At 59.6% G+C, this 140599-nt stretch overlaps 2 protein-coding genes across 2 annotated transcripts; one reads left to right on the top strand and one right to left on the bottom strand.

Annotated features, from left to right (window-relative positions):
- Window positions 1–39765: 39765 nt before the first annotated feature.
- SHH (sonic hedgehog signaling molecule) lies at window positions 39766–49119 on the top strand. Its single transcript, XM_090287730.1, has 3 exons — window positions 39766–40417; window positions 45379–45640; window positions 48327–49119. Exons 1-3 carry the CDS (start codon window positions 40109–40111, stop codon window positions 49106–49108), a joined length of 1353 nt encoding a protein of 450 aa, XP_090143856.1. The 5' UTR covers window positions 39766–40108; the 3' UTR covers window positions 49109–49119.
- A 17314-nt stretch (window positions 49120–66433) lies between these two features.
- Window positions 66434–128647, bottom strand: RBM33 (RNA binding motif protein 33). Its single transcript, XM_090286924.1, has 18 exons — window positions 128518–128647; window positions 122806–122884; window positions 120980–121028; window positions 119148–119221; window positions 117149–117461; window positions 114331–114502; window positions 110594–110802; window positions 109738–110014; window positions 106314–106372; window positions 93109–93241; window positions 92441–92784; window positions 90020–90298; window positions 87976–88257; window positions 85090–85728; window positions 72755–72961; window positions 70849–71037; window positions 67021–67109; window positions 66434–66751 (listed from the first exon to the last, which is right to left on the bottom strand). The coding sequence occupies exons 1-18, from the start codon at window positions 128645–128647 to the stop codon at window positions 66703–66705; spliced, it is 3573 nt and encodes a 1190-aa protein (XP_090143050.1). The 3' UTR covers window positions 66434–66702.
- Between the last annotated feature and the right edge of the window lie 11952 nt (window positions 128648–140599).

Here is a 140599-nt window from a genome sequence, read left to right as displayed (position 1 = left end):
CGGCACAGCGCTGCCCCCTCCGCTCCCGCCTGGTCTCCTCGGGGCGGGGAGGCGAGCCCCACGCTCAGCCACTGGCCACCGGAGCCCAGAGCCGCAGGCGAGCTCCGACCCGCCGTCCCCTCCGAGGGTGGCACTGCGGAGACGTGTAGCTGCCCTGTCCTGCCGCCACCTCACCCCGGAGAGGGGACCAGCACTGGCCTAGGCACGCGGTTGTCCTCCAGGGCCAGCGGGCGGGTCAGACCTCCAAGAAGCGCTTTGGGCAACAGTGCACGCAGCAGATTCTCCGGGGATTCGCGAGCCGCCTGGCCCACGCGGTCTGTGAGGTCCAGGCTGGGTGTCGGAGCCTTTCACGTCCTGACGTTCTTCGCCAGCACAGCTGAGAACGTTACGGAGACAGAGAGCAGCTGACGCCACCCCACGCGCCAGCGGGCTCCCCACCCACGCCCGTCCCGCACAGGACGCCCGTGCACACCCTGACGCCGGGCCTGCGGTCTAGCACCGACGCCCCAGCCCAGGCACCGCCTCCATCACCCCCGCCCCCAGAAACCACACCAGGCCAGGGCGATGAGGCCGCCCTGCCCACGCCCGAGGGCACCGTCCTCCCGTCAGAAGCAGCGTGGCCACGGCGGCCCCCCAACAACCCCCTGAGATAGAGCCCCTCCGTGGGATCACAGGCTCCCAAGCACTGGTCCCTGGTCATGAGAAGACCCCACCGGTGAACAGGGATCAATGAAGACCCTAGGACTGAAATAGAGTGAAGTCCAAGTTCACCCCATTTGAAGGACGGCCGTTGTTCGGAAGCTTGTCCTGCTGGTGTTACAGTGCTGTCACTCACACAAGGATGGTGCTCATGCACAGTAGGGCTTTTAAAGCCCTGGATGAGGGAGGGGAGGCTAGCTGCTCAGTTTGTGTTCATTCATTTTGAATTGGCGGCGGGGATCTCTGGCCGGAGCCCCAGCACAGCCTGGCCCTCGCATCGTACAGAAGAGGAGGTCAGAGCCTCAGGTGGTTAGTAGAGGTGCCAAGGTCACACCGCACATCCGCCCGCCTCCTGCCACAAGGTCGGTCCACCTTGACCCAAAACCCAGAGACACAGGGCCCTCAACGGCCCCCACGGTCCTCATGCTCGCGGAGAATGGCTGCAGAAAGTGGGGTCACCTGGGCTTGTCCTCAGAAGACCCCGCTCCGCACGTGGGTGGCCCAGGGGCCCCTTGCTGACCACACGCCCTTCTTTCCGCCAACTGACGGGAAGTTTCGATGACACAGGGCGGCCTTGCTAATGCTATCGCGGCAACAATCATCATTTTCTTTAAATCCAAGGGGTCAAATTTCCACAAATTAATTAGGTAATTTGTTTCTTCAAGAGCCCCCCCCATGAATTACCCATTAAATAAAGATCTGATGCCCTAATGGTCTCCTGCCCCGTCAAGCTGAAATGGTCCATTAGTGGTAATTACACATAAATGCACCCCAGCTCCACCCGCGCGGATTCCCAGGGTCTGACCTAACTCGCCAGCCAGCGGAGACGAGCTTAGTCACACGCGGCCGGCACCCACTTTCCTGAGGGTGCAGCCGAGAAGAGCCGTCAGGACTCTCTGGGTGAGAAACGTGCCTGCGGGACTGGGGATCACTGCCACAGAGTGTGTGGATTTACACGAGAGTACTACCTGTGCACTTACCGTGTGCGGGCGTGGCTGTGACAAGGAGACAAGGGGAGGCATGGCCAGGGCCACCTCGGGGCTCCCAGCCCAGGGCTCTAATCTGCTGGGACCACCCACCCTGGCTTACTTGGTTAAAATGGGGGGCGAGGCTGGTCCCCTGGGAGAATCGGTTTGGGAGTGTCTTGGTTGGGTCCCAGTGGCCTCTCTCATCTTCTGTGACAGGAATATCTGCCAAGAGCCATTTTCGGGTGTGCGGAGAAATTCAAGAACGTCACAGAGAATGAAGGCCGTGGCAATGGTTGTAAACCGAGCTGGGATGTTTCATGAAAAAAATCATGGACCCAGCGCGGCCACCCCTCCCCTGACGGCGTCAGAAAAGGCCCCGTTCCCTCGGGAGGAGAAGCCAGCTCTCCACGACCCGGTGTCTGCGGGTTTGGCTCATTCATTTAGATTTTTAGGGCCCTTCTCTTGGGCCTGCCTTGGGTTTGGACTTGGTCAGAGCGTCTGACCGACCTTCACTGTCCCGTAGCTGGGGCGGCTCCGGCCGAATCACCTAACCATTCCAGGCTGCGTTCGTCAACCTGTGACATGTGGGGATGATAGCAGCTACCCCCCACCCCCGCCGGGGTGCCACAGAGGGTGAGGTCACCAATACAGAGCTCCCTGCCCCCCGAGAAAGGACGCCCTCGCCGACCCGGTGAAATTCATCTCCAAGAAGAGCCCAGAGGCTGGGTTTGATGCCCCTGGGTCCCCTCTTGCTATGTGACCCCACCTTCTGCAGCCACTGTCCACAAAAGGAGTAGCAAAGTGTGCATGGGTCTAAAACAAACACACGGCCCCCTCCCATCTCCGGAGCCACGTGTGTGTGTGTGTGTGTGTGTGTGTGTGTGTGCGCGTGTGTAAGATATATTTGCATGTAGAAGACACTCCTCTCGTAAGACTCACCTACAGTCCCTTGACACTGACCCGGAGGCGCCACAGAAGCAGGGGCACCCCCTGACCAGGATGGTGGTGCCTCTTTCATTTCCACTTATTTTCGTGGGAACCCGGATACAACTTCCTTAACCCCAAGTCTCCCTTAATTAGAAGACACCCCTTCCGGGCGGAGAGGACAGGTGTAACCTGCTTTCGCCCTGGCGGAAAAGCGAAGTGTGGGACGGTCCCCTAGTCACTTCATCGCGGCAGGTTGTGGACCTTTAATTCGTTAAATAGGGAGATTCGCGGAGCTGTTGCAAAGGGTTAATGAGATAATATTTGTAAAGTGATCAGAGATAATCTCATGAAAAGCACATATAAATACAGAGCATTACTATTAAGTCTCTGCGGAATAATAACGCGTGTAATGACAGGCCTGCGGGAATCTATACTTAATTATGTCATTTTCTAACGTCCAGAAGGTACGCACGGGCGCAGGTGAGTGAATCGCACTGCGTGGCATTCATTCCATGAGGTCACCAGTCGTGACTGTTTAATCACGTCCCATTACAAAGCAAAGGTTTCTTTTTGGCTCTCCTCTTCCCCGGTGATCACTCGTATGTGTGTGAAGTCATATCAAGCTTTTTTAAAGGGCCGGGTTTTGTCTGAAGCTCTCCCAGCCCTCTCCACCCTCTGCCTGTGAGTCCCTGTCTGCATGTCACACACGCTGCGGCCCCCTCTGTCACCGGCCGCGTGGACCCTGGCTGGGCAGAGGGGGGACCAGTGTGCAGGAGGTAATGGGTGACAGCAGGCGGCAGGACTCACTGCTAAAGTACAAGGCTGAGCTCCCAGAGCTGGGGCCAAGGCCGCGGCCGAAGTGGCTGGAGGGGGCCAGAGACTTACTCTCCGCTGCCCGTCACCCAGCACTCCCACCAGCACCGGTACATAGTGGGTCCAGGGAACATTTCTGGACGAATACAGTGAGGAAGGAAGGAAAGAAGGGAGGAAGGAAGGGAGGGAGGGAGGGAGGGAGGGGTCCATATACCCAAAAACGCTCTCGGGAGAGCGGGGACTTGGACAGGGCTCCGTGGAAGGAAGGGGCAGGAGTGGAGGTGACGTGCGTGGTGTGCCCATGAGCGAGAAAACTGGCTCGGCCGCTTCGGAGAGAGCGGCTGAGACGCTGCCCCCGCCCCCGCCCAGGCCTCAGAACCGGGCGGCTCTGAGCCCCGGCCCCTCTCAGTGTCCCTTGGCCCAGATTTCAGGGAGACCAAAGTGCACAGCAGCCCTGTCTGGCCAGTTCTGCCGCCTCCGCTGCCCTGGCTGCTCCCCGGCTCCGTCTCACCTGCGCTGTCCCCGCCCGCCGCCAGGCCACATCCAGAACGACCCGGCTCCCGTGAGCGCGGCATCTCAGAGGGAAGCCAGTTAGCCCGACCTTTGTCCTGAGGCAGGAACCCCTTCCACCGCAGTGACTCAGCCTCGTGACACGGTCCCTCTGTCCAGGCCTCCGGACGGTGCTCGAGAAACAGGGACCCTCCCCCACCCCCTAAGCTCTGCCATCAGCCCTCACGCTCCCCTCTGGGACCCCCAGGAATTCGCGGGCCCCTGAGCCCGCCCAGGGAGGGGGCATCCCACCAATGACAAGCAGAGACACACGTCGGGCACCGTGAACATAGCGCCACCAACTTGGCTTGTGAGAGCCGTCACTGCCCTTCGGCTGATGATTCAAAACTTCAACGTCTCCGAGGAAACAAGCGCCATGTTTCGCGATCCCTCTGCGACAAGGGGTCCCCGCAGTGCGGTGGCTCCTGGGACGGCTGGGGCCGAACAGCCCATGGCAGGCGTCAACCCGGGTCCCGGAGCCGTGGGCCCGCTGTCCCCTCAAACCCCGCACGCAGCTCGCCCACAGGGGGACCTCCTGCGTCTGGAATCCGCTGGGTGCTGGGACTGTCAGGCGAGGAGAGCGGTCCCAGCGCCTGCTGACTGACGGGGACCATTGGAGACGGCTCCCCAAACTCCTCTCTGCCTTCCTGAGTGCGTTCACTCCATGCTCTCGTTCCACTCCTGTAACCCTGACCAGTACCCCAGACACGTGTCATCGTTATTCCATGGACGGCGAGGACCGCCCGGCATCGCCCAGGAGGAGGGACACTTGGGGGCACCGTGTCAGGGCGTCGAGCCGGGCCCGGCGCCTGTACACAGTGCCGGCTGGGCTGCTGACCGTGTGGGTGAGGCCAGGGGCTCAGAGCTCACATGACACTCACATGTCCCCTGTGGGCCTGTGCGCCCGCCAACTGGCCCGCAAAGTACCCGCGCCGGGGGGCCGCCATGCACGCCGAGGCCAGGCCGGGGGAAGGAGTGCTCCCGAGGTCACGCAGGGAGTCTTGTCCGCCCGAAGGCTGGCACCTCACCCCCACGGCCCCGGGAACCCCTCACGCACCCCTGCGGCACGGGAGCCAGGGCCTGACCACCCAGAGGTGGTGGAGGTGCCCCCGGGCGGGCGGCCAGCTGACGAACCCGGTTACAGAAATGCCTGCCCCGGGGTCTGCACCACGTCGCCTTCCCCACGGACCTTCCCTGGTGTCACGTGGGGGTTATGAGGGTCTCAGCATCATGAGCAGAGCAGCTAAGGGCTTTGGGGAAAAGAAACGGGTGTGGGGGAACAACAAGAAAGGGGGGTTGGAGGAGGGGGGAGGGGCAGGAACAGAGGCTGCAGGTGCCTGGGGGACGGCCTGGGTCTGAATAAGAACGGTTCTCCCCCTCCCCCCTTCGGCCTGTGTCCCTGTACCCTCCCCCTCCCCCTCCCCCTCCTCTCTCGTTCAAGGGAGAAAGAAGTACAGGCCTTTGGTGAACAATCTGGGTGAGAACAAGGAGTTAACTTTTCAAACTGCAGGAGGAGCCGGGAGAAGTGTGCCCTGAGAACACTTCCTGCCCCGCAAGGTCAGAGCAGCCGGCCGGCATTGAAGACGCCATTAATCTTGGGGTGCGGCCGGGCCGCTCGCGCGCATCCGGAAACTTCTGTGGAGCCCTCATTGTGCAACCCGACCGCACAAGGGCAGGACGGGCATCTGTGCCCCCCCACCCGCCTGGCCCTGGTGTTTCTACGACGGACCAAGTCCGGTGACGCGGGTCCCTGCCCGTGCGCAGCAGTGCCGAGCAGCCCTGCAGACGCGCTCGCCCGGCCCGGCCTGGCCCGGAGCCGGCAGCCCCTGGACCCGCGCTGGACTCAGACAGGGCAAGGCGGGGACACCCCCAGGACGGAGGAGTCCCCAAGACCTTGACTGAAAGGGACCAAGGTCACAGAGAGGCCGTGGGTGCCCAAGAACCTGGACACCACCAACAGGTGGCCCTGCCACCCAGCCCCCGCCTGTGTCCATGAGTTTTATTCCTTTGTCATTACTGCTTCCTGCTGCGACGTCACTGTCACCCCATGTTTGGCTTCCAGGTCCCCACCTTCGCCGCCACCCGTCTGCGGTCACAGGCACCCCCACCCAACAATACCCCCATGACTGTGTAACCCACAAGCTTGTCACCAGTGGCAAAATGGATCCTGGGGCTCCGGGCCCACCCCTGGCCTGGGTGCCCCCGCCACGCAGTCACTGTGACGTCCCTCGAGGCCCCTCCCCGCCCGCCGGGGGCCCTTCTCGCTGCTTGGCTGCTGGTGCTGAAAGCCAGCCTCTGGCTTCCCCTGCAGCGCCCGCCGCGTGGCCGGCCTTGTCTTCACTGCAGCCCAGGTCGCCAGAAACTCGCCGCGTTTTTATGTGTTCATGTGTTTTCTCTCCCCTCCTGACACGTAAGCGCCGGGAGGGAGCGTCCATCTGTCCCTCTGGCCCCCTGGGGCCCATCACCCACCAGCACACCCGGAACTCCAGCCCCGGGAAGATGAGGCTCTGACCCACCCTAGGTGACAGGCGGGACAGGGAGAGGCCCACCCACTTCCACTCCCTGCCCCCGGGCCCCAGCCCCCAGCCCTCATCTGCTCCAACGAGGGTCTGGCCCAGCCAAGGGTGCCCCAGCCGGTCCACTGCCCAGGGCTCGGTCACACACCGGTCTGGCCGCTCAGCCTCCAGGCTCCACAGCCTGCATGGTGCCCCCTCGCAGGGGTCAGGCCTCCCCACGCTGTCCTCCTTCCCTGCCCACAGCACGAGTCCAAGGCTGAGACTGAGGGCCGCTGGGCCCACAGGGGCCGGGGCGGGGGCCTTCTGCTGTCTCAGCTTCCTTCTTGGGGACGAGGGCAGAAGACACCTGCCCGGTGGGGGGGGGGGGTGCCCTCTGCTCCCGTCCCTGCGCTCGCCTTTAACACAGCTCCCCCGTCCTTAGGACGAGTCGCATGAGAGTTCCACACGCCTGAGAGGGGGGCCTCGGGATGCCAGCCTTCCCGGAAGTCTGAATGTTCACCTGGCTCAAATCCTGATGATGAAGGAACATTTGGGCATCGGCACCCGCCAAGACCCCGCCACACCCCTCTCGGTGAGGGGCTGACTGAGCACCTGTGCCATCGACAGGAAGACAAGGGCTCCCGGGGGACAAAACCCCTGTCCCTGGCATCACGACAGCTGGAACCGGGCATCCTCCTCTGCCCCTGACAGCAGCGGTTACCTAGGTTACCGATGAATGAAGGCCGTGCTCTGCCAATCTCGGCCGCCCCAGTGGTTACTTGGGACGCCCTTGGGAGATGCTCCCTTAGGTACCTGGCAAGTAGAGAGGTGTGTTCTTTCTTTAGAGGGGAGAGAGCTGTTGTCCCGTGGGACCCCCATCCCACTGCCCTCTGAGGGGCCGGCTCTGGCCCCCCACAATGCTGCCGATCTGTGCGCTCGGGTATCTGCCACGTTCTTCCCAGCCCCGTGACATGCTGGTGGCACAGGGGTGAGATTTTACTCCCTCTCCTGCCATTGATTCGGAGCCGCTGCCCCCTGGAAAAGTCACACAGGCGAGGTCAGACCCACGGGGACTTCCAGAAACGGCAGCTCACCCGCGGGGGCCGCCCGCAGGCCGGGAACTCTCCCACACTCCCAGGCCTGCCTGCCACATGGGAGGGACACGGGCGCCCTGACCGTGCCGTGGCGGTGCCCCCGGCCACCCCGCGTGCTCTCTCAGCCGGGGCCGGAGGCCCACTTGTTCCGATCCAGTCAGCTTCAGACTCCTACGGGCTTTGAATGGGACAGAGAGCAAAGCTGGACACTGGGAACGTCTGGCACTCGGGGCTCCATTGTCTCAGACAATAATGGCTCCCGCGCCTGAAGGTCACCCGGCAATGTGACTGGGCCGGCGCAGGCAGGGGCTGAGCACATCTCTGGAAAATGAAAATCCTTTTGTTGTCCGGTCTGGAAGGTCAAACGTTGCCATTTGAGATTGCCTAAACAGCAGGAAGTCCACCCCCACCAAGGTGACCGGCTCTGGGGCGTAAATAAGCACCGAGCGCGGACCAGCCACACAGCGCCCAGCAAAGGCCCATTATCCCGCCGCAAACAAATGCCTTTGTGGTTCAGAGACGCTCGCAATAAAGAGGGGCTTGTTTGCGAGGCGGCCGACTCAGCGGGCCTGCACAGAGACAGCACCCCGACAGCGGCCGCCCCACCAGCACCTCCATGGAGTGACAGGCCACCGCTGACCGTGCCTGAGCGGGGCCGAGCCGTCGCTCCCGGCGGAGAGACAGGGCTAGGTCCCCGCGAGCCTTTAATCACGTTTTCACGCACGCAGACCTGCTTGGAGGTGCGTTTCTGGTTGATGACCCCGCCTAGAACGTGTCTTCTTTCTTTGATCCTCACGCGAGGACGTGCTTACTGATCTGAGAGAGAGACAGACATCAATCCGTTGCCTCCCATACACGCCCCGACCGGGGATCAAGCCTGCGACCCGGGTGTGCGCCCTGACCGGGAATGGAACCCGCAAGCTTTTGGGGCACGGGACGATGCCTGAACCCACTGCGGGAAGGGGAGAGGAGAGTCAGAAGGGGAACACAGATCTCAGAGCCCAGAGACCTTGGCCGTGGAGACCGAGGCGGGATGCAGGGCGGGGAAGGGCTTCCCGGTCAGCAGTGACTCAGGCCGCTGTCCTTTGTCTCTCGGCCACAGTGGCGCAGCAGTGACCGGGCCGGCGCAGAACAAAGGGGTTCTGTGGGGCAGCAGCAGTGGGCAGGGCTGGGGCGGGGGCGCCCAGAAGGGACAGCAAAGGCCGTCCACGGGGGCTGGGGAGCAGCCGGAAGTGTGGCGTCACCCCTAGGTCTTCCAAAAGGCCGCCATGTGCCCGAGGTTGGCCACATACGGAGGAGGAAGAGCAGGCCCTGGGCGGGGTGGCTGCCGGTTAGGTCAGGAAGGAGGGGACCACAGCCAAGGGGCACCGTGGACCCTGCTGTCTCTCCAGGCCCCGGGCAGGGCCCGGGCTCCACACCGGCCCCCCATCCCTGTCTCTCCAGAGCCCTCTGGCCCCACCCAGGATGGGGCATCTCTGAGTGGGACTGTCCTCTCTCCCTGGGACCTGCAGGGACACAGAGAGTGGAGAGAGGGAACGTCAAGGAGAGCAGACGCCCAGCCTAACCCCGGGGTGATGGGCAAGCCATCCTTGTTCAAAGCGAAGGACAGAGCTGGGTCTGCGACCAGTCAAACCACCTCCCGGGCCCTCGTCCCTCCTGATTGGTTGGTTCACTCCCCAGGCATCGCTGGTCTGACCCATGGGACCATCCTCCGAGGCGGGGCACCCAGAGGCGTCGCAGGCAAGCGGGGGCCGCAGAAGAGCCCTGTGAGGCTGCCCTCCAGGGAGGCCCAGTTCCCGGAGAAGGATGTGGCCCCCGACACCACGCTGCTCTCAGAGCGAGCCCGGAGCTACTGCAGGCCCGGGGGACGGAGGGAGGCCACACACACCGGCGTTTCCCTCTGACTCGATACAAGAACTTCGTTTCGGCTGCTCTTTAGACCTTATCCCAAAATACGCCATTTTGGTCAGTGAGCGGAGGACAGCCGCAGACGCAGCCACGGCTCACGTTCCAGGACAGGGGACAGGGCCACGCAGGAGGGAGAGGACCGTGGGGGACGCTGAGCGGGGGTGATGGGCTCGTTCTTTGTGGGGAGACAACGTATCCCCAGTCTGCACCCTCAGAGGAGACCGGCACCCGCTGGTAAAGTGAGGCTCGTGCGAGCTTTCAGAGACACTGATAGCCATGGACTGCGGCAAACGGTTTTTAAAAACAACGTATGAAGAGGAGAGTCACACAGTGAAAACCAGGACGATGGAACTTACCCAGCCTGCCTGAAAAGCCCTGAACCCAAGTTCAAGGTGTGCAGTCGGCGGGGGCCTGGGGGGGAGGGGCGTCCATGGACACAATTCAGCACAGGACACAGGGGAGGAGCTGGTAAAGGCCACGGCAACGCAGCCGCTCTGAAAATACCGTCCGGTAAAAGTCTCCAGTGCGCATGTTGACGGAATTTACTGTTCTGACTGTAGCTGGTCAAAGCCAAAGTGGGATTCCGGGTCCAGACCGGGACGCTTTGGAGACCAGCTCTGCCGCAAACTAGACAGGGCCCCGGGGAGAACGCACAGAACAGGCCAGAAAGGCTGGCCACGCCCTGAGACACGCGGCAGCCAGCGCCCACGTCTGCGGTCGGTCGGCTGTGTGACCGTGAACACCCCTTAACCGCTCTGAACCGCTGCTTCCTCATCGGAAAAATAAGCGTAATTTAGAGACCTCTCTAGAGGAGATCGCCACGTGAAGCCTCACGCCCGTCTCAAAGTAAGGACCTGGCAGAGTCACTAAAGGATGATAATGATGTCGTTGTTATCCTACTGCCATCGCTCGCGTTGTGCTGAAAGATGCCAGGGCACAAGGGGCTCAGGAGCGTCTTCTGATCCGCGTTCTGTGAGGCACGGAGGAGGACCCGCGGGGGCGCGCCGAGGGGTCCACGGACGAGGGACCCACCACTGGACAGTGAGCGCTTCTGATTCTGGTGCAGAATGTCCAGGGGTGGACCTGGGAAAACGTTGCTGTCAGACACAGAGCAGAGGAGGTACCGACACTGACGACCGTGGGCAGAGGCCGTAACCACCTGTGACGATGTCTGCGGCTCCTTCCCTGACTCCCCTGCAGCGTTGGTCCCGAACGGAGCAGCATGTGCCATGCTGTGCTGGTGTCCCAGATAAGACATCCCCCAAGGAAGCCCCTCGCCTCTGGAGATCCAGCCCCCCCTGAGCCCCATTCCCAGTGTAGGGGCAGCTTTCAACCCCTGCATGACCCCTGCCATGACTCAGGGGACCCACACACACCAGGTCTGTCTTCTAGCAAATATCCCCCCACCAAGAAATCTCCACGGAGCTGCTAAGCAAAGACCCCAAATAGCTTCTCCAGCCAGGGTGTGTGTCCGTACACCTGAATCGCTGAACTCCCAGCAGTGGAAACAAATTTATTATGGAGTTTCCTTTCTCTGCTTCCGTCCACAACACCCTTCTTTTAGCCCTGGAATGCGCCCTTTCTGGCAGACCATAAAAGCGATGCGCACTCATTGTGCACAGTTTGGAAGACACGGGAAGGTAGCTCTTACCATCCCTCATTTCACCAACTAGAGCTCAGCAATTGACCACGTTGCAGAATATGCATCTGGCGTTTATTTTACAACATTGGGCTTATAAGATGCCCTACCATCCTGTCTATCCCTCCCCGTCACGTTACGCCAACCTTCCAACTCATTAGATGCCCCAAAACCGCAACTGGCATTCCGCTGCGTGAACAGGGCTTACATCATGGGGTCATCCCCTATTTTAGCTTCTTATGTTGCCTCTCATTTCTTGAAATCGTATATAGCACTGAACTAAGAATGACTATCTGCAGCTTTTTATGATTTCTTTAGGATGAATTCCAAGGAAAGGTTTATTTGGTTGGGTCACATGGCTAAAGCATTAAGAGTCTTGATAAAAAGTAATAAAATTACCTCCAGAAAATTGTGCCAATTTACTCAGAGTTGGACGTGACAGTTCTGGGCTGGCCGTTACCTTGTGATCATTGAAAAACCTTATTTTGTTTTACTGTGAATGATTTGATTACTGATGGGGTTGAACACTGTACTTATTTTTATTGGTCATCCATCTTACTTCTGGGAATTGTCTGTTGATGTTCAACTTCTTCTGATTGATACTTAAGAGCATTTGATATTTCAGAACTTTACCTCAATGTCATATGTATTTTTCCCAGCAGATTTTGCCTTTTGACTTGAAATAATATTTTTAATTTGCAAATATTTTAAACTTAATATAATCAAACTTATTGAGCTTTGCCTTTCTGAGTCTTCTTCATTCCGAGATCAGAAATGTACGGCTCTTTCTCTTCCTTCTGATTCTTTTGTGGGTCTCTTCTCCTTTTTTCACGTGGCGGTATTTGATCCGCATGAAATCTATTTTGGTGTGTGATGGGAAGCAGAATTCTAAGTCCTCTTTTCCCAACGGCAACCTCATAGTGACCCGGTGTCCCGGCACCACTCACTGAAATGTGCACCTTATTACGTACTAGATTGTTTTAAAATATTGGGACTTTTTCTCAGTTTCAAGGTTTTCCCTCTTATTCTAGCATTTTCATACTATTGGATTTAATATTTCTTCATAATACATTTAATTTGGTAGAGAAAATACACCATTAATTTTCTTTTCTAAAACTGTTTGTCTGTTTCCACCTATATGTTATTTCCTAAAGAATCACTTGGTCAAGTTCCAAAAGCCGCCCGACATGGTATGAATTGAAGCTACGTATATATTGCTGTTAATTAGGGGGAAAGTATATTTTTATAACATTGGGTCTTTACATTTGGGAACACGGCGTGACTCTATTTAGTTAAATGAAAACATTTTGGTTGTTTGTCATACGAGTTCTGTGTTTTTCCTAAATTCATTTCAAGATATTTCATATACTGTAATCAATAGTCTTTCCTCTCTTACCTTTTTAAACTAGTTATTGTCAAAATGCAGAACACTTACCGGCTAATGGTTTTATGCTATAACTATCCACTTTAGGACAAACTGTTTTAATAGTTCCAATAATATTTTCCATTTACTCTCAAGATTTTTTCAGGTGGACAATGAAAACATCTATGTTATGCGGGGTTTTCCCCTCTGCCTTCTGAAGGTATATATTACTTCTTATATTTTTCTTGTCTTATTGCATTGTCTGAAATGTGTAGGTCAATGTTAGAGTAGGAAAATCAGCTCTCCTGCTTTGTTCTTATGTTTAATAAGGATCTTTTGACTGTCTTCCCTGATGTCTGATGTTAGACTTCAGTTAAAGACAGAATACTTTCCAAGTTAAGGAAGAATTATTTTACTCCTAATCTGCTGAAACCTTTTATCATACAGTCTCTTAGAAAGTTATCAGAAAGAACATTCTGTTTCTATCCTTAGGCCTACTGATGTTGTAAATTATGTATAATACCCTATATCGAGCCATTATCTCATCTGTGACATAAATCTTTTTGAAATCAGGGTGGATTATGCTCTCAATATTTTACATCAAAAAATAAAATACCTTGGAACAAATTTAACCAAGGAAGTAAAAGACCTGTCCTTGGAAAACTATAGAACACTGAAGAAAGTAATTGAGGAAGATACAATAAGTGGAAGCACATACCATGTTCATGGACTAGAAGAATTTACATCATTAAAATGTCCATCCTATCCAAAGCCATCTATAGACTCAATGCAATTCTTATCAAGATATCAATGACATATTTCACAGATCTAGAACAAATATTCCAAAAATGTATATGGAACCACAAAAGACCCCGAATAGCCACAGTGATCTTGAGAAAGAAGAACGAAGTTGGAGGAATCACGCTACCTGATATCAAACTATAATACAAGTCCCTAGTAATCAAAACAGTCTGGTGCTGGCATAAACACAGACATACAGACCAATGGAACAGAATGGAGCCCAGAAATAAACCCAGGTCTTTATGGTCAATTAATATTTGACAGAGGAGGCGAGAGCATACAATGGGGTAAAGACAGTCTATTCAAAAAGTGGTGTTGGAATATTGGTCAGATACGTGTACCTTTTTATGCCACATATGAGAATAAACTCAAAATAAAATAAAGACCTAAATGTAAGACTTGAAACAAGAAAAGTCCTGGAAGAAAACATGGGCAGTAAAATCTTGGACATTTCTCGTAGCGATATTTTTTCAGATACGTCTCCTTGGACAAGGGAAACAAACAAGCAAAAATAAACAAATGAGGCTACATCAGACTGAAAAGTCTTTGCACAGCAAAGGGAACCATCAACAACATGGAAAGACAATCCACTGAATGGGAGAACCTATTCACTGATACATCTGATAAGGGGTTAATAGCTAAAATTTACAAAGTACTTACAAAACTCAACACCAAAAAAAAGAACAATTCAGTTTAAAAATGGGCAAAGGACCTGAACAGACACTTCTCCAAAGAGGACACACAGAGGGCCCATAGACATATGAAAAGATGCTCAGTCACTAATCATCTGAGAGATGCAGGTTAAAACTACAGTGAGATACCTACCGCCTCACACCTGTCAGAATGGTATCATCAGCAAATCAACAAACAGCACGTGCTGGCAAGGATGCGGAGAAAGGGGAGCCCTGGTGCACTGCTGGTGGGAAATTACATTGGTGCAGCCACTGTGGAGAACAATGTGGAGATACCTCAAAAAATTAAAAATGGAACTGCCTTATGACCCAGCAATCCCACTTCTGGGAATTTATCTGAAGAAACTGAAACACTGATTTACTCATACACGCACCCCGATGTTCATTGCAGCGTTATTTACAAGAGCCAAGGTCTGGAAACAGCCCAAGTTCCCAGGAGTGGGTAACACAGCTGTGGTCCACCTGCATGGTGGAATATTACTCAGCCATAAAAAAGAAGGCAACCTCACCCTTTGTGGCTACACGGCTGGACCTGGGGAGCATTATGTGAAGTGAAAGAAGCCAGTCAGAGAACGAAAAACACCGTCTGATCTCACTTAGCTGTGGAATCTAATGAGCAAAATAACTAACAAACTACAGAGAAACAGACCCATGGAGACAGAGGACAGACGGACAGCTGTCAGAGGGGAGGGGGCTGGGGGCTGGGCGAGAGGGTGAAGGGGTTAAGAAAAGAAAGCTGATGGGCACAGACAGCAGTGTGGTGGTCACCAGAGGGCAAGGTGGTGGGGGGCAGGCAGAAGAGGGTAAAGGGGGGCACATGGAGACGGAAGGAGACCTGCCTTGGGGCGGGGAACACACAATACAACATACAGGTGATGTATCATAGATTTATACACCGGACACTTGTATAATTTTATTAACCAATGTCACTCCAATATAGTCAATGAAATTTTTTTAAAGGAAAAAAAGCACTGCTTTAAAATCTGAAAGCCCTCGAAGCCTGGCGATTCCAAATCAGACTCCCGTCACCTTCCGCACACAGGCCCCGCTCTCTCCGCCCGCAGACTCGGTGAGGCCGGCGCTGAGGGGCGGCTCTCAGGACAGACCACCAGGCCCCGGCGGCCCGCAGCGGCCCCACCCCCCATCTGCCATCGTCAACTCCGTTCGTGGCCGAGAGGCTGGCAAGAGCCACCCAGGGGACTGAAGCCATTTTCAAACGACGTGCACGCCCAAGTTCCCGGTGTCCCCTTGGTGCCCGCTGGGCCGGCCAGGCCACAGGCTCAGAGGTATTTGCACGTGGCTCTGGGCACTCCCTGCGGTGCCGCCCACCGAAGGCCGGCCCGGGCGGTTTAATCATTTCTCGACAACAATGCAAATGGAAAACAAAGTGACTTGCAAGGCTCAGAGGCTGAGGCCTTGGCTCTCCGCGGCAGACAATAGACCCAAGACTGCAAACAGATAGGGAAGAAAACATGATTAAATCACAGAGGGGACACGAAATCAATAGAAGCCGGGCCGGATCGATGCGCCTTCACTCCGGGCCCTGGCGGCGGTTCCCGCGGGCTTTCTGGTCGCTCTGGGATGGCTTCCTGCTTGCAAGGCACAAAGAGGGCTTTGGGGGGACCCGGAGGGGACCCGCCACTTCCCTAATGGGCTCATTGGATTCCCAGGGACGGTGACATGTCTCTCTCTTAGTACAGCAGCCTAGCCAGTCAGTCCCAGCCCTGCGCATGTATGAGACACCAGCACCCACTCCAGATCCGAGTGACTCTGGCCGGCCGCTGGGACAACTGCTGGGCTGCCATCGCCCCTGGAGTGCGCGGGCTGGCGCAGACCCAAGCCTCGGGCTCTGTGTCACTTGATGTGGGACCGTGGCTGTGGGCCACAGAGCAGACCCCACAGCTGGAGGCCCACAAACCCAGCAAACACGGGTGCTCGCTGGGCAGGGTCCGCACAGAGGGACTCTCAAACCGACAGGAGGGTCCCTGGGTCCCGGCACTGACCGCGCGGCTACGCAGCCGATGAACATTACTTCCGGGGCCCGGGTTCTCTTCGTCTCTTCCACGAGGCTGCAGACGCCAGGGACCTTGACGCCTTTAACTTCTGAAATTCTCGTCCCGTAAAGCCGGCTGGGCCCCGGCCGGGTGGCTCCATTGGTTGGAGTGTCGTCCCGGGCACCAAAGGTGGCAAGTTCGATCCCCGATTGGGGCATGTACAGGAGGCAACCAATCGATGTTCCTCTCTCTCCTTTCCTCTCTCTCTAAATCAATAAACATCAGATGAGGATTTTTTTTTTTTTTTTAATTATCAACCTATAAAAATTGGACAGAAATGCCTGTGAAGTGTTTTCTCTTGGTGGCGACCTAACCGGGGGGATGAAGAGCCCTTGGGACATTTCTCAAACACTCTGGGCAAGCCATACCTGGACAGTATCAAAATCACACCTGGGCGGTGAAGAAGACGCCCACAGACACGCTGTCTCCTGCCATCGACCGCGCACGGAACAGTGGCAGGATATGGCCCTGGGTTTGCATTGGTTATTAATAGGAAGGCTGAGTTTTCAGGACGAAAATAACATTGTCCTCTGAACGGAAGAAATGTGAAACTGTAAATAAAATATGTGCAGTCGTCAGCTAAGGAGCAGAGCCACGGCTGCTCTTCAAAGGTGTCACTCCTCGGGTCTCAGGGACCATCTTGCACGGAAAGGTCCCGGAGTCCTGTCTGGCGGGGCAGGGGTGTCACTTGGCTCCAGGAAACCTGGGCTCACAGTCCTGAAAGGCTGAGACCAGACTCACAGGGCGACGCGGCTGTGGGAGGGCAAAGACGCCCCCACGTGGACACGCAACGAGCCTCTGGCGCCTGGGACACGGGACCGCAGCGTCCACGTCCCTCCTGATCGGAGGCAGACGGCCGGCCTGGGGCACACCCGGGGCTGTGGCGGCCACCACCCCTGCTTCTCGGATCCGAGTCCGGGCTGCAGCCTCGGGGCCCCTCTCCTCCCAGGGAACAGGGGCGCTCCCCCGCTCCCAGGCAGCTGGAGGCCAAGCACCCCCAGGAGGGCACTGGAGGCTGCTCAGCTCACGCCGGACAACTCCCGGGGCCCGTGCGCCATCCCTGAGGCGTCCCAAGGGGTCTCGGTCATGTTGTCCACGGGCACCTGGGGTCCGAGTCTGCCTTCCCATAACTCTCAAGAGTGTGGCACTTTGTGGGGACGAGGAGTTCAGTCTCCACCTGACTTTTTACTTCTTCCCTTGGGGACGTTTCTTCAGGCAGTGGCCTTGATTTTCATTTGCTGTCCCAGGTTTGTTATGGGCTGAACTGTGTCTCTCCCCAAATTCCCGTGTTGGAGTTTGGGGCCCAGAACTGCAGGACACGTCTGTATTTGGAGAGGGAGCATCTCTAAAGAGGTGATTACAGTACAATGAGGTCCTCAGGGGCCCGGGTCCCACAGGACTGTGTCCTCACAGGAAGAGGAGATGAGGACGCAGACCACACAGAGGGACGGCCGTGCGAGGACCCAGGAGAGGACAGCGTCCCCACGCCCAGGAGAGAGGCCCCGGGCGGAGCCGGCCCGGCCCAGCCCTGGGTCTTGTCTCCCAGCCTCCAGGACTCGGAGGACAGGAATCTGCATTGCTAAGCCCCTGTCTGAGGTCCTGCCATGGCAGCGCCGGGAAACCCACGCAAGACGAGAGAATAAAGCCAGAGCACTCAGAAGAGAGAGGAGCTGTCACGCATGGAACGGCTGACGGGCCACACGGCTGCAGGGGAGACTGCCTGGCTCCCCCTGATGCAGGACCCCCATCGCCCAGCAGCCTCGATGGCCCAGCAGAGCCACCCCCAAAATGCTGGCTGTGCCGCTGAGCTGGGGCTGCTCGGTGTCCCCGAAGCCCCGGGGAGCGGACCGCATGGCCGGTTGGGGACAGCGGCGTGAAGGAAGCTGCATTTGTGCTGGGTCCTGGGGGGTCAGAGGAGGAAACAGCACTCCAGGGTCAGGGACAGGTCACCCTGCAGAGTCACAAAGGGGAAGCAAGTCTGGGGACGGGGAGTAGGTGGTGCTAGAAGGGCGATCAGACCCCCCGCTGGAAACCAAGGCTCCGGGCGCCATGCAGAGCAGGTCAACTCCACACACGATGAGGCGGCCTTTACCTGAGACCCGGCGACTCTCCCCTTCACCCCCAACAGGGAAGACACGGGCCGGTTCAATGCGCATTGGTTATTCATTTTTTAAATGTTTACATGGGTCCTCCAAGATTTTTCTCGAGGGAAAAGAGTAATTGAGGACGTCCCCGGTCTGGGGAGGCTGGTGTTCAGGAAGGTGACCTGGTGCGTGTGCAGAGGTGGGACCAGACTGGCTGAAGGGTGACGTGTTTTCGAGCCCCCATCGTGGGGAGTGGCCTCACCGCAGGCTGGACCTGAGCCCCCACCCCTCCCTCCTGGCCGCTGACTCCGTGCTCCCCAACCTGATAAGATCGCCGCCCCGAGGGAAGGCCTTCCCGGGAGCTCTCCTTGCAAAACCAGATTGATCACCACCGGGCGGGGGACCGAGGTGGACAATGGCGGTCTATTCTCCCCCAGCTGTGCGTGAACAGGTCCGTGGACTATTTATAACCCAAGTCACGCCTGGCCACTGAAGGGCGCCGGGGCCCGGGGGCTCCTCTGTGGCCGTTCCATGAGCTCAGGGGTCCTCCGGTGGGCAATGGGCAGCCTGGGACCTTCAGGGGACCCCACCCAGCACACGCCAGGCCTCTGAGGTCCTCACACAGCCACTTGCCCCCCTCTGCCCCCCCAGGGGTGATGGCCCCATTTGGGAAAATAACAAAACATCAGATATGAAACCCAGTTCACCCTCTGGGTCGCAGTCCACGGCCTTGGGGCAATTGTTGAAGTAGCCCCTGCCTTGAGTCATGGGGGGCCAAATGGCTAGCTCATACGCTGCCCCCAAGGGCAACACGCCCATCTTTCTCACCTGGGCACCCCCAATAGTGCCGGGGTGGGGGCACTCCCTCCCAAAGGAAGTGCTAGGTAAACATCAGGAGGATGCGTGAGGGAGGGAGGGAGTGAGTGGACCCCAGTGTGAGGGGGCAGGGCCACCCCAAGCTGCACTGAGGACGAGCAGTGACGGGTGTCCCGACGGGGCTGAGGCAGCGGGTCAGGCGGGGCAGCCACAGGATGGGTCTGACGCTGCACCGTCGGGGGCACCAGCAGCCCCGCCCCCACGGAGGCCGGTGAGCTGCGTTCCGCCGGAACCCCACCCACGGACATTGAAACGAAGTCTCCTACCACTTGCCCATGTTATGGGACACTGTTCACCCACTGGTTTTTCTCAACCATTTAAAAATGTAAACACCGGCCTGGCCGGGAGGCTCAGGGCACCAAAGGCTGCGGGTTCGATTCCCAGTCAGGGCACATGCCTGGGTTGGGGGTGTGGTCTCTCTCTCTCCTGTCCTCTCTCTAAAATCAATAAACATATCCTCAGGTGAAGATTAATAATAATACTACTAAATAAAAGTGTAAAAACAACTCCTAGCTCAACAGTCACATCAACGGAAGAGGGTAGACAGGCTGGCTGACCTCTGGTCCAGGCTGCGGCGGAACAAGATCCCAGAAAAACGGAGGAGTCCGGCGGAAGGAGGCAGGGCGGGTCACACAGCTCATTCCCAGACATCCACCCTGGCTACAAGCTCCTCTGTTGGCAACACACACTCCACGCCTGTGGCTGCCCACAAAGCCAAGGCCACCGCCAGGACCGTCACTGCCACCCCAAGCCCGGGCCCACCCCCTGTGGCTGCCGAGCTGGAGGGGAGGCCCCTGGGTCACGTTCCTGAGAATGTTTGTTACGCAGCATAACCCTGACTATCCATCCTGCTGATACGAGCCCTGCTTCCCCACGTCCAGCTGTAGAAATTCTCTCCTCCTCGGCGGTGGACACACAGTGCCATAGACAGATGGTCCATTACAGAACCGGACCCCTTAAACCTAAATAATTTTATTAACCAATGTCACCCCAATACATTCAATTAAGAATTAAAAATAATATTAATGAAAAGAGAAATGATCTGTTGATGGCACCTTTGGGGAGTGAGGCTCTCTCGCTGCCCCTAGAATACACAGCAACTGTGTTGTTACCTCTAGTTCTTCTGTTGCTTACCTTTGTCAGTTTAGGGAACACCCTCCCACCAACATCGAGGCATCTCCCGGTAGAGCAGGGCCGCAGCAAACACATCTGCCTGCCCCCACCCCTTGCCCCCATTATAGTTTCATTTTTATACAGTCGGTGTTCAATCTCAATGTCGTAATTAAGTCTTCTGGGCTTTATTCCATTCAAGAAGACAAATAAACGTTTCTGAAACAGGTGCACCTCTGTGATTACACTGTCCCGAGATGGTTCCCCTCAGACACGCGGTTCGGTCCGGCCACGTTCCCTATGGGTCCGGTCCCCAGGGGCTCTGGCACCCGAGGGAGAACGCTCCCAGCACCGAGGCTACGTGCCAGCTTGCGAAGGCGTTGTCCCGAACTTCTGTGAGGAGTCCATGCCATTAGACTCCTGTTCCAACAGCCGGCTGCCTGTGCTGTGCACGGGGCTGGGGGAGGGTGACAGGGGCAGGAGCGGGGACAGACGAGGGGCAAAGTCGTGAAACTTCCCCCGAAGGACGACGTGGCTGTCCGTCTCCAGCCTCGGCTCCGCTGCACCCCACAGGGAGGCAGCCGCCCCCGGCTCCTGACCGTGCGAGGCTACCGTGCACGTTGGGGTCTCGCAGACACGTGCTGAGACGTCCTCTGCCCTGTCATCTCCTTACAGTTCGCTCTCCGCTGTGGCGTCATCCCTTAGTTTCCGCCACTGTCCCCCAGCAGGAGGGCAGAAGCAAACCCGGGCAGACGGCTCCCCGACCTCACCAGCTCCCCCCGCGGGAGCCCCGCTTCTGCTGCCTCACTGACCTGTATCTGTAGCCGTGTGGGAAGCGCAACAGAAGCCTTTGCAGCGACAGAACCACAGCGAGCAGGGCTCCACGGAGCGCGCGGCGGGTCTGAGCCCCGACACCACCCCCTGGGGCGTGCGGGATGCCGCTCCGTGCTGCTGAGCCTCCGGCCGCCGCGCTGGGCAGCTCCAGACCGCTCTGCCACCCCGCGGCCTGGGCGTGCCCCCGCTCCGTCCTGTCAGTGAGGGGCAGTCACAGCTCCGAGCGGCCTCAGCACGCACCCACCCACCGGGAGGTGGCTGTGGGCCAGTGCTCCCAGAGGAGGGGCGACCCAGGAGTCCGCCCGCCCTTCTCAAGCAGAGCCGTTGGCTGCCACCAACCCCCAGGGACACCCTCCGCCCGCCCTGGCTGCCCCCAGGTCTCCGCGCCTCCTCTTCTCTCCTGGGTCCTGGCACCACCCCCTAATGCAAGCTGTCACCCGGCCTCTCCCAGGCTCTGCACGGTGATGCATCCGCTCCGCCAACATGAACATCGATGTTCACCAGAGGGGCCGGCATCGTCGGGCAGGACGGGACGAGAGGACAGGCGGCCTCGGAGCCGGGGCTGGGGGCACGGGCCCAAGTGCGGGTGGTCAGGACACCTGGTCCCGGGGGGTCGGGGTAGGGAAGGACAGTGACCAGGGGAACCCGTTCCAGAGGGGGGTCCGTGTCCTGGGGCTAGGGAAGGGCCGCCTGGGAGCCCGGGGGCGGGACCCCGCTCAGACGAAGGATACAAGGCGAAGCCGGCTGAGTTAGGCCGGCCCTCGGGAGCAGAAGCCGGGCCAGCTGCCGGGAAACCATGGGGCCGGGCCTGGCTGCGCCCTCCAAGCTGTGTGACCGCGCTACAGCCAGGAGCCACTGCCGAGTGAGAGTTGGCATTTAACGTTTTTTTAATTGCAAACAAGCTCCAGGGCCGTCCACAGAGGACCCCGTAAAGCACCGTGAATTCACAGGCCTCCCGTCACGAAACAGCGACGGGAATCGCCACCGCTGGATGCGGGCCGGGACCAGGGCTCGGCAGAGCCGATGTCTGCATTCTTCCCGAACAGCATTCTCATTTATAAAGGATGAGGAATACGATCAATACCGCTGAGACCGAGCGGCGGCGGGCGGGGCCTGCTTCCTCGGCCTTCTGACCGGTGACCAGATCAGCACGTCCTACAGCCTTCCACTCGGCACGCAGGGGCTGCCGCGGCCGCCGTCCCCTGCGACGGCCAGGGCGATGGTCTCCCAGAGGAGGTACGGCTGTAAATGTGAGAGAACAATGTCCGCTTCTTACCCCAGGGTCTTAACTAGTCGACCTTCAAGAAGTGTTTGCGGGCTCACAGATGACTGTCCTTCCCCTAAGGACCCCTGAACTTGAATAGGTGACATGCAAGCCTGAAACCGTACCTGTTTTGGGGTAACTCGAAGAGAAAGGTGGGAAGGGTCCCCTCCACCGGGGTGGGACATGGGGCGTCTCTGATCGACCCGAGATGGATGACGGTGTCGGTGTGGGGACAGCCCACAGCATGCAGGCAATGGTGGCCCGCAGATACCTGGGCAGTTGTGCGGCTGACCCTCCTTTCCATGGGCAGATGGGCGGCAGGGTCAGGTGTATAACAACTCGCTCTTCCTAGGACGTGCCAAGCGGAAGTAGAGCCATCACTCAGGGCAGGGGTTGTACGCGGTGTGACTGCCATTGCCTTTGTCACAGTGTCCTTGCTGCGGGCATCTCTGCATCGCCCTCCCGGCCGGGAGACCCAGAGCCCTGCTGCCTGCACCTGGGGCGGCCTCCTCCCCAGAGTCCCTGCCAGGACGCAGGTGCTCAGCGGGCAGGACCACGACCTCAGCTTTCCAACGAGAAGACCCGGCTCTGCACCTTTAAGAAGCAGACCCAGGTGACTCTCTCGGGGCCAAAGCTGGAGGAGGTGCCACCCTGGGGGTGGCACTTTCCGGGGACATCCCTCGCGTCCCCTTGGCAGGCGACCGGGACATATTCTCAGTGATGGCACTGTGCCCACGACGGGGCTGGCTGCCAACTGCCGTCCCAGCAGAAGGGGCTGCTTTGCAGGAAAGAGGAGAAATGATTGCAGCTATAAGCTGACGTCAGCTTGGCATTCAGAGGCTCAAAGTTGGTAGCAGGATGAGGTCATTCAAACGGGCTCTCTCCTTCTCCACAGGCTTCCCGTTCCCGCGGACAGGAGGGCCCTGACCTGGGGCCTCTGTGTTCCAGGCCACGCCACGTGGGAGCGCTGGCCCAACTCCAAAGGCAGCCCCCACCCAACCCGGGGTTGCCCTTGCAATGTGGGTGCCTCCTGCCCCTGCAAGGGGACGCTGGAGCCTGGTACCTCCTCCAGCGCGGCCGTGGCCTCTGTCTGACATGCCTTAGCCACAGACACCCACCGCCAGCCCCGGCTGCGGACCCTGCTGACCCAGGAGGGAGCTGGGCCACACCTGGAACCAGACCACAGATGGGTCACGCAGGGGAGAGCCGGGGATCGCGTGTCGGGGAGGCGGGTCAGCTGCCGTGTCCCAGGAGAAACTGGCAGAGAGACAGATGTGTGTCTGCCCAGTGGCTGGAAAGAACTCAGAGAGGTGAAGTGACTTACCCAGAGTTACACAGCTGGGATGAGGGCAAGAGGGATTTGAACTTAGCTCTGTCCGACTGTCCCGCTGTGGGCATGGGCGCAACCCTCCACCAAGAGTACAGGCAGTTTCTGTGGAGGCCCTGAATGCCACCTTGGCCTTTCTGTCCCAGGTTCAGTCCATGTCACCCCAAGCGTGTGTCTCTTTAGGGGCAGGCAGAGAGGAGTGAAGAGGAGGGACAGCAATGGGACCTCACCCAGAAAACATCTCACATCCAGGGAGAAACTAGAAACTGTCCCCTGGAGAGACTGTCCCCTGTGCGTGCAGTCCAGGGGCACTGGGGACTCTGGTGACCCTGAATCTCGATGCAAACACTTTCCAGCCTCAAGCAGTCCCAGGTGCATTGTCCTCGGACACGCTCCTGTCGGGCCGAGAACCCCAGAAATGGAGCATGTTGGGGAGACTCATTCAGTAACTTCCTTCAGGGCTTCTCAGACTTCAAGGTGGAGAAACTGGGATCCACCGCAGCCAGTTCAGAGGGGGCTTGGGGAGCAGGCCCAGGAGTCGGGGCGCGGGGCACCCAGGAAGGCCGCAGTTAATCATTGACGGGGTGTGAGGCCGTCCCCGGCTTTCAGGGAGTGTCAGCAGGAAGTGGCCGCCGAGGGAGGGACAGCAGCGGGGACTCAGAGACCGCTCAGGCCCCCCCACGGAGCACGCAGGGGCCCATCCTGCTCCTGCTGAGCTGTGTGGGGGACGGTCACCAAGGCTCAGAAGCAGCGGGCAGGCAGCCAGGGCCAGCAGGGCCTTCCGGGGACATCCCCCAGCCCACACTGAGTCACTTATGCCCACGGCATGCGTGTAGAACCGATTCCAAAGTTCAACATCTCCTCAGTGTTTCTGAGCTACGGGGGGCGGGGAGGGCGGGCTCGGAGTGGGGGGCGGGCAGGAGGGAGTGAAGGGCGAGCTGGCCACCGGCATCCTGCTTGGGGCCGCCTCCCCACGGGGACAGTAGCCGTGGGCACAGCGTGGTTGGGGCCCGCTCCACCCCCTCACCTGACCTCACGGGGGTCTCGCCTTGGCATGGGGTCTCCCTCCCCCCTCCACAGCAGCATGTCCCTCCAGGGCTCCCTTTGCTGGGGACTGACAGGGGGTGCTGATGGCACAGGGGGCTGAGTGATACCGCGACCTCAGGTGCCGCTGCAGCCGGCCAGCCGGCCAGTGTCCCCCCGTCGCAGAGTTATTTCATTCAGCACGTGCTGGTTAGCGCCCGAGAACAGGGGCGTGGTGCAGACTTGGCACCCACCTGCGGCCCCTGCACCCTGGGGACCCTGCACTGTCCTTGCCCAACCGTCCCTGCCGCTCTCACACCAGTGACCTGCAAGATGGGGACATGTGCGTGCCCACCCCTGCCCGGGGGTGCAGGGACGTCCCCACCAGCGAGTCGGGGGTGTCAGCTCAGCCCACCCAACAGGAAAAGGCTCCAGACCTGGCTCCCACGCCCCCTTCCCGCACCTTCTCCCTCGGCCTCTGCCCAGCTCCGTGCAGACCCCCCTTCGGGTGGGAGTCCTCCCCAGCTGCACGGCCACCTGCCCCCACCCCCACCCCACCCGGTGCTGCCCTCGGCTGCGGGTGCGTTCTAGCCCCAGGAGGGCCCACTGGCCACTGTTCCCCATTCTGCTGCAGGTCACTGCACAGCTGAGCGGAGAGCGGCGTGGAGGTGGGGACCGTGGTCGGCTGACCTGCAGTCATGGCCCCTGGACAGCGCCACCCTGACAGGACAGCCAGGGGGGTCACGCTTTCTTTTTCAAGGTGAAGTTCTTCAGGGAGCAAAAATGCACGTTTTTTCCTCAGAATTGCAGGGGTCCCCACGGGCAGGCAGCAGGGAGAGGGAACCCAGCAACTCCCAGTTTCTCGCCAGCGGCGGGTCCGTCACGAGCCCCGGAGCTGCCAGTGACGCCAGCGCATTGAAAAAGCAGCAGCTTTAGAGGAAAAAGAGTGGAAACCCATACAGTGTAACCTCCTGTCCACACAGACACACCACAGGCCACTTAGAGGACAACACGGCCTTGACTCAGGACGGAGAGCAGCAGCCGGAGTTCACGCGGACACCGGAATGGGTCTCCATGAAGCCAGGCCACGCAGGCAAAAATCCCAAGGGATGTCCCCCAGAGCCAGCTTGCCAGGTGTGGCAGAGGACACTCTGAAAGGCAGTGGCCAAGAAGGGCAGGAAATTTTAACATGAGAGGCGTCCAGAGAGGACCTTGGCCACCAATGACCATGTGACACACCCCTGAGGTCCTGGCTCCTTCCATCCAGTAACGACGGGCACCCGCAGTGATGGGCGGGGACCGGCAAACACGGGCCTGGGTGTGGACGGGCACAGGCCCGCGCACATGGCTCATGTCTCCCCCAGAGCCACGCCCTGGCGCCTTGGCTGGAACCTGGAATGCACGTCCTTCAGACGTCCTCAAAACTGACCAATGAACGAGTGACACACTGCGTCCCCCTCCACAGCTAAGTAGGAAGACAACCACCTCACAGCTAGAGACAACCGGAAGTTCCAGAAAACCGAGCTGCATGGAAGTCCAACAAACAAAGATATAAAGAAGAAATACTCATCCAGACAGGTAGGAGGGGTGGAGCCAGGGTGGAGAGGACATGGTGTGGTGGCAGCAGCGACAGCAGCAGTGGCAGGCCGGCGGAAAGCGCAGTCACATGTTTTAAAGTCAGGAGGGGCACCTGGGGAGCATTCCCAGCTCCTGAGTAGCCTACGCAGCTCACCGTCTCAGCTCCGGGGAAAATCAAGCCTCATTGCTTGTGACTGTGCAGACCAGTGGGGGTTGGAGAGGAGGCAGAAACTGCTGGTCTCTCAGCAGAGTCCACTTGTTTAAGGGGCCCCCACGGTCCTAGAAGGGCCGCAGACCCACCCACTCTGGGAACGATGGCCAGGGCAGCAGCTAGAGGGGCGCCAATCCCACATGGAAGTGGGAGAAGTGCCTGGAAAAGGGGGGAGTACTGAGCAAGGCCCCTCTCAGACCCCTCCCCCACACACAACACCACAATGTGGTGAAACAGATCACCCTGTACTGACAAATACCTAAGGCCCTGCCCCTTACAGTGTAACAGGTACAACAGCTCTACCTGGGGTGCAGAGGCAAACACACACAGGAGCCTGTCAAGATGAGCAGACAGAGAAGTATGGCCCCAAAGGGGGGACGGATCAAGGTTCCAGTGGGAGAACTAAGCGACAAGGAGATAGCCAACCTAACAGACCAGGAGACAGCCAACCTAACAGACAAGGAGACAACCAACCTAACAGACGCAGAGTTCAAAACACTGGTGATAAAGATGCTCACAGGCTTGACAGATATGCTTGAGTACGGCAGACGCATAAGGGAAGAATGAAGGCTATGCTAAGTGAAATGAAGGAAAATCCACACAAAACCAATGGTGAAGGGAAGGAAACTGGGATTCAAATAAATGATTTGGAACATAAGGAAGAAAAAAAACAGTCAACCAGTAGAGAATGAGGAAAGAAGAATTGAAAAAAAAAATGAGGAGAGGCTTGGGAACCTCTGGGACAACTTTAAACATACCAACATCCGAACCATAGGGGTGCCAGAAAGAGAAGAGGAAGAGCAAGAAATCAAAAGCTTATGTGAAAAAGTAATGAAGGAAAACTTACCAAATCTGGTGAAGGAAATAGACACACAAGTCCAGGAGGCACAGAGAGTCCCAAACAAGCTAGACCCAAAGAGAACCACACCAAGACACATCATAATTAAAATGCCAAAGGTTCAAGATAAAGAGAGAATCTTAAAAGCAGCAAGAGAAAAGCAGAGTTTCCTACAAAGGGGTGCCTATAAGACTGTCAGCTGATTTCTCAAAAGAAGCTCTGCAGGCAAGAAGGGACTGGCAAGTAGTCAGTGTGATGAAAAGCAAGGCCCTACAACCAAGATTACTATACCCAGCAAGGCTAGCATTTGGAATGGAAGGGCAGATAAAGTGCTCCCCAGACAAAGTGAAGATAAAGGAGTTCATCATCACCAAGCCATTATTATATGAAATGTGAAAGGGACTTACTTAAGAAAAAGAAGGTCAAAACTATGAACACCGAAATGACAACAAAGTCACAACTATCAACAACTGAATCTAAAAAATAAAAACAAAACCCAACTAAGCAAACCAGAATAGGAACAGAGTCATAGATGTGGGGATCATTGGGAGGGTTATCAGCTGGGATGGGGGGGGGGGAGAAATGGGGAAATGGTGCAGGGACAAAGAAGCATAATCGGTTGGTACAAAACAGACAGGGGGAGTTAAGAATAACATAGGAAAGGGTGAAGTCAAAGAACTTATATGCACGGTCATGGACATGAGCTAAGGGGAGTGGGATTGCTGGAGGGAAGGGGGTGCTGGGCAGAGGGGAGCAAAGGGGGAAAAATTAGGACAACTGTAACAACATAATCAATAAAGCATACTTAAGAAAAAAAGACCAATGGGTGTCCTCCAAAGGTGGCTGCCATTTCAGAAAAACCAGAAATGTCAGAAGTTGGATCATGCGAGTGAAATGGGCTGTCCTATCAGGTCAGATTTGTGCATGTGTGTGCTGTGTGTACATGCACGTGTGTGTTGTGTGCATTATGTGTGCACACGTGTGCGTGTGCATGCACCGGTGCATGCATGTGTGCCTTGGTGTGCATGTCCATGCATGTGTGTGCATGCGCATGCATTGCCTGGTGTGTGTGCATCTTGTGTGCATGCATGTGTGTGCATGCACTGTAAGAACTCTGGAGAAACTGGGCCGCACATCCGTGGCTTCGCTGTGCTCTGCAATGAACCACGCACACGTGTGTTGGAGCTTGGCTCCCGGGGGGCTGGAGAAATGACTCTACATGGAGCCACATGGAGAGATGCTCTGCTTCCTGGTGACATGAGATTCAAGGCTGAGGCCTCGTCCCCCGTGTCTCGGCCCCCCCACCCACACAGGAGCCGCCGGGTGCGAAGCCATTTTCCAGGATGACCGTGAGGGGCATCTCTGTCACAGGAACTGAAATGGGGTGTTCGATGAAAAGCTGACTTTGTGAGTTTCTAGACCCTCAAGCACAGCCATGTTCCCCATGTCCACAAAAAATAAGTCACCGAAGCAAACACCATTATTCCTGAGAAGGTCCTTGTTTTACGCTCCCGGTTCAAGGGTCACGTACTTGCAGCGTCTGGTCACACTTGGCAGGTGTGCCCGACGTCTGAGAAAATTCCGCAAGAGGTAAGCTTAACTGCAGGGGAACTAGACCCACGGGCTCATTGTTTTTAACTCTTGAGATCTTTGTTTTAGGTAACAGTTCAGAACACAGCCACGCTGCTCCCGTTTGGACCCCAGCGTCCCTCCCTCCGTGCAGGTCACAGAGCGCGTTTTTGCGGAAGCGTCGCTGGGACTTCCTGAGCGATAATCTGTGGCCAGCTCCCGACATCTGAAGTTTGACACCACCTTGGAGTAAAGTCCACTCCATCATGGACGACAGGACGAGGGGCCAGTTCCGATGGGAGGGATTCCTGGGTGTCCGAGAAGCATCCACGAGAAACAATCGGCGAGTGAGCGCGGCCTTGGGCCTGTCGGGCCAAATCTCTGCATGAACTCTCTCACGCACACCCCATGCACCACCTGACCCACACACAGACCCAGGGGACAGCAAAGGCCAGAGAAGTGACTGTCCAAGTCCCGGAAGTCAGAGGGTGGGACAGGCCCTCTCCTGACCGCAGCCCAGCACCCGGGGCACAGGAGTGGGACCTTGTCCCCGTCCAGGGGACAGACGGAAGACTCCGGGGCTTGGTGATAAAGGTGAATGGGGGGGGAGGGGGGGCCAGGCCAGGCAGGAGCCTCTGGGACAACAACACGCAGCTGTTTCCCCATCTGGCTCCTCACGGTGACACTCTCCAGGAGTCTTCAACGAGGTCACCATGTGAGCTAGAAATACGCAAGAGCAAGGGGAGTCCAGGCGAGGGTCCCTGAGCCCACTTTCCGAGTGGGGCTGAGCGGGCACCTGGGACCCCCTTGGGAAGCCGGGTCCTCCGCTCTCGTCTTCCGGTCCCTGGATGTGACCTGCACAAACACAGCTGCGTGTAAGGCGGACCCTGTGCAGACCGACCGCCGGAGGGTCTGCGGCCTGGCTGGGCTTTCCCTCGAGACCATGACGATGCATCAGACCGTTCTAGTCTCTGCGGGACATGAAGTGGACGGAGAACCGGATGGTGGGAACAGCCTGTGAGCCGCGACAGACCATAAGCAACGGCCCCGGTGTCGCGGGTCACCGAAGCGGCAAGGAGGGCACCTGGGGACCTTCGCCGAGGGAACAGGCTGGGCTGCCCCTCAGCCAGCCGCCAGCCTCTGGGGACGCGGGGGCGGGGGCAGGGGGCGTCTGTGAGGTCTGGGGTGAGAGGCCGACCCGCTGGTGGCCAGGCTCATGCGGGCGCCCAGCCTCACGGGACGATACCTCCTGCACCAGGTGAGCAGTTTCCAGGGAAAACCGGCGCCGTCTGGTGCCTGTGCCGCTTCTCGGCGACGTCTCGGCCGCCCGAGGCCCAGCTTCCCCCCTGTGCCCCGGGCAAGGCTGCACCCTCCCTGGGACCGTGGTGTGGAAATGGAGAAGGCGCTCCGGGGAGCCACCGCCCCCACCAGCCAGGAGCGTCCCTTCAGCGGGCCGCATCTGCCCCGCCTCTCCCTCCGGTGTCCTGCTCTCTCCGGCCTCCGCTCTGACCCAAGTCCAGATTTAGGTCCCAGGCCTGGGATTCCCGACCTGACCTACAGAGCACGGCCTCACTCCGGCCTTGCCCCCTCCCCCAGGTTAGCACCACGGGGGGTGCCCCGGCCAAGACCGTCACTTGGACTCACACCATGGGCTCTCCGTGCCTGGTCTCCCCATCTGTCACATGGTGAGCCGCTCCGTCCCAGCGCTGAGCTCCGGGGAGGAGCGCCCAGTGCCACCCCCCGCCCCCTGGAGGGCTGCGTTCCAGCGTCCACCTGCCCAGGCCCTACCCAGGCCACCGTGGGAGGGGGGGACCCCGAGGCCTGCTCACCTGCCTCTCGACACAGCACCTCTGGGAACCAGGCTGCCTCCCGCACTGCTGGGAGCCTGAGTCAGGCAGAGCATCCGGAAGCGTGGCAACCACAACGGGACCAAGCGGGGGTCCCTCACGTGGAGGAGGGCAGGGCCCTCGGCACCCACCGGTGAGCACCAGCCGGCTGCCTGGCAGGGATGAGGGTCCTCCATCAGGGGTTAGGGGGCCTCTGGGATCATGCCTGCTCCCTGCCCTGCACGCCAGGCTGGGGCTCACGTGTGCACCCAGGGACAGCCTAGCAGGGAGTCAGCGGCACGTCTCGGGGACGAGGGACGAAGCAGGCGTGCGAAGGCACGGAGCAAGGGACCCGGAGACCGAGCAGCTCCAGCCTCGCCACACCCAGGAAATAAGGGGTCCACACCCTGGACCCAGGGCTGGTTCGAGTCCGGCCTCTGGCCTGAGTGGGGTCGTGGACGGCCTTTGCCCATGTCACCTGTGGACGGGAGCGCTTCACTGTCCCCCCGACAGAATCGGGGGCTGGAGCAGACGTCCCACTCTCCCCTCGGCCGGTCCTGACCTTTCACAGAGCGGTCACAGGTGACGTCGCACGAGCCCGTTTCTTTCTTTTTCCTTTTTTTTTGATGAGTCAGAAACTCGGAGGATTCCCGTGAGGTCTGGCCGAGCGTGGCGCAGACGGCCACCGCCCAGGCCGCGGCCCGGCCCTTCCCTGGCAGCGGCCTCGGCGCTCTGCGTCTGTTTTGATTTTTCGTCTGCGCTCCCTGAGCGGTGATTTATCTGGCTTTCAGAACAGAAGGCTGAGAGGCCTAAGTGTGTGTGTGGCTTCTGGGGTTGTTTCGATGTATAAATATTTTAAGAGGACTTTTATTCCTTCATAACAAATACCTTAGGAACCTTTGTATCGGGCACAAAGGCCTCGCTGTGGCTTTTTTAAACAAAGCCTGTCTTGAGGGTGAGAGAGAGAGAAAAAAAACGTTCAAGACAATTGTCACCATTTTTAACGTCCCTACCAAGTACGCGCTTCCCACCCGCCTCTGTCGCCCTGACTACACTGGCCCGTTATCGTTGCCCCCGGCAGTCGGGGACGCAAGCGCCTCATTTCAGTGGCCCTTCGTAAGGCCTGGAAGATGGAGGGACTGAGACTGGCTGGATATTTAAACCTCCAGCGGCAGAGGTTATAAGGCCATGCTGGCATCAGGAAAGCCCGGAACTATGGTGGACGGCGGCCTCGCTGCCGGGGCGTGGAAGTGGGTGGCGCCCCGCGGGACGATGGTCCTCACATGGCCACCCCCACCCACCCCTGTCGGTGCGGCGGGACGCAGCCGCGGACACGCTGGTGAGCAGGCGTGGCTCGGGTCTCTGCCCCTGGGACCCTCGGGCTGCCGCGACCCCAAGGCCACGTTCTCCCTCCGTCCTGCCGCCTTGTCAGACCCTCCTCCCCGGACAGATCGCTCTAAGAACCCCAGGGTGCATCTCCATGGTGCCTGCCCGTTCTCTAGAAACTAAGACAGACCACCTGCCCCAGACACCCAGCTGTTTTTCATTCTGAAGACGGGATTTCTGTGCGTCTGGGCGCAGACGACTCCGGCGGGCCCCGCGTTGCATACCAGCCGGGGGTCCGCCCACCCCCGCGCGGCGACGCGGCCTTGCCTACCCTAACAGTCAGGGGCACCCCTGCCCTCAGAACCGCGCAGATGACGATATGATGCCGGGAGCCAAGGATGACAGCAGCATTGAACTATTGCCCAAAAGCAATTACTGATTAGAATTGATTATTTCTACAGAGAAAGGTGACCGATAGATTAGTTGTCACATTACAGGGGATTTGGGCAAAACATCCATAATTGTTCAAGGAACCAGCGACCGGATGTCAAACGGGAACAGAGGCCGTGAAGCGTCAGGCGGCTTCTGGGTCCGTCCCTCAGCGTGACGTGAACAGGTCGCGGCCGCCGGCCTCCCAGGGCTGCCCTTGAAAGCCGCCTTCCCTTCCCCTCAGAGGAGACCGCCCCGGGCCTGTCGGGGCCCTGGGGCCTGGGAGCCCCCACATTCGCCAGCGAGCCGCGCCCCGGCCAAGGCTTCCCTTTGACGGGGAGGGCAGAGGTGCAGACCTTTCTAGGCACACGGTAAAGGAGCGGGACATGCCGTGGGGCTAAGGAGTTGGAACGGGCCACCATGTCTTACCTGGTCTGTCCGATTACCTGTCCTACTGCCCCCGTTCCAGAAGCGTGGCCTGTGGCAGCCACGCCCGTGTCACGCCCACTTCTCCGTAAAGAGCCGAATCCAAACGCCACGGGACCGCGTGGGCCTGGAATTTTAACGCTGCCTTCAAGCCCGCTGACGCTCGCACCCCAGAGGGCGACGGCCCCGCCGGCCTTCCCGTGGCGGCACTTTCTGAACCGGCGATGAGTGCTCGTCGGCGCTTTGACACACGGGACCTCCGGCCCCGTCCCCAGCTCTGTCCCTCCTCCCCCTAACACAGCACAGGAAAGCGAGGCTGTAAATTCACCAGGGCAAGAAAGACCCCACGCACGCAGCACCAGGGCCCGCCCGCCGATGGAGACGCACGGAGGGGCCGGGATGGCCCGGCATGCTCTCGCCTCCACAGGAAGTTAAGATGATTTAAATTGACTCAATTTCATTGAATGTCCTTTCAGGTTTTTTTTGTTTTTTTTTAAATCAGTAGCCCATGGTAGCCCCACTCACTTTATTTTTTAATTATTGTTTTTAATTCTCACCCAAGGATATGTTGATTGATTTTTTAAATTTTTAAAGGTTTTATTTATTTACTTATAGAGAGAAAGCAAGGGAGGGAGAAAAAGAGGGAGAGAAACTCTGATGTGGGAAGAGATACATCGATCAGCCGCCTCTCGCACGCCCCCAAACTCAGGACCTGGTCTGTAACCCAGGCGTGTGGCCTGACTGGGAATCGAACTCCTGACCTTTTGGTTCACAGGCCAGCACTTAAGCCACTGAGCCACCCCAGCCCGGGCTTTATTGATTTGAGAGAGAGAGAAACATCAACGTGAGAGAGAAACATTGATTGGCTGCCTCCTGTACGCGCCCCCAGCCGGGGATCAAACCTGCAACCCAGGCGTGTGCCCTGACCAGGATTCGAACCCGCCACCTTTTGGCGGATGGGGCAACACTCCAACCCACTGAGCCACCCAGCCAGGGCCCACCCTGTCGCAAACAGTTCAGTTGGCCTTCAGCGCATTTGTCCTGCGGAAGTGGCAAGTCCCAAACTGAGACCAGCGGCCCCATGCGTCGGTCTCAACGCGAAACCACTCTGCACAGAGCACAGAGCAGAGGGAAGCGTCACTGCCACTGTCAGGACAGCCAGGAGGGGTATTTGTTAGAGCGAGGGACTGGGGACGAGGAGGAGGAGGTGTAGTACCCCATGGGCTCCTCTACGCCGCCCCCCTCGGCTGGCTCTTGGACAAGTGCTGCGAGGCCCCGGAGAAGCGGGGGTCATCACCTGTGTGGGTCAGAGTCCCAGGAAGCGCCTAAGGGACGTGGGGAAGCACGCACACAGTAGGGTGGGTGCGGGTCTCCCTTTTCCTGCAGGAAGGAGACTCTCGCAGGAGCTCCTGAATCTTCCGGGGCTCAGGTCGCGGAGTCTCAGGGCGGCAGGACGGCAGCAGCTCCTGCCCCCCTTGGCGAAGAGGGCCGGGTCCGGAGGGGCCCAGGAACTGGCCCCACAGCCGCAGCCGGGGCCCTGGCACCAGCCTCTGAGGCCTGAGGCGGTGGCGCCCCTCCCCCTCCCTCACCGAGGACCCAGGCAGGGGGGCGTCCCCAAGCAGCCCCTACCTGCACGCAAGTTCAAGGCTTCCCAGAAAAGCCAGCCCTGAAGGGACTGGGGAGTCCGGAGTCACCCTGGGAGGGGTCTGCTAGGTGCAGGGGAGCCCGGCCTGACTTTCCGGGGGCACAGGGCACGCACCGCAGCCCCGCCCAGCGACGCGTCAGAAGTAGGGGGGTCTGAGCTCACCTGCCCCCACAGGGAACTGGCCTCCATGTGCCTGCACATCGACACTGCACCCCCCTTTTTATTAAGAAAACGCTTGGACAGATGTTGCCCAGATGATGCAAGTGCTCCATTGGCTGCCAGAGGGTTGGGGCTGCCCCCTCTGAGCAATAGAAAGTCAGACCAGGGCGGGCCCCCCAAGCGGGAAAGAGGCAGGTGCAAAGGCCCCGAGTCCCCACAACCAGGCGGCAGTGGGGCTGCAGGCCGGGGAGTCCCTCCGCCAGGCCAGTGACAAATGGCCAGGCCTGCTCCTGCTCCAGCTCTGACCCTCACGCCATACTCATGCACACGCACACACAGTGACACACACACATACACAGGCACATAGTCACACACCCACATACACAGGCACAGTCACACACGTCCATACTCAGACTCACACTCACATACTCATACACAACTGTACACATAGTCATACACACTCACACACACAATTACACACTCACAGATACTCATACACATTCCTACATGTACATACACAGTACACACACTCATGCATGCACTTATATACACACATACACACACATACACACACTCATACATGAACTTATACACACGGACACAAAACACACACACACAGTCACATACATACCATACAGACTCCCACAAACTCATAAACACATACACACACTCAAACACATGCACACCCTCACATACAAGGCCTGTCCAGAAAAAGTCCAGCCATTGTTACTATAACAAGAACAGCTTGCATGACATGGATGTAACCCGGCAGCCAAGGAGAGGGGACCGGAATGCACACGCGTGAACAATGCCGACTTCACTGTACTGGTCAGTGGGGGCGGTAGGAGCCGTTGAGTGAGCCTGTGTGCTGTGTGGCCGTCACATTCAAAATGACCGAGAAGCAGAGCAGTGAATCTGCATCAGATTTTGCGTTGTGCTTGAACGTTCCTCCGCGGAAACTACTGGGATGGTTCAGAGGCCGCAGCTGTGGGCAATGGGTGATTGGCAGCTTCATCACGACAATGTGCCCACTCATGTGTCACGTCTCGTGCAGAGTTTTTGGCAAAACATCAAATCACCCAGGTGACTCAGCCCCCCTACAGCCCAGATTTGGTGCCCCATGACTTCTGAGTTTTCCCAAAACTGAAATCACCTTTGACAGGGAAGAGATTTCAGACCATCGATGAGATTCAGGAAAATACGACGGGGCAGCTGATGGCGACGGGGAGACCTGTGTGAGGTCCCACGGTGTCTGAGGGGACTGAGGTGTCCTTGTCCTGTGTACAAGGTTTCTTGTACCTTGTATCTCCTCCAATAAATGTCTCTATTTTTCATAGTGCATGGCTGGATAGCTCTGGACAGGCCTCACACACACTCACATGCACATACACACTCACACATGCATGCACAGACACTCTCACACACGCTCACCTCTCACGATGCCCCCACAGCGGCCCTTCAGAAAGAGTCCGACACTCACAGTCGCTCCTGACCCCTCTCTGTGGGAAGCTGGGTGGGCTCCTCACCAGGAGCCACTGCGCAGAAGGCGTTCTCAGGGGACCCCATGTCCTGAGGACGGAACCCGCCCCCAGTCCTCACCCCCGTGGGCTTCTGGGGCCCCCTCTGGGAGGCAGCAAAGCAGGAATGAGACAGGACTGTGCCCATCGGTGTAATTCCTGCGTGGTGACCCTGCCCTGCAGGGAGGGCTCACAGAGCTGCCCTTCCCACGGCGGCTGCGTCTCCCTTGGGTCCACTGTGGCACCGGGTCGGCACACTTCCTGGGCGTGAGCCACCTCTCACAGCGCAGTTCCTGTCCCCTCCCATGCATGGCCGTGGCTACCACGCCACCTGGAAACTGTAAGGGCCAGGCGCACCTCAGGGGGTACTGAGGCCTGAGCTTAGACTGCAGGCCGGGCGGCTGGCAGAGGTGGGGGGCGAGCAGTGGGGGGAGCGGAGCCCGAGAGCAGCGCATCCGGGCCAGCGAGCGGCTCGGCCTGCAACTGGACCCAGTGCCACGCCGGTGTCCCCGTTCCCCGAGCAAGGCCCGGTGTCAGCGCCTGCTCTGAGCACCAGCGTGGGGGGAGGGAGACGCGGGAGGTAAAAGTTGAGGCAGGGCGGTGATCACAGCCTCCCGGTGACAAGGAGAAAAGTCAACGGAAAGGTCCCCAGTCCTGGGGACAAGCACGCCCCCCTGAGGGGCTGCACCAGGGCCCTGGGGTCAGAGAACAGTGCTGGACACCTCCCTCCAAAACTCAGAGGGAGGCCCTGGCTGCCAGTCACAGGAGAAGTGAAGGCCGGAGATTCGATCTGCCAAAACAGACAAAGCCAGAACGACACTGAGAGGCCCCGAGTGGCAGGACTCCCAGGAAGCCACATCGGAGGGGAGGGGACTGGGGAGGAGGAAACACAAGCAGGGAGCCGCACCCCGGAGACCCGGCGTCAGGAGAACCCGGAGAAGTGGCCGCAGCGCCCCGGCGGGGAGGCCCCAGCTCGCGCAGGGCGCAGGGAGACGAGGGGTCGGGGCAGGACGACCACGTTGGCTAACCCGCTCCCGGGGGCCGCCCCACCTGGTCTGCGCGGATTCCCGGCCCCGCGGAGCCGAACCTGAAGGCAGAGTCAGGAGGCCATCTAGCGGCGGGGGCCGGCGGGGCGCAGGGCCGCGGGAGGCGCCTCCTGGGGGTGGGGGCAGGAGCCAGGCAGCCACCTGTCCTCAGCAGGGATGCTGGCGAGAGAGGAGGGACGGGAGCAGGGGTGCAGGGACCGCGGGCCGCGGGGCAGAGCCCAGGCAAACCAGCAGTGGATCCTGCGGGGGGCCTGGGGGGTCTGGCCAGGTCAGGCGGGGGTGGGGTTGGAACCTCTGGCCTGCGGCGTGTCTGGAGGGGGAAAGGCAAAGAGAGGGAGCCATCTGGTGTCTGGAGTGGAGGAAGTGGGGACGGGGGTGGGGGGCAGGGGGACTCAGCTTCCCCAAGTGCCTCCGCTGGTGCCCTGATTGTAAAACAATAAATGCAACTGGGTTTTGTCCAGGTCCCCTGCCCACCCACTCACTCACCCACCCGCAACAGGAAAACGTCCTCAGGGGTCAGGGTCAGGGGCGAGCTTGTGGGGGCATCGCTCTTTCATTCCTCAGGATTCCCAGTGCCCAGGCCCAGAGCAGCGGCCCACGGGGCACCCCAGCTCGGTCCGGCTCCCAGCGCGCAGGCGGCGGCCCGCGCGGCGGGTCTGAGGTCTCCTTGCGCGCCGCCTCGCTGCCTGCGCGCCCCGGTGGCGGCAGCGGCACGGGGTCCCTGACCTGGGGCTGCAGGGTCGCGCCCGGGGGCTGCGGCCCTTCGCCCGGGGCTGGGCTGGTAAGGGAGGCAGAGCGGAGAAGTGGGGCGAGAGGGAAGGGACTGGGGCGAGGCCGGACGCAGGGCTGCGGCGGGGGAGGGTGAGCCAAGGTCTGGGAGACCCCAGCGCCCAGGGGCTTTTCAAGCGCTGCACTGCCCAGCGCCGCCACACCCCGGCGTGCTGCGTGGAACACCCCACCTCCCCGCGCGCAGGCCCACCCTCCAGGGTTCAGGACGGTGGGTCCTTCCTGCGCCCGTTCTCACTGGGGACACGCAACCTGGACGCTGAGTCAGACCCCCTCCACCCCGCAGGCCTTGCCAGAGGCGGGAGATGCTTGCCCACCTTGCTTAGGGGTGGGTGTTCTTCCGAGCACTCGATTCACCAATCGTAGGCCAGAAAAAGCAAGAAAGGTGGGGTGCAGAGCTGGGGTCCCCGTGGGGGGTGTCCACACTGGCTGAGCCTTGGCCAAGGCCCAGCTGGAGGGCTCTCAGATGGTCCCGTTCCGCACCCACAGCAAGAAGGCCTCTGCAGGGGGCTTGCCTGGACGGCCGGCTGGGAAGGGCCCATTATTTGGAGGCCCAGGTTTCCGACCTGGCCTCTGCGGCTCCATCCAGCGGGACTGGGCCAAGGGGGAGCCCTTGACTTCACAGAGAGACAGTCCAGGCCTGCCTGTCTCAGGCCAGCATTGCCATCCCCCACGAAGGGCCTGGCCCGCCTCACATCTTCTAGAGCAATTCTTGTGTGAGTGGGATGAGAGGGCCGAGAGGAGAGGGCATGTCCTGGAGGGGGGAGGGGGTCCTGGTTGTATTTTTCTGCATTCCATGGGACGTTTCTTCCTGAAAGACGCACAGGGGTCAGGGACTCTATCGCTGCCAGCTCTGAGCACCAGGCCCTCATCCGGGTGCCCCTTTGGACCAGAACACCGTCCCTCGGTCCCTCAGGGCCTCGCCCATCTCAGGCAGCGGCCTCCTGCACTGGCTGGCTTGGCAGCTCCACGGAAAGCCAGGTCGTCACGCAGTGGAAGAAGCCTGAATCCCTCGCTCCACTCATCCCTGGCCTGCACTTCGCTCAGATCGATAGATCGTGGGGGTGGTGTGTGCGCAGCCTTGCCCACCCACCGCTGCCCCCCCAGTGGGCCTCCTCCACCCACCCCTTGCCAGCACCCGCAGCCGCCCCCCACTTTCTGCAGGCTGGGTGCAGCACCCAGCCCCGCTGGGCCCAGGCTCAGGCCACTGTCCCAACCTCCGCCCCGTGTCCCTGGGGTTAAAAATAATGCATTAACTGAAATGCCATGAAGGAGCTGTGTTTTCAAGTTTTTCCCAGGCACTGAAAGCATTTCAGACACCGAGGCTTGCTGTTGTGGCTGTTGTGGTCCGTGAGACTCAACCTCCGTCCAAGGATGTGCCCTACTCGGAAAAAACCCCGGCCCTCTGTCCTAAAAATGCAGGCAGACCTGGGCTGCATGATCAAGTCTTTGGAAAAACAGAAACAAAAACATTTAAATAAAACCTGGGCAGCTTTGCCCCTCCAACACTGGAGAGAATACTTGTCTGATGATCCAAGCTGGATGGGGGGTGGGGGGGCCGTCTAGACTGTCCTTTAAAAACTTAAGTTGGTTTTCACTGAAGCACCTACCATTCTGGAGACACTGAAGGGGGGGCAGGGACGCAGGCACCCCGCGGGAGTGGTGGGTGCCCCTCCGGGCCGCGGCGGCCTCCCTCACGCCCACCCTCGTCTCCGCAGAGATTATTTTTTTCCTTTCCACATGAACCCTCCAGGTGAAAATCAGGCGGCAGCAGGCACAGAAAAAAAATCCTAGCCTTTTTTAGGGTTAACATCAGAAGAGAAGGAAGCTTGCGTCGCTCCGGCCAATCAGCTACGCCCCTGCCAGCTATAATATAGTACTGAAGACAGCCTCTCCCACAAGCTTCCTAGGCTTGCTACCATTTAAAATCAGGCTCTTTTTGTCTTTTGATTGCTGTTTCCCGCCCCGACTCCGATGTGCTCCGTTATCAGCGACCAGCAGCAGCCTGCCGCTCCAGCCCCCGTCTGGGTGGGGATCGGCCGCGAGTCCCCCGCACCCGCACCCGCGGCGGCGGCGGGCAGGGTTCTATAGAAAGAGAAAGAGCGCGGAGCGAGCGAGCGAGCGAGCCAGCAGCCGGCAGCCGAGCGAGCGCGGAGGGGAGAGCGCACACACGCACCCGCGCACCCGCGCGCACAGAGCCGCGCGGGGACGGCTTGGAAGTCGCTGGTCTCCATGGACGAGATGCTGCTGGTGGCGAGGTGTCTGCTGGTCGCCTGGGTCTCCTCGCTGCTGATGTGCTCGGGGCTGGCGTGCGGACCCGGCCGGGGATTTGGGAAGAGGCGTCACCCCAAAAAGCTGACCCCTTTAGCGTACAAGCAGTTCATCCCCAACGTGGCGGAGAAGACCCTGGGGGCCAGCGGGCGCTACGAAGGGAAGATCTCGAGAAGCTCGGAGCGGTTTAAGGAGCTCACCCCCAATTACAACCCCGACATCATATTTAAGGATGAGGAGAACACGGGAGCCGACCGACTGATGACTCAGGTAGAAACCCTGCGCCGGGCGTGGAATGTGCCGCTTTCAGGGGGGATCTGTGACACCAGGCAGTCCCCGGCTCGGCGTGTTTGCTCTCCGGGCAGACAGCAGGGCGATGTCGCCCTCGCCTTCCCCACCCACCTGCCTCCCTGCCATCCCTTCTTCTTCCTGGAGGGAATGCAGGTGAAGGGTCCAGATGCAGAAGTTCAGGGTGGGGGCGGGGAGGCCGGCGGGAGATGCAGTCCAAGGATGGCCCTGATTTCACCGCTCCGGCTGGGGTGGCCTCCCGCCCTGCCTCAGCTCTGGCTTGTAACTTGGGGAGACCTTCACTTGCGGGGTGGGGGCGTCTGTCCTTTCCAAGTTTGGAGTGGAAATGGAGGGAGGGGGGAGAAATCCCCCATAAACGTGGACTGGCTGCCAGGTCGCTGCACAGATGCAGCCTCTGGCATCAGACCCCTCAGCCCGCAGGTCTCCCTACTCTGCGCTTTTCTTTCCCATACCCGACCCCCACCCTCCACCCCCACCAAAGACCCTCCGTGGGAAGAGCCTGGAGGGGTTCTGACCAGAAGGCCGGGGCTCCAGAGGCACGGGGCTAGTCCCTGGCCGCGTCACAGAGCTCTGCAGCGACTCTGGAGTGGCAGCTGTGCCCATCAGTGTGAATGTATCGATATTTCTTTAAGGATGCGCTTTCCTGCTCCCGGCCTGGTACCTGAGGGGAGGGACTTGGAACTTACTGGCGTCGCATCCAGCTTTCAACCTGCTCGCCAGGGACTAGGGGGGGGGGCTGGAGAGAGGAACCAGAGGAAACCTGCGTTCTCTCTCCCTCCCGCCGCCGCTGGAGACTGCCGGCTGCCAGGCTCCCCGCCCAGGGTGGGCTGTCTGAAACTCCGCGCACGCAGAACTGAAGCTAGAAATGGATTTCCTGGCAAATATAGGTCAACATCCCTTTTATTGCCCTATTAAAATATGCAAGTCCTACCTTTAGGGCTAGGAGCGCACCGCAGCACCGCAGCTGACGAGCGGCGCTGAAGGGGAGCGAGCGCAGGGGGGGTGGGGTGGCGGGGCAGAGACGCCACAGCCTGGCCCTCCGCCCCAAGCCAGAGCCCGGCCTTGCTGCGGGGCCGAGACAGGTGGAGGGCAGCCGGGGAGCCGGGGGAGAAGGGGAGCCGAGGAGTGGGTCCTTCACCGGTGCTCGCTCACATCTGCTCCCGACCCCCTTAAATCTGGACAGCTAGTGCAGCCGCGCGCGCCGGTGCCCTGAGCGGCGCGGGCCTCGGGGCGCCCAGTTCTCCGGCCAGTCCAGGGCCCCGACCCCGGGTCACCCCGCTCCCACAGGAGGGAGGGGGCCTCCTCGGGGTCCCTCAGAGCCGGGGAGGAGGAAAGCGAGGCAGGAGCAGGCAGGGGGTGGCGGGGTCGGGGACGCCAGAGGTCCCGGAGCAGGAGGGGTCGGCATCCACCCCCGAGTGCGTGGTGCCGACTACGCCCGAGGGGGGCCCGGCCCGGCGGCGGAGCAGCGATCGTGGAGCCGCGCACCCAGGCAGACGCATTGGGCTCCACTTACTGCGGGTTGATCGATCCCGCGGCTCGGGTTTCAGCGCACGGGGCGGGTTGCGGCCGCCCCTCCACGCGCCCTGCGCCGCTCGGTGCCGGCTCAGAGCAGGGCCCCGACGGCCGGGGTCGGTGCCCGGGCCAGGGCGTAGCTCAGGCTCCACCGCCTCCGGGCCTCCCAGGCCTCGGCGCCCCGCCGAGCACCCACGGCCCAGCGGCCCCGCGCCCGCGCGCCCCTACCCTCTCGCCGCCGCGTGCGCTGGCAGCATTTGAACTTCCGACCTTCTGTCAACTTCCCTCAGACGAAGAAACGAAAACAAATACTTTTTTTCCTTGGGCAGTGGCTCTTCCCATTCCCAGGACAAAAGGGCGGGGGAGGGGCGGCCACCGTAGGGGTGGGTGGGGAGAGCCAGGCCCGGATTGTGCCACAGACCCCGCAAATGTCCCCCCAAATCGTAGACGGCTGGGGGGCGGCCTGGAAGATGCCCTTGGTTTATCCCTTCCAGTTCTTCCTTTTGCTCCGATTCCACGAGTTGGGGGGGGCGGGGCAGTGATGGGGGAGGCGGGGGGCCGTGCGTGGCGAGGGCAGGGCCGGGGTGAAGGGGTGAAGCAGGGACCGCCTCCCAGGCCAGAGGTGGTTTGGGCCCCTCCGGGAAGCTGCGCACCCGCTGGCCCCTCAGTTCAGATAACCACCTGGATTCTGTTCTCAGGTGCGTGTCCTTCCTCCCCCGTCTCGCCGTCCCTCCGCGATTCGGTGCGTCTCTGTCTCTCTAATGTGACTGCCGCCCAAGTCCCTCAACCATGGCAAGATCGTCCCCAGTGGAACTTTGAGAGCAGTTCTGGAACGCATGAGCTCCTGGTTAATATTAACTCGGAGAGGGGGGAGCGCAGACAGACACCCTGTCCCCGCAGGCCGCGGGTGCCAGGCGGGGTGCCGCGGCCGGGAGCTCGGAGGGGGCAGGGGCCCGCGAGGGGCCGGGCCTGAGGGCTGCGAGGGCACCGGCCTGAGACGCCACGATGAGTAGATTTCTGGGTGCGTGGCGGCCCCGGGGCACCGCGCTCAGGTGTGGGTTCGAGGAGCGTCTTCCTGTTTGGATGGGAGGGGTCTGGTTTTCCGGAGAGGGGCAGGAGCTGGGAAGGTGTGTGTAGGGGCTGGGGGGGGGTGAAGTCGAAACACCCCTCCCCCGAGCTGGGGAAGCCCTTTGGCCGCTGGCAGTGACGGTCCCCCTCGGCGGCGCCGGGAGCCCAGCGGCTGCGCAGACCCGGGAGGTGGCGGGAGCTCAGGCGTGGGGAACCGCTCGGCTTCCGCGACACAAAGCGGCCGGGCGGCCCCGCCGGGCTTCACAGAGTCGGGCTTGATTCGCGGCACACCACCCAGCGCGCTGGTGGCCGGCCGGGGCTCCGCGCGTCCTCGCAGCCGCCGGCCCAGGCCGCGCAGCGGGGCGCCTGGGAGGGCGCGGGAGCCGGCTCGGGCCTGCCTCGGCCTGCGTCCTCGCCTGGGTCCTCCACCTCTGGCCCAAGTGGCGCAGCTCAGGGCGTAGGGGGTGGTCTTACGTCCCCCGCCTCCGTCCTGCCTCCCCACCCCCGCCGCCAGGCGCCCCGGGGGACGCTGTGGAGAGCGCCAGGTGCCCCCAGGAGACCGGAGCCGGGGCGGGATGGGGGCTCGGGACTCCGGGTGTGTGCGTGTGCGTGTCGGCGCTCTGCGCCTGCGCCGCCGGCTCCACATCCCGGCTTTAAACGGACCCTGGTTTACTGATTGATTTTCATGTAAAACGCGTTCAATCCTCCGAATGACCTCACTCCTCACTCACACTCTGCCCTTCCGACTGTTTCCCGGCCCCACACCCCCCCTTTTTAAGAAAACGGCTGTCAGGCCCAGAAAGCGGGGAGCGCTGACCTGTTACCCCGGCGCCCCTCCCCCAGTCGTTGGATGTTTAACTCTACAACCGTATTACTGGGTTTTATTGCTGCCAAACACACAGGGCTTTTCCTGTTGCGCAACCTGCGCCGTCCCTTTCTGCAAGGGCTCCCTCCTCCGCTCTAGGAAATGAGTCCCCCGCGCGGTTATTAGGGGCCTTGATGAGGCCGTCTGTCCAGCCTGGCGCCTGCGGGAGACCAGCCTGCCCTCTGCAGACGTCACCTTGAAATTGTCGCCCACCTCCCCTTGCGTCGGTGTCTCCAGAGCAGGACCCCTCAGGACTTTGTCATCTCCCCCTCTTTTAAATCCCGCACCCGCCAGAGAAGCAGGACGGGCATCCAGAGAGCCCGCGGCCACACAGCGCACACACTTGACCCAGCTGTTCCCATGTCTTCCTTCCCGGGGACCCGCGAAGTTGCGGGGGACACCCGAGACTCCAGCGCCCCGCACCCCGGTGCACGTCCCGCCGACTCGTTTCCTGACCCCAACAGGGGCTGGGGGAGGTGAAGGGCGGTGTCCAGAGGGAGACTCCCCAAGGCGAGGAGCTCCAGGGCCTCAGGCTTTGCTGGCTCCCCCTCCCCCACCCTGTCGCCCCACCCCCTCCCTCCAGCTCCGAGGTTTGCTCTTCAAACTTGCCGGACACCATTCTGCGCCTCTGCGCCGGGCCGAGAAAACAAGAGGGGGAAGGGAACAGGTCAAGGAAAACAAGAGACCCAATCAGACCCCAGAAACGCCGGGAGAAAGAGTTCTGCGGGGCAAAGGAATGTGCCTGCCCAGATAAAGGCTGTTTGTCGTCCGGCCTGGCCCGCGCTGAAAATTATAATTCACCTGGTCCCCTCCCCTGCCGCTCCCTCCCGCCCCTCGGCGTCGCTATCAGCTGCCCCCTCCTTCCCTACCTGGGGCTTAATTCTCACCTCAGATAGGCGTGGGGCAGGAGGGAGGGTCCAGAGATAAGCGAGGCTTTTAGCCCTTTAAGGAGCACACGGTGTGTTTTGCTTGATTCCTGCAAAGTCGCGCCCTGGGCCTCTCTCTGGCCTCCAGGTGAGCGAGTGTGCCCAGGGAGGCGGGTGCGGCCACACCCCGCACAGGTGCAGAGAAATGGGGCCACCGCAGCAAGGGGGGAGGATGGCGGACGCCTCGGAGAGGGAGGCAGGCCTGTCCGAGGGTACCCCAAGGGGGATCTCCAACCTTCGTCTAAAACACACAGTTTGCTTGTTTCCAAAAAGTCTCATGTGCTGCCCAGGCCGCGGCGGGAGCTCTGCGGGCCCAGCGTTGGAGGCAGGCCCTCGGCTCTTACCTAAGAGGGGCTGCCAGTCCTCGCCCCTGCAGACCCCCCACCCCCTCCCAGTGCCACCTCCTCTGAGCCAGCTGGGCCCATTCCAGGCCTTGTCTCCCCACCTCTCCACGCACAGCCCTTGTCCTCAGGGACCCGGCAGAGCGGCCGCCCGCGGGGAGACGGCCATCGGGCGGATGCTCATGTCTGCGGGGGCCCCTCTCTCTGCAGCGCTGCAAAGACAAGTTAAATGCACTGGCCATCTCCGTGATGAACCAGTGGCCGGGCGTGAAGCTGCGGGTGACAGAAGGCTGGGACGAGGACGGCCACCACTCCGAGGAGTCGCTGCACTATGAGGGCCGTGCCGTGGACATCACCACGTCGGACCGTGACCGCAGCAAGTATGGCATGCTGGCGCGCCTGGCGGTGGAGGCCGGCTTCGACTGGGTGTACTATGAGTCCAAAGCTCACATCCACTGCTCCGTGAAAGCAGGTGAGTGCCAGCAGCCTTCCCACGGCCTCCGCCCCGTGCCCGCGTCACCCCTCCACCAGCTCCAGACCCGCCCGCGCGATGGCACCTGTGCGCCTCGGGGCCTGATTCAAGGCAAAGCCAAAAAATGGGGAGGGGGCCTGAGGGTCAGGGACGGGGGCGCGGGGTGGATAATGATGATGTGGTTCTGCTGTGGGCACACACCCCGGTGAGGTTCATCCCCAGCCAGGACTTGTATTCCCCCTTCAAGGCCGAGGAGGCCTGATGCCCTCTAAGCCTGATCCCAAGCCACCCCACCCCCATTTCCGGGGCCCCCACTGCAGGTGGTGGAGACAGAGAAGAAAGATGGGGGCCCTTCCCTGGTGAGAGACCACAGCCCTGCATAGTCAGCCAGGCCTGGCCTCATCCTTCCTCTTATTTAGGGCTTAAGAAGCAACTGCCCCCCTCCCTCCGACCCCCCACCCGCTCCAGAACAGGAGGCTCTGTCCTGGCAGTAAGCCCCTCATCCTCTCCCCTCCCCGTGAGCGCCTGTGGATTCTAAACTAACTTAACTCGCTGGTTAAGCCTTTGGGGAGAGGCCTGGTGGGAGGTCATAAACCCAGCAGTCCCACTTCCAACATCTGGACGCGCAAGCCCAGAAGCCCTGCCCCGCTCGTTAGGAGCCGGCTGGGCTGCCCTGCGCCGCAGGCAGGGCCCGGGGAGCAGAGGCTGCAGCTGCGGCCAGGCCAGCGCGCGGCTTCCCTGGGCCTGCAACGCCACGTGCGGTCGCTGGCGAGGAATCGCTTTGAAAGGAAGGCTTTACGCCCACACGCGCGAATACCCCAACTTGGCGACTGTTTGTACCATGTCTCCGTCTCAGCATAAGTTGGCGCATTTAGCAAAACAGTTCACACTGAATTCCGGAGGAACTGTGTCTTCCCCGCCCCCCTCCCCAGTTTTGCCTGCTTAGCTCCTAAACTGTTTTAATAGCAGATGTGAGTAGAAAAACACTTTCTAAAGTGTCAAGACATACTTCGTAGGTAAAGAAAATAGTGGCTTCCCGGCACAACAGAAAGAAACAGAGTGTCGGGGACGGTGGAGAAGGGGTCTCAGCCCTTGGAGAAAGAAAGGGAAGGAGACGCTCCCGCTTCACGGGTCTCCGCGGGGAAACCTTCTGCGGGTTCTTCCCTCCCGCCGCTCCCCTGCCCGGTCCCTGGGCGCGCCCTTCCGGGCACCTCACGACTGCGCTCGACCGCGCGCGCGCGCGCGCGGTCTTTTCTGGGGTCCCCCTGGAGGGGGTGCCCCTGGCGGGGGGTTCCCTGGAGGTCTCCTTGCAAATGAGCAGCGGTAATCCGGCCCCAGGACCCTGCCGGGGAGCAGACCCGGGCGCACAGAGCCGCTCATTGGCATTCGGAGCACACGGCCCGGGTGCAGCGCGCTGCGTGTCAAGCAGGGTCGTGCGACTCGACGACTCCGGCTCGCCTGCGCCCCGGGCCGCATTCCGAGGGCTACGGCGGGCCTCCAACGGCCAGGCTCGCACTTCATGCCGGAGAAACCTATGAGAAGATTAAAACCCCTCTGTAATTCCAGCAGGAAGATTCTTTCTCGCGATCTCTATTTGCAAAAAGCATGATCCCAGAGATTGGAATGCAAAGAAGACGGGCCTCCGCGCCCCTCCTCCCGGCCCCCTGCCCGCCGCCCGCTCCAATCATTGTCCTCGGGACAGTGAGCCTCAGAGAGCCACCCAGGGCTGGAGAAAGCGTCGTCAAGGGGCCTTGAGAACCGGCAGCTTCCAGCGCTCGAGCAGGCCCCGCCATTTAAAATTCAAATACACATCTTGAGAGCTTGGAAGAGCGGCCTGGCTGTGCAAATAGCGCTTGTGAGGCCCGGGCTTCTGGAGAGGCCGCGTGTGAACCGCGGGGGGGTGGGGGGGGTGGGTGGGGGCGGGGGGTGCACCTGAGCAAATAGGGAGGGGGCGGCCGGGAGCCCGGGAGGAGAGAGGAGACATGGAAATGTCCCCTCTTCCGAGAGTGTCTCCCTTTTAGCTCAGCTACCGCCAGCACAATGCGGGTACCTTTATTGGATTTTAACTGGAAAATCCACACAATCCCCAGATTTTCGCGCCTCGGCCGGTTCTCTGGAATGTTTGTCCAGTTGCTACAACTACTGCAGCTATTTTCACCCCCGCCCCCCAAAACACCGACCCCGAGGCCTCTGGCTGGGCGCTGGGGGCAGGCGGGCGGGCGAGGGGTCCCCGCGGTGCAGCCGGGTGCTGGAGTGCCAGGGGGCCCCCGTGCCCCCGCGGGGGCCGGGAGGGGGGGCGGGAGGGCCCCGGCGCCCGGGTGAGCTCAAGGAGGCTTCCTGAGGAATCCAAGTGGAGAGCAAATACCTTCTGAGTTCGTGGCGAAATTGGGTGTGTACTGAACTGGTGGGGGGCGGGGGAGGAAGGAAAGGAGAGTAGCCAGCCCGCCTTTATCACCGCCGGCCCAGTCCTGAAAGAGTCGTGAAGGAATGTGTCTGCACCTAAAGTTTGTCGTCCAGGCGGAGCGGCTTGGGGAGCGAGGTCTTGGTCCGACCATCCCTCCTCTCTCCCCGGAGCTGCGCTCACCCCCGTCCGGGCGCGGGCGACACCAGGCGCGCGCAGCTCGCCACCCGCGCCTCGGTCTCGGGATTCACCGTCCTGTCCGCTCTTCTCTCCTCCTCCCCGCAGAGAACTCGGTGGCGGCCAAATCGGGCGGCTGCTTCCCGGGCTCGGCCACGGTGCACCTGGAGCAGGGCGGCACCAAGCTGGTGAAGGACCTGCGCCCCGGGGACCGCGTGCTGGCGGCCGACGACCAGGGCCGGCTGCTCTACAGCGATTTCCTCACTTTCCTGGACCGCGACGAGGGCGCCAAGAAGGTTTTCTACGTGATCGAGACGCGGGAGCCACGCGAGCGCCTGCTGCTCACCGCCGCTCACCTGCTCTTCGTGGCGCCGCACAACGACTCGGGCGCGGGGCGGCCGCCGGGGGGCGCGTCGGGGCGCCGGGCGCTCTTCGCCAGCCGCGTGCGGCCGGGCCAGCGCGTGTACGTGGTGGCGGAGCGCGGCGGGGACCGGCGGCTCCTGCCGGCCGCCGTGCACAGCGTGACGCTGCGCGAGGAGGCCACGGGCGCGTACGCGCCGCTGACGGCGCAGGGCACCATCCTCATCAACCGGGTGCTGGCGTCGTGCTACGCGGTCATCGAGGAGCACAGCTGGGCGCACCGGGCCTTCGCGCCCTTCCGCCTGGCGCACGCGCTGCTGGCCGCGCTGGCGCCCGTGCGCACGGACCGCGGCGGGGACGGCGGGGGCGGCGGACGCGGCCCCCAGCCCGCGCCGGGGGCTCCAGCGGCGGCGGACGCGGCGGGCGCCTCGGGGGTCCACTGGTACTCGCAGCTGCTCTACCAAATAGGCACCTGGTTGTTGGACAGCGAGACCCTGCACCCGCTGGGCGTGGCGGTCAAGTCCAGCTGAAGGCCGGGAACGGGGAGGGCGGGGAGGGCGGGCGGGGGGCAACAGTAAGACACAGCAAAAGACACGGAAAAAGCGCACGGAATGAGACGTTAATTATTATAATAATAATAAATAATAATAATAATAATAAAGTAGGCCAGCCCAAAGTAGACTATAAAGAAACCCAGACCCCGGGACGTTCTGGCGTCGTGTTTAGTTCATTGTTGCTGTTTTTTTGAAATGTTTGGTTATTGTTTTATTTTGATGACTTTTTCACCTCTCCTGGCTATTTATTTGTTTGGTATGAATAGATGTTTTAAATAATATGAACCGGACCTTCAAGAGCCTTAAATAGTTTGTTTCTTGGATAATTTATTCTTGTCATGTGGACTGTACCCACAGGGGGAAAGGTTATTTTGTGAGGCCCAGCGACCTGCCCAGAGTCTATTTTTCTACACGCCCCTCGTCCTGCCGCCCAGAAGGCAAAGCTCTGCACCCCCACCCTCCTCTGCGCCCCCGCTTCTCGGCAAGTGTAAACTAAGACGCGCTTCGTGGGGGTCCACAGAGTATATTTTTATACACAGAATTGTAAATTAGATTTTTTGAGAGATCAATGCTTAACTGAATTACATTTCATTTTTGAAATAGTGTAAAATATGAAAATATATTATTTTTAATTTAACTAATTTCCAGCGTCACAGCTGACTCCTCTAGGCTTTGCTTTGCTGTTCCCTTTCGGCCACATTCTTGGAAGCCAAGACTGTTACACACTCACACACGCTCCTCCTCCTCCTCCTCCTCCTCCTCCTCCCCCTCCTCCTCCTCCTCCTCCCCCTCCTCCTCCTCCTTCTCCTCCTCCTCCTCCTCCTTCTCCTCCTTCCCCTTCTCCTCCTGCTTTTCCTCCTCCTTCTCCTTCTCCTTTCTGGACAAACTGGAAGATCTCTGTTATTTTTAACTTCAAAGAATTTATTAGAAAATGCTATTTTTTAAAAGCGCACATAGCGATGAGCCCACGCGGACGGAGCCTGTAGTTTGTACAGAAATTCACGAGGATGTTTTGCATTAATAAATCCAGAAGAACTGCTGTAAATTTACTAAACTGTATTTTTGAACATTTTGTAATAGTTTTATAGAAATAAAACGTGCCACGCACAGACTGGTTAGTACGTGAGAACGGAATGCCGGCTGCAGCCCTTTTCTTGGCCGCGGTGCCCCCAGCCTCGTGTTCAGATGCGCTGCTCATCCTGGGAATGCGGACCCACTCCCGGGTCGCTCCTCACCACCGGAGACACCTCAGCTCTGTTTGCTTATTGTGCGGCTGCCTTCCGACACCCCCCAGGACGGGGTGTGGGGGGGGTACTGGCCGTCCCCTCCCTGCCCCAGCCGGCACAGCCTAAGTTGTAGGCCTGAGGACGCGGCCCGGGGGGCAGTCTCCCCGAACTTACTCTCAGGCTCCCTGGGATCACGGGCAGACCTCATTCCCAGGGCCTGGCTGCCCAGGCTGGGGGGCCTAGTTCCCTGGCTTTGTTGGGAGGGTCCCTAACTGCTTTATCAAGTCCTGGTGGGGGGGAGCTTTGAGGAGGGTCCCCGAGGAGAGGGCAGGATGTTGATCTGTCTGAACCCCCCCCACACACACCCTTTCCTTGAGGCTCCCCCCAGAATCCAGGTGAGGCCCACTGCGGAGCGAGCGTCCCGGAATCCCTTCCTCTCCTGCCACAGCCACGAGGGTCTCAGGCTGTGCTGGGGTCTCCCAGTCCAGCTCATCTGTCTGGAGTGGTGTTGAGCATGGACCTTTGTCCCTGGGGTACCGTTCTGTGTCGGCGGGCGCCCCCGTCGGTCAGTGGGTCTGGGCTGGAGATCCTCCAAGATCGCTGCTCCGGCCAGAGGGCTCTGCCCTCGGCCCTGTCGGCATTTGGAAGGCTGCTGCCTTCCACGCTTCACGCTCCAAGCCCCAGGGTCTGAGCAGCCGGGCTGTGCCGGGCGGGCTCCGCACGCCGGTCCGGACAGGAGCGCAGCCGGGCCCGCCTGGGCGTGACCGGGGCAGCTGCTCCTGAAGCGGGCCTGCGTGTCCGGGGGCGTCGGTGCAGAGGGCCTGGTGTGGCGGTTTCCCCAGGTGCCGGGGCCCGTGTGTGTGGCGCTGGGGCGGCAGGCCTGCAGCTCACGGGGGCTCCCACACCCCCCGGGCAGGAGGTGGTTAGCAGGTTCAAGGCTTACGAGCCCTGGCGGCACTCGGCGGTTCTGGTCTATTGACTGTCCCCACGGCGAGCGAGTTGGTTGAAGGTAAACCAGAACTCCTGGGCACAGCAGCGTCCCCAGCTGCAGTGACAACCTGAGTAATTAGCGGTGCAGCCCACTTGGTCGGGAGCGGGCAAGGCCCTGAGGTCCCTGGGCTCCGGGTGGCGCCCCCTCCAGGCCGGGCACAGTGGCCGCGTCACAGTGGTCACTTAACCCAGTCCTCCCACCCCCAGCCCCTGTCCCACTTCCAGCTTTCCATTAAGAATTCTTTCTCATGGGCAACAAAAGGAAGCCACCTCACGGAGCAAGCAAACGCAGGGCATGAGGAGGGGCACCCGCCCCCGCCGTACAAGGCCTCCGCGTCTCTGTCCTGGGGAGCGGGGGCTGGGGTTGCGGCAATGTGCGTGCTGTGGCTACCCGCCTCCCTCGGCCGGGGCGCCCACCCCCTCCGGTCCGAAACGTCCATCAGAATGTACCTGAGACCGTTGCCTTTGCACTGCGTTGTCTGAGCAGTTAAAGACGCTGCAGAGCCCTCCTGCGGCGTCTGTTCGGTGGCAGAATTCCGGTCCCGTATCGTCTTGTGCGCATCCTCACTTCTTCCGTGGGTTGTGCAGGGACCACAAACGGCAGGTCTCACTGAGCCCACAGCCTCTGAGTCCTTCCCTGGGGGCACTCGGCCCGGCTGGGCACCTCGCGCCCCCTGGGGGCACCCCTTTGCTGTCGGTTCGCAGCTGCATGGGAAATATTGGGCAGACGTGCAAAGAAGCCCAGCTGGTTGCAAGATTTGGCAAGAAAACAGCCAAGTGCTACCGGTGGGCCCACAACAGGGCTGGTTTGGGAGTCTGGCTCTCGGTCAGTGTTCTGGGTTTCCCGGTGACTCAGAAAAGTGGTCAGTCCATCCTTAAGCAAGAACGACCCACTCCAGAGGGGTGGGCGAGATACCCAGGGAGGTGACTTTCAAATGACTTTTTACAAGCACATTCTAGGACGGGGCCAAGACAGCGTGGCCCTGGGCCGGACGCCTGCCTGGCTCTAGACAGCTCACCGGCTTAGACCGGCTTTGACATTTCTAAATGGTTGGGGGAGAAGAACATTATTTCATGCCGCACAGGAAGGAGCTGAGGTTTGAAATCCAGCGTCCACCAGCAAGGCCGTGTTGGAACGCAGGCGCCGCGGCCACCGCTGGGCTCCCACGGTTGGGCACAGCCGCCGTGGACGGGCCGGCAAAGCCTGAAATGCCTACCGTCTGGGTCTTCGCAGAAAAAGCCCGCCACCCCCGCTGCAGAGCTCATACCCAAACCAAGCTGGGCGGCGGGGTGGAGGGCGGCTGGGGCCAGAACGCATGGTGTGGGCATCGTCACAGCTCGGGTTTTGGTTGGAACTGAAGGAGTCTCCAGTCCCACGCGCGCCTCATGGGGCCTGAGGGGACGCGGGACGGTAGCAGACCCAGGAAGGCCCAGGGGCAGCCACTGCAGCCTGGCCACGCAGCTGGCCAACCTTCATGCTGAGCAAGCGGGAGCTGAACTGGAAAGAGCCACCTGTAAAGTAGGGGTCCCGCCGGGACCGAAGCACCGTGAGAGGTCGCCCCTCAGCCCGTGTTCTCCCGGCCCCGGGAACATCGTCTGTATTGGGAGGGAACCTCCTTGCCTTTTTGGGCTGAGCTTGATTTTCTCAGATGAAGAGGAAAAATCTTAAAACTCACATTTCACTGTAGAAACACGCCCTGGGTCCCGCAATGAGGAGACTCAGAATGTCTCTGGGAGCTTCTCAGTGGATGCTTCTGGTTTTTGGGGTGAGGGCAGCTCTGTTCCCAGATGGGAGAGACCGGTTTAATTAGGGGTCAGAAATCTGACAAACTAAGATAAATTAGAAGCAATATTATGCCAAAAATCCAAGGAAACACTCCCGCAAACCACAGGACTTGGCTCCTGAGTGGAATCCAGGCTCCTCTGCCCCGGGCACCAGCCTTCATTTCCAGGGGCAGGGAAGTGCAGGGGGGGGGTCCCCTTCTCGGGGCCCCAGGAGGGATGTGGGGTTCCTTCCAGAGCCCTGGAGTCTGAAGGCAGCCAAACAACCCCACGTCTTTGAGAGGGACATCCACACCCTTGGTTCCTACAGTGTCACCTTGCTGTCCCACATCATCCAGGTCCTGACCATGACGACCCCCCTCGCTCAGCGCTGGGCCACCCAACGCGCCCAAGGAAGCAGGGGTCCAGCCGAGGGCAAGGGCTGGGGTGGGAGGAACCCGTCCGCTGCTTCAGAAGGAGCCTCAAAGCGTCAGCGTCAGCACGGAGGGCCGAGGCCCGGATGGCCCGCCTGCGGACCCCGCCGCGTCACGCTGGTGCCAGCGTGGTGGCTGTTCCTAGTCCTTGGTAATATTCGTGGGCAGCACAGTCATTTCTCTCCCGCCTGGAGCTCCGAGGGGCCGAGTGAGCCTTGACTCGCTGGCTCCCTGCTCTCGTGTCCCCAAACTCCGGTGTCCCAAAGGTCCCAGGCCCCCGAGGCCTTGCACAGAGCTGCTTCTCTCCTGCGAGCTGCGGGGCCTCCCGGCACACAGCTGCCACTCTGCGCGCGTCGCGCCAGCTCCGGGCTCCACTGAACCATAGGCTCCTTCTCAGCCTTCCGGGCCCTCCGGAGGAGCACAGGCAGGTGACGAGGAAAGCTGGCAGGACACTGGGCACCACCAGGGACGATGCGGGTCCTCTCACCCCACCACCACCCCCGCAGGTTCGAGGCCCCCCCGAGTTCGAGTTCTGGGAGTCCAGCCCCAGCAGCCTCCTGCCCCTGGGTCCTGCCCCTGGCAGTGCGACCTCCAGGCGTGACAGGCGGCCGGGAGTGGAGCGGCCGGCGCGGGGAGATGCGGGGTCCCGGGCAGGGGCCCCGCCTCCGTTCGCCCCCGGGTCCCCTGCACCAAGTCTCCCGGGTTCAGCATCCCCGGAGCCGCGGAGGAGCGCACCCCTGGGTGGAGTCCGAGCGCCCTCTGGTGGCGGCTTCGGGGCAGCGCGGGCGCACCGGGGACGGGGCCTGGCGGGCGCACCCGGGACCGCTTGGCCGCCCCTGGGGCTGATCAAACCAACATCAGAAGCGCCTCCGGAGAGGAGAGGCCGAGGGACAGCAGCGTCGGCGCCCGGCCTGCAGTGGCAGGGCTGGTGGCTGCGGTTAAAGCGGGCAGTGCCTCCCGCCCCGCGTCTGGTCCCCGCGCCGCGGCCTCACCCAGCGTGGCCCCCGCACCGGGCCTGGCTTTCTGCCGGGAAGGGAAGCTTTATTCTTACACACCAGTGGTCAAAAAAAGAAAAACAGAACCCACGCGGGGACATGGAAGCCTGCCAGTGCGGGATTAGGGCGGCACTCACACTCGGAATGCTGGGGCAGCATCCCACGGCCCCCCACTAAGGCCCAGGCTCCACAAGGGAACCCATGGGCCCCTGTCCCACCCGACCGTGGCCCTCACAAGCTCAGGGTCTCGCAAATCCTCCTGCAGGCCTGGAGGCGTCTGGAAGGAGCGGCTTGGGGACTGTGCCCAGTTGCTTCGCTGTGTGGCTTCCCTTGCTGGACATGACTTCCCACGCCTGGCAGTGGGCAGAGGACCCGTGAGAAGGTTTGTAGAAAGGACAGAGCCACACGCGTGGACAGAGGTCACGGTGGCCTCTGTCAGAAACCCCGGGAGTTCCAGCCACATGCCTCTTCCTTATGGACGCACTGCCTTCCCCCAGAGGCCACGGTGCCCCCCACTCACCCGCCCTGGGATCTGGGGTCCCCAGCCCCTCACAGGGAGTGAGGCAGGATCGCTCATACATCCATCCTCACTCTCAGGCCTGCCCTGCACCCAGGTGAGCTGCTGAAGAAGTCTCTGCCCTCAGTGGAAACACGAGGCTTTGAAGGTCTGGGAGGTGCAGACCCCATCCCTGGGGTGGGCCCCAGTGGAGTCTCTGATGTCACACAGCTGTGTCCTGAGTGTCGGGCCCGGCAGTGTCACAGACCCACAGTGACAATGGGAAGGAGCTCGGTGGTCAGCCTGGCCCCACTGTCCCCCCAGCTATGCCTGGGGTCCAGGGACAGTCAGAAAAGTGCCCTGTCCCGCAGTGGCGGGCCAGAGCAGGGACGAGGACTGTGAGCAGGAGAAGGGAACAGCCGGTCAGCAGCCCTTTCCTGCTGGCTGCTCCCCAGAGAGCCCAGGAGGCCACCTCACCGCCGGTCTGCAGCCCCAGCAGCCCCAGCGCAGCTCTGGGGTCGCACGTTAGGCTGGGCACGCCTTTTTGAAGGGAGACCTTTCAGGGAAAAAAGAATCTAACAGGCGAATGGTTGCTTATCAGACGTGGGACCCACTGTGAGACAGGCGTTCTCAGCTCACCTACGCACGTCACTCCTGCCGAAGTTTTGTGAAAAATCTTCACCCTTGCTACCTGCAATACACGCTGAGGTTTTTCATGCTTCTTGTTCAGATCATGTGACTAAACTGATTTCATGAAAGCCACCTGCCACCCTGGCTCGTGGGGAGCAGTGTTCAAGATTTGATCCAGGGCTAGGTGGGGAGCTGACAGCGAGTGGGAAGGTGCCTCCTCCAGGCAGCACCCAGCATTGCACCTCTCTCCTCAAAGGGCAGATTCCAGAGGGACAGGTCCCCCTGCGGCCTACCCTACCACATGCCTGGTAAAGACCCCAGGTGTGTCCCCCCAGGTGCAGGTTCCCAGGTACCTCTCCCCAGGTGTGTGTCCCCAGGTGCAGGTTCCCAGGTACCTCTCCCCCAGCTGCGGGTCCCCAGGTGCGGGTCCCCAGGTGCGGGTCCCCAGTGTGGGTCCCCAGGTGTGTCCCCAGGTGCGGGTCCCCAGTGTGGGTCCCCAGGTGTGTCCCCAGGTGCGGGTCCTCAGGCACAAGCACAGGCTGCCTCACGACCCCTCACTCCCCACGCCTGCCCCCTGCTCTGCTCTCTTCCCAGGGCCGGAATTGTCCTTTCTCATAAGGGCTGTGAATGACCGAGGCTGGGCCAGAAGAGGCCAGAAGGAACCTGAGTACCCAGCACTGGGGGTGAGAACACAAAGGGGACATGAAGTCATGCTGGGAGTTAGCAAAAGTGGGTGTGGGGGCCACCTAAGACCTTGCCCAGCAATGACAGCACCCCATGGCCAGACAGGGAGCACCACGGTGGGGAGCAGAGACGGGGGGAGACATCACCAGACCAGAGCGAATGCTCCAGGCATCAGGAAGCCAGCGGCAGAGATGGGGGTGCACAGCCCCCTCCCCCAGGCCTTGGCCACGCTGAGACAGGTCATCCACACCCCACCCCCGTGGTCTCGGGGCTTGGCGGGCGGGAACAGCTTTGTTCTGTGCTCTGTGTTTTCCTAGGTCCACATCAGGAGCACAGCCTCATTGTCCAGAGGGGTGAACATAACTTTAAGTTTGCGAAGCTGAGAGCCTGCCCGGGTCCTCCAGCCCCTCGCCTCCCCAGGCTGGGCCGCCCACGCGCTGTCTGGGCCACTCACGCCTGTGCTGAGCGGCAGCGGCGACCTGGGGGGGGCGGAGGCCTGTTTCATCTCTTCCAGGTTCTGCAATATGATTTAAGCAAGCCCAGCACCCCCTCATGGGACCCCACACCTGCAGGGAGGGGCTCGAGCTGTCCCTGACATGGCACAGCCACCCTGCCACCCAGTTCGTGTGTGGGTTATTTATAGGCCGCACCCCATGTTGGCCCTAAAATCTAGGGGTTCAATCCAAAAGGAGCTTTTCTAGGTCAGAGAAATTAGTTTAAAATACTTCTGCCGGCCTGCAAGTGCGCCAGGCAGGGGGGCCAGGGCTGGCTGCCCAGGGGGACCCTCTGAGTGGGAGGCCTGGGGGCCCGGCTGGCGCGCCACGGTCAGCACACCGGGTCCAATGCCCCCCCAACCCCCCAGTCATTTGCTTTCTCAGAGGACCCAGCTCTCCAGGACCCGGGGAGGCTTCCCCTGCTGGCTGCTGGGCCCCACACATGGGGACCCTGGATAAAGAGGTGTGTTTGGGCCTGCAGGCCACAGTGGACGCAGCAGTGGGACCTGGGCGGCGGCCCCTGCCCGGACAGGCGGCGCTGAGAGGCCCGCACGCTGAGCTGGGGTCGCGCCCACCCCACCCCACCCCAGGCTCCCAGATGCCGAGCCGAGAGCGGCAGCCGCTGCAGGGCCAGCTGGGCGGGAAGTGCTGTCCCCGGGAGCAGACCATACATGTCACCTCTGGGAACACACTCTGCAATGGGACGGGGGGTGGTAGGGGCGGCCGCGCTGCGCAGGGCACTGGAGGGGTGGCAGTGGTGACGGCGCTCGGGGCGCTCACTTGCCATGTATCCACATGTGCATGTTCACATGTGTGCACATACTCGTGCACACATGCCTGCATGTTTAGGTGCATGCTTGTGCATTGTGTCTGGGCGGCACGTTTGTGTGTGTCTGCACACGCACACACGTTTACATGTTTGTTCGTGCTTGTGTGCGTGTTTTCAGTGCATTGCATGTTTGTGTGTGCATGCATGATGTGCTGGGCGCTGGGCGTGTGTGCATGTGATATATATGTGCACATCCTTAGAAAATATTGGGCGGGATACACGCTGACACCTTCGCAGTGAGTGTCTCTGGGGGTGAACTCACAAAGTGACCTCACCTGTCTCATTGACGACTGAGTCGGCTCTAAGCAAAAACGCAACATTGCCCCTGAAAACATTTAAGAAGTTTTTGTGCCGTTTTGTCTGTCCCCTCACGGGCGTCCCGGCGGCCCTGGGTCAGCGGCGAGTGCCAGGACAGCCACGGAGGTGCTGCCGGCCCCGCAGACGTGGGGGCCTGCTGTGGCCGCCGCGACGATGGCCCCCGCCGCTGTCTATGGGACCGTCGGCAATGGGGGGTGCGTCCGTCCCGGGAGGGGGTGCCCAGCTCCCCTGCAGCGCCTTGTGGGTCTGAGGTGAGAGCGGGTGGCGGGGTGGGCGCAGACTGGGGCGACTCGCCTTTCACACTCGGATCCCGGGCCCCAAAGGTACCCCCAGACACGGTCGCTGCTGGGGCGGCTCCGGGGCCGGGCCAGGGCTGCCTGAAGAGCCGGGCACTGGTCTCAGGCCTGCACGGGACCCGCGACGTCCTGACTGAGCCGCGTCTGCGCGGCAGGCTCAGGACCTCGCGTGCAAGAGGGCTCAGTCCCCAGGCCCAGGGCCGGCCTGCCTGCCCGGCGCCATCGGGGCGGCGCGCTGGGACCGGCTCCGGCCCACAGCCCGCGGCTGCAGGAGGCTGGGTCTGCCGGCGCGTCCGCAGGGACAGCGCCATCTGCTGGGCAGCCCTGCGACCTGCGGCCTGGGAAGCCTCCCTCACTGCCCGGCCCCCAACACCTCGGTCCCTTTCTCAGGCATCAGCAGAGAAGAGGGTCCTGCTGCGGGGCTCGCTGTCTTGGGAGAAGAGACAGACACCAAGGCGCTCTTGCTGGGACCTGACCCAGACAGGCCCTGTCAAAGAAGGGGCGCTCAGGGGCCTCCCCCAAAGCAGAGCCCCCAAAACAGGCGTCGACAGAAGGCGAGGGCACCCAGAGGGGGAGCGGGTGTGTTCACAGCAGGGTCCTGGGAATTCTCACTTATTGTGACTTTCTCTTCTCAGCAGACACAGGAAGGTCAACACGTGGGCAAGGACACGCCCCGCGTGTGCCTGCGTGGTGGCCGACGGTGCAGGCGTTCGTGAGTGGCCGCGGGAGTGCAGGGGACGCGCAGGAGGGCTCTGGCGACCACGGCTCTGCACGCGACTGGAACACGGTGCCTCCCGCAGCCTGGGTGCTGCCCCCCACCAGCGTGGAACGACACTGACTAACCATCAGGGCAGAAGACACGGTGGAGCGAAGAGCAAGTGAGGTCAGCCACGAGGAGAAGGTGGCCCCGGGGAGGGAAGTGGCCCTAGGAAGGGGGCCCCAGGAGGACGGTTCTCTGCAGTTTTGCCTCCGGTTCTTCCCGGGAGCTGGGGTCCCAGGAAGCAGCAGGGAGACAAAGAGCTCCCCACCACACGGGGCCCCATGCCAGGCTGGGAGTGCGGGCTGGGGGCCGGGCAAGGCCAGGCGTGCCCAGGAGAGCCCCCAGGTGCAGGGGCTCTGCCGGGGCGGGCACGGCAGCGGGGACCCCCGCTCGCGCCCCCCGCCTCCATGCTGGGGGGCTTCCATCCATCTCTGCTGTCACCCTGCCTGGTCCGTCCCGGGTCTGCCCAGGCGCGGGCGTCAGTTCAGCCCTCAGTCAGCACCGGCCGCTGCCTCTGCCGTCTCAGGCCCCGGTCCCTCCTCCAAGTCTCTCAGAGGTCACAGGGCAGGGCAGGGCTGCTCTGGCCCCCCAGGTCAGTCCTGTTCCCCTGTACCCCACGAGCACCAGGCCTGCACCCTGGGGACGCCGGGGGGGGGGGCGGGCGCGAGGACCCCTGAGGGGCACTACCAGGCCCAGGGCGGACCGGAGGGAGAGCACCGCTCCTCAGCCCCGTCTGCAGGCAGCGCCCAAGGGCAGCCGCCACGCACCTCAGGGAGCACGGGCGTGTGCGCACAGCACGTCCCCCAGAGCTGCTCTGTGGGTGGCACCCGGCCTGCGTCCCCACCAGCCCTGCCGGCAGGTCATCTTAAATGGGGACCTGGGTGTGCGCTCAGCGCCTGTCCAAGGTCACGGGCGAGCTGGCCCCGGCAAGGCCTGCGTACCGCACGGCAGGCAGCCTCCCATTCTCGACGGGCCGCAGGCTCTGCTCCTGCCGCGGCGACAAGGCTCCCGTCTGGCACCCTCTAGTGGCTGCGGGGCCTCCACACACTCCCACCCGGAGCCTGCCCCCTAGTCCAGCGACCCACTTCTGTCTGTCCCTCGGGTGCTGCGGGCCGTCCGCTGTCCAGGCTCTAGATGAGGAGCCCTGCCTGGGGACGCGACTCCCGTGGGGGCAGGTGGTGGGACTGGTGCCACCTTGAGGACCTAACTCTCGAACTTCGGCCAAACCAGACCTGATACATTCATGGGAGGCGTGAATCACTTCCTGCTCAGTCTGTTTGCCACATGGGCCCCTCCTCCACCTCAAGGGCGGGAGGGCAGGGATACTTGCCAAGGGGCGTTTCTGTCAGGGGAGCCTCGGGTGGTGTGTGGGTGGGTGGTGTGTGTGGGGCACCGGACCCATCGGCTGCCCCTGGGCCTCAACCCTGCACACGCCACTGACAGTCGACTCCATGTGGCAACCTTGGGGTGCTCCCTCCGAAGGGGCAACAGGGTCCTCTGATCCTCAAAGGGATGTACGGGCCCCCCGTAACCAGCCTCCGCCACCCACGCAGCTCAGGGACAAGGGGAACGCACTGCCACCGCTCCTCACAAGACGCCCCTTTGTACCGACAACCAAGCTGGGACCGGGGAGAGCCGCCCACGCAGGCCTGGCCAGGGAGGACGGCCCGTCACGGCCGGGGAGGGCGCGCGGACGCAGGCGCGTGTGCGAGAGGCGGCCCTGGTTTACTGAACGTTTCCCTCCACAGCGTGCCCTGCAGTGCTGCTGTGGAAACACCTTCTCAACACTGGTTGGGGACCGTGAGCTGTCCGGAGCGAGGGGCCCAGGCTGCCGACCACGGGCGAGGCCTGTGCACCCGAGCACGCGGCCAGGACAGGTGCGGGGAGGCCCTGGCGGGAGGGCACGGGCTGCCGACTTCCTCCACTTGCAGGGTTAGGGCACAGACTTCCTTTGGAAAACAGTAAAAACTTCTGTGTAATACTTTAAAATTTTTTTAAAAAGAAAAAAGACCACTCCCTGCTTCCAACAAAACAAAACATGCTGGACGCCGTCTGCTCAGTCAGTTCAGACCGAAGGAGACAAGGTCGCCTTGACCTTCAGAGGGCCCACGGCTCAGACCCTCGCCCTGCGGGCGCAGGGGAAACGGCCCCGAGTCTGGGCGGCGAGAGAAATAAAAGCTGCAGAACAGAGGCGGGAACTTGGAGGCGCTTTATTGACACATCGTTCACAGTACAATACAGCCCAGATCACAGCTGGGCATCAGACAGAGGGCACAAGACGGCACGTCCCAACCACGCTGTTACCGCTCTCCACGCCTACCCCCGAGGAGGGTCCCCGGGACGGCGGCGGGCGCGCGGGCAACAAGGCACCCAGCCCGCGCCGGAGCACACGCCAAGGTCAACCCAGAGGAAGGACGCAGTCAGCTGGCGGCTCGGTGGCTCGCGGCACCCCAGCTTCACACCCGCGTGCGACGCACACTAGGTTAGGAAGGGTCACAGTCAGCCAGAGCAGGGGCAAAGGTCGTGTGGCCGGCACCTCCCAGCAGAGCCAGAGGGCGTTACTACTAACACTGAACTCATGCAAAAGAGGTCCTGCAAAGGAGAGGGCAGAACAGGGGTTAGTGCCACACGCCGCCGGCCTCCGGGCCGCGCTGCAAAGAACAGAACCTGGGATTACTCTCTCCGTCCAAAGGCTGGAGGGGTGAGGCGGGAGCACAGACCTGCAAAGCAAAGGCTGGGGGGTGATCGGAGCGAACGGGGAGGGGGCTCCACTCTCGAGCCCCAGAGCAGGGCCCACGTGGCAACACTGGGCAGAGGAGCAAGGCTGCCCCTCCAGCGCCTGAGGTGGGGGGAGGCGGGCAGGGTGGGCTCAGCGGGAAGGGCGGGGGGTGGGGGGGAGGGCGGGGGGTGGGGGGGAGGGCGGGGGTGCAGGGAGGGTGCAGAGGAGGCAGGAGGCTGGGTGGCCCGAGGACCAGCCGGGCCCAAAGCAGCCGCCACAAGCAGAACCAGCTCCGAAACGAACGCACGTCCGGTCTGGGCCTTGCTGCTGCGGAACCTGAAAACTGAACAGTGCAGTTAGAGCCATGGCGTCCTCGCGGGGACAGCCGGGTCCAGGCCTGTGAATGCAAAGCTGCGTTAGGAAGTGGCACGGCCACCTGCCCTTCAGCTGACAGCGCGTGCGCCCGCAGGCCAACCCCACCGCGGGGCCCCAGGCCTCGGTCCTGCGCAGGTGTCCGCAGCGCGCGCCCTCCACCTGCAAAGGGGTGTCAGAGACAGTTGAGCTGAGCAGACGCTGAGGCCAACTCTCTAGGGCACACCAGTCAAGGGCTCGGGACAGGAGATACGAAAGGGGTCCATCTGTCCGCTCTGTGCAACACTGAACATTTAAAACGACATGTTTCTTTAAAAAGGGCCTGCATTTTTCTACATACCTTTTAAAATCAGCAAAATAAAGCAAAGCAGAACACCAACACGAGGACCTTTCTGCATCTTAGTTCGTTAGAAGGAAAAGGGAAAAGCCCCTCCTCACCAGAAGCGCCTGCTCCACCTGCCTGCCTCACCTACAAGACGCCCGACACGCACGACACAGGCTGCTACAGCTCGTGACCAGCCCCTGGAAAAGGCAGGCCATGCGTGTGGAAACCACGGCCCTCTCCCTGTACGTCACCAGACGGTGCACCTGGGATCCAATGTGAATCAGCGGTTGCTCTGGGTCTAGGACCAAAGCCTCGGCACTTTTAGGGATGAAAATTGAATCGGTTGCAAAAAAACCTTACACAAAAATCCTTAGGATTTAACAGTAACTCAAGGCTCCACGCCTTGGGGAGTTATTCACAAGTGTCCAAAACGACACTTCATTCACAAGTTTTAAAAACAGTCAAAAAGGTTACTTGAAATGCTCATTAAATAAACTTAAAAAAGTATCCAACCTCCTCCCCTAACTGATCTCTGTGGCTTCCCTCCTGGGTCTGCTGGTCCTGCCTCACATCCCGCCCCCCGTTAGTGAACCCCATTAGGACCCGTCCCTGAGAAGTCTGGGAGGAACCCACAGGACTGCAGGATCTTCTCCCCTGACTCCAAATAAACCAGATGCGGGGTGGGGGCTCTACCTGACTAAGGGCAGGAAAGGCAGGTCGACAGCAAACTGCACCAGGAGGGGACGCTAACTGGGCCCAGGAAGGGGCTCCGGCAGCGGGAGCCCAGCGCCACCCTTGCAGGACAGTGCGTGCCGCCTCTCAGGGCCCCAGGAGGGGCGGCAGGGCAGGGCTCTGGCCCACAGACTGCGCCCCAAACCTGACTGCCCTCAGCAGGGCCCCTGCCCGCCTGGCAGTCGGCAGTCATGCTGCCCTTACCTTCGCTTAAACAGAACAGAAAACAAACAGAACAGAAACAGAAAGAACACAGGAGAAGACGGGACAGCTGCTGGGAACCAGCGTCACGAGCCTGGCTGCTCACTACCCCAAAGCCACCGGGCCCCGCTCCGAGGGCGGGCGGCCCCGAGCGCTCCGCAGCTCTCCCCGCCGCCCGCCCTTCCTCCAGCGGGAGCCGCGCCGCAGCCACTCCCGAGCGGCCGGTGCCCACCGCCTGCGCTCCTGTACGAGCCCGCCTGCTCCCGCGCGGGCGGCGAGGAGACGGTCCGGGATGAGCCCTCCTGACAGCGGCCTCCCGGGCAAGCCTGCCCTCGCCCACGGCTTCCTTCCGCCTGCCCCTCCCAGCAACAAGGCTTTCTGTCGGCAGAATGAAGCAAAGTGCTGTTCGAAAGGAGGACCCCTGGGTGCAGGGTCTAAGCTGTGTCACAATTCAGAAAAGCTGCAGAACCAAGCACAGACAATTGTTTCTTAGGACCTTTACAAGCCATGAGAAGGACGCCCCAAACTGAAGTGCTCAGGAGAAGCCGCCGCCCTGCCCCTCCCGCCCCGCCCCCCAGGGGTGAGGCCACAGGCACCTGCCGGATGCGGCCCGTCCAGAACAGGGAGCCTCAACATTGCTTTTGGAAAAAGAGACAAAATTTCTCCTTGAGAAGAGCACCAGTCCGAGGAGGGAACAAGCGGGGCCACACGGTTACGCTCAGGCTGGCGGGCGCACTGGTTGCAGCACAGACTCAGAACAAGGGCGCGCGCCAGCTCCAGCCGCCTCCGCGTCTGCCCCCCGAGGTACACTGACATCTCCTGGCTTCCAGCGTCCTGAGTTTGTGAGCAAATAACACGCAGGGCAGGATGAATGGATTGACTTACTCCCATCTTTATAAAAATCGAATATACACACGAACACGTCAACAATTACGGAACTGGATCCAGCAAACCCGACGGGACAGCGCAGAGCGAGCCGACGGCCACGGTGCTGCTGCCCCGACAGCGTCCCCAGGGGCCCTGCGGCCCGGGAGAGGCCCGTACTTACACAGCACGCCTGCGCTCCTGCGCCGCACTGCCAGCGCGGCAGAGAAAGAACAGAGATAATGGTTGCAGCAGATCTTCCCAGAGGCTCAGCGACGGGCCCCCCCTGCGGGAAGGGCGCCGAGAACGGAGGGAGCAGGACTTCCTAATTCTGCCTCTTCGCCTTCCTGCCGCTTCCTCCGAGGGAACGCAGCTGCGCCCCGAGGCCTGGCTGCGCAGGGTCTAGGAAAAGCGCGCTGCACCTCGGGGACGGGCTCGCAAGGACCGTGTCACAAGAGAACGCTGGCCTGGGGTGCAGACAAACACAGCCCCGGCCCCGGGCACTCGGCACCGAAGCAGGCGTGGGGCTGTCCCCGAGGCCCCGGGGCAGTGCAGCCCGCGCCAGGCTGGCTCGCCGTCTCCCACGGAGACGTGGGTCCCCACGCCACGGCACTCAGGCTACTGCAGAGCGTGGTGGAAGCTGGCGCACCGCCACTGGCGACGAGGCCCTGCCGGCCCTGCCGTGGAAAGGGGCCTGGCCCACTCCTCACTGCGCGGCACTGCCGCCCCCTCGGGCTGCTCCCTCAGCTGGGCTGACTGGCTAGGCCTGCACACACGAGCACACCTGCAGCCACGGACGGGCACGGACTCCCGGGAAACGCCATGGAGCCCCGGGTGGGGCTGGCACGTGGCGTCCCAGGGACCAGCCGGGCTCTCTGAAGCAAGGGAGGTGGGTAGCCTGGCTGGACAGGGTTCCCGGGCACCTACGAGGGCCTGGGCTTCCCTGCACTGGCCTTCGGGGAGCAGCCAGCCACCGCGTCTCCAGGCCCGCTCTCCGCACGTTAGGCCACCTGAGAGCACGCAGGGCACACAGGCTCTCACAGGGGCTGGACGCTCCCCTTCAGTTCTGGTCACTGACTTGGAGAAAGGAAAGCACAAGGTCGACTGGGCACACAGGACGGCACTAACGCCCCTGCCCTGGGGGCCTCTGGGTCCCCGCTTGGGTGCCCGCTGGGCTAACCAGAGACGGTCAGTGGCAAAAAGCTTCTGTTTCCACGAATTCTACGGGGACCTCAGCCATGACACCCAGGGACGAAGCACAGCTAAAAAATCTGGGGTTGCGCTGGACCGTCGGCTCCACCAGCTCGGGTCCCTGTTAGAACCGGTCCTCACGTGGGCTCTTCCGTGAGCAGGGGCCCGAGAAGGCGCGTCACCAGGATGCAGGTCCTGAGGCTGCTCTATGGGGTGCGGGCCCCACCTAAAGCAACATCTGCAGGCTCACCCAGGCAGGGTCCCAGGGGACACACCAGCCTCGCCCGGGGTCCCGCTGTCCCTGCAAGACAGCCCCTCCCAGCACACGCCACGGAGGGTGCCTGGCCAGAGCCGGGGCCACCTTGCCCTCAGGTCTGCTGAAGGACAGAGCAGCCCCACCCACTCAGAGGCCATCAAAACAATTTAAAAAACAGGTTAATCAAAGCAATAACCAGATCCCCAAAGAACGGTGCATGTCACAGAGCCAGGGCCGTGGGTCTGCCACTCTGCACTGCATTTAAAATGAGAAAAACCACCACCCAGGTCTGTTCAAGCTCTGGGCCATCCCTCTGCCCGGCAGGTACGCCGTGGGTCCCACCGAGAAGCACACGCAGCCCCTCTGTGCCCAGGGCAGTATGGTGGCGACAGCCAGTCCTCGCCTTACTTGGGAAGCTAAAAGGGGGGGGCCATGCCCTCAGGAACCTGGCTGTGCAGCTGGCGCTTCCGGAGCTGCACACAGGGCCCCTTCCCGCCCCCCAGGCTGTGCAGCTGGCAGTGCCGACCCCCATTCCCGCCCAGGGCTGCAGGAGCCCTGGAGGGCTCCCTGACAGGAGGGCTCCGGGCTGGCCTGCACTGAAGATAAGCGCAACCATTATCAGATATTCTTTGCTGGGAAAAGGACGAGAATTGGTGCTGCTAATGTCCCTCCCTGACCCTCAGTCCCGGGGCGAGCGGTCAGACAGTAAGATCACGGAGAACAATGTCTACATGCATCGTAAGCACTTTGAAAACAAAAGAAAACAAACACTGGAGTCCTCGGAGGTGACAGCAGGATTTGAAGCCACCTCACACCAAACTGCAGCCCGTCACGTCCCGCAAGTTCGGCTCTTCCAGAATCGGCGCAGAGCCGCCCAGCGCACCGGACAAGTCGGCGGGCGGGCAGAGACTCGGCTGGCGGGTCCTGTGCCGGCCGCATCCTCGAAGAAGTGCCTCGGCTCGCGTGTGCCGTGCGAGGTCAGTCTCCCTGCCGGGGGTCACTCAACAATCAGGGCCACGTTTATGTGGGACAGATCTATCATGTGCCTGTGGAGACGGAAACAGACGACCAGCGTCACCTCTGCACGCCAGGGCCGACTCTCCGAGACCGGAGGCGGCCCCGGGGAGCACAGGACAGACCTGCGGCAGTCACCCGGCGTGCCCACGGGGAACGCCTCCCGCACGGTGGGGCGGCGACAGCATCCCTGGGCGTCCCCACAGGGACAGGGCACACGCACGAGCACACGCGGCAACAGCGACGCTGACCGAGCGCAGGTGGCAGAGCAGCGTCCCCACAGCCCCGGGGCCCACGTTACCTGTGGAACTTCTGCTGAAACGCTAGCGCGTGGGCTGGTTCCTTAAACTTAGCTATGGCCTTCCGCTGCTGGGGAAGCATCTGTAAGCTCTAGAGAAAACAGAGATGTGTGTTAACATCACTCTGCATACAGTAAAAACCATGCTGTACATGCGGAAACGTCAGACTTCACACAAAACTCAAGGTCAGCTTGATGCTCGGATCACGACAACAGCCTGCTCTCCGAGCCTGGTGTCACGGCTGCCCGCATCCGACCGCACCGGTGGGGGACCCGTTCTCCACACCCCTTCCACGGCCTGGGGCAGGCACCCTGCCCCCGCACCTCCCTGCCCGGCGGCTGCCTGCGGGCTCCAGAGTTGGGAAGTCTGGGCCCCTCTCCTAGAAGAACACGTGCCCGCCCTCAGGGGAGACCACCTCCGGGACAACGTCCGTGGACCGTTTGTCACGTGACACGGGAAGCAATGGCTAAGAGGAGGCGTTTGCTTGTGTCCGCACGGCCGAGCCCTCGGTCTGGGAGGGGCTGCAGGCCTGGCTCTCGGGGAGAAGAACACTGTCCGGAGTTCGCTTCCTGGCTGGCTGTTCCCTTTACACCTTCGCGCCATCGCGAAAACACAAGCCCTGCTTTCCAGAGGTCACAGTGCTTTGCAGGAATGACCGCTATTCGACCCAACCCAACGGTGAGCAGTGGTCCCGCGGGGACTGGTCTTCTCCGGCACCCAGGCTAGGCGTCTCCTGAGCCTCCTCGTGTCTGCGCCCACAAAAGGCTGCCCCGTCACCCCCGGCCGGCAAAGACGGGCCTTTCTCAGAGCTGTGTCTGCACCCTGTCTCCTGAGGACCCCCCCCCCCCCCCCCGTTTCCTCCTGGCTCCCTCACAGCTGCCCGGACTCCGTGTGACAGCCTCCGGCGGACACGCCTCCCAGGGGACCGGCAGGCCCTGTGGCCACGCCCAGACCTCTGGACACCTGGGGTGTCTGACCACCCTGTTGCCTCCCCATGTCCTGGGTGCAGAACGGCGGGCTGTTCTCACAGGAGACGCCAACATCCTCAAGGGCACCCGCAGCCCGTCCTGGCCACTCAGCCCAGGTGCCGAGGAGCAGGTGTTCCGTGTCCTCACTGACCCGCCTGCCTCGCCAGTCCTATTCCCCGACGTGACCCTGCCTTCCTAGGCGCCACGCGTGGGCTGGGATGCTGTCGGAGGCTGGCAGCGTGGCGGCCGGAAGCAGCGCAGGACACCGGGACAGGGCGCGCTGGCACCAGGCGTGCCCACAGGGGCTCCCCCGCTGCTGCGCTGCCCTCAGGGTCACGAGGTGCCCTGTCTGCACTGTCCCTGGGAGCGCTGAGGTCCTCTGTGGTTTGGGAGGGGCTGACGGGAGCGCCTGGCTCGTGGAGGTGCAGGGCTCTGTCCCAAGGTCACACACTAGGAAACGGCCACACTGGGCCTGACCCTGGAGCCTGATCTCAGGACCCGAGGCCAGGGGCTGCACCGGCTGCAGGCCACCTCCGGGCTCGTCGGGGGACAGTGACCAGCTTGGGGCTGGGCACAGACAGGCCGCCCCTGAGCACCGGGCGGCCGGCACCCTCCCGTGAGGAAACGGCTTTTCGTTCCCATGCCACGGCACTCCGCGCATCACAGGGCAGCACGCGTCCCTAACACAGGCCCAGGCAGGAGACAGACTACGGGTGGGGGATCTCAGAAGTGGCGACGCCCCTGCTCCCGGTCGGGTTCTGGACAGCTGGCCTGGCCGGTCCTCCAGAAGGAGCCCTGCAGGAGGCCGCCCGGCACGGCCTGTGGCCCCTCCCCAGGGCCTGCAGGGGACAGTGCGGGGCTGCTCTCCCCGCGCCCTCTCCTCTGAGGTCCTGAAACGCGCTGCTCGCTCCTTTCTGCCATCGCTCCCTCCTGGCTGGGAAACTCCACAAAATCTTGTCCTGACTGTGAAAATAAGCGTCTGTAGACAAACATCTTTAAAAGGGACTTTGTAGAGGCTGTGCGCACAGTTCACGGGAAGAATGTAATCTGGGAGCCACACGGCCACCTCGCCGCCACAGCGCGCAGCCTCTCGGATCCCACCTGCAGGAGGCGCGCGACCGTGGACCGCACCTGTCCGCGGGGGAAGGGCCCAGAGCGCAGGCCCCGCACGGGCACCAGGTGGCGCCACAGCCCAGGCGCCCGGGCTCAGCTGATGGGAGGCCCAGCCCCCCCTTTCAAGTCCCGTCCGTCCCGTTCAAACCGCAGCCGCAACGAGACGGCGTTGGAAATCTCTCTACAGTTACACCCGCCGCCACCACTCACACCCGTGCTGGGGCACGTACACCCGTGGCTCTCGGCACCCGTCACCGGAGGTCTGACCGTCACACCCCCCCAACCAGCCCAGGCGCGTGGGGCTCCGTCCCGGGTGGACCACAGGCCTCGGGTGCCCCAGGGGACTCCATGGGGACCAGGGGCCTCCCGCGTTCTTCGGCCTGAGGGTCGTGGATGCAACCGGAAAGCACCCTTCTCCTGGTCCTCACCCTCACTCAGACCAGCCGTTACATAAGCCGACACGGCTCCTGCTCACTTTCCGGCGCCCTCGCTGACACCGGACGGTCACACAACGACCTCCAGTCCTTCCTCCTCTGAACAGGGGACAAGGCAAATGGGAGGGAAGGCCGTCCCCGCTGGAGCGCTGCAGGACGCAGAGCTCTGATGGCCACGAGGCGGGGCGGCAGGGCCTCCGTCGGCATAATGGACGCAAACAGTGGGCAGCGGGGGCCGGGTAGCAAGGCAGCCTCCGCTCAAGGGTGAGCAAGGCTGTCCCCACGTGCCCCGGGGAGGCCACACCCAGCCCCCACCCCCTCCCCACAGGGAGCGCCGGCCTGAGGACTCTTAAATCTGAGCCACTGCTGACCCGATCGGACCCCGAGTGCTCCGAGCAGGACACACCTGGCACCTAAAACGCTCCAGTGCCCGCTCCGTCCCTGCACACGGCACAGGCGATGGGCGGCTGTCTGGCCCGCCCAGCCCACGGGAGTGCCCTCTCCCGGATGGGGCCCGCGCTTCTGAGAACTTCCCGTCGCCGTCACCACAGACGACACCGCTGAGCCCGACACCTTGGGAAGGCAGTGCCGACAACGCGATGTGCAGGGTCCCCGCTGCGCACGCCCAGCAGTGCCCTCCAGTGCAGGGACATCAACCCGTTGAGAATGACCCGCTGGTCCCCCACCCACCCATTGGAACACGCCCCCACCCACTCAGGCGGCCAGCACACTCCCACAGCACGCCCCCAGGGCTCCTCGGGAGCCCGCGCCCCTCCAGCCATGTTTACGAAGCGCACCGCGCCCAGCGGCGGACCAGATGGGTGGGGGCTGCAGGTCACAGCTGTGACGTGAGTGACGCCTGGCAGGAAGCCAGAAAGAAGCAGGCTGCTCATGGGAAACGGGGAGCTGCAGGGACGGGGTCCCGTGGGCACTGGCAGCCAGCCCGGCAGAGACTGTTAAGCACTCAGAATGAGCCAGTTTTCACACGAGGAGACCCAAACACCGTCCACGTTAGTCCGTATTTGTGAAACCCAGTCCAAGTCCCACAGCTGTTCACGTGGGAAGCTCTTTCCGGAAATTAAGGTCAAGGAGGCCACACGCTTTAACACTTTTTAAATTATTACAAACAGTAGCGTGTGACAGACAAAACCTATGTGCACAGAAGCCTGCGTGCGCGTCGGAATGCTCTGAGGACCCCAAGCACCGCCTGCTTGGGTGGGGTCATTACTCTGTGGGGCCCGTGAGAGGGCACCCGAAAGGCCCCAGGCCCAGGAAGCACCACCCTTCCCCTCGGACGCGCTGCTGCGCCGCCTACCTGGATGGGCCCCACGGAAGTGAGCAGGCCCTTCAGCTGGGCGTCCGTGGTGGACGACGACAGCCCCTCCACAGACACCACGCACGGCTGCGGCTTGCACTCCACCACCCGCAGGTTCTGCTTGTTGGGCATCGGGCGCCCGCGGCCCAGCGGCCCTGCCGCGCCCCGGCCTCTCCCGTGCATGGGGACCTGCCGACGACAAGAGTGAGTGGTCAGCGCTAAGACATAAAGGAGAGCAAATGCCCAGAATCCGGGCAGCGCGCACGGGCTGCGCGTTCCGTCCAGGTTTTACCCACTCAGAAAAGGAGGGACTGTCGAAAGGCGATCCCGCCCCCGCAGACTGGACGCAGGACGAGGCCGGAGCCGAGCCGGCGCAGTCCCGGTGCGCAGCAGGGGCAGGATAGCCCCTCTGCGTCCCCGCCGTGCTGCGGAAGCAGCAGGACCACGGGGCCAGTGGGCAGCTCACTGAGGGTTCGGGTCGGTCCTAAGGGCACAGAGCCCGAGTTTCTCCCTCCACGCCCCAGGCTGGCTCTGCAGGGGGGGTGCCACCCACTGCCACCACAGGCGCCGCAAGCCACCGCCCCCCAGATCCAGCTCACGTGGCCAACCACCACCCTGTGGCTTGAACCCTAAGTGACAAGCGAGCCCTGATGTACTTTATCAGAGCACCGGGCTTAGAGCTCCAGCACCACTGGAGGCCAACAGAGGGAGGACGCGGGACGCGGGGCGTCATGTAGGCCACTGAGGCCCACCCGGTGCCACACCAGGCTGCTCAGCCAGGGCCGCCGCCGCCTTCCCCTCAGACTGTCAAACGAAACCATGACAACAGCCAGGACAAACAAAAGCCATCTGGTGTGCATGAAACAAAATTATACCTATTTTTTGTCAGATTGGCAAAAAAAACTATTTTTTGGTGCGCCCCGGGGTGAAAAGGCTGAAGCTCACTGCTTCGGGCAAACAACTGCGGGGGGCGGGGCGGGCGGGCAGGGGGTTCTCAGGTCTTCCTCACTGTGCATCTGCAGACCACACCTGCCTGAAGAAGCCCTGCACTGGAACGACCTAGAGACTACTTCCTGGGCCTGTCCCCGTCACTTGCTGCAAGGATGGAACACTCCCATCTGCCCTATATCATGTTCATGGGATAACACACCGAAGTAATAAAAATAGTTTCAAGACCCAGAACCTCCTTCCTACTACCTCACTGGTTAAGTGTCCCCAGGAAGACGGGCAGGTAGGATGGACTAGTAGGTTCCAGAGCTTTCTCGGAGACACAGAGTGGGTGCTGCTGCCTCTCCCCCCTGCACATTTCACCAGGCAGGCACGTGGCTCTTGCGCCAAGCAGAGACCGCGCAGCCGCCCCTCTCTAGAGGGTGCGGGGCGGGCCCTCCGCCACCAGGGCCAATGGGAGCACTGGCCACGCCTCTTGGAGGGGCGGCCTTAAGCTCAGCTCAGAAAAGGAGACCACCCACTGCCCCAGAAGGGGTCCTTGTGGCAGACGCCAGTACCTCTCCTCTGGCAGACTGAGCTCAGAGAAGACACCCTTTGACCCACAGGGGAGGAGGGGGGTCAAGAACCAGGGTCAGAGCCCCTTTTCTGGGCAGGGCACTCCACCCCCCATGCCCGGCCCCCACCTGTCGGCTGGGGTTAAGGGGAGGACGGGGCAGGGACCGCAGGCTGGAGAAGCAGCGGGGACAGGGCGAGCACGTCTCCCGCACGGGCAGGGCAGCAGGGGCCGCCCTGGGGGGGCGCTGCCCTGGGGGGGCGCTGCCCTGCGGCTCAAGCCTGCTTCTGCGAGCACGTCAGCGCTCAAGGCAGAACCGGGAAGCCGGGCCCCTGACCCCTATGTGGGCACCCCCACCCAGTCCCGCCAGCCTCGCGGCCCCGCCCTGGCACGGGGCAGCCGCACCTTCTTGGCCGGGTGGATCCCCTGGATGCTCTTGATGCCTGGAGGGCCCGCCGGGTGCATGTGGGCGCCGACCGGCAGGTGCTGGGGCTGCGGGAGGGCCCCCTTGGTCAGCGTCACCTTGCGGGCAGGCTGCTGTCTCGCTTCCGGGGGCGGGGGGCACTGCTGGGGCTGGCCGTCCGGGTGCAAGAAGCCGTCGCTCTCTCCGCCCTGCCGGAAGGAACGGGCGGCACGGGTCAGCGTCTGCGGGGCCCGACGCCCCGCCCCCACGCCCGCGAGCGCTCGGCCGAACCCCAGAACCCCGCGCCTGCCGTGGCATCAGCGCCACCAGGGGGCCTCTCACTTGACAGTGTCTGGGTTTTAATAACATCTTTGAAATTAAAAGCACCGAGACCTTGGACCGCGCACTCAAGAGCCTGTAGCTAAAGGAACTGCCGTTTAACTCGGTGGAACGCTGCTGAGCTCGAACACGCCCTGCGCACGCACACCCGTGTCGGAACCGCGCGAGTGCGCACAGGCAGCGCGTCTACCTCTTGCCCTCTGCTCAGGCCCGAGGCAGGCGGGCCGCGTCCCGGGCGCGAGTCCAGCCCCTCCTTCCTCGGGGGCGGCGCCCGGCGCGCGGACTCCGGGGCGATTTCCGAGGGGGAGCGCGGGTGTTCTCGTAAGAGCTCTGCGAGTCTCACCTTTTGCATTTTACTGAAGTTCCCTCATTTCATGGCCTTAAAAGCCATTACTCGTGCAGGAAGCAAGCTCACACCAAGCCACTGTGCTGACCGTCAGGACACCGCCGTTGGCGTCACTCACGGGCCGCGCCACGTGCAGTGTCTCTCCAGCAGGCAGCTGGTGGCCAGGACGGGGCGTGAGCACCAGGCCGTGGGCCCTGGCCCTGCTGAGTCACGTGCTCAGCAGAGACAGGTGCTCGGAGGTGACCAGTGAGCTCGAGTCTCACGAGGCTGTCCCCCGCAAGGACAGGCGCAGGGGCCCCTCGGTCCGGGCCCGGGCCCCCACGCGGACTGCTCAGCAGCACGGCGGTCCCTAGAGGAGCCTGGTCACCGAGCCCCGACGCAGTCTGTGTGCTTGGTCTCCTTGCCCCGTATCTTTTGGAGTCAGTTTAATGAAACCAAGGGAAGGGACAGGCGCTGCAGCAAGACGGTACAGCCGCCCGTCTCTATACCGCGGTTCACTGATCGCGGCCTCACGTATCACGGGGATCTTAAAAATATTATATTTAATGACTTATCACGGGCCTGTCGCCCTATCGCGGGACTTTGCGGTGCTGTGTACGTACGTCGTTAGTCACGTAGGTTTGAGAGAGAATATGTTTAAGAACACAAGTAGTGTTTACAGAAGTGTGGGGAAGGTTCTAAGCGTGTGGGAAGCTTATAAAGCCTTGAAGTCCGTATAGGTACTGAAATAAATGGACGGTTCCCACTCCGCGATGTTCACCTCTGGCGGGGACCCGTGGTAAGTGAGGGGACTGCAGGGGTAAGGCTTTTGCAAAGGCTGCCCCAACTAACAGCCCCGAAGAAGGAGGTGAGGCGAAGAAGCCGCACGGGGCAGGGCCTCCAGCTGTGGACGCCCGGGAGGCCGGCGAGGAGCGGGACAAACCGGCGGGAACACGCGCGTCGGGGCCCGGGAGGCAGAGCGCCAGAGCAGCGCACTTGGGGCGGGGGCGGCACACCGGTGCACGGCGCGGACGCGAGCCGTTCTGAGGGCGACTGGCCGCTACGCCGGGCGGCAACGGGCGGGGCCGCCCCTAGGAACCAAGGCTGCGGGACAGGAGAGTATTTCGAACTGAATGAAGATGAAAACGCAGCATGGGATGCAGCCTCAGCAGTTCTAGCAAAAAGGAAAAGGCACCTAAAATCAGTAACTTGAGCTTTTATCTAAAGAAGCTAAAAACAGAAAAGAGGAACTCAAACCCAAAATAGAAGGAAGGAAGATCTCAGTGAAAGGCAATGCTGTTCTAAGCAGAGAAACAATAGAGAAGAACCAATAAAACCAGAAGCTGGGTTTTTGAGACCGCCAAAACTAATAATCCTTTAAACTGACCAAGAAAAAAGGGGTCTTCACCAACAACCAGCGTCGGGAACAGAAGAGAGGGGATCAGAACTGGTACTGCAGAAACTAAAAGCCGTATTACAAACAACTTTAAACCAACGAATAAGGCAATTTAGATGAAATAAACAAATTCCATAAAAGATCCAAGATACCAAAACTGACTCAAAAAGAGACCGTTAAAAACCTCCCAGAAAAGAAAATCCAGAACCAAATGGATCCACTGTTTAATGAAGAAAGACGGCCAGCCTTACCCAGTCTCCCCCAGAACACAGAGCAGAAGAACATTCCCACTCATCCCTCCAGGCTGGTGTTAACCTGATACAAAAGCCAGAGACACCAAAGGAAAAGAAAGCCACAGAAGAGAACACCCTGTGAACACACACAATCCTCACCAAACTATCAGCAAACTAATTAAGCACCACAGGAAAGAGCCACGCACTGCAGCAAGCAGGACCCCTCACGCCCAGAGCGGACCTGGGACACCAGCCCCAGCGGTTCGGGGAGCACTGGCCGGGAAAGCGCACCAGACGGGCCGGGAAGGGCTCCTGCCTCCCGACCAAGGGTGTATATGGCCAGTGCTCACATCACAGCCAGGGGGGCAAGGTGGCGCACTCTCTGCTTAGGACTGTCCCTACTCAAATGACCCTGTCACCTGGGCAGCTTTCCGATGATGCCCGTGATCCTGGAACCCAGACGCAGCTGGCTCTAAGGCTCTTGTGAGTGACAGCGCTGTCCTGCACCGCCAGGGATGCCTGTGATGCTCTGTGACCCACTGCCTCTGTCATGCGCATCACCACTGCCCCAGACACACGCTCCCAGTGAAAACAGGAGCCCCGGGAAAGGCAGGCCATTTACAGGGCGGTGCACGTGAGCAGGCTGCTGGGGGCGGGCAACAGCTCTTCCACCTTCACCTTTAGAAGCTACGGGAACTCTCCCTAGCCTGCCATCTGCTTGCGATTTTCTACACTGGAAAGCTTTAGAAAATGTAAGGACATGACAACCCCCCACTACCCGAAGAGCCAGTGGCCCCTCGCACACCAATTAACCCAAAACCCCACTGCCAGGGGCTGGCACAGGGCTCCCAGGTTCCCAGTGCACGTGCGAAGTCCCACGGCTTTAAAAACCCCTTCCCACAGGCAGACATGTCACCCCAGCCCCCAGGGTCCCCGAGAGGCTGTGCTGGGGGCGGTGACACGGGCCCACGGCTCAGCTGCACAACGGCCCGCTGACTTCCCCACTGTCCACCCATGCGCGCTTGTGCGGAGAAGTGAGCCAGCGTCCGTCAGCTCGCGCCCATCTGCTGGACTTAAGGATCTCAACATGCTCCCCGGAAGCTCACCTGACTAGTGGAAGTTCAAGGCCACCCGGAATACAGGCTATCTTGTAAGTGTCCACAGAAACCCGCAGTTCAGACCCCAGTACGTCTGTTTTGTTCACCAGGCCAAAACTGGTGTACACACAGCACTGGGCTATTTATTTAAAAAACCAAAAACATTTTTTAAAAACTGAGTAGTTCTGCATGTGCCATAAAAAGATTATTGTATCCAGACCTGAGGTTACAGGCACTGCCATTTAACACACACGCGTGTGCTATGTGTCACGAGAGACCACAAGGTCCGCCTCCAGGTCAGCAACAGCACCACGTGCGTCAGCTCCGTGCCGCACGGAAGAGACCAGCAGCCAGCCAGCACGCGGGCCTGAAGGAAGGGTGTCCGCATGTTCAACAGGCAAGCGGGTCCCAGCTCCCTTCTCCCTGCAGTGACCCACGGCTGGAATCCAGATGCGCTAGACTGTAACTGAAAAAGAAGAGCTGGCCCCAACAGGAGGGGGTCGTTACGGGCCTATTTGAAGGTTTTCCACATTATATTTTGGTGACAAATACACAACACCAATGCTTTTTAAACCGGGAATTGAGAACATAGTCAATAGGTGCTCCAAATAAAAACTCTCATTTATTACTTTGAATGACTGTGATCATTTACACTAACGTCAGATGTGAACCCTAAAAAACAAAGCTCTGAGCTTCCACTTCCCTTTCAAGAAAAGCGCACTCTTCTGTGCAGGCGTGGCCCCCGCTTCAAGTTCAGAAATACAGGCACCACGCAGCGCCTCCCCACGCCGGGCCCCTGAGCCGCCCGCTGCCGAGGGCTGTGAATAAAACGGTGCCCGGGCCCCGCTGGGCTCTTCACCCCCAAGAGCCCTCCGTCCTCAGCAGGCACCACACCGGGGAGGGGCAGAGGGGCTGCCCGCGCGGCCGCATGGCGACACAGGGCTCCGGGCTCTGCGCGACACGCTCCCCTCGGCCCCCTGCACGGTCCACACTGTCCCTCCTCCGCTGCAGAGGAAGCCCCAGGCCCTGGCCACGCAGGAAGAGCTGGGCCTGCTGCCCCGGAAACCAAGCGTCGTCCAGCTGGCCTCGGTGCGGGACAACTGTGATAAGGCCGCGCTTTTGCATTTTTCTGAAAACCATGCTGAGCACTCAAGGCTGAAATATAAGTAGCAAGTCATTTTTCATTTTGTAAGAAAAAGCTTTTCCCCAATTGAGAGAACAAGTCTTCCTTTTCAAATAAGCACAATGAATAGCTATTTCTTGGGAGAAATCTTAAATTCCAGAGTTTAGTTCCCACTAGGAAAGAGCCCTACCATTCTTCACTAGGTGTGGCCAGGAACACACTGTCACCCCTCCACTCACACCGACAGACCCAACTGCACACACACCTCTCGGGAGCCTTCCGGAATGCAGGCGCAGAGTCCCCGCGCCGGAAGGTGTCATTCATAAACACTGCGCCTGAGCTCAGGTTGGCAACTTCAGAATCCTGTTGTCTGACTCTAAGAAAGGACGTGGTCCCCTGTGGATGGCAGGGTATGTTCCAGTCCAAACAGATGAGTTCACTCCCCAAATGAAGCCCTCTAGGGTGGACAGGTCATTTCTAAATTCTCTCCACGGCAGTGTGACCAGGTACGATTTTAAATCTCCCTCACACCCTCCGAAACAGATGAGAAAAAAGAAGTTTGACCAAACCAGAACCACTTTGTTGGTTTTTTCACAAATGATTACCTTTTACAAAACGTACTTTTAAGAGTAGTTTTTCTTAAGTATAGAGGAGCTACCTGAGTTAAGAAGGCTCAGGGAACACTTTTATCAGCTTAATCATTACAAAAAATGCAGGCTGCGGCCACTAACATTAGCAAGACAAATTTATTTATAACACACGGTTTAAATGCACAGATAAAAGGCCCTATTGATACTGCCAGGGCATCTCGCCACTTGACAGATCAGATCTTCCTTCCATTCTCAAAGCCGTGAGAGGTGGTATCGCTGACTCACACTCACTAGTGAGCCAGCCGATTAATCCGTCTCTACAGAAATCTCGGCCCTTGATTACACCTCTCCCGCGCTCAGCAGCATTATTCGAGGCTGACAGCACTTTGGCCAATCCCCCAGCCATTTCTCTCAGCCTTTGTGGCCCCGCTAGCTCGTATTAACCCTGATGAAAAATTAATTTTCCTTATCTTCTTCTAAACCCCAAAGTCCAAATCCGCCAAACTGGCAACTCTTTCTGTAAAGGTATTATGAAAACCTCTAAAAGATTAATTGCATGTCTTCAGGTGACATTAAATTAATTTCTGCACTCGTGACAGACACTAGATCCGCGCCCTGAGAAGACAGATAACATTGTCAGGACACAGGAGGACAGTGGTGGGGTCCCAGGGCAGCCTCTTGTGCATTCTCCCTCCGATAAGGCCCCCTTCACTGTCACTGTCACGGCGACACACGCACCTCGCAGCCCTGGCCTCGCTGCACGGGTTCCCATTAACCCCCGCCGCGCCGGGCCTCGCCCCCAGTCTTCAGAAAGCTCGCTCAGAGTCTGGACGACAAAGGACGCGTGTGCTTGTGCGAGGCCCCTGAACACAGACGTGCCTACGGCCCCTGCTGTCTTTGAAGGAGGCGTTCTCACCCAGGTTCTCGGCCCAGCCCCGACTACAGCGGCAGCACGAGGCGGGACGCTTCACGTTTGCCGCGGGCAGCGTTCCCCGCACACACCGCGCGTGCCAGGGTGCCCGGCGTCCTCCGTAAATGCTTCCAGTATAAGTCCGGGCACGGGCCGGGCTGGGACGAACGCCCAGCGTGGAGACGGGCAGTCACGCACAGCACCGGGCTTCCCAGAGGATAGCATGACGGGCTGCCAGGCACGTCTGGCCGAGGTGACAGTGGGACAGACGCTCACGGGCTCCCCTCGGTACCCTCTCTCCCCCCGGGCTGTCAGGTGTGGGAGCGACATTAATTGGCCTTGGGGGGGACGAGCAAAGCCCTGAGCCTCTGAGGGAATCATACCCTGGGCTCCCCAAGTCCTGCCACCAGAATCTCAGTCTGAAAGGGAGACAACTGCTCACGTGGACCCTGGTGCTCCTGCCACGGAGCGGTGGACGCGGGCTCTCCCGGCACGGGCCCCACGCAGGGCCGAGGCCCAGGCTCTGAGGGCAGGAGTCTCCAGCTGGCACTGATGGGGCGGCGAGTGGGTGGTAACGTGGGAGTCGGGCTCTTGTGACCCAGCGGCCCTCCCCGCTGCACCTGCCCGTCCACCCGCACCAGAGCAGGGTGTCCGCCACTCGGTCTCCCTCCCCAGCCTGTCCTCTGCCACCGCATGTCCCTCCAGCGCCGCCCTCAGTCAGGAAACTGGCCGCGGCTACCCGGCCACATGAACTCCACGCAGGCCCCCCACCCCTGCCCAGGAGGCGCTTTCCTTCCCCCGGCCCACAGCCAGCCACGGCTTCCCTCCACGCCGGCACCTCTCCAGGTCTCTCCACCACGCCACCCCCACGCCCGCCCGCTGTCGGCCCTGGCCTGGGACGGTGGCACCCGAGACTGTGCCGCACACCTTCTTTGCAGTGACAGCCAGGGCTCCTCATCCCAACTCAGGCCTCTGAGACGTCGAATAGCAATTGCCCGCTCGAAGCGCAGGCATCAGTGCGAGACCCTCACCCCAGAGTGCTGAGGGAGTCGCAGTGCCTGCAGCTGCAGTGGCCAGCAAGCCCTGTGGAATCACAAAATTACTCCAGAGACCACTTCCAGTGCCTGCCCCTGCCACTGGCCCACAGCGGGCAGGACCCCTCCTGCCTGCAGAAGCCCTGACCTCAGTGCTGCCAGGAGGCTGTGCTTAACCCTGACCCGAAACCTAAGTACCCCAACCCTAAACCTAACCCTACCCCTACAATAGAGACCCAAGCGCCAGGGCTGCACAAACCACGCCGCGAGGAAGACACACCACCCCTCCAGCGTCCCTGCCAGAAACACCAGCCGGCCCCGGATCGCAAGGGGACGTGAGACAGAGCCAAGCCACCCAGACGACAGCCCACAGAACACTCAAGTGTGTGTCCTCCTTAAACGCGTCTGGGGAGCCGTTCTGGGTCAGTGGAGGCCACGGCTGGAACACGGGGTCCTGGGTTGGGTCCCCGTGCCCGAGGGTGGGGACACCCTGGGAAGCCGCCCGCGAGCACGGAGAGCAGTGCTGCATCTGTGCACTTTCTGAGTGTCTGATGCGCACCCCATTCTGGGTGACGCACGGGTCCCCCACCTCCTTGCAAACAGTTTGGAAAGAGGGCAGAAAGCGACACTGGGAGGCAGCTGCAGCAGAGCAGAACAGCCGGCGGGTCTGCTGGGGCGCACGGACCCCTCATGCTGGAACTGCGTCCGAATCAAACGCTTCCCACCCGCAGGGAGCGCAGGCGTGTGCGCGTCACCTCTCCGACCTCTTCGGAAAGCACCAGAAAAGGACGTCTGAGCGGCAGGACAGGAAGAAACCCACACCTGCAGCCGGGGCCTCTGCAGGCAGCGCTCCGACAGCCTCCAGGGAGGCCGTGATGCCCGCCCGGGGACAGCCAGCTTTCTGTGTGGCTCCCACCGCGCCGGGTCCCGCAGCACAAAGGAACGTTCACTTCACTTGCTGCCAAATTCTTAAAATTGTCATCCTCTCGACTAGGATAAAGCAGTGAATCCAGAATTTGCTTTTCATTTTCTGGAAGAAGCCTGGGACTGCTGCTCTCCATGAACCAGGTTTCCTCCCCCGTAAACCACGAGGGCGTGCTGACACTCAGGGAGCTACCGCCGTGGGCTGTGACATTTCAGTCTTTCTAAGCCTTGCAACCACCCGGGGGAAGCTGGGCCGCCTCCCTGAGGAGGGGACAGGCAACCACGGCACAGAATCACGCGGGGACCACACACGGGCCAGACACAGCAAAGGGTCCCCATCTCCCCTACGTGGGGAGACAGAGCTGCCAGCCTAATTAAATACCCTAAGAAAGGAATTTCCTGCAGCACACACTTAAAGAACAGCTGATGATTACGATAGCACGTCAACAGTGAGCAAACACTTTATAATTTCATGTTGCTATGCTATCACTGTAAGTCTTTCCTGGGCTGCCTGTTGAGCACAGAAAAGTTATGACCTAACAAGGTCGTTTCTTTGGTTTCTTCTGAAAATTTTATACTTCTGAGAATGAGCAAATGGAGAGAATTCTCACGTTTTAGGAAACAAAAAGAATCATTCCCAAGACCCTTTAAGTAGAGCACTTACATGTAACACCCAGGCAGGCCCGTGGCGTTTCAGAAGCAGGTTTGCCAACACACACAGTCCTGACTAAGCAGGGTCTGCTGGTTCCTTGGAAGTTTCACCTGACAAGTCAAGACACTAAAACACCCATGGAAACAAAGTGAACACTCACATAAATGAGGGACTGACTAGCCAAGGAACCTAAGGTCTCCTTGAACTTCAGACTCTGCTAAGGTTCTCCGCCCAGGGTTTCAGACACACCGCAGAACCCCACGTGACGGATGCGGAAGCGCACACAGCAGTTACGGGCTCTCGGAGCCAGGACACATGGCCAATCGCCTTGCGAGGCTGGTGGCAGGCGGCTGCGGGGATGCTACCGGCCCCGCCACACGAGTCCAGGTCCGGGACGGCGGGAGTCCCGCCGCTCCCCAGGCTGCCCCGTTGCGGTGGTTGGTTCTGCCCGAGTCCTTCCTAGCGTCCTCTCCGGCCAGTCCCCAGCCATCGGGGTCGGGGTCGGCCAGCACCAAGTGGCCCCACTGAACACGGTTCTGGACCCACTCAGACAGCTCTGTCCTCTCACTGGAAACCATGCCACCCTCCACCCAGAGATAAGGACGCTGTGGGGGAAAGCAGCAGCGCCCCAACTGCTGTTGGCAGTGGCTGGGAGCGCCGCATCCGGAAGCCGGGCACCTGGACCGCGAGCACAGGCTCCAAGACCCCTGGCTCCCCTGGCGCGGGGGCGGGGGCCCCGCCTGCAGGTGCACGCTGGGCACACGTGGCCACTGCGCCCCTTGGTGGTCCGGTGGTCCGGAGACACAGAACGTTTCCAGCAGGGCCCCGGAGAGCATCCTGAAAGGACAGCGGCCGTCCGTGGAGTGCCTTCGGGGCAGGAGGAGGCTGCGCTCGCTGACCCCAGGTAGCGGCCTTAGTCCCCGCACTCAGGCTGGAGACTGAGGTTCAGAGAAGTGGACTGACTGTTCTGGGTCCCAAGGACAACTGACAGACAGCCACCCGAACACTCCCTCGCCCAAAGCCCCCGTTCCCACGTGCCCCAGCACCGTGCACGAAGGCGTGCTCCGCGTCCGGGCGAGGGGCGCCCCTGCCACGCTCCGAGGAAGGCGTTTCCGAGCGGCGAACAACCAGCAGGACCCAAGGGAGCCCGGGGACAAGGGAAGCGCGGCCGAGCTGTGAAGCCCGACAGCCACAGGCCCATGCCTGGGAGCCTGAGGAGCCAACGCCACGGAGGACCTGAAGGAGCCTCTGTGACACGCGTCCTCTGTCCGCGCCACACTCCTGAGACCAAGAGGGGGTGGACAAGATAAAGTGACCTCGCTTTTTTTTTTTTTTTTTTATAGAGGGGACCTAAATCAGAGGGGTCTGGGAAAGGCAGCTCTGGCCCTGAGGTCTGAAGGGCGAGGAGAAGCTGACTCAGTGCAGCGGGGACCCCAGACGGCTCCAGAAAGGGCCGACCTCACTGCAGTGACAGCCAGCGCCGGGGCAGACGCAACAGCAGCCTAAGACTCAGGCTCATTCACTTTCAAAAAACCTGGTTTCATAAAAGCCAGAGGTACAGTATTTGGTGACAGGTAACACACTGTGGACACGGTCAGGACTGAGCCCCACAACGCCTCACTGTCACCACCCAGAGAGCCCCGAGGAAGCCGTGGGCACCTGCGGCCTGTCCGCTGGAGGAGGAGCCCCAGCCCTCCGGCAGCCCCGGCCCGTCCAGAGCCACCTACCTGGACCAGGGGGCTGCTGATGCGAAGCGCAGTGCCATTAACACCAGGTGCCAACCCAGGTCAGAAAAGAGGGAGGGAAGCAAAACCGAGTCCAGCGGAAACCTCTCGAGGAAACCCCGTGTCTGGGACACGCGGCGACTTCTTGCACTAACCGGGTCTGAGGCCGCTCACAGCAAGACACAGAGAGGACGGGAGCTGACGCAGGAGCGCCCGCAGCGACTAACGTGCTGTCAGCTGCTCCCGGCGGGGAGCCTGAGACGCACAGGTCAGGCTCCTCCCCTCGCTGTGCCCCGCAGTGGCCCGGCCGGCCCTGGGCATCAACGTCTCAGCTGCTGGGAGAAGAGCAGGACCAGCAGGGACTGAAATAGAGGCCAGAAGCCATGTGCACAGAGAACTCTTCACAGACCTCCTTCCTCTGGCAGCGTCTGAAGCAAGCGCCACTTTCCCTCCCAGCCCCACCCCGCCCTGGGCCGCTGAGAACGCTGCTCACTCAACTTCCCTCCACTTCAGAGGGACGCGCACGAGGCCCCTCAGGACAGTCCAACGTGACCCACAGGCCAGGGGAGGGGCAGGTGGAGGAAATCCTAACTGTGAGGTCAGATTCACTTTCTGATTCAGATTCACTTTCTGGTGGTTAGTTAACGTACTACTTAAGAATTAAAGAGTTAAAAAGCTACTCCGACATTTGGCAGATAACAACTTTCACGTGAAATTCCTCTGCAGTTTTTCTATGTACTATAAAATCATATAACATGACTTTAAAATACAGCCTCATACAAAAAATACTTTCCTCCATTATAGAAAATGACAGCAAACCTTTAAGGAGATCCATTCACTGGAAGGAAAGGTGTCAACCAGGCTGAGAACCATCCCTTGACAGCCAAGCCGCCCCCGCCTGGCCCACTACATCCCGCCTGCACTTGGCCTCACGCCCTACCAGCCACAGCCGCCATGGCTGTCATGGGGCCACGGGGAAGCTCTGTCCCCACGCCCCCCCTTTCAGAGTGAGACACCTACAGTTGTGCCTCAAAAATGTCAAAGGCAGGAGGCTGCAGAGCTGGACGCTGGCCCGGCAACCAACGCACAACAGTAAATAGTCGGATGGAACCCGGGCCGTCTCCCAGCCACGATGGGTGGAGGTGAGAAACGCAGAGTCCAGCAAACAAAACGCTGGGTCCCACTGAGCACAGGTTTCCGACTCCTATCCCCCTGGGAAGGACTTCCTCCTGGCACGTGGAAAACTGCCTTGTTAGTGTACCAACCTGAACACGAGAGCAGTGAGCCCCGGGGAAGTAAACACCTCGCCTTCGGGCCCTCGGAGGGCCTGCGGGCAGCTGGCGGAGGGTCGTGAAGCCCATGCCACTGCCCCCCTCCCGCTCCAGCTCACAGACACGTGCACACACCAGGGAGCGCCGTGAGAGCGGACGATCATGCGGGCCATCAGCATGTGCGGCACAAGTCCCCATGATCACAGCAAGAGTTCCCCTTAATAAGGAGGCACGTGTCCCCCTCATGGCTCCCTGACGGCACAGCCTTCTGCCACGGGCATGTGTCTGCGGTGCCACTGGGTCACCAGGAACAGGCCCCCCCTGCCCTGGGAAAGGCAGCGCAGGCGGACAGGAGGCAAGCTCAGCTCCGACAGGAGGGTGCAGAAGGCCCGCAGGCCCGCCCTCTGGGCCCCAGCGCTCAGCGCGTCCAGAGCTGCACACCCCCACCGACACGCCGTGATCAAGGACGGCTCTCCCACCCGCTGTGCACAAAGAGCAGCTGACGCTGAGGACGGTCTGAGCAAGGGGGCAGCCCGGGTGTCCCCCGAGACTCGGGGACAAGTGTGCGCGCGGGGAGCACCGACGGGCGGCTTTCAGGCCTCCAGGCAGGAGGGCTGTCCCTGCTGCACAAGAGCACCTGGCGCTCCCGCCGGTCCCACACCCGCTCTGGGGACAAAGATGTTCTAAGGGAAGGACGCAGAGACCCCAGAGGCACTCACCCCGCCAGACAGCTTGATCACCCTGACTTTGGAGCTGATGTGGGGCCCGTCTCCGCCGCCACTGTTTGCCCGGTGCATGACAGTCCTTTTGGCGCTGGGCTTGGCGTCCGGGGGCCGGCCCTGGAGGGAAGTCCCCCAGGCAGCCTGTGCGGGAGGCGGCACGTCCCCGTCCACAGGCTGCACCTGCAGGACTCTGTGCCGCACGTGCTTCAGGGGCTTCCCCAGCTGTCCCGGGTACGGCGTGCTGGCCCCAGGAGGCACGAAGTTGGCTGCTCTGGGCTGCAGGTGTGAAGGGGCAACATCCTGGTGTTTCATGAGTCTGGTTTTCACGTTCTGCCGGGCCTGGGCCCCAGGGAAGGGCAGCAGAGGGTTCCCGTTGGTGGGCGACAGGGGCGGCGGCGCCGGCAGCTCCTCCCGCTCGGCAGGGGCCCCAGGGGCACAGAGTTGCTGCTGCTGCTGCTGCTGCTGCTGCTGCTGCTGCTGCTGCTGCTGCGCCAGCCTCTCCAGCAGCTCCTTCTTCCGGGCCCCGGCCTGCTGCTGCCGGCGCAGCTCCTTCTGCTTCAGGATCTCCTCCCGCAGGCGCTTCTGCTCCTCGATCTTCAGGCGGTACAGCCTCGTTTCTTCGTCTTCATCGGGGAACTGGAACAGAGAACGCAGAACACGCACTGGTTACTGGGCAGCGCCGAGCAGGGCTCGGCCGCTGTTCCCGGGGGTTTCCACAAACTCCGAAAAGGCAAACTGCACAAACCCTTTCATCCAAAATTTGGAAGACACTCCAAAATCTGCTTATAGACTTTAAGTATAACTCCTGTCTCTGGGGAGGGAAAAAAATTATACAGCTAAAGCTAATGTGAAAAATCTTATCAGAATATTAAAAATGAAAGAACGTACATTTCTATTCATTTGCAAGTCCGAAACCAATTAAACCACCCATTTAAGATATCGAAACAGGTTTCGAATGAGAACGGCCACAGCAGGGGCTGTGCATCACGCGGGTTTTATCAGGCCCTTCTCTGACGAACCAACAAAAGGTGGGTCTGAATGACCTGAAAGGGCCTGATTGGAACTATTGATTTTTCGTACAGAATTTCAGCCTGATCTCAAACACATCTGCCACAGAATAACTGGCTGTAATGAACAGCACAAGTCACTCTCTCTGACCTTGAACCCCTGCACTCCCCGCAGACTCAGAATGCTGCCAACGGCAGTACCGGGTGTTAATGGATATGAGTCTTCACATGCCGGCCCCAAGCCACTCTCAAAGTCGACCCAAAACCTCAGAGGTCCACTAACTTTCATCAAAATCATGCTATCAGGAAGTTTATTAAAAGTTAAGCATTTGTTAAAGATTACAATAATTTTCTACAGAAGCATCATAGCTACACACGACCCACAGATCCTTCACGAAAGAATGGAACAAGGTTTAATCTAGCTAGAGGTCAGGAATTAACACATGGTGTACGGGTGGCCAGAATTCTCGTCATTTCTAAAAGGCATTTAAATTCCCCGGTACGCAGCGTGTTAACGCACCTTAAGAATTAGGAATTAAGACCAAAACGCAGCTGAAGCCCCCGCTAGTGCCCCTGGAGCCCGAGCACTGGGCCTGCAGGACAGAGCTGGGCCCTCGCCAGGCCCGCTGTCCTTTCAGAGGCACTTCTGACCACGCCGGGGACCTCACTGCAAGGTGGACACAGATGTGAGACCGCAAACCTGAAGGCAGATAAGGGCACTGGCCACTGTGACACGCAGACAGAGTTCACCCAGCGCAGGGCCAGGGCTGGGCAGGGGCAGCCCACTAGGGGCAGCCTGGCCCAGAGCCCCAAACACAGGCACAGTCGCCGAGAGGTGCCCCCAGCCCCCAGTGTAAGTGGGAAGACTGGTGAATAGGTTGTCTTTGATCATATTATCAACCAGGTGGAAAGTAATGAAATAAACTAAGACAAATAGAAGACAATTTAAAAAGTAAAGAAGCTCCACTCTTGGTCCATTCTCTGTGCACAAAACACTGGAAACAGTGAGGGCGCAGCGCACGCCCGGCTGCCTGCGGGCCCCTTGTGCACACAGAGCACCGGGCGGGTCCTACAGACCCAGGGGTTGCAGATGCCGCCCGCGGTGTGTCTGTACGTCGGGGCCGCAGCCGGGGACTAAATGCCGACCGCACGGCCACTCTCCTTCCTCCCCGGGAAGCCCGTGGCCTCAGCGGGCCTGTCCCAGCCCCAGGCACCCACACTCAGCGAGAGCGACGACAAAGGCCGGGACCGGCGCTGCGCTAACACCGAGCTGCCCTCACGCAGAAGCACTCAGGCAGCTGAAGCCAACCGAGGGGCAGGTGGGACCCCGAGTGGGACTGTCAGGTCCTGACTTGTATTTACCGTCCGTCCTTACAGCACTGGGACCTGTTTAAGACCCAACAGTGACGTAACGACAGAAGCGCCCCATTCAGAGGCCAAAGTAAGCGCGCGCAGAAGCGTTAACGGCAGCCACCGGGAATGAGCCGAGCCCCTGACCCCGTCACCAGGCTTTGCTGGAACCCGGCCGCTCCTGCTGACGCACGAACTGTCCAGTTGCTTCGGTGCTAAAGACAGAGCCGAGCGTGGTGAGAGAAGTCAGCACCGCCGCGTCGGAAAGGCCTCGCCCCTGGGCCTGCTGAGGACGGGCCCACCAAGCCCCAGCCTGCGCAGACCCCGCAGCCCACGCCCGTGACCGTGCGGGCTCAGAAGTGCCCCCGGCGCTGACACCGCTGTGGCCCGGGGAGAAGGAAAGGCCCGGCTCAGGAAAAGAGCGAAGACGCGAGCAGCCGCCGGGCCGGAGGGCACTCGGGGGCCGGGGCGGGTCACCGGCCTCCTGTCTGAGGCCAAACAGCCCTTTGTAACAACGAAGCCCTACCTCCGGCTCTGCCTTCGCTTCTTCCTTAGGCGGACCCCCCGGGCTGGCAGGCCTGGCCTTCACGTCCATCTTCCCCTGCGTGCGCCCCAGCCCGGGCCTCGTGGGGGGCGACGCACCGCCGGCCGGCCTTCCGTGCGAGGCAGGCGTGGAGGCGCAGCGGCCGCTGCTCAGCTCCAGGGCGTGTGGGGGTGCAATCGGGAGCTCGCGCAGGTTGCTGTTCCGGGCGGCGGGCGGCTGCAGCTGCTGCCCCAGCCGCTTGGGGGCGCCCTGAGACGTGGTGTTCTAGCGCAGCGAGAGAGAGATCCCAGTTACAACCGGAGACTCCGGAGGAGGACCACAGGCAGGCTCGTTATTAGATTATTAGATACAAATATTTAAAAGCCCTTCGATTTAGTAAGTGACTTCTCTTTCAGGGCAGACACCTCTCCCCTTTGTCAACACTTTTCACGTTCCCTGCTCAGCACAGAGGCTCACCCTGCTGCTAAGGACCAGGACCGCTCAGGGGACCCGCCTGCAGACAGACAGGCTCCAGTCTGTGGCACTCATACCAGGGGACTACAGGTGGGGCTTGAGTCTGGGGACAGAGCCGACAAAGGGCCCCACCTGCACAGAGGCAGCAGCACCACTTCCACTGGGTCCTCTAAATTTAGGGTGGAACAAGCAAGGTATTAAGCGTTAGGTCAGTGTCCTTAGAAAAGCAGCTCCCTGCAGGAGAAAGATGCCCACAGGTTTTATCTGAGAGGAAATAGTCAAGCTCATCTTTGGGGTATTTTTTTTAACCCTCACCCAAGGATATGCTTACTGATTTTAGAGAAAGAGGAAAGGGAGCGGGGAGAGAAGGGGAGAAACGTGGATGTGAGAAACAATGATGGGTTACCTCCTGTGTGCGCCCTGACCGGGGATCGAACCATCAACCTTCTGATGTATAGGATGATGCTCCAACCCACCGAGCCACCGGCCAGAGACAACCCTGGGAGCCTTAACAGAGACCCAACACCGGGGGTAGTTCACAGACGTGAGGCAGCCAGGGGGGATTCGACTCTTGGCTCTCTCGCGGGGTCAGCACGGAAGGAGATGAGGCCAAGATCCGGTCTGCCACCGTCCCAGCAGAGGGGACCCTGGTTAAAAGCCACCGCCTCCCCCAGTCGGGGAACCCCTTATTTCTGATACTGTGTTAGCCTCCATGTCACTTTAAGGAAGAAAGATGCAGGTATGAGGGGTTCTGAGATGAAAAGGAACTAAGTGACGTGCCTGAACCTCACGGTCACAGAGGACAGTGCTGGAAGGGAGACCTGACCGGGTCACCTGAGAGCCTAGAACTCTAACCACCAGACTCTTCACAGGAGGATTATTTAATGGAGAACGAGGCAGGGACAGTGACTACTGTCTTACTTTTTTAGAGCAACCCACTGCCCAGTGTCCTTCCGTGCACGACCAAGCACACATGTGCTGACGGTCCCCGAGAGCAGGGCCTCCCAGGTCCACGCACCCGCACGCTCCCACGGGTCCCCCTGGGCCCCGGGCCTGGGGCAGCGCTGAGACGCAGAGGGTGCTCGGAGCCCTCCCCAAGCTCCTCACTGATTTACTCAGGGCCTGAAGAGACGGAGAGCATCTGTGAGCCGAGCAGCAGTCCCAGCGCCCCGGCCGGGGGGCCCAGGGGGCCGGAGCGGCGTCCGGGGTGTGTACGGGAGGCAACCTACTGATGTTGCTCTTTCCCTCCCCGTCTTCCGCTCTCTAACATCAACCTCGAGGGTGAGGATGAGAAACAGCCAGCCGCTGGCCGTGGCAGAGGGGGAGTGACCACCCCCGACGCTGTGTTCGGAAGCTGCGCGTCCCGTCCTCACGGGAACACGCACACACCCCAAAGGTGCTGGAATAACCCTTATGAACAGTCTCTCAGGCACGAGAGACGCTACTGATCCCTGCCGCCAACAGCAGCAGCTCCCTCGGCGGGTTTCACACACGCAGGCACCGCAGCGCGACGCACTCGTGTCCTGTCCACAAGCCGGAGCTGGGAGCCGCTCCAGCCCCGGGCGACACTCACATGCCTCAGCCCCTGGCGCTGGGGGCACTGCGTCCGGCTGCTGCTCTGCGGGGGCGGGGCCGCCGGCATGTGCGGCCTGAACGGCGGCTGCGCCATGGGCATCAGAGGCGGCGGCGGCACGGACAGGTGGTGGTGGTGCTGGTGCTGCTGCGGCTGCAGAGGCGGCGGGGGCTGCGGCTGCGGGGGCGGCGGGTGCTGCGGGGGCGGCTGCAGCGGGGGCTGCTGCTGGGGCTGCGGCAGGGGCTGGTGCGGGGGCGGCAGCGGCGGGTGCAGGGGTCCCTTCGGTGTTGGAAGAAAAAGAAACAACAGTTCTTAAAGGCATCCCATCCGGCCCTTCCCTTAACCACCGAGCACCAGAGAGAACCTTCAGGTGCGACTCATTTCATCTTAAGGCTTGTTGGTGAAGCTGATGTTCTGTTTGGCCTAAGTCATTTTAACCCCAAAATTCCAAGGCTCTGTGCTTAGGAAATTACTCAGGATACAAACAAGACCTCTAGGACATTCCCCGAAGCCCTGTCTCTAAGAACGTGTGCAACACAGTGATGCCATGAGAGCAGCCTGCAGCGGGTGCACATGGTGCAGTGACAGGTGACTCCCGACAGACAAGGTCACAACCACAAGGCACCGCAGGTGTCCGTGGTCCAGTGACAGCTGTCTCCTGACCGGTAAGACCACAGCCACAAGACACTGCAGGTGTCCATGGTGCAGTGACAGGTGACTCCCGACAGACAAGGTCACAGCCACAAGGCACCGCAGGTGTCCGTGGTGCAGTGACAGGTGTCTCCTGACCGGTAAGACCACAGCCACAGGTCACTGCAGGTGTCCATGGTGCAGTGGTAGGTGTCTCCTGACAAAGTCACAGCCACAAGGCACCGCAGGTGTCCATGGTGCAGTGACAGGTGACTCCCGACAGACAAGGTCACAACCACAGGTCACTGCAGGTGTCCGTGGTCCAGTGACAGGTGTCTCCTGACCGGTAAGACCACAGCCACAAGACACTGCAGGTGTCCATGGTGCAGTGACAGGTGACTCCCGACAGACAAGGTCACAGCCACAAGGCACCGCAGGTGTCCGTGGTGCAGTGACAGGTGTCTCCTGACCGGTAAGACCACAGCCACAGGTCACTGCAGGTGTCCGTGGTGCAGTGGTAGGTGTCTCCTGACAAAGTCACAGCCACAAGGCACCGCAGGTGTCCGTGGTGCAGTGACAGGTGTCTCCTGACCGGTAAGACCACAGCCACAGGTCACTGTAGGTGTCCGTGGTGCAGTGACAGGTGTCTCCTGACCGGTAAGACCACAGCCACAGGTCACTGCAGGTGTCCGTGGTGCAGTGACAGGTGTCTCCTGACCGGTAAGACCACAGCCACAAGGCACCGCAGGTGTCCGTGGTGCAGTGACAGGTGTCTCCTGACCGGTAAGACCACAGCCACAGGTCACTGTAGGTGTCCGTGGTGCAGTGACAGGTGTCTCCTGACCGGTAAGACCACAGCCACAGGTCACCGCAGGTGTCCGTGGTGCAGTGACAGGTGTCTCCTGACCGGTAAGACCACAGCCACAGGTCACTGCAGGTGTCCGTGGTGCAGTGACAGGTGTCTCCTGACCGGTAAGACCACAGCCACAGGTCACTGCAGGTGTCCGTGGTGCAGTGACAGGTGTCTCCTGACCGGTAAGACCACAGCCACAAGCACCGCGGAAGGCATGCTATGGATGGGCGCTCTGAAAAGACTGAGAAACGTGAGCACCCAGAGTTAGTGGCAACTGTTCCAGGTGTCAAGCTTATTTAATTGCCTCTTTAAATACTTCTCTCTTCGTGAATGGTCCTACAATGAAAATGTAGTCACTGTATCCTTTTTTAATAAAAGACCATTTCATCCTACTTTACACTCTAAGGAGTCATCATCGCCCTCTTTCCATTTTACATACCTGTGCGTCCCGACACCATCCGGTCACGCATGCCACTGTCACCTGTTCTCACAGTAAGCTTTGAGAAGCAGCGTGTTCACCTTCCTGGGCACGAAAGCCCCCCCCACCCCCCGCCTTATTGCAGGAATACCGTCTGACAAAGAACTTTATTTCTCCTGTAAACCTTTACAACTTCCATTGATGAGCAGATATTATCAAAACATGCCCCAGTTATACTGGCAGTATAGCCACTAATAACATTTTAAAGTCTTAAACTAAATTTTCCCATTTCCCTAAAACTGAGAATCACCCTTTCCGGCTCTCCGGTGACTGAGGAAATAGTATCATCAGAGCTGTCTGTGGTGAACGGCACGTGCGGGACGAACAGCCCGTTCTTTACATGGCGCACGCGGCTTCGCAGACCAGAACAAGAGCGTGGCGCTCCGGCCTCGGAAGCCTCGGGCCCACAGCTGCAGCTCACTCCCCGCCCCGCCCGGCCCCGGCCCGCCGCCCCGCTCACCTGCAGGTTCGGCTGGGCGTGCGCGGGCAGGAAGGGCTGCCCGGGGCCTGGCAGGAAGGGCTGCCGAGGGGGAATGAAAGGCCGCGTGGCAGCAGAGCCCGGCTGGCTGAAGTGCAGAAGGCCCACGGGACCCGGGGGCTGCAGGGTGGGCCTCACAGGCCTGTCTCTGGGGAACACAGGCTGCTGTCCTTGCTGGCTGAACGCCGGGCCGGGCTGAGCGAACGGTAAGGGACTGGGCGCGGGCACGGGGTGACTGCTGCTGATGAGTGTGGGCGGGGGAGGCGGCGGCGGGGGGCTGCGCTGCTCCAGGAAGAGATGACTCGGGAAGCGGGGGTCACCTGAAACTGAAAGGCAGCAGGACGTCAGCCCCCACCGCGCAGCAGGCACTCTCTCAGGGAAACCGGCGCTTCCCGTGGGGCGGCGGGCGAGGGTCCGAGAGAAAGCCCAGGCCTCCCCTGCCCCTGCCCGGTGGCTGCAGTCACTTTCTAAAGCTGAGTCCCCACTGCCGGGGGCGCTCACAGCCCCGAGGCCGCGCCTGCCCCGTCCGAGCCCTGGGAACGACGGCAGGGGTGGCCGGGCACAGCACTCAGCCGCGTGGCACAGCCGCCCAGCAGGAGCGGAACTCGGCCGAGCCAGCGCCCGCGGGAGCCGCTCGTGCCGTCCGTTACCTCCTAAGAAGAAGGGGTCTCGCTCCTGCGGCGGCGGTGGCGCTCTCCACTGGTCCTGAAGGGGAAGCCGTGGCGGCTGGCTGAAACTGCTGGGGACAGGCCCTGGGCCGTGCTGCGGGAACTCTGGAGGGCCCTAGAGAACCACAGGGGAAGAGATGAAAGGCAGAAACTCGCCTGCGTGCGGCCACGTTCTCCCGAGAACACCAAGTAAGTGATCTCCCCGATCAGCACCCCCAACCGCGTGTCACCCAGGAAGTGACTCCGCACATGAACAGCCAAACACCCCAGCGCAGCATCTGAGAGCCGCCCCACGTTTCAGTGTGTGTGCGGCTCCTCGGGAACAGTCTGGGGCCTCCTTGCCCATTAACCTGACGCCTGGTCTCGGTGCTCCCAACGCTGACCTTCTCAAACCCGCTACGCTTTGCTACTCCTGCTTCCCAACCATAAGCTACAGCTACGGAGCTGCTTTACTTTGAAGGAAGATGAAAGAGAGTTTACCCCATAACAAAAGTCAATAACCTCTGACAAAAGAGAACAATGTAAAATGTTTAAGAAACCACGTTACTACACAAGAAATACGATAGCGCTGAATTCCACTGGATAGAAAAACTCTAAACTCTTCTAGATTAACATTTTTTAGTAACTAAGTTCTACAGCTAAAACTAAAATTACTTCATTTTCCAGTTGGCCTTACAAGAATTCTAACATTTTTAAAAACGCACGTTTGGTTAAGAAGACCTCATGTTCGGCAGGCACTTCAGGCCCTCACAATTCTCTTCCCTTCTCCAGAAAGAACTCGTTAATTACACACATCGTCAAAATCAGCTTCATTTAATAACACCTTGTTCTTTGAAACCCAGCCATCACACCTCAGCTTTTTGAAATCAAACTCCCTTCTCATAAGATCCTAACGCCTTTTCTATCATTTTATTAGTAATACAATTCGCTGCTCCCTCCGAACGTGACGTGATTTTCTAACACGGAAAAGGCCTCTGCAAACAACGCGGCCCTCCGGGAGGGCGCGCCACCCACGGCACGGCCAGAAGGAAGCCAAACTGGCCCCAGGCTGGCCACACCCCCGTGAGACCAGGGCTGTGTGGCGGCAGAGGAATGACGTGCGAGCACAGACATCGCGCCTTTGCACAAACAGGTGCTAGGTGCTTCCCGAAGCACGCGGACCGGAAGGCCCCGAGGGTCACATGCACCGGGCCCTCAAGGCTCCTTCCGGCGGAACCGAGGAAGTCCGCGCCTCAGCCCTGCCTGGCAGTAAGGACGGCCCCTGCTCCCTCTCGGTAAAGGCACGCATCCGCCGGCTGCCAAAGCGACGAGCGCCAGGAACGGGAGTGCGAGAGGTCCGAGCGAGACCGCGGGGTGCAGCCCCGCTACAGCAGGACGCGTCCCCGCCCTCATGGATGGACCCGTCTCTCGGTGACCGGAGACCTGACCGACGGACAGGAAGGGCCAGGGGCTCTCACACACCGTTACTCAGGGAACGTGCACTAGGGGTTCCCGCGACCTTGCCTTCCTTGTGCCACTGCCATGTTCCTTCCTCTGGTTTTAAAAACGTTCTTATTTTTGATCTGAAGTCCATGAACCAGGTACTGCGCCTTTGCACATGCACTTCACCAGGTAACTGAGATACAACATACGTTAACAAAGGGTTTATTTGTAAAATGGAGCATTAGTGTTCTATCTTTAGTTTCATACCTTTTTTCTCACATATGAACAGATTCCAAAGCATGTTTTAAAATCACCTTCAAAATTCTTTGACAATAATAAGTTAGCAATCAAGGTCCTGTTATCATTTCAACGTCCCGGCCATTCTTCTTGCAGTGGCAGGGAAGGTGAAGTTCAGAGCTGCCGGCCCTCTGGCTGCAGCAAGGTCGGAGCGGTCCCCCGGCCCCCAAACACACAGTGTGACCACCCACGAGCCACACTCCCCCTCGACAAAAACCCTCTTCCACGTCAGTAGCTGCGTCAAACGATCTCAAGGTAGACCTGACTGTCCCTCTTCTGGGGGCGGGGCACCAGGGAAGAGTTGCAAACGGGTCAGAGGGGACAGGATGGGTCACTGAAGCCACGCACCGTGAGAAGGGCAAGCCCACAGATCAGAAGCGGGCTCCGCGCGGGCAGCCTGCAGCCAGCTGACACAAAGGCTACGCCAGCCACTGAAACCTACATCTGTTGAAAATGAAGATTGGGTATTTTTCATGAGTTTCTAGCTTACAAATTAGTAAAACAGTAATACCTAACGGAAGAGAGACGACAAGACGCTTCCAGGCTTTAACGTGCAGTAACGGCAGCGCTGCCCACGGCCTTGACTGGGGCCATTTGTAAGCAGCCGGTGCTGACGTGCCCAGGAGAGGGGAGGGTTTGGCAGGGAGGTCTCAGCAAGGCCACGGCGCCCGCAAAACGCCCTTCTGTATGGAAGTGGCCCGTCAGCGGGGACGGCCCGAGGCAACTGGCCCAGAGAACCTCAGGGTCCAAGCCAGCACCTGGGAACTCCGGGTCTGTCTCTCCACGTTCTCAGAGCCACACGGCAAGATGGAAGACCACTCCGTTGTGACACCTTTCAGGGTTTTCCTTCAGAAGCGGGGGTGGCATGCTGAGCCACAGGCTGGAAGTGTCAGGCTCCCAGTCATCGCTGCAGCGACACTGGCCGCCCCTGTCCAACGAGCTGTGAGCTCCTCAAGTTGAAGGACACTGGCAAGAGACTCCCAACTCTGTCCTGACTCGCCGACACGGCCCTCTTCGGCATGGGAACACGCAGCCCCGCGGGCGTCCCCTGCGCGTGTGACCGCCCGGCCTCGCCCTGCTGTGCTGGCCTGGCCAGGCGGCTGCCACACCCGGGCTCCGCACGGCGCCCCCTCCGCCTCCCATCAGAGCTAATCCCCAGTCCTCCCACCCTAGGTTCCCTCACTACGGACAAGGCCAAATGGAGCCGCCAGAGCAGCCGCCTCCCCCGATGGAAGCAGAAGGGCTGCCCAGTTCCCAGCCTGACTCTGCCCCAGGCTGAGCGAGCCAAGTGCGGTCGCCCTCGTCTGGAGAAGGCGCCTGCTGGGTTGTGAGAACAAGCTCGGAGACCGGAGGGACTAGATTTCAGTAAGGCTCTCAAGCTGCCTGAGAACCAGGCACATTGCTCCTCGGGTCTCTAAGCACTTCCAGATTTCCTGGGAGGTCATTTTAAACACTCATAACTTCTGAGGGCATTCTGGGTATTAAACTGAAAGTACACTGGGATCACATATCTCGCCCCCTTGGACTTCAGAAAACGTGGTCCCCCGGGCGTCTTCTCCGTTACTATCCGTGCGCTGCCCAACCACACTCGCAAGCAGCAGCGCCTGCAGCACCTGGCGGACCCCCTCTCCAGCGCTCAGACCTGAACTAGGACTTCCCCCCGTTTCCAGGGGCCCACAGCCCCCACGGGGCTTGTTGCCTCCCACGACCCCAAAGGTGCTCCCAGGAGGCCCCCGTCTCTGGCCTCCCGCCCCCTAGGACGGCCTTGCGCCTCAGTTTCCCCACCTGTAGACACGGATGATGGAGCATCCCTCTCCTGGGAGAAGACAGAAGAGCACCCGGAGTACTTAGGACGGGCCCCGCCATAACGAGGCCCACATGCCTGGCTCTGCCACTTCCCACATTTCCCCAGACAGCGTTCCGCCCTGAGTGTGACACACAGCTCTGACAGTGACCTGTTGCCTTATGAGGTGAAAGACGCTTCAGCACAGGCCGCCGTCCTGCCTTCACACCAGGAAGCCTGCACAGATGAGGTGTCGCCCGTCCCGTCAGCACCTCCTAAAGCGCCCACTCCCGCATGCCCTCTGTGCCAGGCCCAGGGTACCCCGTGCTCAGCAAGAGCCAGGAGGCCTGTGCAGCAGCCGGCGGCCCCCAGAGCACAGGCAGCAGGAAGTGAAGGAGGGGAGCGCAAGCGAGGGGGCTGGGCGAGCAGATCCGGCCCACACACCAGGCACGAGGACCAGGCGGGGCCGACATGAGACATGACCCCGGCCGACCTCTCTGACTCTAGGACCAAAGGCACGTAACTGGCACTGTCATGACGTCACATGATTAGAGGAAAAGGGAGGGAACACGGGGTGTCGCCCTCACGGGGCAGCAAGTGCCCGCCTTTGCAAACAAGGCCCTGTGGAGAAGGACAGCCAGGAGGACCGCACGGGGCACAAGCAGAGCTGCCAGGAAGTCCCCTCCAGGCGCAGACCCCAACCGGGACTCAACACCTTCAAGCTGCAGGGCCGGGTCCAGCGAGAAACGCTCCACCGGCCTCAAGAGGCCGTGCCCCGGAGTAACCGTGCACCCACATGGCGGTGTCACTGACGGCCAGTCCCAACAGAAAACACGGACCAACACGAAGCCCCACGCGACACTGAGGCCGGCGGACGGCCAACCCACCCAGCACGACAGACACAGGCAGGAGCTACGAATAACATACAGAAAGCCGTTTACAAAACAGGAAAGTAAAACACGTTTTGTTTTAGACAAACACACGAACACAAAGCCATCATACACACAGACACTGACACCCAAAGGGGCCCACGTCCCAACGGGTGACTTCGTCTCTAAGGGTGCAGGGCCGCAGGGACAAGCAGGAGTGACCGCCCTGCTGACGCTGCAGGACCACGGGGGCTAACGGGACACACGCCTGTCCCCGTGGTGCCGCCTGGCTTTCCGGAGACCTTGCCCACTTTCCTCTGTGGGCAGGGCAGGCCCCGCTGCGGCTCCTGCGCCGCATCTGGGCTGCAGCCTCCCGCCCGCCCGGCCCTGTGAGGAGTGGGCCGCGTGGCCCAGAGCTGGCACATGGGGGTGATGGGAGCAAGCTGGGCCCGCTCCAGGCCTGCTCAGCTAAAATCGGCCTGCCTGACCGGTCCCTACTTCCCCCTCCTGCTGGAACGGCACGGCCTCCGAGGGCCAGAGGAAGGAGCCCCAGAAGTGAGGACGGAAGGAAACCACTTCCCAGAGCCAGGCCACCCAGGCCTGGGCCAGTCTGCTGGCGACTCCACTTGACTCCTGCGAGCTGGACGCCCTGGGGCTGCTCTCAAGGGCTGCTGACAAGGCCCCACCGGCCCTTCCCCGCAGGGCAGACAGCTCGGAAGCTGCAGCCCTTCCTGCCCCGCACCCCAGCACCCTTACCAACCCCGGGGCCCCCGAACCCCACCTGAGGCTCCGCCACCGCCCTCAGGCGGAGCCCACACTGCAGACACCACACCCCTCACCCTGCACGAGGTCAGGAAGTGGCCGGGCTAGGCTCGCCCCGGGCACCACCTCTTGAGCCCCTGCGCTCTCCCCTGCTTGTCACCAACAGCCAGGGGCAGAAACACATCCTCCAACCCCCGCCTGTGCCAACGTTCGTCCACGGGGGAGTCCCACGCTGGCCCGAGCGGGTCAGTGGAAGAGCCGTCCTTACCAGACCAGCCCGCCAGAGGCCGTCAGAGGCAGTGGGGACAGAGGCTCCCATGGGCCTGCAAAGGAGCAGCTGCTCCCGGGAGCAAGCAAGGGCACTTCCAGTTCTGGGCGCTGGTTCGGTGGAGTAAGAATGGAGCCCTGGCTGGGGCGGCTCAGTGGGCTGAGCGCCGGCCTTTAAACCAAAGGGTCGCCGGTTCGATTCCAAATCAGGGCACTTGCCTGGGTTGTGGGCCAGGTCCCAAGCTGGGGACTAATGAGAGTCAACCAATGTTTCTTTCTCTCTCTTTCTCCCTCCCTTCCCCTCTCTCTGAAAATAAATAAAATCTTTTTTTTTATTTTTAAAAGGAGTAAGAATGGAAAAAAGGGGTTCTGCAGGCCTGACAGTGAACCTGTGACACCGGCCAGGCAGGGGAGGGCAGCGGGACCAGGCGCGACTACGGCAGGCCCCACACTGGCCCGGAAAGGCTGACGCAGGGTGAGCTGTGCAGACGAGGGAGGCCCACCCCGTGAGACAGGCAGGTCTAGCGGCCTGCGCAGCCAGCCCACCTCCACACTGCCCACCACCACCGCAGGGCCAGGTGGGGGTGCGTGAGAGGCCAGGGCAGTCCTGGCCGGAGAGGGCGGCAGGCCCAGCGCAGCCCCGGCTGCGTCAGTGGGCAGCAGAGCCCGGGACGGAATGCTGAAGGGAACCAGCAAGTGTAAGCAAGCGTAGGCAGCCCTCAGTGCGGCCTTTCTAAAGCAGGAGAAACACTGAACAGGGTAGGTGGCCCTTCCCTCTGGGCGGTGTTTCGTTGTGAACACAGACATCCCTCCTTCTGCACAACTTACATCGGACCTCACGGAAAGGTCTGCCCCCTGCGCACCTGGCCACATTCTCCCGCTTCTGAGGCGACAGCGGCCACAGGTGCCCGGCTCTGCCAGCAGGACGGGCCGGCGCGTCGGACATGACGACGAGAGGCCGCCTCGCCCGCCTGCCGCCCCCGTCACCTGGAACTGGGTAGAAAAAGAGGGTCCCTGATGACGTCACAGCATGGCCACAGCAACCCGGCATTTCCCATTTTTATGTAAAATCTAAGAAGCCTGGTGTTCAAAGTCACTGTTACCTGAGCTCAGCCAGTAACAACAAACACAGGTGCACAAGTGACGTCCTCTAAAGGAGGACTCACCCCGGTTCAGACCGAGCCAGCGCCCCGCGGTCCAGGAGCCCCGCGGTCAGACTCAGGCTGGACCAGGCACCGCTCCTCTCGTGGCCCCGCTTCTGCTGGGACCAGCCTGCCTTCCCGTAACGCAGAGAAACCACGGCTCCCAAGTCGGAGCCCCTGGGCCTGAGGGGCCCCCTCGATGGGCCCCTCATGATGTCCCTCCCGCCCATCATCTCATGGGAACAGAGGACAATCAGTTACTGACTCCCTCTGTCAGATGCAGCCCTGTCCTCAGACTGCTGGTGCGTTGTGAACACCTCACGTAACGGAACTTTTAGTGCTAATGTAATTCTACCTTTTGTGAGAAATGTAATCCTGTCAAATAATTGCGGTTTTGCTTTTCTTCATATCCCCCTAAAAATCCAAGGTAAGAAATTATCGTCCTTCTTTCACGTAATTCTTACACAAATTGTACTTTCGCTTTTCCGCAGCCCTCGCTAATTACGCGATGTTATCTCCACTGATCCTATTCAGGAGGAAGTGATAGCTTCCCCCACACAAAAGGATGGGAACTTTGCATAAATTGCTTAGCACACAGTTAATCATATAATGCAGAGAATAAAGGGGCTCTAACAGCTATTGTAAGACTTACCGGCTTCCCTGGAAGGGTCAGTTGGCCTGTTTTAATAAGGCTAATTAAATACCTTAACAATATCATTGAAACTTCGTGAATCGTTCAATAAATTACAACCTTCCTCTACATGTTTTCATTTCTTAATCTCACTTAAAATGCAAAGAGCTACAAAAGAAGCCCCAGACACTCAGGAAGGCCGCTCAGATAATTCTGACTAAATGGGCTGAGCGACAAGAATAAAGACCACGGGTGACCCCGGTGATGAGAACTGCGCCCTCCACACACGCTAATCCGCTTACTGCCGCCCTGCCTGCAGCGTTCCTCTCCTTTTGGGGCGCAGCCGGCAGGCACCCACACACTCAGACGCACTGTGCCCACGGGGAAGACGCCTGCGCCGGCGCCAGGTGCCAGGTCACGCGGTGGGGGGAGCCCCACACGGCCTGCCGGCCTGCCCGCCTGCCCGGCGTGAAGACGGGGCTGCGCGTCCGGGCAACGCACAAGCGTGCACTGCGGGCAAGCGGAGGCAGCTTCCCTCGGTACAAAGCGCTGCTTCTGGCCGACGCGCTGGCCCTGCTAGTCCACATTACCTCCCAGAAGAAAGCCCCTTCTTCCTGCGCCTCACCCCCCGTTGCCCACAACAGCCGCCAGTGACAGGCCCCACAGCCAACGTCCCACCTTGGCACCTGGCTATGGTCACAGTCTGACCCCATGGTGATCGAACCCCAGGTCACTGAGCGAGGAAGGGGGGCTGCAGCCCGCCGGCCCCGCCGTCCTGGCTCCGGTCCCTCCCCCCGCACCTGCACGTAGGCCTCAGCAACTCCGTCCCTGAGACTTGGTCTCCCCATCTGCACGGGGGAGGAGAGGGCACCTGCCCGGCTGAGCACAGGCTGCAGCTCCCGACCTGCCACTGGCCTCCGGCTCCCACACTCTTGGAGACGGGACCCCTCACTCACTCGCGACTGCGGACGAGGTGGCGGCGCCGGCCCTGCCTGCTGTGAAGCCTCCTGGGGGTCACGATAGACAACCCACAGGCCCACGCGGAGCTGTCTGCACACACCCACGTTCACACAAACCGAGGCCAGCCTCTGCTGCAGCTCCGTTTGCAACAGCCTGAGACGGGGATAACCCGAAGGTCCAAATGGGGAACGGACACACAAACAGGGGGACCCCAGAGAGGAAACAATGCTCCTCAGTGAGAAAGGACACCCCGCTGACAGGTGCAGCCCAGCGCACTGCGCCGAGTGGAGAGCAGGCTGGCGGGGTGCGTGCCCCACGGTGCCACACGCACAACACCGCGCTGGGCCGGGGGCACAGGAGAGGCTGCGGGCCGGGGAGCGGGGCCGACAGCACAGGGAACGGCGTGGCCCCCGTCCTAGCTGTGCCGACGACACGCCTGCCACACTCGCTCAGACCCCCAGGACTGTATGTCAGGACTCCATTTTTTAAGTTAAAAAAGTCTCAGCTTTTGAAAGAAATGCTTTCAGGTACTTCATAACAGAATAGGGCCTCTTTCAAAGTTTGCCTTAAAAAGGTAGCTGAACAGAACTACGGGCCTTCCAAACCTCCGGGGAAAGCATGAGAAACGCAGCTGGTGTGCGTCACAGGACACAACACAGGCAGGTCACTTAATGACGTGCGACAGGCCCGCCACTCCCCTAGCAGCCGTCTGCCCTGCAGGCACCTAGATCTGGGCAGGCCGCTGGGAGGCCCTCCCCTCCCTGAGACGGCCGTACTCAGCCAAACATGGCACTAAGTACTTCACCGAGCACCTCACGACGCGACTGTTACCGCGGGACCCAATGGCTCAGTGACCGTAGGAGACCCACCCTCACGGCTCCCACGAGCACCTGCGACCTGAGTCACCTGCATGGCCCGGCCGCCTGCCTCCGCCGGCACACCACCTATGCTGACAGGACACAGGTCCCGGCGACAGGCACTGCGTTTTATACCCGGCGCGTCCCATCAGCGCTGCACAGCGCTTAGCTGCTCCTCTTATGCTGCAGATGGGGATGTGCTGACGTGATTGAATTTGATGTATGATAATATATGGTAATCACGATTAATCAGAAACCCACCAGCAAATAGGGGATGGCGGGTATTATGTCACCTGCATTTTAAACTGCGTCCGCTCCGCGCGAGCGTGACAGTGCCTGACAGCCGGAAGGATCTCGCCCAGCATTCCCTGCTACCACCCGAGACCTGACGAAACGCCCACGGGCCCTTCCCCACTGTAGGTGCTAATAACCACGAGGCACTGCAGGCGAGCGGGAACAACAGGACGGGTTCAAAGGAAAGGCTGCGTCCAAGAGGGAGCGGAGCCCGGCTCACGGCTGCACGGACCAGTCGGAAGGGACGGAACCAGAGGCAGCAGTCTCAGCCACCATGATCGGCACGAAACGCCGCCTCGACCACAGCCAGGAGCGGTCAGTCAGCACCACCTGGGCCCACGCAGCCCCCACGCAGCGCGCACGCACGCAGGGACACTGCGCAGCCAGTCTGAGCAGGGGGCACGGGGCCCCCACAGAAAGCGCCAGTGGAAACCTCACCTGCTCAGCAGTAAAATGCAAGGGCTCAGGAGACCGATTTAAACTGAAAAGTCTTCCTTAACATGATTTTTAGTTTTAATTTAAACAAAGATCACTAAGAAATTATTCAGCAGCCAAACGACTTAGTATTTACCTGGCCACCCTTGAAATACCAGCACCTTCGACCCACCAGAGGAAGACAACGACTGAATGGCATTAAAATACCTGGGTCAAGAGCCTTGTCAACAGCAGGGGCATGGGCAGGATCCCTGTCCTTAAAAGCAGCAGTTGTGCCACCCCTGAAACCAGCCAGGCGGGTGAAAGCTCAAAGCTACACTTCCCACGTTCCTCTGCAGATGGGTGAACTGTGAGAACGACACACTTCTCTCTGAGGACAAACACGCACCTGGAAAGCATGCACGGGAAAGGCTTTACGCTAAGGACGAAAGCCTCGGGAAGAGCCTCTGGGGAACGGGAAGCTGATCAGATGCGCGTGGAGAGCAGACGCCGCCGGGAACCGAGGAGGGAACGCAGACGGACTCAGAGGCCGTGCCTCGCGCTGGGCGGGCGAGCCTCTGAGGCTTGCAGGGTGAAAGTGGAGACGTTACGCTCAGCAGCACTTCCAGGCGTCCCAGTAATTTCTCAAGGTTTCATGAGGCTGTCAAACAAGACAGACTCCCAGGCCCGGCAAGCCCGCCGCCGTGGTGGAAACGAAGGCAGGCTGCGCCGCGCTGCCGGCTGCGCCCCCCGCCCGACAGTCATGGGGAGCCGGGCCTGTGCCCCCCGTCCGCCTCCTGCTCCTCAGTCCCTTGGCCAGGGCTGGATTCCTGCAGCGGTACGCGCGCCAGCTCGCCTCTGCGTCCTTGAAAACCACAAAGGGGACGCGAGGCAGACAGCCCCGCTCTACACTCACTTCGGGAGCTAACAGAGCATGACGACGCCCCGTGACGCCCCGTGACGCCCGGCGTGCACACACTCATTCAGCAACGGTCCACCTGCCGCCCCGTGCACGAGGCCCAGGTGCCTCCCGGGGCCCAGGGCGTCACGGGAGCTTCTCTACAGGCACGAACCAGGTGCTCACGCCACGCGCGAGCCTGTGAAGCTGCCCACAAGAGCCCTCGTCCGTCCCAGGAGCAGTGGGGGCTCCCTGCAGGGCTCAGGCTGGGACGACGGGGCCCAGGATCTCGCTCTGCCCACACCCCCCCGAGTCCGGGGCAGCTCAGACATGCCCAACAGTCGGGCTCCCTGACCTGAATGGTCTCTCAGTTCACGTGTGGGGGCAGTGTGCGCACTGTACAGAGCAAAACTCAGGCTGGCGAACATGGGCCACAGCCCCGTGAGAGCACCAGGACCGAGGCACAGGCCCTGCCTGCAGGGCCACCTCCAAGAGGCCCAGAAAGCCACAGCAGCCTGTCCCCATCCCAGGGGAAACGGCCCCACAGCATAGGGCCTGGCTCTGCGCAGAGCAGGCGGCACTAAGGGGCCACTCGCCAGGTGCTCGTGAAACACGCGACAGCAGGAGCGACGCATTCAGCCAGCAGTACGACGGGGCGGTGACGGTACTCAGAACGGTCTGGCACGAGTGAAACAGCAGGAGAAGGCCCAGAATTAACCTCCTGTCCCCGCCAAACGCTGACGGACAGCCTAAAAGCCAGCACTTCCGCTGTACGTTCTGCGTGTGGATTTCACACCCGATCCTTTCTCCTACGGGAGACTGATGACAGACGTAAACAGCACACTGAATTTTCAAAAACCCAGGTTCACTGTGACCAGCCTAAGATCTCGCACCTGGGGCTTAAAAACAGATGCACGTGAAGGAGCAGTAAACAGCTGAGCTGAAGAAAATACTTCTCAGGTTGTATCCCACGCGGGGAACGTCCAGTGCCACCGCTCCTGTCACCCATGCACACGCCCAGGCTCAGAAAAGGCTGCGCAGACACCACACAGGGCAGCGACCGCCGACAGCAGCTCCGAGCCCCGCGCGTGGAGCCAGTCCCGTCCCCGACAGCCCCCCACCACGCTCCTGTAATGCGGCCCGCCGCGGCCCCTCCCGGCCTCAGGTCAGCACCCCTCCCCGCTGGAAGACGCACGCAGATGGGAACTGCGGGTGACCATCCTCATTTCACATGAGGAAACGTGACTGCAAACCACGTCAATCACATACATCACTTTACGTTCTCCTTCAGCGGCCATCACTGGGTCACGGAGAACCTGATTCCTATAGCGCGCGTTTCCAAAGCCCACCAGTGACTCTGACTCAGGCGCTGACCGTCCTGAGGGAGAGCAGGCGGGTCCTGGAACGGCCCGCGCCTCACAGTAACCCGCAGGTGAACACCCTCCCCGCGGAGACGCGTGCCGCACGCCTACGCGCACACGAGCTTCTCCCGGGGCCACGCAGTGAATGAGCTCAGCCGGTCAGACAAGTGCTTGGAATGGAAAACTGTACTAAATAAATACCTCCTGGTTTTTAAAAAGTAAGTAGCTTTTAAAACTTAAAAGAATAATTTAAAGAAAAAATTAGCCAATGTAAGGGAGTGAAATCAGGAAGAATTGTTTTTAGAAATGATATTGTAGGTCATAACTAATTACTACAAATCAAGAAGTTTCTAAAAAACTCTGGCCCTTAAATCCAATACTGACTTTATTTGTGAATAAGCATCTGAGGCTATACATCTAGACTGATCATTACAACCTTCTGCTACACGCCAGACACACACGTCCTGAAGTGTCAAAGCCGGAGTCGAATAGCAGGTCATGCCAGGATTTCATGGAACTCAGGCTGGCTCGCCTGAGCAAGGGTACGTTTGTTTTACATACAAATCACATTAACATTTTATGGTCTGGTCCTTTTTTTCCAGCATTGCTGTTTTTAAAAAGAACATCCTCACTGATATAATAAAACCATGAACCAAATGTACATCGAACCCAAAACTCAAACAAACAAAATTTACTTAAACAGCTACAACTACATTATTAATGGACATTTTTCTTCCAGCTGAAACATGTTAGAAGAGTGAGTATTTATGGGAAGCACAGGAAAGCGTGTGTGGGGGGAGAATGTGTGCTTTCTTTTAATGACATTCTAAGGAGAAAACCTTCCTTTTAAGATATAAAACCAACCATCATTAAGATTTCTGAGGTTTTTATAAAAAAACAAGTGGAGACCTCATCACAATTCCCTAGAATATCACACACATACACACACACACAGCATAACAAAGCAAGGCCCCCTCACTTAATGCCAGGCAATAACGAAATTAAAATTCATCCTGTTTTAGATGAAGGGCACTTCACTGATGATCCTGATTCAACAATTTTGCAGTTAAAACTAATTCTGTTCTCAAAAACCCACTGACCTTAAGCTTTTAACAAACATTTCCCAGTGCAAAAATTACAGTCAATATTTACAAATCCTGAAGCTCTGCCTCAGTGGGACCCACCTGCATGCGCTCGCTGCCTGGGGGCAGGAGGGCGGCGGCTACTCACCGGGAATCTCTGGGGTCCCACCGCAGGTCTCGGCTGGCTCGGGACAGGCAGCAAGGGCACTGCGGAGAGAGACGCCTCCTTACAAACGGGCTGACTCACCCCAGACCAGCGGCGAAGGCGGGACAGCGCGCTCCATGCCCCGTGAAACACAGGTGTGGCCAGCACAGTGCAGAAGCCCCCCAGGGAGGGGAGCCGGCTTCTGTCCCCACACAGCAGCTCACGCACAAGCTGCCACTCCAACAGCGGGTTCCCACTCGAGGGAAAGCGTTTGTCAACAGAAGCACAACCCGCTTTGCTTTCCACGTCCTTGTCAGGCTACCCGGGTTGCCCAGCCCCAGCCCCGCCTCCCCGCTCCGAGCGGGACCCAGGCCCAGGGCGCTGTTCCCAGAACGGCCTCCTGTCCCGCTTCGTTGGGAAATAAGCAGGTCTCCCCTGGAGCTGCCAGAGGGCAGGAACCTCTCTCCCGAGGGTCGCACCAGGATGTCTACGCTGCAGAACCAGGGAGAGCTCCCAGCCCCGAGTGTGGCTGCTGGCAGGGGCAGCTGTACCCCTCACTACACTGTGCCGCCCAGGCATCCGGGAAGCTCGCAGGGGGTCAGGTGTGGTGGGCTGCCCTGTGCCCCCTCCACAATTCAACTGCGGAGTCCTGAACCCCGCAACACACAGCGGGCCTGGATCTGGAGAAGCCAAGGTCCTGGGCGGGGGGCGGCGGAGGGGGCTGACTGGTGTCCCTATGAGGAGGACACACACGCAGATGTGCGCAGAGGGGAGACCAGGGGCGGCGCAGCACGAAGAAGAACATAATTCGGACGTCAGAAGGAGGGTAATAAGTACATACTGCTTCAGAACAGCACAGTTTAAAGAAATGTCTGGTAAATGGGAACACAGAGACGATACAGTTTAAGTCCATCAACACCGCTTTAAAAACAGTGCTGAGATCAACTCTGTAACTTCCGTACTCAGATTGTTCAAGGCATTCCATGCAAGCCTTGTGACGAGTGCCACGTGGCCACAGGTCCAACTGACACTGACTGTGTCCCGAGCCTGTGAGACTACTTGACCGGAGTGTGACTCAAACAAACCTATTCTGATAAAAGGTAAAAGAGGCCGAAGTCCGTGCCTCTCTAGAGAGTCTAATCCAATGAGTCAGAATTTCAAAACAAGAGTCAACCTGCAAGACTTCCTAGGAGACAGTACCCAGCCTCCACGTCTCCACAGCTGGCTGAAAGGCCCTGGGCATGTCGATCATACCCCTGAATCAAAACGACAGATCATAAGGTGAAGACAGGAAGAAAGACGAGAGCATCTCTGACCTCAAAGGACTACCAGGAAAACGAGGGGAAAAAACCACACATTAAACAATACAGAGACAGCATTTTTAAAACTGCGTGCCGAACATGAAATTCCCAGGTCCTTCAGAACACATACCACTTATTCTTAAACTTGGGTTTAAACATCAATTCCTATCACACAATCCCAACATAATAAAAGGTAAAAATTTGAAGCCTCTTGAACGAGAGGAAATAACAGCCAGAAATCTAGGGGGACTCTCCTGGAAAAACTAGATTATAATCACGAGATTTCTTACACAGAAGCCGTGTGATTATCGGCCTTTTTAAAAATAAACGGTAAAAAACAACAAGAGAAAGAGAAGAAAAGCTGACGCGAGCCCCGGCGGGCAGGCACGAGCCCGCACGGCCCGAGTGCCAGGACGAGCCCCGCCGCCCGCGCAGGTGCAGCAGCTCTGCGGGCGGACGGCGCGTCCCCCGGCCAGAGGACCAGGCCCTGCACCGCTCACAGGCCACTGCAGCTGGACCGCGGACTCCGACTGCCGGGCGTCTGACAGTCCCACCTGCCGCCGCCCCACGTGTGCAGCGGGCTGGGGAGTTTCCCACCGCCCGCCGGCTCGAACAGTGAACATGGGAAGCGCACCTTACGCTCCCGTCCAAACTGGTGAGTTGTAACCAGAGGGAGCACCTGTCCTCGAAAGCACGCGGGCGCCACCAGGAAGGGGCGGGCCACGCCGCTGCCTCTAAACCGAGAGCCAGGGCACCCCCCGCCGCCCACTCCCAGCCCCGCTGGGCTCCAGTCTCCGCCAGCAGCACACGGCTGCCCGCACAGCCTGCGAGAAGGGCCGCCCTCGACCTCAGCCCCGTCGCACGCACGCCCTGCGCCAGCCACCTCAGGATCAAAGGCGCGTCCAGGGGAAGGAGCGTGTGGACCAAGTGCCGCTTCTGGGATGAAACCCCCAAGCTGGTTCTGTGTGCAGGACGGCCGTCGGAGGCTGACTGTCCTCGCGGCCGCGGACTCTCGGGGGACGCCCGCCCTTCGGGCCTGCAGGACACCCTGGGGCTTCCAGAGAGCATCCTGCTCCCCATGTCCCACCACCACTTACTGGTGTCAGGGAGGACTCTGGGCCCCTGACCCGCTGGCAGCTTTCCCTTCAAATGTACGAGGAGATGCAGTGACAGGCGCTGGCACCAGTAAAATCATTCCCACCAACTGGACTTGCTGCAGGTGGGGTGTGGGGCAGCCACCGTGGGAAGGGCGCCCGTCACGGGCCCGGCTCCCTCCGCGCAGTGGCCACTGCTCCCTGCCCCCCACAGGCTGTGCCACCACCTGCCCTGGGAACTCAGGGCCCAGAAGAGGGCGAGCTCATGGAGTGCCTCTAACACAGGGCAGATTCCAGCGAAGGGGACAGTCAGAGGGTCAGGGACCTGCAGCGCTGACCCCCGACCCTTCGGCGTGTCCCACAAGAGCAGTCTTCTGTAGCAACACAAGGATGCCAAGCCCGCCCCGCCATGGCACGGCCTCACGGGGCCTCCTGACCACTGGCCTCTGCACTGCACGCCCGGTGCTCGGCTTCTCCGCTTCCGAGGCTTCTCGGCCGCACCTCTGCAACCCCAGGTTCCCGGCCCCCGGGAGCCACGCCAGCCTCAGCCATCCCCATCTGGCTCTCAGGGAAACCCGGCTGTCCCGGGGCTGAGGCTGGGTCCCTCCTCAGCCCGCCCCCCAGCCCTGGGGTGGGGTGAGGTCCTTCTGGGCCCAGCGCCGTTCCGACCCCAGGCGTTCCACAAGATGCCTGTTCCCGCCGCCGCAGCCCCTGGCCCCCTTGGCCCCTGACCTCCGCAGTGAAGTGGAAGGCACCACTCAGAGCTCAGGAAAGAGAGGGGTCTGCGCCCTCCCAGCCCCAGCTAGCATGGGGGTTTGTGGGAAGCACCCGAGTGGGACCCCAGGGGACACACCCCACAGGGCGCTCCTGGACGCCCACCACCGACTCTGCACCACGTGCTGTCGCCCCCCGCCCCACCCGACACCCCGACAGGTGCTTCCCTGCAGACGCGCCAGCCCGGGAGCCGCAGGCGTCCCCGCAGACCTGCACGCGACCGGCCTTCGGCTTCACGGCAGCCAAGCGGACACGTACCTTGGACGGGCGTGACCACCGCCCCTTTGAAGTGGGGATTGATGTGGATGTTCTTGGGCTGCTGCGGGGTCACGGGCGGAGGGGACATCATCACCCGGGGGGCCTCCATCGGGGGCGGCGCGTGCACGCCCTGCGGCGGGGAGGGGTGGAGCGCGTGCTGCAGCGGCAGCAGGGGCTGCAGCGGCTGCTGCTGGAACAGGCTCCGGATGGGCTGCTGCTGGGGCGGCGGCGGCGGCGGCTGAGGCTGCGCCGGAGGGATCAGCCTGGGAGAGTGTGTCTAAAGCCACCGAGAGAGAGAGAGAGAGAGAGAGAGAGAGAAGCACAGGCGCCACCGTCAGAGAGTGAAGTCACGACCGCAGACACGTCGCACACGCACACTGACTGAATGGCAGGGGTTACGCGTCAGAAGTCACTTCACAGTGACGCGGCGTGCCAGACGCCTGGAGCGCCATCATCTCACCACGGGGTCAGTCCTGGGTCGAGAGGAGACGTGGCAGCCCCAAAAGACCTCATGTGGATTCCCCCCAAAAAAGATTCCATTCAACCCAGCAGAACTGCCCCCAGTGAGCCCAGCGCCACGCTGAGGACCTGACGCTGGCTGCTGGGGCCCTCGCGGCGAGGTTCCCCGGGACCGTGCCCCACGCCAGAAGGCCTCTGACTCCAGCTCCGCCCAAGCACTAACTAGTGTGCGTAGTGTGCGGGTGACGGGGGCGGGATGGACGGGACCACAGATGGAACTTCAGCCGCTACTCCTACAACTGAGCTTCACTTCCAGACACAAAACCCCACGCCCACAGAAGCCCAGCTCCGCCTGCCCGAGCTGGAGGCTGAGCGCCGAGGACCACGGGAACGTTACCGCCACTGGAGGCTGGGTGGGGAGCAGCGCCGGCCTGTGGTCCTTCATCCGGCCCCTGTCGCTGTTGTCTCTCCTCTGGTCCCCCACGCCGCGGCACAGGGAAGAGCCGCCTCTCCTGCCGCCCCGCCGCGCGCCGTAGCGGCCCTGCTTGTGCTGGCGCTCTCGTTCTTCAAACTCCAGCAGCGCGGCCTTGGCTTCTGCCGAGAGCTCTGCGTGGGAAGGTGCACGCGTGTCAGAGACGTCAGAGCGGGGGCGGGGCTCGCAGGGGGCAGGCCGGGAGGGACACGGGGCGGCGAGGCCCTGCACCACACTGCTGCGCCCCAGCCACGCGCAGGCCACCGGCAAGACCCGCTCCATGTGGGCCTGCTCTGCCCGCGGGCCACCGCGGCTCCAGGGCCGGTCACCGAAGGTGCCTTCTCTCGGGGCCACGGGCACTGGCGGCCCAGCTCCCCCTCCCGCCCCAGCACAGCTGTCCCGGTGACCCCAGCACACGCGCTGCTCACGCACGGGGGCACAGAAACTCGGAAAACGTATCCATCCAAACCGGTTCCTGACCCTTCTGTGTCTAAAACAAACCTAGTAATGAAATCACTCCGAGGTCAGATAAGTAAATTCATAAAGAATGGAAAACATTTACTATTATCACTCCAAGTGCTGGGTTTTGTGAAAAGGAAGGAGACACCTGCACCGCGGGAGGCGAGGCCTGCGCGCACGCCCTGACGAGGGGCCGCAGCAGAGGCGGCCTCGGCCCCGCCCATCAGCAGCGGGCACCGCAGCGCCTCACCCCTCCGGCCGCTTCAGGGACCCCACACACAGGGACCCTGTCCTTAGGAAGCTTCAGGTGGCACATTATTCTCCTGCCCTAGAAGAAAAAAGCTGACCGACTCAATATGGCTCCTGTTCTTTAGAATGTCCCCTCCGCGGTGACAGCGCCTCCCGCACTAACCAACGGCCCCGAGACACCGCCTCACGCCCTCCCCCCAGCGAAGGGGGCGTCGTAGATGTCACCGCGTGCCTCCTACCTGGGATTCCCCACTCACCTCCCAACTCCCCTGAAACCTCTAGTCCCCACTTCACTTCCTTGAAAGGGTTTCTATGGTAACCCCTCCCCTTCCAATGAATTGAGACCCCGTTTGAAGGGAAATTTAATCTCTAACAAGCACAGACTTCCACTCTGATCTTGACGACATGATTGGTCCACATACACTTTTTATGGTGAATCAGCAATTATTTTTCTAGTGGTTCTAAGTGTCAAGATTAATTTCGCTATCCCCAGTAATAAAATGGTTTCAAATGACATCTTTAATCAGCAAGTAAAAATGCTTCCCTGCAATTGAGACAAGCTGTCACAAAAGGTCACCAAAATATGACAGGATGGAAATTACATTTGTAACTTCAACTGAAATGTTAATTTCCCTGTAAGTGTTTTCTGAACTATGTCCAGGTTCTACAGGAAAGAGCTCCAGCTCAATGTAACCAAGTTTTACACTGGCCTGTCCCTTCCTAAAGCGTGCTTAAGAAACATATTTACACACAAAACACTGTAAAACAGTTGGACTAATACATATTGAATAAGTATTTACAGAACACACCGTTTACTTGGCCAAACAGAAAAACGGATGACAGCAGGGCTCCTCGCATGAGGACGGAGCCCAGACGGGAGCCGCAGCGGCAGGGCCGGGGCAGACGGGGAACGGCTGTGACAGAGGCGGCTGCTCCCCACGGCCCTGCGTCCTCCACAGCTTCAGCCAGGACAGCGTCCAAGGTGGACATCGCGCAGCACACGACTTTCTCCAGGCCACAGCGATAAAACCCAACTAATCCAACGCAGACTATCCCAAAACCCAGGTGCCAACCCACAGACCACGAAGACAGCCTCGCTGCAGGGAGCGCAGCCGGTCCTTTACGGCCTGCACTGCTCTCCCGGAGCTCGGGCTGCCGGCGCGGGCGCAAGAGCTTCTGTGCTGACGCTGCAGGGACGCTGGCTGATGGCGCCACGTGTCAGTGACAGCTTGTGGCATGACCATTCCAAAGAAGCCCTGCCCTTCTACTCCCATGTCCTAGAAGCCCCCCTCAATGGGTCCCACAGAGAGGCCCCCACACCCCGCAGCGCCCTTTCCGTGTTAAGGAAGGAGCCTGTCTCCCAAATATGAAGTCTGGGACCACCCTCAGGAGAACTGAGAAACAAGGCATCTCGCCCGTAAGGCTTTCCTCCCGGAACCCTGGCCCACCACTAGCCCCTTCCAGCCTCTGGTCTCAGGAGGACGGACCATGAAGCTGCTGGACGCCTTAAAAAGGGAAAGAGACTCTACGTAAGCTCTTTAATAAAGGAAATCCCAAAGGCCCTGCAAGAGAAGAACAGGAGACGAGGTCCTGGAGACAGAGAAGCGGCCGCAAGCCCAGAGTCCAGGCCAGCTAGCCCCTCCCCACTGTCAGCGCCTGGGTCGAGGTCCAGGGAGGGTGGCCCACAAAACCCACCATGGTCTACGGAAGCCGGCCACGGAGGGAGAAGCTCCCCCGCTCTCAGTGGTGACTGTCATGCGGCTCCTCAGCCGCAGACCGTGCAGCTGCCTGTTACCAAGACTGGGGTCATCATGCCCCCAAGTCACAGTCAGCCGACAGAGCAGAAACCTGGGTACTCAACACCACCCAGCCCCCAGCACACAGCCTCCAGCACAGGGAGGGCCCGGTCACTGCCCGCTGAGTCGCTGCCCCTGCCCTGTCCCCTTGCCCGCCACCCCCAAAGGCTGAGACATGTGCCCCAGGGGGCTAGCTCGGGGAGGTCACCACTCCTCCTGCTACACTGAAGGGCACATCTGTGTTCCCCTCATGCTTTAAGACCTTCATCTCACCCACCCCCCCGCCCCGGACCCAAGGCCAACTTCAAATCCTCCTGAGAAACACCTACCCTCCTAGACTGGCGACATTACACCTAACTGGAGGAGTCTTAGAAAATCCTGGGCCAAACGGAGAGGAAGAAATTGTTTAGGGGAACAAGGAGAGAACGACGTGATTCTAGAACAGTCTCTCCAGGAAACTCCCAAGTAAAGTGACATGACATGATTAGCAGGTCAGCGCCCTCGCGTGGGGTCCTATCTGCCCCTGAGGGCTACACACTCAGTCTCCGACCACAGACGGCTCTAGTAAGTCTTGGGAAGGAGAACAGGCGGGACTGAGGGCTGGTTTCCTGATGCTGTGTGACCACGACCGGAGCGGGAGCCACCCTCCAGCCCCCACCCACCCCTGGAACGTGACCCACGGGCCGGCGGCTCTCGGGGAGCATCCGGAGCAGGAGCAGGGAGCAGCACCCCAGGAACGCATCAGAAAGGTGCCCGGTCCAGGCCCCACCCCACGTCTCTGAAGCGCTGGGGCCGGCAGGGTCCAGAGTTCCGTGCCAACCAGCCCCCTGGGTGGCCCTGCTGCTCCTCCTGCCGCAGGACCACGGCCTGCTCCGCAGCGTGACCGAGAAAAACCGCAGTGGCGGGCATGGACGAAGGCGCTGTGTCCATGAGCAACAGCCGGGGCCCATCTTTAATGGCAGGACGTGCTCAGAACGTCGGCCAGCCGACCCCGCCTGCAAAGCAGGCCCCTGGGTCTTTCCGGGACGGCCACTGCGGCACCGCAGCTCGGCTCCGCCGGCGGCCTGCGCAGTCTCCCCCACCCGGGTGACCCCAACGTTCCATGGAAGAGGTTGCAGTGGGAGTGAGGAAAGATGACAGACAGGCAAAAAGAGTTACCCAAAGTTTCCGGAATGTTCCTTCTCTCTCGAGTTACATCTGAGAGCCTAATAATCGTTCCTTCTTTCCTTTCCGTTTTGAAGCGTAATCGTCCCGATTCTTCATCCTCGTCATCTTCCTCATCGGACTCCTCCTTCATCTCCTTCTGCAGCTCCAGAGCCTCCACGGTGCCCTGCGCCGCAGACACACAGAACAGGGGAGCGTGAGTGCGCCTCCTCCTGAAGCGAAGACTGAAGAACTTAACTTCCTTATACTTAAGATGTGAACATACCTCACAATGTCCTACTATAAGGCCACGTGGGACACTGAGCTGACCCCAAGAGAAAAGAATCTCTGGCATTAAAAACCAACTAAATGTGAGAAAAGGGCCATGTTGCTGCCTGCTGCTGCTCACAGCACAGAGGGAACACACGGGACCTCCAGAGCCCTGCGGGTCTGCACTCGGGCTCCCTGGGCTCCCTGGGCTCCCATTCTAGATGTGGCCCGCGGGTCGCCCCGTCACCTACGTCAGAGGAGGGCACACGCAGCCGCTGACCCCGCCCCTTGAGTGTCCGCTGCCAGGCCAGCGCTCCCCACCTGCCTGAGGGTCGGCTTGTGTGCAGCCTCCGAGACTCCGCATCCTCACGCCTTCCTCCTGGTGCCGGTCGGCAGCTGCACCCCCCGCACCCTCTTCCCCCAGCTCAGCCCCGGTCCCTGCATCGGCAGGACCAGTCCTTTCTCTGGTCACGGCTTCTCACTGCGCCTGGCTGGCACTCCGTGGTTCCGACCCCCCCCCCCGGGACGTCCACAACGCGCTGTGACTCGCACAGGGGCCCGGGGGGCACAGCTCCGAGTGCGGGCCAAAAGCCCCCGCAGGGCCCGCAGCCACGGCTGGCACACCGGCGCGCAAACGGCCCCCGGGCGCCCGAGTGTGACACCGCGGGAGGAACGCCCGCCAGCCCGGCGACGGCCTCGCTGCAGAGCTGGGGGCTGCCGTCCAGGCCCAGGGGGGCCCCTTCCCACCACAGAAGAGGGCGCGCCCGGCTCCACCGCTGGGCACTGCGGAGACGCGGTCAGCAATCCCAGAGAAGGGGCCAGAGGAAAGCAGGGCCGTGGCGCTGAAGCTCCAGCACCACCCACCACCCACAGGGCGACACCCGACGGCACGCCCACCTTCCAGCTCAGAGCTCTCCGTGGGAGTATCAGGTCACTTCCAAAATTTCTAAGGGATGCTTTTTAATTCTGAAAAAAGATGGATTCATTTTAACGTGAAAAAGTACTGTGACTGTTGTTTTCCTTCCGACACCTCCATCAGACCACAGAAGCTGGTACTTCAGGTGGCTTTCACGCAGCCAGGGGCCTGCACGCAACCTCAGCAGGACGGGGAACTCAGAGGGAAGCGCCTCCCTCCCCAGCACGCCCAGCGGGGGGCCGCACCTTCCGGCTGTGACCGGTCCCACTGAGCTCTAAGCTCAGGACGGCAGGGGCCGTGCCTCAAGCCTCAGTGCCCGAGTGTCAGGAAAGACGTGCTGGACCAGATGCAGCGCGGATCAGTCATCTTGTTTACTGATGAGTAGTCGACAAAACAAAATGCTTCATTAGGGAATAACTAGGCTGAACTTGGAAGGAGCGTCCTAAACAGTAACCCACACACAGGGGGGTAGACATGCGCCCCAGTAAACCAGAGGGCAGCTGCCCGCTCCTGAGGGAGGACCAAGACGAGCCAGGGCAGGGCGACCGAAGAACACATGCCCGGGACGCCTTCCGTGTGACTCTGGTCACCAAAACCCTCACACGTTTTCATTCCTGTGTCTACTAAACAGAGCGCACTCAGAAAGAGCCCACTCTTAAAAATAACCCGGGAGCCTTACCCACAGCCCCGACCGGAACTGCACACTCTAGGCCCCACGCGAACAACCCCTTTGTGAAATCACACGTGTATGCGTGTATGTGTATCGCAATGGTCAAAGTCCAGCAATTTCTGGACCTTTTTCTCAAATGCAAGCTTCCCCTGAGTGCGAACCTGAGGAGAGAGGGCGACAGTACCCCTGCGAGGGGCCCGGCACAGCCCCTCACTCTGCCCGCCCCCCATTCACCACGCCCCTCCGTGCACCCCCCCTCCCCGCCCGTGCCCTGAAAAGCCCACGGTCCTGCTGCAGCTGGGGAGACCGCGTCCTTTCCCCACAAAGCTCATTAACTACTTGCTTTTAAAAACAAATCTCCTTTAATGATGGATCACTCATGCCAGATGACCAACCCCTACGCTAGCACCTTCTTCTCTATTGATATTTCAACTTAAAAAAAGTGACTGCGAAAATCACCTTTTCTGGAATAGAAACCAGCACGTCTGCACTTCCTGATCAGATAACAAACGCAGCCTGACACTTCCCAGACTAGCCTCCCCGCTCTGTATCCCTGCTGGACAGCTCCCTGAGCACCCGGTGAATGGGCATCCATCACTGGGCATTAGCACCTGAAAGATGTCTTTAGCAGGTCAATAATCTTTTCACCTCGGCAGGACTTGATCAGATCGTGTCTAAGGCGGATAAAAGCTCTGCATTAAGTGCTTCTAACAGCTGACAGTGTGTGTCCACCACACAAAGCTGTCCCCTCCTCAGGGCGCAGCGCTCAAGGTCACAGTCCCCTGCAGCCCTCCAGAGAGACAAAGGAGCATTACCTCCAGCCAAACAAGCTGTCAACACAAACTCTGTCATCGCTCAGATAAAGAAACTGGCAGACAGTGATAAAAAGGTCTAATGTCACTCTCTCCCCAGGGAGGGGACCGGACTTCAGCAGCCTCGTCCTCGTGGTCTTGGGCAGACAAAGGAAAGGGACTCACCGCGAATTCATCCAGAGGCTCGTTGATCTCGATGTCCAGCACCTCGTCGTTGTACAGCGGCCCCTCCTCCGGCTCCTCCGCGTACTCCATGTGCTCTGCCGCCAGCTCGGCCTCCCGGCCCTCGTACTGCCCTTCCTCCGGGTACTCGTGCTCGTACAGCTCAGGCCCGGCGGCCTTGGCATAGCCCAGCTCGTCCTCTCCGTGCTCGTACTCGGACTCCGGCTCCCCAGACGGGTCGTGAGTGCTGTCAGACAGCTCGTACGAGGTGACCATGCCGGACGTGGTCTTCAGACTGACTGTGACGCCCTGAGAACTGGAGGACGCAAATCCAAAGACAGGAGCCAATCAGAGTGGAGCTCAAAACTAAGCCACTGTATCGATCAGACAAACCTTGACGGGTGAAAAGTTCCTTCACTTCTTGTAAATGCACCCTGACCCCAACAATGACTGGAAACAGGGCCCCGCGTGCCGCACCGGGCCGGCGCCGCGCACTCCGCCGGGACAGCGCCCCCGTGATCAGCAGCTGCAGGTTCTCCGATCAAGAGTAAGCAGATCAAGCAGATGGGAAAGTAGGTCTAACTGGCAAAAGCTCAGGACTAAAAGCAAATAGGGTATTTCACACTAACCACCGGAATGGAAAGGATGGCATCTGTTTTATTTTTCAAAGTAAAAATAGGAGCATTACTTTATAAATAGAAAATCATAGATGGAATTTTTTTTTTTAATCTACGTTGTAAGTCCTGGCTCAGTGGATTGAGCACTGGCCTGCGAATTAAAAGGGTCACTGATTAGATTCCCAGTCAGGGCACATGTCTGGGTTTGCAGGCCAGGTCCCCAGTTGGTGGCATGCTAGTGGCAACCACACACTGATGTTTCTCTCCCTCTCTTCCTCTCTCTCTAAAAATAAATAAATAAAATCTAAAACTACTTTAAAAAGAAATCTATGGTGCAAATTATAAACCCCAATATAAAAATATTTAAAATGTGTGTAAAAGTACAGTTTAATGCTCAAATAGTTTATCCGAGTCACAAATATAAAATATAATACATTATTTCTGAGTTACTGGGAGTCTTAAAACTGCAAAAAAGAAAATCATATGTTACCTATTAAGTCACAAAAGCTAAATACCAACAATCAGATATAAGATCACACTTAAAATGCAAGATTTTGCAGATAAATCTAAGTCCCATGCATTAAGTGCCCAATCTTAACAAAACATCGAATAGACCACATAGACATGTGGCTTAAAAACTTCAAAGGTGCAGCTCATGGGCAACCCCCAACCTGATGCTGTGTTGCAAGCAGAGGCTTCGGCAGGTGCTCAGGTCCTGATGGGATTGGTGCCCTCAGAGAAGGAACCCCAAGAGTCCCCCACCCCTCTGCCAGGTGAAGACACAACGAGGAGGCGCCACCTCTGAGCCAGAAAGGGGTCCTCCCCAGAACCTGGCCATGCCAGCACTTTGGGCCTTGGACTTCCCAGCCTCCAGAACTGGGAAGAATAAAGTTCTGCTGTTTAAAAGCCTCCCAGCTGATGGTACTTTATTACAGCAACATAGCCTAAAACAATTGTATTCAGACAGTGAACTAGAGTCTAAAGTACAGACCAAAGGAATTTCCAAAATGGCAACCCCCAAATGGTAAACCGCCAGGTATAACTTACACCTGGGTCAGAAAGGGCAGCAGCAGCAGCAGCAGCAAACAGCGCCAAGCAAGACGGACAGTCCGGGGTCACGCCCCCCGCCCCGGCCCCCCAACAAGGGTCTCTAACAGGGGGGGTCTCTAACAGATCAGCACACGCCCTGCGCTCAGCAAACTCTTGGAGGTCGCTAAACGCAAGGCCAACAATTGTTTTAACAGTTCATCTAAACAGAAGAATATAAATGCTTTCACATCAGAGTACCTTTATATTCCACTTAGAATATATGTTAAAAACATTATAACACACGACGTATCTCCATTATAATCATAAATTATGAACAGTTCTTATCAACTGAGTACCTGAAATTCTCGTCTTCATTATCACTCTGTAAAAGATCATCGTTCAGCTCTTCATCTGACAAATCCGACTGATTCTAATTAAAATAAGAAATCTCATTAATGCATGTCACCGCCATAAAAAGACTTGTTACAAAAGTGCAAAATCACATTGACTGGACTGTTTCCAATTCTGCTATAGAAACAATTGCCACTCCGGAAGTCCTCTGGGTTTGCTGTCACCGCGACAGAACAAGAAGCCCACACGAAGCACATGCTGGCTCACTACCCAGGCTCATTTTTAGGGGCAAAGTCAAGTAAGTTTGGAAGCACCAAGCATACCAATCTTGTTTATTCTAACAAAAAATGGAGAGAGGGAGGAGTCTTTTGGTGACATCCTAAGAACGTTTTCCTGCGCACGCGCGCGCGCACACACACACACACACACACACAGTAGCCCGAGTCCGTGAGCACGCCGCAGGGCCACAGGCCAACGCACTGCTCTGACGACACACAGCAGCACTGCCCCGGCCCGCAGCGCAGCACACAGGTGACACCCTGAGGCCGCGGGGCCCGCGCACGGCTTTCCACCTGCAGCCCTTCTGCTGCAGCCCCACCTCCTTACAGGGGGTCAAGCGGGTCTACAGGTGACTAAAGTGATCCTTCCTCACAGCCATGGGTGACTTCAAAGGGCCCCACAACACACTCCTGCACCAGAGTCAACGCTGCCGCAACAGAGGAGGTGACGAGGAAATGGCACGACTGTGCGTCTCCCAGCACGGGTGCTTCATCAACTAGACTACACAGGAGATCAAGGGGACCTAATCAAATCTGATCCGTGACGTGGCCCCATGACCTACAAGTACAAGCCTGAGTATAAATGGTGACCGGAAGAAGCCACCACAATCTTAAATCTTTAGAATATTAAGCATAAAGAATTATCATGTCAATTATACTTGAACTGAAACAAGAACTATCTTGCCCTGGCTGCTGTGGCCCAGTGGACTGAGTGCCGGCCTGTGAGCCAAAAGGTCGCCAGTTTGATTCCAGGTCAGGGCACAGGCCTGGGTTCTGGGCCAGGTCCCCAGTTGTGGGCGTGCGAGAGGCAGCAGATTGACGTTGCTCTCCTTCCTTTCCCCTCTCTCTAAAAATAATTAATGTAAAAAAAAAAGAACTACTGATATGCAATGATACTTGCAAGTGTTTTCAAACTGTTAATAAAATAAAAAACTATTATTTCACTTTAATATTTGGCTTTTTATTTCTATTTTTAACACGTTTTATAATGTTCAAACTATTTTGGTACAGTGACACACACACACACACACACACACACACACACACTAACAAATAGATATGTTATCAGAGATAATAGCTTCAAAGTTTTTGGTTAGTCACAAAGGTTTAGAGAAACCTACACTAGGTTTTAGACTTTTATTCTTAATTATCTAAACATCTGTATATTTGAGTATGTTTATCTACAAGCTTATCTGAATACTCCTGAAGAGTGAATTCCAGATCCAGAATAACAGACATCAACCCCCAAATATTGAGCTTCTTCAAGGCAGGTGGTAGTTTTATGGTTACCACTTTCACAAATTCAGTACCTGCTGGAAGGACTGGAATGATGTAGGAACTACAAAGGGATTTATTGCTTGAGTTATAAGTTATCAGAGAATTACTAACAGATTGAACAGTAAGCTCTTTGTGTGCTTAAAAAATAACAATTCATAAAACTTTTACCTATACCCAACTTTCCAGTATTGCATCCCACGCAGAAGACGTACGAGTATTCCTATATTTTAAGTGTAATCAAGTGACTCCCGTTCGGGGTCAGGAGGACCTGTCGGGCTTACCTTTTTGCCAGAGAGCAAATCTTCTCCGAGTAAGTCGTCTTCAAGTTCACTGGGGAGAGAGAGAGACACCAATGTACCACCCTGTTCCGCTGGACGTTTGTGGGTGGCTGGGAAGTCTGCCCAGGGGTTTGGGCTCGGGTACTCCCACATTATGTCTGCTATACTCTCCCTTCTCTTCATTACTAATGAAATCTTATTTTCAAATACAGAAGGCACAGTGGTCCTTTACGGACGAGAGGCTCTGCCATGAAAGGTGGCTCTCACTGGACCTCTAAGCTTCGTTTTTCACCTCACTACGGGTGCTTTTGTTTTCTTCTTGGACCGGTTCGGTCCTCATTAAACAGTGAGCTGTCATAATTCTTGTGCTTCCTCCTACCGGGAAGAACCGATAAAGCATGGGTAAGGATGCCCACACCAGCAGGAGGAAAACCAAAAACCAAAACTACTGTGCGCGTTTGACACCCATCAAAAGGCAAAAGCTGAAGAGATGAAAACGTGGAAAGTTGCTGACAAGGACGCGCGAGGAAAACGCAGTAACTCCAAGTTACTGGTCTCTGTGCCACACGGAGTCTCCACAGGCGGAGCTCGGAACAGCGGGAGCAGGCTTCTCGCTGAACAGACGCCCAGCAGACCAGAGAAGGGCATGCCAGAGTTTTCCTGCTGTTCTTGCAGATATACATTTTTATATTATAAAGGAGAATAAACAAAACCATACAGGAAAAGATTAGACATTTAATTATCCTACTTATAAAAATCTGTTTAGGGACTGTCTGTTGTTCAAGGGAACACACGCTACACACAGACCAGGAGGAGATCTATAAGCTCAAAAAATAAATCTCCCGAAGTAGAAAGGATCCGTCAAATGAATGAAAAAGAAGAGGAGCGACCTCAGAAAGCGCGCAGATATGAAACAGTACCCGACGGGAGCGAAGAGGCAGAGGAGCACACTGCTGAAGCCCACTGTTTCATTCAGCTGCCCGTCAGTCCTTCCAGCAAGACCCGCCGTAGCTACTTCCCAGGGAGACCCCTTCTTTTACAGGTGACTTGGTTCTAAGCTGAGGGATTCGTTGCGGGCCGGGTGAGAGCCACCGGAGGCTGTGCCCGAGGGCTGTTCTCCGAGCAGAGCACCTATGACCCCCTGGGGCGGGCTCACAGCCCTGCGTCCCTGTGCACCTTCAGTCACAGCTGTGGACCTTCGGAGGGCCTTCAGACCGCAATCCAAGTCCAATTTTCAGTGTCTCACCCCAGGAGGAAATGGGAACACGTGTGCAGACAGAGTCATCGCTGCCCCCCAGATTCTGTCCCACGGGCCCTCCCAGTGCACCCCCTCGACCCCATGTTCAGGCCCTCGCCACAAAGAGCCACTACACTGAACTGCCCCCGTCATCACTGGGGACCGTCCCTGCACTTCCAGTGTGTGCGCGTGTGCATGTGCGTGTGTGCACACACGTACCCTCCTAAGCAGATATAACATGCCTTCACCTTCCCTAGGAATCAGAGAAACGCCGGTGTGCGTTAGTGAGGTACCGCGGTACACGTGTCAGCACGGGAAGCCCTTTCACGCCTACCACGTACTGCGTGGGCCGTGGACACCACGGGCTCTGGCCGAGAAGGACTCCGACGAGAGCTCTGAGCGTCCACCACAAGGCCATCCGGGGAGAGACACACGCAGGTGCGACAGCCCGCGTCCCGCCGGCCGGGAGCAGGACAGCCAGGAGGCCGCCACCCGAGCACCGGCGGCCCACACGCTGCTTCCAGAGAAGACCTCTGTGCAGCCAGGCGCTGGCAGGGGAAGCGGCGTGTCTCCGACACAGCAGTGTCCCTACCTGTCCCAGTCCTCGTCGGCAGCCCGCCTCCTCCAGGACCGCTCTGCACCGGGCTTATCAAACTGGTCGAAGTCATCATCTGGGAGAGAGAGGACACGAGAGTCAGTCTTCCCAATTCAAGCACACAGCCACATTCAAACACTGAAACAACCTTGCTTCTGAGCATTTCTGGTGTAACATTTTTTACACAGAACTCTTACAAATACTTTTGCCATTAAAAAAAATCTTATTTACTTATATTTAGAGAGGGAGAAGGGAGGGAGAAAAGGACCACTCGGCTGCCTCTCACACGCCCCCCTGTACTGAGGACCTAGCCCACAACCCAGACATGTACCCTAACTGGGAACTGAACTGGCAACCTTTCAGTTCGCAGGCCAATGCTCAATCCACTGAGCCACACCAGCCGGGGCACTTTTACCATTTTAAGAATGAAAACACTTTGAAGTACAAAGCTACCCAAAGAAAATCAATTTATTGAACATTACTAGGTGTAAAAACCATTAAGAGAACCCAGTCATATTTTCACTACAACCGCAGGAAAGGGAAAAATTGCTGATTTGGCCGATAGTTATAATACCTTCGTAATCTTTAGGTTGTTTTCAAAAGAATCAGGGAGAACAAAGACCCTCGTTAACAGAGCCGCTGGGCTGCTGCAGAGACTGACCTGGCAGCGGGACCGCAGCACGGGCCGCACACGCACCGGGGCGAAAGCCCACGTGCAGCTCTGGCCTCCGCCAGACCGGCCGTTACCCTCGGGATCCAGAAGCCCTGCAGCCACACAGCGTCCGTCGCTCAGTGGTGCACACGGCCCGCCCTCTGTGACCACCCTGCCCCGGCCTCAGCCTGTGGCTGGGGGTTCTGCAGATGCAGACCCTGAGACTGGCCCGTGAAGTTCACACCCAACTGTGCTTTTAAATTACTTAGCAGTGCCTGGCCGGGTGGCTTTGCCAGCTAGAACGCCATGCTGTGCACCGACAGGCTGCGGGTTCGATGCCCGGTCAGGGCGCATACAGGAGGTAGCCGATCGCTGCTTCTCTCACACTAATGCTTCTCCCCCTCTCTCTCTAAAAATCAATAAACATGTCCTCCGGTGAGTACTGGGAAAAAAATCTCTGGTAGCCACGTTTAAAAAATAAAAAGCATGAAATTTTAAAAAGTGAAATTTTAGAACATGTATTATTTAACCCAGGATATCCAAAAAAACCATTGTAGTACGTAATCAGTGCAAAAAAATACGTATTTTACATTTTCTCCATACTGAGTACATATTTTGCACACAGACAGCACATTTCACCTCATTTTCAAACTTACTGCTGTTATCCAAAAACCAAGGCTGGGAGCACAAGCGGCGGCTCCAGAGGACAGCCACAGCGAGCCCGCGTCTCACAAGCCTGGCCTGGCGTTCCCCAGTGACGTGCTGACTGGGCCGCGCGCCACCACCATGTGAACCACCGGGCAGGGGCTTCATAAACCCCGAGAACGGAAGACACCCTAGTCCGCGTGCATGACGAGCCCCACTTACAGCAGGCGGGCCCCCCGACCTGCTGCCTGCAGAACGAGTCAGTTACTGTCAACGGAACGACCACCTCGAGTCTCTGAATCGATCCTAAAGGCATCGTCAAATGAAAATCAATCATTCAAGAAACTACTCGGTCAAGGTGACCGAGAGAGCAGACAGAACCAGAAAAGGACACCTAAAGAAACCACAATGAAGGAACTCAAGGGGGCATGACGACGACGCTGCATCAGACAATCCAAAGAAACGAGTCACCAAAAAGAAGCAGAGACAAACGCTGGGACTGGAACAGACCTGCAACGAGCGGGCTCAGCAGCAGAGGCCACTGGCAGGAGGACCCATGACCTCGAAAGGAGGTCAGCAGAGACGGCCCGCTCCCGACACAGGTGCGCACGAGCACCCTGCAGCCTGCGCGCGAGGCCAGGAAACAATCCTTGGTAACCTTGAAAGGTCACAGCATACAAAGCAAAGTCTCTGAGTAAAAGAAAACTAGAAATCAATAATGAAAGGAAAACTGGAAAGTTCACGTAAAAATTAAACAGCACGTGGTTCATCAACCCACAGGTCAAAGAAGAAATGAGAAAATGCTGTCAGACCCAGGACGCAGCAAACCGGTACTTGGAGGCAAATCTAGGACTGTAACTGTTTTGCTAGTTGTTACATGTAAGCAACTAACTTGAGTTTGTTCTTTATTCGATCTGCTGGTCAAACAAAATGTGCCTCTGGGTTCTGACAAGCAGCCCGGAGTGACCTGTGAGCAAAGCAAATGAACCACACACTTCCTCTCACTGCGCTCCCTTCTGCCTCCCGCTGGACTTCGGTCAGTGCCACTCCCCTGCACGTACGTTCTCAACAGTTTCTGTGACGTTTCCTCCCCAGGCCCGTCGTGTGCTTCCTGATGCAGGAAGCATTCCCGTCTACGAAACACGGACAGAAAGCTCGGCTCACGGCTTTCCCACATCCGCACACAGTGGAGAAATCAGTACGCAGGTAGCCACACTCGCCCCTGGCAGGCGCTGCTCGTAAATTACAGCACCCAATGCTGCTGAGCCAGGAAACCCTGTGCCAGGCCAGCCAGTAGCAGTCACGTACGTACACCGCCTAAAATTACACAGCCCTCGGCCGCACCCTGCTCTGAGTCAGTGGGCTTGATTTTTTTGCTGGGAGTCCCTGGGGCCCCCATCAACCACGCCCGTCAGCGCGACACACGAGAAGAAACTGCCACCTTGCTGCACAAACACTTCTTGACCCGAGTTAAATCCCACAGAAGTCAACATCAGAAGCCAGGGTCTTGCAAAAATAATTATAATACTTCTCCAAAGAGACACCCCCCCACACACACGTAGCATGTCCAAAATCATGGGCTATAAAATTAGCCCAAAATAAGGAAGTGCCAATTAAGCAGCAACACCTGTGCCTGGAACCGAGGTCACGAAGGCTGCACCTTCCTCGGGCGTGCCCCGTCCGGCGTGGGCGTGCGGCACGCTCCGGCCCTGCTGCGCACGGGCCCGCGGCTGTGTATGGGGGCCAGGCCTCTCCCCAGGGCATGAGAGTCAGGAAGGGGAGCACGAGGAGGGCGTGAGCGCCAGCTGCGAGGCCTGCCCTCGCAGGCGTGCAGCCAGCGGCACAGGGAGCTGGAACAGACGTGGGCGGGGGGCACTCCTCACGACAGAGAGGGTGTGTGTTTCCTACCTGGAGCAAGCTGATCCCGTGCAGGTGTAGCACTGACGGGGCAGGTGACCCCAGAGGAGGGTGAAGAGAAGCCAGGGTGGCCACGGGGAGCCGGGTCTTAAAGGCAAAGCACTGGGACTCGGAGCTCAGGGGACGGTGCAGGGAAGCGAGGGGGAGGCCAGGGCAGGCCTGTCTCTGAAGGGGAAGCAAGCTCACCTCTGACACCTCGTCCACAGGGGAAGCCATGAGAGTAACCTGGGGAGACAGGCCACAGCACCGGGGGAGAGGGAAGACAGTGGAATTCCCACGGTCAGAACCGCAGTGGATGTGGACAGCCAGTGCCGGGACAAGGGCCCGCGTATCAGCCAAGGGCAGCCGCGCCTGACGGGGCACCCACACGAGCAGACCGCCTCTCCCCGGACAGGGCACGGAACAGAAAATGGGAAGGGAAGGACCACGACCCCTGGCTCCACAACGCAGACTAAGACAGAACCCCGCGCCTCTCCCCTCCAGAATGCAGACAAGGCCTTCTTCCGACTTGTCCCACGGAGCAGAAGACGAGGACAAACTGTCCACGTAGCCCAGGATGTTCAAGGAGGACAGGTGCGCCGGAAGACCAGGAAGCCCAGCTCAGCAGGGCAGAAGGGCCAGGCCCTTGTCTGCAGACTCTCCTGGGGCCAAGCCTTGCACTGAACCCTGTTTTAACAGGGGAACCCATTGAGCGTCTGTCAGTAACCCAGCCCTTTCCCTTAGATTTCCCCCGATTTCCTTGTCTCCTCCAGGTACCTGGGACTTGTACTAGAATCCTTACACAACATTCACTTGGAACAGGGTCCTAGCAGTTCAAGGGTCAGCCGACGCCCATCCCAGGCCACAGGTTTTGTCCCCATCTGGCCACTGCCTGCTTACGTGCATGCGCAGTTACCAAACGCGGCACACCAGTTCCAGGACATGCGGTCAACAGCGGCCTTCAGGCCACGGGGGCAGAGGAACCGCCACGGAAGCCGCGTGACACACAGAGCCTGCGCGGGGCCTTAGAGCTCGCGGAGCTCCGCTCCAGCCCAGCGAGCTCCAACCTTTCTCATCCAGCGGCACACACGAACTGATCGCTAAAATTCGATGGCACGCCAAAAAATGTATTTGTTGCTGACCTGACAAAAAATGAGTTTAATTTTTAATTACCAAATAATAACAATAATAACAATAGTAATTACCTCCCCTTTTTGCTCCAAAGTAGCTTTTTAAAAAAATCAGGTATCTATACTTGCATACAAGGGTGTCTGGTACCGAGAATTAACCAGGCGTAGCCCCATTACATGATGTGACCCATAGATGCAGCTCTATTATATGACCGGTGTCTGTCCTTCTAGTCGAAGACGTGGCTTCCACTCCGGACGGCTCGCGTGTCGGCTGCTGTCATTTCTTATCTGACGCTCCGAGGGGAGCGGCCCGTCCCCCAACCACAGGCGCAGTCGGGCGCTGCCGCTCTGAACGTCCTCCCAGCGCACCGCCGAGGCACGCGGCTGCCGTCCAAAGGGTCTCAGCCCTCCTCCTGCTGCCTCGACGGGACTCTCCTGTATCCTGAATCACTATCAGTCAGAATTCCGTGTTTTACGGGTAAGGAAATCCAGAGCCTTCACTGCAATAGTAACTAGGAAACAGGACCAGGGTAAAGGTCTAGAAGTCTGAAAGGGACCACGTTGGCCCTACAGGATAACGTTAAACTCTGAGCAGCCAAGGAAAGTGTGCGGAACATGTCGTGCTGCTGAAAACTCGCTCTAGGCACTGCTCTACCCCTCGTGCCGCCCCGGGCAGCACCCCGACGCGAGCCGAGGCTGAGTTTACACAGCGCTGCGCCAGGCGTTTATCTGTGTCCTGGGGCCCTGCCTCTTCCCTGCTGGGAAACCCGTCCCAGGGGGAGTCCTGAGAGGGGGCGGGCCCTGCCCCCGAGCAGGGGAGCTGCCAAGGCTGACCCTGAACCTGCTGTCACCGGGCAGCCTGGAAGAGGACCCAGAGTCTGAGCTTAGCCCGCTGGGTGTTCCCATCAGAACTGAGGATCTAGAGGAAAGGACACCATTTCTCTTCACAAGAATTGAGACCCTCCTTTTAAAAAACGAATCCTTCTGAAATGCCGAAGGTCTGCTGCTAAATTAGCGAAACTTAAGGAATGTCAGAGACAGGGAGAAAGTCCTCAGACACGCCACAGTGGCCCCTGCCCTCCACCGCACCGGGCAGGGGACACGGTCAGCCACGCACCACGGGCTCCTTCCCTGCCGCCGCGGAGGCACCATCTGCACACAGAAAACCCAGGTCACGCCACCCCACTGAGAAGCGAACACCGGCTCCGCCTCCCTCTCCGGGGCCAGCAGGTTTACACCCGTCTTCCTCGTGCTCCCCGCCCCAAGCCCCCCTTTCACAGAGGTGCCAACTAAGACGAGCCAAAGCCGGTCAGCAGCAAATCCAGGTCCCGACTCAGGCCACCAGGCACAGCGCGCCTGCGTCTGTTTGGGAAGCAGCCTTAGTACCCAGCCTCCGGTCCCCGATGTGGAACGCGTCCTCGACTGCAGGGAGGGACACCACGTGGACGTGGCGCCTGCTAAGTCGTTCCTGCAGAACCGCAGAGGCACGGGCGGCGACCTGGCCTACAAGACACATGCTCTCTTTGAATTACGTCCTTTTATCGACTTGGTTGCCAACGTTTTAAAAACAGAATTATACGCAAGCACAGAGTTCCAGTTTCTCCCTCAAAAAGGAGGGCGACGGCAACAGCTCTGGCGCACAGGCCCGCACTGGCCACCGCTCAGGCCGCTGAAGAGGAACAGTGCGTGCCCGACAGGAAGCAACACCTGCCTCTGCGAGGAAAGGGGGCGCCCAGAGCCTGCCCGGGCCAGGCCGCCGACTGCCCCCACCCCCACTCCTCCACCGGGCTTCATGACCCACCGAAGTGCCTGACCCTCCCAAACGATCTCAGGGAGCCGTCACACCCGGCTTTTTACATAACGAGGCCCCGAAACCTGGTTAACACGAGCCTCACAGGTGAGAACAGAGGACATGAGAGGCCGAAACCAGCTGTACGGGAGCTCACAGACCGCAGCGTTTCCAGACGACCGTGCCCACCACCTGCACAGCACAGTGAGGACAGAGGTCCATGCCAGCGGCCGTGCGAAGCCCTGGGGGGAGAAACCTGTCCCCCGACGTCCCCGGGCAGAGCTGGGCACAGGGCACACTGCAGCAACACAGCCAGAAACTAAGGAAAGTGCAGGCGAACCGAGCCCCAGCCCGAACAAAGCGCCGCCCAACGATGACGAGCCCGTTTGCTCGGATACACGGCTCTCCAAAAGCTTCCTCTCGACACACCCATTCCTAGGAAGCCGAGGCACTTCACTATACACTAACTGATCTGAAAACATATAACACAAAAAATAATTTTTCCAAAAAAATTTATCAGAATTTACCAGTGAATTTAAAAAGCTCCTTAGACCAGAAACAATGGAAAAACCTGGAAAACAACTTCAAGAGGCACCAGCCTGAACCGGCTCTGCAGATCAGAGCTCCTGCAACAGGTAACCAAGGTTTCACACGGTCCCAGGAAGTCACCATCCATCTCAGGAAGCCACCCTACCTTATAACAAACAGGACTGCTCGTGTGTGCACACAGACACAAAGGAAGACAACTATAAAACAGTCTCTGCCCATCACAAATGGGCCCTAAAGTGAAATCAGTAATACAGTAAAAAGAATAAAAACCCAAGAATGCAGGGTTGGTTCCGCCCAGAACACTGTCATTCACCGCACTAGATGGAGAGGTGCAAGACGGGGCCTCATGAGCCACCTCAATAAATGCAGAAAAAGCCTCTGTGAAAATTAAAAACCCAACTCAGAAAACGCTCTTTCTTACTTTCTTAGCCCTGGCTGGTGGGGCTCCGTTGGTTAGAGCACAGTCCCATAACCGAAAGTCTGCGGGTTCGAGTCCCAGTCAGGGCATCTATGGGAGGCGACCCATCGCCGCTTCTCCCTCCACCCTCCTCCCTCTCTCTTTCTAAAAGCACGGAAAAGAATGTCCTCAGGGGAGGATAAACATGAAAACTTTCTCAGCTAAACTGAAGTATCAGAAGCCTGCAGCAAACACCACACTTGATAGCGAACTACAAAAAGGACGCTCGTTAAACTCAGAAGTCAAGACCCAGACGCCTGCCCTTGCCCAGCGCCTGACAACACCGGCCTCGGGGGCGAGAAGCACCAGGAGAACCGAGCTGCGCAGATCAGAAGAGAAGGGCCGCACGGATGACTGTCTAACTAGAAAACCTGAAGCTCCAAACTATGAAAACAAGGTTCTAATAAGCCAGTTGGATATAGTTCAATTACCAAAAAACAAAAGAACTTCTCTATAGATGAGTAAGAAATTTGTTTTCATTGTCAAATACGGTGTAGTTTTGTTTATCCTATTCCAAATATGAAGTATCTAGGAACTAAAAGAACCAAGAACAAATGAAAACGATAAAAGGAAAACTGTTCCTCCGGGCTCCTCTGGGGCAGGACCGCGTCGGACGGTTCAGCGCGCACCGGCGCTCTCAGGTAAGGGCCGGGCAGCGCACGCGTCCCCTGCACGTGACTGATGGACAGAAAAGGCTTGATGCATTCTTATCACTGCATGAAAAAACCCTACAATAAAAATACAAATCATTCCCAAATTATGTTAACAAATCCAATGTGATTCTAATAAAAATTTCAGTAGAACTCTTTATAGAACACGAATGACGATTAAGTTTGCTTATGTTTTTTAATGCTCAACAGCAATCAAAAAATTTTATTAAAAGAACATGCAGTGCCCTGGCTGGTGTGGCTCAGTGGATTGAGCACCGGCCTGCGATCCAAAGGGTCACCGGTTCGATTCCCAGTCAGGGCTCATGCCTGGGTTGCAGGCCAGGTCCCCAGTAGAGGGCGCGTGAGAGGCAACCAATCGATGTATCTCTCTCTCTCTCTCTCTCGCCATCTCTCTAAAAATAAATAAATAAAATCATTTAAGATATACATATACTTAAAAGCCTTGGAGAGTGTTTGGGAAACGGGGCGCTCCCGCGCGTTCCGGGCCGAGTGGAGCGCGCGGCACCCGTCTCCGAAGAAACCGCGCTGAGTCCAGGCTGGAAACGCACGTGACCGGTGACAGCACTGCCGCCTGCCGCGGTGCTGCGCTGTAGAAGCCCGCGTCACCCGGCACCGCCAGTTGCGTTGTGGGCGTTGGGTGCAGCCTCCTCCAACCCCGCTCCCCGACGACAGGCCCACGACCACGCACGCGGCCCCCCAGGGCCTGCTCCGGCGCGTCCACCAAGCCCTGCAGGCCCCCAGCTCCGGATCAGCGCCAGGGGCCGAGGCGGTCGAGGGGCCCCTGGCTCAGGCTCCATGCCCGCGGGGCACGTGGCGCCGAAGGGCCAGGGATCCTGCTGCCCGAGGGAGGACCGGCCGCCGGGAGAGGGTACAACAGAAGAGAAGGCCCCCGTAACACCGCACGCCGCGGGGCGCGTCTGAACCAACCGGTTTGGAGGGAACAGGGGGGCCCGAGGCGACGGTGGCGCTGAGCGCGGGCCCGCGACCCACGCGGCAGGAGGGGCAGTTCCCCCACTCTCAGGCCCGGGCTTCCGGGTGACGCCAGAACGCGGCTCCTTCTGCGGGTCCTGTCCGGAAACGTGGAAGAGGCTGGGGCTGCGGTGCGGGGAACCCCACGGCCCACGGCGGAAGCGCTGGGCAAGCCGACAGCTGTCGCCCGTGAACCACGGAAACACGCGCGCTGCCCCGGCCGTGAGGCTCGCTGCGCCAGCGTCGTCCCCCAGACGAGGCCGGCACACAGCTTCGGTCCCCGGCTGGGCGTGCGGGAGGGCACCCATCCTCGGACCCCTCCCTCTCGTCCCCTCTTGAAAAAAGGAAGGAAAAGGAAAAAGAGAAAAAAAGGCAGCGCTGAGCCAAAGGGCGCGACCGAGAAACACAAGAGCACCCGACGCAGCGCCCCCGAAGGTCGTCGGTGAGGACGGAGAGCACGTGTGTCGCACTTGAACTCGCAAGCCTCGAAGATCGCGCGCGAGAAGAGGCTGGCCTGACATCCGAGGGGCAATGGCCCATCACGCCCCTCTGCCTGGACTCGCGGCCGGGACGCGAGTGGGCTTCCCTGTTTCCATGGCGACCGCCCGCCGACGCTGCCCCGTCCCAGCTCCGACGCCCGGCAGGCCCCTTCCGAACAGGCCTCCGCGTTACCGCTCACCGCCCCCCGGGGCCTCAACCAACAGAACGGGCCTTCGCCAGAGGTGACTTTCCGAGTCGCGAGAGTCGGGGGTCCCATCGAAAGCCCCTCCGCCCGGCCGCCGCCACCGACTACCCGGCGGCGCTGCCCCGCTTCCTGAGCCGTGGGTCCCGCTCCGCGCGTGAGACGCCGACGCGAACCGCTAACGGGTCTTCACGGGACGAGCGTGGGGGTCACGTGGGAGCACGGCCGCCTGCGACGCCCTCTCGGGAGCGCTGCCGTGTCCCCAGGTCCCCTCAGCAGCGGGCCCTTCACTGCGGGCGCCCCCACCGCCCCGGCGCGCGAGCACCGCCCCCCCGGCGGCGACCACTGTCGCCCTCCCCGGGGCAGGGCGGCCGCTCCCCGCCACCACCGCTCCCGGGGCCTGCGGCTCGTGCGGACGCTCCGGGGCCCGCGGTAGCGCACGGGGACGCGGCCGGGGCCCGACGGCGCACGTACCTGCGGCGCCGGCTCCTCCGCCCGCTCCCAGCGCGGCCGCCATGCTACTGCTCCGCGCGGCTTCGGCCTCGCCCCGCCGCGCCAGCTGGGGTGGGGGGCGGCGGGCGGCGGGCCAGGACGCGGGACGCGGCGAGCGAGGCGGCGGGTGCCGGCCCCTCGGCCCTGCTCCTCCGCAGGAAGAAAACAACAAACTACTGCAACATGGCCGCCGCCTCGCCGCCGCCGCGGTGCACGACGGGATGATGGCGGCCGGAAGGCGCCGCACGGGCCCGCCCCTCAGGGCCGCCACGCCTCCGAGCCTCCTCCGAGAGGCGGGGGCCGCGCGGGGGGGAGAAGCGGGCGGGCGGCCACCCTGCCCGGCTCCGCAACCCCAGACGCTCAGGGACGAGGCGGGAGCGCCTGCGGCCGCACTTTGGTCGCGGGCTGTCGTAAGCGCCTTGCGGCAGCTGGCGCCGTGCTTTACGGCCGGCGGGGCTCCCGCTGGCACTGGGAGCGGGCGGGCCGCGCGTCCCGGGCTGGGCCCGACTTCGGCTTCTGTGTTTGGAGAGTGAGGCGCGCAGCCCGGGCGGGAGGAACTGCGGCGGGGACCGACGAGGGGGGAAGGGGGCGCGCGCCCGGGCGACGTCCGCCGGCCGGGCCGGGCGTGGCCGCGCGCGCAGACGGCGCATGCGCACTGGGCAGGTGTGCGCGGCGGGGCAGGTGCGCCGTCCCTGCGCTCTCCGCCCGCCTCTCGGTGTCGCCCTGAGGCCGAGGAGCGGAGTTTACTGTTTCCTTTATATTGAATTTATTGGGGTGACACGGGGCCCCCCAGATTGTACGGGTCCCACGCGCACAGTTCTACAACCCGGCCGCCACCCTGAGCCCATCTAGACCCACTTCCGCCGCGGGCAGCACGCGGCGGCCCGTGTTCACGGGTTTTTCTCTTCTTCCTCTTTACCCGCCCCTCCGCCGCCCCTGCCGTCTGCCTCCGTCGGCCCGCCGTCCCGCGCGGCAGTCCACTTCGTGCCCGGGTTCCGCACGGGGGGGGGGCCGCCCGGGTCTGTGTCCCCGACCGGCGGGCTCCCTCGGCGTCGTGTTCCGCGGGCCGCGCGCGCTGCCGCAGGGGTAGAAGCGTGTCCTCTTTCACGGCGGGCGGCGCCCCGTTGTGCGAGCGCTTTTACCCGCTCGCGTACCGACGGGCACCGCGGCTTCAGTACGAGCCAGGGGGGCCGTCAAAGGAGACGCTCGGACGTGACACCGAAGGACGGCGCGCTGGGGGACGAGACGGTGGCGCGGAAGGGCTCCTTGGGGTCGGGGTCCGACGAAGGCCTGGCCGAGTCGTCGGCGTGAAGATGGTTGGGTCTGCGACGCTGATTCCGTCCCGGGGGGCGTGGGGCGGCGGGGCACGGCCAGGGCCCCTGCGGCCGGAAGGAGGCTGGCGAGGACTCAGGGGACCCGCGTGACGGGGAGCAGGAGGCAGCACCTGGGCGGCCGCGTGCTCCGTGGGGAGGGCACCCACGAGCGGAGCCGGAACGGCGCGCGAGGGCCCCGGCCGTCTCCTGACGCCGTAGGAGGAGCGACGGTTGGGGACAGAAGCGGCTCCGTGGGGCTTCGGACGGTCTCACAGCGCCGGAGAGCTCGGGCCGCGGGGTGGCCAAGTGTGACTGTCGCAGCACGTGAGCGACGAGCCGGACGCCGACCACAGTCTGGGGGCGGCCGGAGGGGCAGGGGCGGGGGGCGGGGAAGGCACAGGGTCACCTGTACGCCCAGGAGGGGGCGCGGTCCGGCCTGCGGGTGTGACACGCCGCGCGCGTGGCGCCTGCGCAAGCCTGTCAGCCAACGCCGGCCCAGCGAGCTGAACTTTTAAAAGCGTTAAAGGAGAAGTGGACATGCTTCAACCTTTAAAGGCCGTTGCTCTCAGACATCGCATGGAGACCGAACGTATCCTGGGCAGACAGTCCCAAAGCCAGTCCATCCGTCTGCGCAGCGGCGGCGGGTACATTTCGAGGAGTTTCAGGAAAGAAGAGCACGGCGACCCCAGGGAAGTTCACGGTGGGACTTGGTGACCAAAAGAACTTCTTTCAAACCTTTTCAGTTCCCATGTGTTTAACATTCTTCATAATAAAATGTTTAAAGGCATTCCTGGTGCAATAACTAAGGTAATACTCATCTAAAGCATAAAAATTAAAATTAAAAAGTTTAGAAGCACTTTAGTTTGCTTCAACGGCATGCGATCACTGCAAGAGAAATAAATACATGAACGATACGCTTGGCAAGCAACCGTATCCGAGCCCAGTAACACACCCGCATTTAAAACAGTCCCGAGGATGAGACGACCTCACAGATACTTTGCAGCTACGTTATGCTTCTGGAAAGGCAAGTGCCCCAGTTCTGCACCACCAGAAACTGAGTTTCTCTAGAAGAGTCTCTACACCCATTGGACAAACGTTTGAGGACCAGCACCAAATATTTGAAGATCTTTACTCAGAGTAAAGGTTTAACAAACCCTTTTCCCCTCTACTGGCAAATACTACTCTCAGTCGCCTTTCTGCCTTGTTCTAGAAACCTGACGAAGGTGAAATGTCAACCGTGGTATAAAATAAAATAACGTGTCCCCAACGCCCTCTGACTGGTGATTGCTTCTGGCTTGACAGGAATGAATACTCCCTAGACACCTGTCAGGAGCCTCACTTTGGGGCTGTCTTCACCTGGTGCGGAGACCTGATAAACTCGGGAACTATTTTGAGAGAGAGTGGTTCCCGAGGGTGGAGGATGTCTAGGCCAGAGCAGCTCCCACACCCTCATCTTGCACCTGAGCTCATACGTGGAGCTCACGCCCACGCAGATGCCGCAGCACGGAGCACTGGACGCGGCCCTGCTGGCATCGTGGGGTTCTTCTCCGTCTTCCTAAGAGAAGCTGCCGCCAAGGGTGACGTTATATGAGTGTCAGCGCTAGACCTGAGTGGGCACTCACCATTTCATACGTACCCTACCGAAAACGTAACAGCTTGGCTTCGTCTGTAGTTAGAAGGGACTACAGAAGCTTTCCTCCTCTGTCGATGTGACGGACTGGAAATTCGAGGGCCCCTCCCTCCCACTACAAAGCAGATTCTGCAGAAAACACCTGCCGTTGTAGTACTGGGTTTTAGAAATTAAAACTCCAAGGGAGCAAGGGGAAAAAAACCCGACCGTGAGCAATAAGGAGCGAGCACGCTAGAAGGGCAGGGTTCTGCCGAGAGAAGACCCCCTAGCAGCGCTGGGGGGGGAGACAAATTCTTGGCCCCTGTGGGAGACAGAGGTGGGCAGGGGTTCCCAGGCCAAGCCCGAGATCCTGGGAGGACTTCCTCAAGTCACGCTCCCACGTTGTCCCCAGTTTAAGATCCACCAGCGATGAATTTAAAATCAGCGGCCACAAAATACACAAGGGAAGAAACCATGATAATTAAGAGTCAAAAAATACAGACTCCAGACTGACCTCCCGAGGACCTCGGAGGTTGGAATTATTTGACATTATACAAAACATTTTAGGAAACAAGAGACTCCGCAGTGACCAGAGGGCCCTTTAGCTTCCCTTTCTTCTGACCTTTGTGGCTCACCAGCTTGTCTCAAAGCCACAGGGAGGCGCTGGTGGTGGCCGGGCGGGGTGGGGGAGGGGGCGGGCTGTGCGGGCCCAGACCCCAGAATCAGCCCCCAAGGGCCCTAGGACGGCTGCCCAGCGTGGGATGTCAGAGCTCCGCAGGGTGAGGGGCACGTCCCCGCGGGCTGGCTGGCGGGCTGGGGTAGGAGCCCCCTGGGCAGAGGGAGGGATCCACCCCTGGGAACAGCCCAACGTGGGGATCACACAGCGGCCGGTTCTGAACACATCACCCCAGGGTGCTGCTGTATTTGTGCCAATGGCAGAAGTGGTGCTGAGGGAAACAGTGAGGTCGACTTTTCCCATTTTTGGTACATTGAGTCCCCGCTGGCCAAGAAGCTTGCAGGCATGACGTCGGGTCCAGGGCTGTCCTGTCCCCAGAGCGGTGGCTCCCAGCCTTTCCCGTCTCACGGCACACGTTGTCTAGTTACGAACATTCCGTGGTGCACCGCAAAGGGTCTTCTTTGCCAACCTGAGAAACCACAGGTGTAAATTTGATTCATTCACATCCGATGGCTGTTGTTGTGTTGGCGGGTGTCACTTCTGTGCGTGTGAGTGGACACTAAAGGAAAAGGGGTCAGCACCCCTGACCAAGTAGTCAGGTGTTGCTTGTTTTTAAAATCCTTGCAGCGCACCGGCTGAAAATCGCCGCTCAGAGGACGGGAATGAGGGGCGGGAAGGAGAGGCGGAGTCCAGAAGCAGCCTCTGGAAACGTCAAAGTCAGGCTGATAGAGTGCGGAGCCCCACGAAGCTATTTCACAACAGGAAAATGAAAGGAAGATGGATCTCTGGTTTCCGGGCAGAAGGTAAATATTGACCAGCTGTGCCCAGGCTAAACAATCCTGTCCACGAGGCATTCCCCAAAAGTTTGTTCAGGGTTTCGCTTACCGCCAGCCGCTTACAACGTGGTCGACGGAGTGCTGGGTGATCATAGCAGTGCACGCGGCCCCTGCCAGCGGGGTCACCACGGGGCTGAAGACGCGAGGGAGGGACAGTCATGGAGCCGGCGACGCCAGAGCTGCAGGAGGGCAGGCGTTTCGGCAGTGACAGCGTAGCCAGGTGACCTGCGCAGCCCTCTAACTCTAAAGTCACCCCAGAACAGGGCATGAAGGCTTTTCTCTGGGGAAAGTGGATCAGAAAGAACATTGGGGTCCAAATTTTGTCCATCAGAAAACAAAACAAAACCAAACCAAAAAGTCTTGAGCCACCTGCACATCAGCCGAACGAGGGCACATGTGTGAAATGGCAGGCAGAAAAGGACTTGTGCCAAGCGGAGGCTCCAAGGTCACCTGAAGGTACACAAATAGGAGACAGGTGAAGAACCACAGGGTCAGAGGTGTAAGGGCACGAGCCCAGCTCAATGGGAGCCTAGGGAGGCACCAACCCAACCGGGTTGTGGGGGAGGGCTCCCCAGGGAGGTGGCCCAGGGAGTGAGCTTTGCAGATGTTTGTAAGCAGCTGGGTGGAGAGAAGGGAGGTCCGGCACGGAGCGGCAGGTGTCGTAGGCCGCCGTCATTTCTCAATGCTGTGAACCAGTATTTTTTTTAATACTTAAAAATAAGTTATTTAAAGGAGGAACTGAGGGCTGCATGGTGGAGGTGTCACGGCGACCCCTCAGCCTCCGCTGCGGCATTAAGGGCAGCACCTCCCCCCAGGGATGCATGCCCCATAACCAGGTGAACTAGAGCAACAGAAGCCAGGTGCCAGGCGGTCTTCTGAGTTGGGGAGGGAGAGGCTGGAGTATATCTCTATCCACAAAGCGTACTCTTCGCAGGTGTAATTCTAGTAAACATGGTTTAGGCCTCCCTCCTACATCTCCACCAGGGTTTGTGCATCTCAGGTGGGTTGCAGCCCCGGACACCACGCAGCTGGTCCGCCCTGGAGGCGTGTGTCCCAGGTGTCCCATGTAATAGCTAAGTATCTGGTAGGGAGGGGCGTGGAGACTAGCCAATGTTTTGTTTCTAATCACACACATACCCACTAATTTCGCAGGCCTTAGTGACTCTGGCCTGAACCGGCAGTGGCTCTGTTAGGTGCCAGCTCATGCCTTTGTAACGCCTTAAAAGTCCACATTTACTACTTGTAAGGCTACTGGTAGGCAGGCGCTTTCCCAGTTTCCCGTTTATTTGCATATTCAGTTATTTATGTATGTCGGTATGGACTCACAGATTCTTATTCTACGGATTATAATCTATGGTTCTGCTCACACTGTCAGATTCAGCCACTGGAAACCCTTCAAGGTCTGACATCCTTTCGCCTTTAGCTTAAGGTACGCAGTGAAGCAAATGTTTGTGTCTCCCGCCCCAAAGTCATGTGCTGACCCCGTAGCCCCGAGGGTTGGTATCAGGAGAAGGGACCTTTAGGAGGGGATTGGTTAGATGAGCCCACACGGTGGGATTATGGCCCGCACAGAAGACACTCCAGAGCCCGCTCTCAGCCAGCCGGGCGCACCCAGGAAGCCGGGGGCACAACAAGCACCTTGCTCTCCAACTTCCGGGCCTGTGACCAGTAAATCCCTGCTGGGTGGGCCGCCCCTGGCCCACCCCGCTCAAGTCGTTACAGTGCTTCTGTGTAACAGAGTCAGGTGCACGGCTTCTGTCTGCAGCTCATTGGGGTTCTTCCCCCACCCTTACCGCCTGATTCATTTACGGGAAACACTAACTTGGTTCCAACATCAGAGCCACAGGGAGGGTGGGCCCCAAAGGGGTCTCTTCCTCGCATCCCCCCACCCTCCCCTTTCCAGCCCCCTATCCTTCCACCCCACTCCACCACCCCCTAAGGTAACAATCTCATTCCATGCTGATTTCTCCTTCCCGAGCTTTTCCTTCTTTCTTTCTTTCTTTCTTTCTTTCTTTCTTTCTTTCTTTCTTTCTTCCTTCCTTCCTTCCTTCCTTCCTTCCTTCCTTTATCTTTTCCCTTCCTTCCTCCCTCTCTTTCACATGAACAGATAACTTACATGTCTTCTTTTTCTCCTTATTTCTTACCTGAAAGGAACTCCAACATGTGGTCATGTGGTGGTCTCTCTCTCTCTCTCTGTTTGTGCTTTGTTTTGCATTGGGCAGTTGGGGAGGGGGTGTCCCGCCCCGCGTAGGTGATGGCCTGTGGCTCTGTCCCTTCTCCAGCCCTGTTCCTGGGACACTTGCCTCTGCCTTGGGTGCTGCTGGCTCTCACTGGGAGCACAAAGACCCATCCGAGACTTGGAAGCTGCCACAGGCGATTCCCTGGCCGGGCCTTTCCCTGGGGACACTCCAGGACCGACGTCACCCCGGAAGCCCTCCTGTGGATGCTGGTGACAGGTGGTTTCAGGCAGTTCCCCGGGGCGCTGTGAGGGCGGGGGCATATGTGCTCGGCACGCTCACCAACACTTGGTGTGGTGGTTCTGGTTTGTTTGTTTTTTAGTTTTTAACCTTTCTAACAGATGGGTAGTGGTCTTTCCTTACTTCTGCCTGTTCTGAGCTGGGTTGTTTGTGTGTTGGTATCAAGTTTTCAGAACTGTTTTCATGTCGTGAGCACAAGTCTTCAGCCCGTGTGTGTTCGGTACATGTTTTCTCCCACCAGTGCTTTGTCTTCCTCCTATTTCATCAGCATCTTTCAAAGAGCACTTTTAATTCTGACAAAGTCTAATTCACTCGCTTTTTCTTCTGCGGGCTGTGGTTTCACTATCCTAAGTAATCGTCGCCTGAGCCAAAGTCGCAGAGGTTTTCTCCCAGCTATCCTCTGACTTTAGGTTTTACATTAAAGTCTATTATCCACTTTAAGTCCATATTTATCACGGCGCAGGTTATGGGTCAAGGTTCTTTTCTTCATTACACTTTTCTTGATACTGAAAATAATGCATGCTCATTGTCGAAGACTCGAAATGGAGAAAAGAACCAATTTGTTACCCACAACACAGACATTAGGGATAATCGGCTTCCTGGATTTCCTTCCTTTATGCGGTAGACTATTGTACATGAACCCAAGCTATGGATAAAATCCATATCTCCCTTCATCCACACACTACCCCATCATCAGCCCTGTTCATACGTTCTTAGTTAATGCACTTCTTAAATAGTCTCTTTTAAGCATTTTCCTTGTTACTGAAAGAAACATGCTTATTGCATATAACTAAAAAATACAAGGCAGCAAAAGAATTGCATGGAGATGTCCTTACTCATACTATTTACAGACAACTTGCCTGTCTCCTTTCACGTGCTTACCTCTGAAGGTATGTAGAGGCATCATTTTATTGACTAGTTCTATATCACCCTGTGACTATTTTATAA

This window comes from Furipterus horrens, unplaced genomic scaffold (assembly GCF_987537825.1).
Source record: "Furipterus horrens unplaced genomic scaffold, mFurHor1.1.pri manual_scaffold_9, whole genome shotgun sequence".
Classification (NCBI taxonomy): Eukaryota; Metazoa; Chordata; class Mammalia; order Chiroptera; family Furipteridae; genus Furipterus; species Furipterus horrens.
Note: the sequence above shows the minus strand (reverse complement) of the source record. Positions and strands in the feature narration are given on the sequence as shown.

What these genes read in the sequence shown, in the direction of transcription:
- SHH (XM_090287730.1), top strand. Translation starts at nt 40,109, where the DNA reads ATGGACGAGATGCTGCTGGTGGCGAGGTGTCTGCTGGTCGCCTGGGTC. An exon ending in CCGACCGACTGATGACTCAG is followed by an intron (nt 40,418 to 45,378) that starts GTAGAAACCCTG and finishes CTCTCTCTGCAG; the next exon opens with CGCTGCAAAGACAAGTTAAA. An exon ending in CCACTGCTCCGTGAAAGCAG is followed by an intron (nt 45,641 to 48,326) that starts GTGAGTGCCAGC and finishes TCCTCCCCGCAG; the next exon opens with AGAACTCGGTGGCGGCCAAA.
- RBM33 (XM_090286924.1), bottom strand. Translation starts at nt 128,647, where the DNA reads ATGTGTCTTGTAGGCCAGGTCGCCGCCCGTGCCTCTGCGGTTCTGCAG. An exon ending in CATCGGGGACCGGAGGCTGG is followed by an intron (nt 122,885 to 128,517) that starts GTACTAAGGCTG and finishes TCTCTCTCCCAG; the next exon opens with ATGATGACTTCGACCAGTTT. An exon ending in TGATCAAGCTGTCTGGCGGG is followed by an intron (nt 72,962 to 85,089) that starts GTGAGTGCCTCT and finishes TCCTTCCGGCAG; the next exon opens with GGCGGAGAGAGCGACGGCTT.